This window comes from Chlorocebus sabaeus, chromosome 20 (genome assembly GCF_047675955.1).
Source record: "Chlorocebus sabaeus isolate Y175 chromosome 20, mChlSab1.0.hap1, whole genome shotgun sequence".
Lineage (NCBI taxonomy): Eukaryota > Metazoa > Chordata > Mammalia > Primates > Cercopithecidae > Chlorocebus > Chlorocebus sabaeus.
This window is the reverse complement of record NC_132923.1, coordinates 128845167-128988990: the sequence shown is the minus strand read 5'-3', so window position 1 is coordinate 128988990 and position 143824 is coordinate 128845167. Positions and strand designations below refer to the sequence as shown.

At 44.9% G+C, this 143824-nt stretch overlaps 3 protein-coding genes, 1 long non-coding RNA gene and 1 pseudogene across 9 annotated transcripts in view; 2 read left to right on the top strand and 3 right to left on the bottom strand.

Annotated features, from left to right (window-relative positions):
- Positions 1 to 36735: 36735 nt before the first annotated feature.
- Positions 36736 to 69344, top strand: LOC140709301 (uncharacterized). Of its 2 annotated transcripts, none has more exons than XR_012089794.1 (2): positions 36736 to 36963; positions 68829 to 69344. It is a non-coding gene; the product is annotated as an uncharacterized lncRNA (long non-coding RNA). The 2 variants fall into 2 exon arrangements; XR_012089795.1 differs by having other exon boundaries at positions 36887 to 36963; positions 68800 to 69344.
- On the bottom strand, positions 52521 to 87504 carry TNFRSF9 (TNF receptor superfamily member 9). 3 transcript variants are annotated; one of them, XM_037985079.2, is made up of 10 exons: positions 87382 to 87504; positions 80652 to 80939; positions 76230 to 76381; positions 75332 to 75515; positions 74085 to 74192; positions 73558 to 73695; positions 72988 to 73054; positions 70337 to 70467; positions 68781 to 68912; positions 52521 to 56766 (listed from the first exon to the last, which is right to left on the bottom strand). In XM_037985079.2, the coding sequence occupies exons 4-10, from the start codon at positions 75429 to 75431 to the stop codon at positions 56678 to 56680; spliced, it is 765 nt and encodes a 254-aa protein (XP_037841007.1). In that variant the 5' UTR covers positions 75432 to 75515; positions 76230 to 76381; positions 80652 to 80939; positions 87382 to 87504; the 3' UTR covers positions 52521 to 56677. The 3 variants fall into 3 exon arrangements, with proteins under 3 accessions (XP_037841007.1, XP_007978872.2, XP_037841009.1); XM_007980681.3 differs by having other exon boundaries at positions 75332 to 75465; XM_037985081.2 differs by lacking the exon at positions 52521 to 56766 and adding an exon at positions 66448 to 66958.
- Positions 87505 to 87575: 71 nt separating this feature from the next.
- On the top strand, positions 87576 to 119877 carry PARK7 (Parkinsonism associated deglycase). Of its 3 annotated transcripts, none has more exons than XM_073007860.1 (7): positions 87576 to 87834; positions 97351 to 97463; positions 99924 to 100025; positions 104242 to 104301; positions 105824 to 105893; positions 112263 to 112349; positions 119423 to 119877. In XM_073007860.1, the coding sequence occupies exons 2-7, from the start codon at positions 97374 to 97376 to the stop codon at positions 119581 to 119583; spliced, it is 570 nt and encodes a 189-aa protein (XP_072863961.1). In that variant the 5' UTR covers positions 87576 to 87834; positions 97351 to 97373; the 3' UTR covers positions 119584 to 119877. The 3 variants fall into 3 exon arrangements, with proteins under 3 accessions (XP_072863961.1, XP_007978874.1, XP_007978876.1); XM_007980683.3 differs by lacking the exon at positions 87576 to 87834 and adding an exon at positions 96196 to 96306; XM_007980685.3 differs by lacking the exon at positions 87576 to 87834 and adding an exon at positions 96318 to 96632.
- On the bottom strand, positions 92105 to 92999 carry LOC103225665 (cytochrome c pseudogene; annotated as a pseudogene).
- Positions 119878 to 142400: 22523 nt separating the features above from the next.
- Positions 142401 to 143824, bottom strand: part of ERRFI1 (ERBB receptor feedback inhibitor 1) — a 14578-nt gene continuing 13154 nt past the window's right edge. The window contains exon 4 of the mRNA XM_007980677.3: positions 142401 to 143824. This exon is cut by the window's right edge and continues 1259 nt beyond it. The gene's annotated coding sequence lies outside the window, so the exon portion shown is untranslated.

Genomic DNA, 143824 nt, shown 5'->3' with positions numbered 1-143824 from the left:
GTTCAGAGTGCTCAAGGGGAAGAAGGGTGGGAGTTGAGGCCAGAAGGATGCAGAAAGGCAGGTCACACAGGCTCTGGAAGCGACTGTAAGGAATTTCCGTTTTAAAATGAGATAGGAAGGGCCGGGTGCGGGGGCTCACGCCTGTAATCCCAGCACATTGAGAGGCCGAGACGGGCGGATCACGAGGTCAGGAGATCGAGACCATCCTGGCTAACACGGTGAAACCCCGTCTCTACGAAAAAATACAAAAAACTAGCCGGGCGAGGTGGCGGGCGCCTGTAGTCCCAGCTACTCGGGAGGCTGAGGCAGGAGAATGGCGTAAACCCGGGAGGCGCAGCTTGCAGTGAGCTGAGATCCGGCCACTGCACTCCAGCCTGGGTGACAGAGTGAGACTCCGTCTCAAAAAAATAAATAAATAAATAAAAATTAAAAAATAAAATAAAATGAGATAGGAGGTCCATTTTGAAGACCAGTATGGCACAATCTAAATTGTGTTTTATTTCTATTATTATTATTTTTTGAGACAGGGCCTCACTCTGTTGCCCAGGCTGGAGCACAGTGGTGCGATCACTAATCACTGCAGCCTCAAATGCCTGGGCTGAAGCCATCCTCCTGCCTCAGCCTCCCAAGGTGCTGGGATTACAGGCATAAGCCACCATGGTCAGGCCGAATTATGTTTAAAAGGCTCGCTTCAGGCTGGGCCTAGTGGCTCACACCTGTAATCCCAGCACTTTGGGAGGCCAAGGCAGAAAGATCACTTGAGATCAGGAGTTCGAGACCAGCCTGGCCAACATGGTGAAACCCTGTCTCACTAAAAATATAAAAAGTAGCTGGGCATGGTGGTGGACACCTGTAATCCCAGCTCCTCGGGAGGCTGAGGCATGAGAATTGCTTGAACCGGGGAGGCAGAGGTTGCAGTGAGCCAAGATCGTGCTACTGCACTCTAGCCTGGGTGACAAAGCAAGGCCTTGTCTCAAAAAATAAATAAATAAATAATAAATAAAAAGGCTCACTCCAGCCTTTGTGAAGGGGTCAGATCTCTGCATCTGTTTTGAAGGAAGAGGCGGCAGTACATGCAGGAGTGCTGGATATGAAAGAGGAACACCAAGGATGATCCCGAAGTTTTGGGCCTAAGAACCTGGCAAGGTGACGTTACCTGTAACCAAACTGTACAATGAGTCTGGAATAGGTTGGAGGGGATCGTCAGTGATTTGGTTTGGAAGTGTTGGTTTGGGGTGCCTGTTTGAAACCCCTGGGAGAGAGGTCAGGAAGGCAGCTGAATGCTGGCAACTTTGACAGGAGCTGCTTTTGTGGCCTAGGGGGTTGAAAGTCTGGTTGGGGTGGGTTCAAGAAACAAAAGCGGGAGAAAGGCGGAAACCATGAGCACCAAGTCTTTCGCAGAGTCTTGCTGGAAAGGGGGCAGAGAAGAGGGCCGGCAGCTGGAAGACGCTCTGGTGTCACGAGAGAGATGGTTCAATAAAGGCGATCACGTAGCTAGGTCTTCTTGCAGTGGGCTTGACCCGATTTGCCTTTTGCACACAGTGTCCTCACATCAGCCTCCGCAGCAGGCCCCAGGTCAATGCTAGTGAGTGGCAGAGCCGAGCCTGGCCCCAGGCAGCCAGGCTTGGTGCCTACCACTGCCCCGTCCCTCAGAAAACAGTCCCCTTTCCCTGGGACAAAAGGTGGAAGCGAGCAGGTCCCCAGGGGTGGTTTGGCACAGCGTCTGGCAGGTGGCGTGGAGCGTGAAGAACATGTGAGGGCAAACTCTGTTCATATTTCTACTTTGGTGACAAGTAGGTTTTGGACTTCAGGATTCCCCCAGGTGCCGATGGCCAGAATACTGGTTTCTAATAAAAGACCTCCTTTTTTTTTTTTTTTCTGAGATGGAGTCTCACTCTGTTACCAGGCTGGAGTGCAATGGCACAATCTCGGTTCACTATAATCTCCGTGCCCTGGGTTCAAGCGATTCTCCTGCCTCAGCCTCCTGAGTAGCTGGGATGACAGGCGCCCGCCATCACACCTGGCTAATTCTTGTATTTTTAGTAGAGATGGGATTTCACCATGTTAGCCAGGCTGGTCTCGAACTCCTGACCTCAGGTGATCCACCCACCTCGGCCTCCCAAAGTGCTGGGATTACAGGTGTGAGCCACCACACCCTGCCTAAAAGACCTCTTTCTTCTGAGAAAAGCAAAGCCCTCACCATGGGTCTGCTGGGCCAGGCCTCTCCTCCTGCAGTTCTCCCGCCACGTCTCCTGCATGCTCCTATATCTGGGCCTAAGTCCATTTACTGTTGCTGTAAAGAATACCTGAGGCTTAAATTATTAGGTTGGTGCAAAATTAATTGCGATTTTTGCCATTACTTTCAACGCAAAATCTGCAATTAATTTTGCACCAATCTTAATATTAAGAAAAGAAGTTTATTTGGCTCACAGTTCTGCAGCTTGTACAGGAAGCATGGCGCTGGCATCTGCGTCTGGTGAGGGCACTGATGGCAGAAGGCAAGGGGGAGCTGGTGTTTGCAGAGACCACATAGCAGGACAGGAAGCAAGAGAGAGAGGGGAGGGGCCAGGCTCTCTTAACAACCAGTTCTCTCAGGAACTAACAGAGCAAGAATTCACTGACCGCCCTGCACCCCAGGGAGGGCATTCATCTATTCATCAGGGTCCACCCCCGTGACCCAAACATCTCCCATTGGGGCCACCTTCAACACTGAGGATCAATTTTCAATTTCCAAACTACAGCAGGACCTTTGCACCGGCTGTTCCCTCTGCTTGCAATGCTCTCCCTCCAATAGCTATGTGGGTACCGCGTTCACCTCCTTTTAGTCTCTCCTCAAATAAGTAGGTGATAACATTCCCAGTAAGGCCTACCCTGACAGCCATTATTTATTTTATTTTATTTATTTTAGACGAAGTTTTGCTCTTGTCACCCAGGCTGGAGTGCAATGGCTCAATCTCAGCTCACCGCAACCTCCGCCTCCCAGGTTCAAGTGATTCTCCTGTCTCAGCCTCCTGAGTAGCTGGGATTACAGGCACCTGCCACCCCCACGCCTGGCTAATTTTGTATTTTTAGTAGAGACTGGGTTTCTCCATGTTGGTCAGGCTGGTCTTGAACTCCCGACCTCAGGTGATCTGCCCCCCTTGGCCTCCCAAAGCGCTGGGATTAGAGGCGTGAGCCACCATGCCTGGCCAACAGCCGTTATTTAAAATTGCAGCTTGCCATCTTTTACCCCTGTATTTCCTCTTACCCTGTCTATTTAGAATGTTCTTCCATCTCACTTACCACATTTTACTTTTTACTGTGTGTATCAGGGTTATCATGAAAGCAGAGAGCTCTGTCTGTTTTGCTCACTGATATATCCCAAGTGCCTAGAACAGCGCCTGGCTTTGGTGGGCACTCAAATGGCATTTACTGAATGAATGAATTTTGGGAAATCCTTTTAGCCTGGTGCATGGGCTCTGTATTTATTTTTATCTTATTTTTATTTCTTTTATTTAGTTTCCAGCCCAAATTTAATGTCTAGTTATCCATTGCTGCGTAAGAATCCCCCATCCCCACCAAAATATATTGACTTAAGACAACCACCATTTAATTGGTTCATGATTCTATCTGTGGGTGAGCAGTTGGGGCTGCTGTGGCCCGGGGTCACTCATGTGGCCCCAGTTGTCTAAGACGACCTGGCTCGCCCATCTGGAGGCTGGTGCTGGCTGGCAGTGGGGCCTCCCTCTCCACACAGCCTCATCCCCCAGGAGGTCTGCCTGGGAGAATTCACAAGGCATCTCAGGGCAGCAGGAGGGCAAGAGTGGAAGTGTCAGTGTGTCTCGAGGCACTTCCACTGCGTTCTCCAGGTCACAGCGAGGCCCCAGGCCAGCCTGGATTCAAGGGCTGGTGTGTGTGTTTGTGTAGGCTGCCATCACAAAGTAGCACAGACAGCTCCAACAATGTAAAGTTAGTTCTGCAGCTCTGGACTTCACGCCAGCTTCAGAGTCATGTCCCTCGGCACCACCCACACTCATCCTAGGCCCTGCACTTTCTCCTCTGCTCATGGTGCTTTTGAGTCATACAGAACTCAACCTCATCTCTGAGACGCAGCCAAGGACTCCACTGAGCTTTCCCCCTCCTCCCTCCCAGGGAGGCTAAAGGAGGGAAGGCACTTACTATGCTGCAGGCTGGCCCGCCTCCTCCACCCAGGATAGAAGTTCAGGGCCAGCGTGTGATGCCAGTGCCACTGTCACACTAGGGCTGTGACATGTCACCCCATTGAACCCCGCCATCATTTCATCCCCAGGGCTGACCATGGTACCGGGCCTGGAAAGGGCTCTATCACTGATGATCAAATTAAGTAAGTGTTTTTGTTTTTGTTTTTGTTTTTGTTTTTGTGTTTTGAGACAGAGTTTTGCTCTTGTTGCCTAGGCTGGAGAAGAGTGGCGCGACCTTGGCTCACTGCAATCTCCACCTCCTGGGTTCTAGCGATTCTCCTGCCTCAGTCTCCCAAGTAGCTTGGATTTCAGGCATGCACCACCACACCCAGGTAATGTTTGTATTTTTAGTAGAGACGGGGATTCACCATGTTGGTCAGGTTGGTCTTGAACTCCTGACCTCAGGTGATCTGCCCGCCTCGGCCTCCTAAAGTGCTGGGATTACAGGCGTGAGCCACTGCGTATGGCCGAAATTAAGTAAGTTTAAAACACATCATTGATTCTGTTTGCAAAAAAAGGGAGATCCGCAAAATAGGAAGAACTTAACACAATTAGATATTGCCTGGTGTCGTGCACTGAACTGTGTTGGCCCAAAATTTATATGTCAAAGTCCTAAGCTGCAGTATTTCAGAATGTGACTGTATTTGGAGAGAGGGTCTATAAGGACATCATTAATATAAAAATGGGGTCGGCCGGGCGTGGTGGTTCACACCTGTAATCCCAGCACTTTGGGAGGCCAAGGTGGGTGGATCACGAGGTCAGGAGATCGAGACCATCCTGGTTAACATGCTGAAACCCTCTCTTTACTAAAAAAAAATACAAAAAAAACTAGCCAGGCGTGGTGGCAGGCGCCTGTAGTCCCAGCTACTCGGGAGACTGAGGCAGGAGAATGGCATGAATCCGGGAGGTTGAGCTTGCAGTGAGCTGAGATTGCGCCACTGCACTCCAACCTGGGCGACAGTGAGACTCTGTCTCAATTAAAAAAAAAAAAAAAAAAAAAAAAGATAAAAATGGGGTCAATCAGGTAGCCCTTCATCCAATAGGCCTGGTGTCCTCATAGGAAAAGGAGATTTGGTCACACAGAGTCACATCAGACACACATGCACACGGAGAAAGGATCATGTGAAGACACAGGGAAAAGACAAACATCTATAAGCCAAGAAGAGAGGCCTCAGGGAAGCCACTCCTGCTGACACGCTGATCTTGAAAAAATAAATCTGAAGGCCAGGCGCAGTGGCTCACACCTGTAATCGCAGCACTTTGGGAGGCTTAGGCGAGTGAATCCCTTGAGGTCAAGAGTTCAAGACCAGCCTGGCCAACATGGTGAAACTCTGTCTCTAATAAAAATAGAAAAATTATCCAGGCCTGGTGGCGGGAACCTGTAGTCCCAGCTACTTGGGAGGCTGAGGCAGGAGAATCGCTTGAACCCGGGAGGTGGAGGCTGCAGTGAGGTGAGATTGTGCCATTGCCCTCCAGCCTGGGCGACAGAGCAAGACTCCGTCTCAAAAATAAATAAATAAATAAACCTGAGAAAGTAAGTCTCTGTTGTTTAAGCTCCCCAAGTCTGTGGTATTTTGTTACAGTAGCCCAAGCGTACTCACACAGCTGGTTGCAATGAACATGTATTAAATCAGACCGAGAAAAAAAAATTAGAAGAGGATTAGCACAAAATAGCTCACACTTTCAAAATGTTGCTTCTCTCCCTGCGCAATAGCTTCTACATCCTGAACACGGATGCGTAGTTCTGCCAGCACATCCACAAAAAAAGGCTGTCTTCTGCTTTTCTGTGCTCTGACAATTTTGTTAATGAGAGTGTCTTGCTGGGTTAGCCTTCTCCTAATGCATGTTCCTCTCCACTTTCATGGCAGAGTCTCTATGATAACGCCTGTACTGATTTATTGCAAATAGGGTGATGGCTTTCTTGTGGGCACATGTTCATCCAACCCAGAGATAACGCCTCATCCAGTTGCAGGAGGATGAGCTTGGGTTTTAGAATCCTAATTTTTGCTTCAGACTCACAGGAGGCAATTTTATATTCTACCAACATCTATTGAGGCAATCTGCAAGCACTCAGCCCTGTGGAGTAGCAGGGAGTGTGGACATCAGGGAACTGACTTGTCAAGGGTACCCCCAGGGGTCTGTGGGGGCAGTGAGGGCCCAGCCAGCCCAGCAGACACACCCACCACGGTCCACAAGCCTGTCTTCACCTGTGAGGGCCAGAAGGCCCACATCCCTGTTGCCCTGTGTGGCAGTGAGCAAACAACCTAGGTGGCCTTGGCATGTTCTCTATCAGTGGGATAATGATGATGGTACCAACATTTATGCAGGTGTCCCAGGGCTCTGTGCATTCTGGGGGCAGTGCCATGGTCTAAATATATCCTCCAAATTCATACATTGAAGCCCTAGTTCCCAGTGAGATGGTATTTGCAGGTGAGACTATTGGGAGGTGATTGGAGGTAGATCAGATCATAAGGGTGGGGCCCCCAAAATGGAATTAGTGCCCTTATAAAAACAGGAAGAGACAAGAGAGCTCTCCCTGCCTTGTGAGGACACAGGAAGAAAGGCCACCATCTGAAAAACAGACACCAAATCTGACAGTACCTTGATCTTAGACTTTGCAGCCTCCAAAACTGTGAAAAATGAATGTCTGTTGTTTAAGCTCCCACTCTATGGTATTCTGTAATAGCAGCCCCAACAGACTAAGGCAGGCAGCACATGCCCAGTGTCTCTAGGAAAGAGGTATGGAACTGCAGCAACACCCCTTTTCAGATGACAGAGGCTGCCCAAGGTGGAGAGGCCTGCCAAGGTCCTGCAGCTGACCTTGATGGGCCTGCAGTGGGAACCCAGGTCTGGCAGGACTGTAGGTTCCTTTCACTGTATTTGACATTCCCTCAAATGACCTTGACCATCTGGGAAGGTGGGAGGTGTGTGACTGAGCCCTTTCACTGGCAGCCCCCAGTGGCTGGGGTACCGCCACTGTGGAGGTGCCCAAGAGAAGCAATTGTGTGAGGTTGGACCACATGGCTCTGCCCATGCCTCCCCAAAATAGGGGTGAGCACGTGCGGGAAGGGCTGCATTCCTAGTGATGAGAGTGCTATTCCACAGGCCGAGGTTTTTATAACATACTTTGAAAAACAGGCCTTGAAAATGCTGCCTTTCTAGGGGACCTTGTGGGCAGCCACAGACAGGCTGAGGCTTAACTTCCAGGCATCATTTTTCTTGCAGAAATGTCCGTCACCATCCTGGTGACCTAGAAGGCTACTGCACAAAGAAGAATGGGCTGCCAAGGAGCGACGTTCCGGGTCTGGATCTAGTCCAGCGCGGGCTGTGTCATGCACCTGAGTGATGGCCAGCGGAGAGGAGGGCTGACGTGGAAATAAATATCCGCTCTGTTTATTGATCTGATTCATCCAATTACCTAGGAGGTTCGATTGAGAGAGGTCCAAGGAAATGACTCAAATGTCACCTGAATGATGCCTGAAAGGCTTCAGCCAGCATTTTTCTCATATCACTGTTTTCAGAGGAGACTTTTAGTTACCGAGAATATTAATTGCTGCTGAGAGCCGGGTGTGAAGTTAAATGGAAATGAAAGCCCCCAACAGCTGTGCTCCGTGTGATGGCTCGGCGGGGAGAGTGGATGCTGAGCTGAACTGGGCCAGCTGGCTCATTTTACTTGACAGTTTTCATTTCTATTTCTTCTCTTTAACTCATAAATAATGGAACATCGCTGTTATGTGCTGAGTTGTGTCCCCCCAAAACTCACATGTTGAAGGTCTAACCCCCGGCACCTTCGAAGGTGGCTGTATTTGGAGACGAGCTCTTTAAATAGGCAAGTAAATTAAGGGAGGCCCTGGTCCATTAGGATTGGTGTCCTTATAGAGAGGGGATGAGGACACAGACACACAGAGGGATGACCATGTGAGGACACAGGGAGAAGAAGGTGTTACAAGCCAAGCTCAAGAGAGGCCTTGTTGGGAGGAACCAGCCCTGTCAACACCTTGATCTTGGACTTCCAGCCTCCAGGACTGCAAAAAATGTCATTTCTGTCGTTGAAGCCTCTCAGTCGGTTTGTTTGTTATGGTAGCCCCAGCAAACTAAGACACTACCCTTGACACCTCTATTCCATTTCCAATCTGATCACCAAACTGAGTAAATTCTGCGTAGCGCATCCGAGGACCTAACAATTCACAGAGGAATTTGATTTTTCAGGTGAGAAAACTTTCTTGTCCACTGAAACAGTAGCTAAGCTTTGATTTCCAAAGTTCTCCTTACGGTCATTCAAGGCCTTTTGCTTACCAGAGTCCTCCAGTGTAGAGAGAGAGGGAGAGAATCTCTCCTCAAGTTTCTAAAAACAAAGGATATTAAACTATTGTTTCTGCTCAAATCATTTGATCTTTATTACTTTTCCATTGTCAACGTTCTCTAGCCAAAGATCACCAGGAGCACACTTATAGCCAAACAAAATTGAGTTTTTTTACTCATTTCATGAAACCAAAAACCACAGGTAACCATGAGGAGGTCTCAGTAATATCGAAAAGGACTTACACTGTCTGGGCTTGAGTTGGGTGATTTGGGGGAGGATCCAGGATGCTGTCAGGAAGAAGGGGGTGATTCTGTGCTTGGCTATCTTAATAATTCTCACCTAAAAGGCTAAAAGAGCCATGTGAGGCTAAGGCCACTGTTGGCAGAAAAGCAGCTATCACTGACATTAGCCAGGATAGGTGATGAGGGATCATTTTTTTGTTTCAATGTTCTTGCTTTGATCTCAACAGACAAAATTGCAGGCAGAGTGGTCTTGTCTTTGTCTTGATCTGGTGCCATCATGCGTGCTCTTGTCTGAGTTGATGTTCTTGAAATCCTCGCTGTTGAGTGGGACACAAGGGCAGCTGTGAGGGTCAGCCCTGCTCTCTTCCCACTCCTCTGTGTACTTATCAGTTACGTAACACAACGTACTCTCTCTATGGTGTAGAAGCATGGAGTCCTTTACAGGGGCAGCCCCAGCATCCTCCCTCACCTCGCAGGCCCCTGACCCGGCCCGGCTTCACTCCACAGCCCTGCACCCCACAATGTGCTGTGAGTTTGTTGACGTGTGGTTTGTTGGCGTTGGCAGGTCCATGAGGGCAGGGCCATGTCAGCAGGCGTACCTTGTTTTATTGATCTTCACTCAGTTGTACTTCAGATATTGCATTTTTTTTAAATGGAAGGTTTATGGCAACTGTGCATCGAGAAAGTCTATCAGCATCATTTTTCCAGCAGTGTGTGCTCACTTTGAGTCTCTGTGACACATTTTCATAATTCTCACAATATTTCAAACTCTTTCTTATTATTATATCTACTAAGGTGACCTGTGCTCAGTGGTTTTTTGTTTTTGTTTTTTTTTTTTTTTTTTTTTTTTGAGCCTGAGTCTCGCTCTGTCACCCAGGCTGGAGTGCAGTGATGCAATCTCGACTCACTGCAAGCTCCACCTCCCGAGTTCATGTCATTCTCCTGCCTCAGCCTCCCAAGTAGCTGGGACTAGAGGTGCCCACCACCACGCCTGCCAATTTTTTGTATTTTTAGTAGAGACGGGGTTTCACCATGTTAGCCAGGATGGTCTCAATCTCCTGACATCGTGATCCACCCACCTCGGCCTCCCAAAGTGCTGGGATTACAGGCGTGAGCCACCATGCCCAGCCAATCTTTCATGTTACTATTCAAATTTTTGGGGGGCACCACAAACAGTGCCCATATAAGACAGCAAATTTAGCTGATAAAAATATGTGTTCTGACTGCTCCACCAACTGGCTGTTTCCCCATCTCTCCCTCTCCTCGGGCCTCCTCATTCCCTGAGACACAATAATATTGAAATTAGGCCAATTAATAACCCTACAATAGCCTTTAAGTGTTCAACTGAAAGGCAGAGTCACACATCTCTCACTTTAAATAGAAAGTTAGAAATGATTAAGCTTGGCCAGGCGCGGTAGCTCACACCTGTAATCCCAGCACTTTGGGAGGCTGAGGCAGGTGGATCATGAGGTCAGGAGATTGAGACTATCCTGACTAACATGGTGAAACCCTGTCTCTACTAACAATACAAAAAATTAGCCAGGTGTGGTGGCGGGCACCTGTAGTCCCAGCTACTCGGGATGCTGAGGCAGAAGAATTGCTTGAACCCAGGAAGCAAAGGTTGCAGTGAGCCAAGATTGCGCCGCTGCACTCCAGCCTAGGCAACAGAGTGAGACTCTGTCTCAAAAAAAAAGAAAAAGAAGGCCGGGCGCGGTGACTCAAGCCTGTAATCCTAGCACTTTGGGAGGCCGAGATGGGCGGATCACGAGGTCAGGAGATCGAGACCATCCTGGCTAACACGGTGAAACCCCGTCTCTACTAAAAAATACAAAAAACTAGCCAGGCGAGGTGGTGGGCGCCTGTAGTCCCAGCTACTCGGGAGGCTGAGGCAGGAGCATGGCGTGAACCCGGGAGGCGGAGCTTGCAGTGAGCTGAGATCCGGCCACTGCACTCCAGCCTGGGTGACAGAGCGAGACTCCATCTCAAAAAAAAAAAAAAGAAAGAAAGAAAAAGAAATGATTAAGCTTAATGAAGAAGACATGTTGAAAGCCAGGCCTCTTGTACCAAACAGTTAGCCAAGTTTTACAACCGGCCAAGGAAAAGCTCTTTAAGGAAATTCCAAGTGCTACTCCAGTGAACACAGGAATGATAAGAAAGCAAAACAGCCTTCTTGCTGATATGGAGAAATTTCTAGTGGTCTGGATAGAAGATCAAACCAGCCACAACATTCCCTTAAGCTAAAGCCTAATCCAGAGCAGGGCCCTGACTCTCTTCAACTCTGTGAAGGCTGAGAGAGGTGAGGAAGCTACAGAAGAATTGAAAGCTGATAGAGGTTGGTTCATGAGATTTAAGGAAAGAAACCATCTCTATAACGTAAAAGTGCAAAGTGAAGCAGTCAGTGCTGAGGGAGAAGCAGAAGTAGGTTATCCAGATGATCTAGCTAAAATCATTGATGAAGGTGGCTACTCTAAACAACAGGCTTTCAATGTAGACGACCCAGCCTTCTATTGGAAGAAGATGCCATCTAAGACTTTCCTAGCTAGAGAGGAGAAGTCAATCCCTGACTTCAAAGGACAGGCCGACTCCATCGTTAGGAGCTAATGCAGATGATGACTTTAAGTTGAAGTCAGCACTCATTTACCATTCCAAAACTCCTAGGGCCCTTAAGAATCATGCTAAATCTACTCTCCCTGTGCTCTACCAAGGGAACAATGAAGCCTAAATGACAGCACATCTGTTTACAGCATGGTTTACTAAATATTTTAATATTTTAAGCCTACATTTGAGACCTACTGCTCTAAAAAAAATTTCTTCAAAATATTATTGCTCACAAACTGTACACATGGTCACTCAAGAGCTCTGATTAGGATATACAAGGAGATGACTATTGTTTCCATGTGTATTAACACAACATCCATTCTGATGCTCATGGATCAAGGAGTAACTTTGACTTTCAAGTCTTATTGTATAAGAAATGTATTTCATGAGGCTATAGCTGCCATAGATAGTGATTCCTCTGATGGACCCGGGCAAAGTCAATTGAAAACCTTCTGGACATGAGTCAACACTCTAGATGCCATTAAGAACACTTGTGATTCATGGGATGGGGTAAAAAAAATCAACATAAACAGGAGTTTGGAAGAAGTTGATTTCCACCCTCATGGATGACTTTGAGGAGTTCAATGCTTCAGTGGAAGAAGGAACTGCAGATGTGATGGAAATAACAAGAGAACTAGAATTAGAAGTGGGATCTGAAGATGTGACTGAGTTGCTTAAATTTCATAAAACTTGAACTGATGAGGAGTTGCTTCCTATGGATGAGCAAAGACCATCTTGTAGATGGTTTCTTGGGATGGGATCCGCTGTTGGTGAAGATGCTGTGAATATTGTTAAAATGACAGCAAAGGACTTAGAATATTCCATAAACTTACTTGACAAAGCATTGGCAGGGGTTGAAAGAACTGGCTCCAATTTTGAAAGAAGTTCTGCTGTGAGTAAAAGGTTATTAAATAGCATCATATGCTACAGAGGAATGTTTTGTGAAAGAGTCATTTGATGCAGCAAACTTCATCATTGTCTTATTTTTTTAAATTGTGAATGGTAAGAAACATTCTTCAGCTCAAGATGGTGACCAGAGGCACCCAGCACTCACTTTCTTCACAAAGGACTCAAACAGCAAATGAATAATCACATGTCAAGTAGAGCAGCTAAGAGAGAACACCGGAATTCAGAGGGAAGGGATAAGGAGCTTCTGAAACATGGAAAGAGAGGGATGTGAAGTAGCCGGCCCAGCCAGGATCAGCTCAGATCCAGGAGAAACTCCCCAGCTTAGGGAAAAGGTAAATGAGAGATCGCCACAAAGTCACATTCCCACCACAGACTCCTGCAGTCCTAGCCACAGAAAGGCCCTTGGCCCTCGTGGGCTTTGAGACTAGTATAGGGAGATGCCTGCATTGTTCCAAAAAGCGATTTTATGATGGGTCCTACACACCCCCGAGACCCGAGCAGCTGCAGCACAGCACCGTTTTGAGAGCCCACCCCCGACCAGACCCCATCCCACTCTGGGGTTCAACAGCCCCTGCATCTCCACATCCATGGAGTCCTGCTGACATTCTGCCATGTCCCCACCCAGAGGCTGCAGCCTCACAATGCAGGGTGACTGGGTCCCCAACAATCTAGTCTATGCATGTCCTATAACCTGGGAATGGGTGGTGCAGCACACCAGGGAGGCTGCCCCTGGGACAAAGGGAGACAAAGCCCATGTACCCCAGAGCCGCAGAGCTGCCGGCCTGGGACCACTGCCACTGACAGCAACCCCACCATCCCCCCAGCAGTAGAGTCACTGTGCCCTTGTGATATGGTTTGGCTGTGTCCCCACCCAAATCTCATCGCCAGTTGTAATCCGAATTGTAATCCCCACATGTCTGAGGAGGACCCTGGTGGGACGTGATTGGATTATGGGGGTGGTTTCCCCCATGTTGTTCTCATGATAGTGAGTGAGTTTTCATGAGATCTGATGGTTTTGAAAGTGTTTGATAGTTCCTTCACACACACTCTCTCCTGCTGCCATGTGAAAAAGGTCCTGCTTCCCGTTTGCCTTCTGCCGTGATTGTAAGTTTCCTGAGGCCTCCACAGCCATGCAGAACTGTGAGCTAATTAAACTTCTTTCTTTTATAAATTACCCAGTCTCGGGTATTTCTTTTTTTGTTTGTTTGTTTTGGACGGAGTCTCTCTCTGTCACCCAGGCTAGAGTTCATGGGCGTGATCTCGGCTCACTGCAAGCTCCGCCTCCCAGGTTCACGCCATTCTCCTGCCTCAGCCTCCCGAGTAGCTGGGACTACAGGCGCCCGCCACCAAGCCCGGCTAATTTTTGTATTTTTAGTAGAGATGGGGTTTCACCATGTTAGCCAGGATGGTCTCGATCTCCTGACCTCATGATCCGTCTGCCTTGGCCTCCCAAAGTGCTGGGATTACAGGCGTGAGCCACCGCGCTGGGCCAGTCTCAGGTATTTCTTTATAGCAGTGTGGAAATGGACTAATACAACCTGCAAGCACCTTCAGGAGGCCTGGGGACTGGCTTGCCTGGGCACCTTCCCAGGACCTGAAGACAAGACCACTCTACCCACCACTGCCACCACCACCTCCACATGTCATCCAGGGGCTAGGAGATTGACCACCCATCACAGCTGTGTTCATGCACACCATGGGGGGTCCTGAGGATGGGTCCACCCAGCCTGTTGCCACCAATGCTGGTGCCAGCATGTGCTGCAGAGGGGGGAGGGCATGGATTTGTTCACTACCAGTACTGGTATCATCAATGCTATGCAACCATGAGACCCACTCACCCACCCAGCCCACTACTGCCAATGCTGGCACCTGAGAAAGTCACCTGGAGACCCAAAGATTGTCCTGCCTATACCCACTACCACTAGTACCCTTATATACCACCCAGGGGCACAAGGACTGGCACACCTGGCTTGCCACCACCACCAGTGGTGCTGAAAAAAAATCTTATAAAGACTATACTTCTGTGCCCACTTAGAATCAAAGCCAAAGTGCCCTGCCCAACCAATACTACAGACACATATACAGGAAAAAAAGCCTTTTTCTGTGAAAGTCACTCCACAATATTAGAAGAAGCAACTGTTGCACTGAATGTGTAGATATCAATATAAGAACACAAGTGGCCGGGCGCAGTGGCTCATGCCTGTAATCCCAGCACTTTGGGAGGCTGGGGCAGGCAGATCATGAGGTCAGGAGATCAAGACCATCCTGGCCACCATGGTGAAACCCCATCTCTACTAAAAAATACAAAAATCAGCCAGGTGTGCTGGTACACACCTGTAGTCCCAGCTACTCAGGAGGCTGAGGCAGGAGAATCACTTGAACCTGAGAGGCAGAGGTTGCAGTGAGCTGAGATCGCATCACTGCACTCCAGCCTGGGCAACAGAGAGGAGACTCCATCAAAATAACAACAACAACAATGAAAAAAAAAAAAACATGAAAAAGCAAGGAAACATGACACTTCCACTTCCAAAAGAACACAATAATTCTCCAGCAACAGACTCCAATGAAAGAGTGATATACCAAATGCCTGAAAAAGAATTCAAAAGTATGATATTAAAGAAGCCTAGTGAAACACAATAGAACACAGATACACAATGCAAAGAAATCAGAGAAGCAATTTGTGATCTGAATGCGAAATTCAACAACAACAAAATAGATACCATAAAAAAGAAACAAACATAAATCCTCAAATTGAAGAATTAAATGAATAAAATAAAAAATACAATTTACAGCTTCAACAATTGACTAGAGCAAGCAGTCTAGATCAAATATTTAAATTTGGAGTACTACAGAAGAAGAGACGGACAAAGGTATAGAAAATATACTTAATAAAATTTTCATTGAAAAAGCTGAGCATGGTGGCTCACGCCTATAATCCCAGCACTTTGGGAGGCTGAGGTGGGCAGATCACAAGGTCAGGAGTTCGAGACCAGCCTGACCAACATGGTGAAACCCCGTCTGTACTAAAAATACAAAAATTAGCTGGGCGTGGTGCCATGCAGCTGTAATCCCAGCTACTCAGGAGGCCAAGGCAAGAGAGTCGTTTGAACCCAGGAGGCAGAGGTTGCAGTGAGCTGAGCTTGCACCACTGTACTCCAGCCTGGGCAACAGAGCAAGACCCTGTCTCAAAAAAAAAATTTTGGTTGAAAATTTCTCAAGTCTTGCAAGACATAATAGACATCCAGATACAGGAAGCTCAAAGATTCCCAAATAGATTCAACCCAAAAAGGTCTTCTCCAAGGCACATTATATTCAAACTGTCAAAAGTCAAAGACAAATAGAATTCTAAAAACAGCAAGAGAAAAGTGTCAAGTCACATATAAAAGAATCCAGCAGATTTCTCAACAGAAACCTTACAGGCCAGGAGAGAATGAGACAATATGTTTACAGTGCTGAAAGATAATAAAACTACCAGCCAGGATACTATACCCAGCACAGCTATCCTTGAAAAACAAAGGAGAAATAACATCTTTCCCAGATAAGCAAAAACTGCAGAAGTTTATCATCACTAGACCAGCCCTACAAGAGGTACTCATGGGATTCCTACATCTGGAAGTGAAAGGATGGTAGATACCATCATGAAAACACACAAAAGTATAAAACTCACTGGTAGAGCAAACACACAAATGAGAAAAAGAAAGAGCTCAAAAGTTACCACTGCAGAAAACAACCAAACTGCAATGATAAACAGTAAGAGAGAAAGAAAGGAACAAAGGATAATATACAAAACAACCAGAAACAATTTTTATTACTTTTTAACAGGTTTTAAAATGACAAAAATAAGTTGTTGCCTATTAATAATAACCTTGAGTTTAAATTGATTAAATTAAGTTGCCTACTTAAAATATATAGAGCCAGGTATGGAGCCATGTGACTGTAGTCACAGCTATTCATGAGGCTAAGATGAAAGGATCGCTTGAGCCCAGGAGTTTGTGTCCAGCCAGGGCAACACAGCAAGACCCCACCTTTGAAAAAAAAAATGAGAGAGATAAATAGATTGGCTGAGTGTATGAAAAAAATGACCCAATTACATGATGCATACAGGAAATTTACTTCACCTGTAAAGACACATATACACTAAAAGTGAAAGTCCAGAAAAAGATATTCCCTGCAAATGGAAACCAAAGGAGCCAGGAGTAAATATACTTAGATAAAATAGACTTTGAGTCAAAAAGTTTTAAAAGAGACAAATAAGGTCATTACATAATGATAAAGGGATCAATTCAGCAAGAAGATATAATTCTAAATATATGAGCACCCAATACCAAAGTACCCAGATACATAAAGCAAATATTATTAGGCTAAAGGGAGAGATAGACTCCAATACAATAATAGTTGGAGACTTTAACACCCCACTCTCAGTACTGGACAGATCATCTAGACAGAAAATCAACAAAGAAACATTGGATTTAAACTTCACGTTAGACCAAAGGAACCTAACAGACATTTACAGGACATTTTATCCAACAGTTGCAGAATACACATTCATTTCATCAGCACATTAACATTTTCCAGGATAGACCACATGTTAGGCCACAAAACATCTCGACAAATTTTTAAAAATCAAAATCACATCAAGTATCTTCTCAAACCACAGCAGAATAAAACTAGAAATCAATATAAAGAGAAACTTTGGAAACTATACAAATACACGGAAACAAATGACATGCTCCTGAGTGCCCACTAGGATAACGCAGAATTTAAAAAGGAAATTTAAAAAGTCTTGAAACAAGCCAGGCATGATGGCTTACGCCTGTAATCCCAGCACTTTGGGAGGCTGAGGCAGGTGGATCGCTTGAGGCCAGGAGTTTAAGACCAGGCTAGCCAACATGGAGAAACCCCATCTCTACTAAAAATACAAAACTTAGCCTGGTGTAGTGGCACACGCTTGTAGTTCCAGCTGCTCGGGTGACTTAGGCATGAGAATTGCCTGAACTTAGGAAGCAGAGGTTTCAGTGAGCCAAGATAGTGCCACTGCACTCCAGCCTGGATGATAGAGCAAGACTCTGTCTAACAACAACAACAACAACAAAATTTTTGAAACAAATGAAAACAGAATGTATCAAAATCTATGGGATACAGTAAAAGAAGTGCTAAAAGGGAAGTTTATAGCAATAAATGCCTACATCAAAAAAGAAGAAATATTTCAAATAAAAAACCTAATGATGTACCTCAAGGAACTAGAAAAACAAGAACAAGCCAAACCCAAAATTAGTGAAGGAAAGAAATAATGAAGATCAAAATAAGGTGCAGTGGCTAACACCTGTAATCCCAACAATTTGGGAGGCTAAGGGGGGAGCATTGATTGAGCCTGGGAGTTTTAGACCAACCTGGGCAGCATAGTGAGACTCCATCAATATAAAAATTTTTTTAAATAGGCAGGCATGGTGGCATACACCTATAGTCCCAGCTACTCAGGAGGCTGAGATACGAGGATCACTTGAGCCCAGGAGGTCAAGGCTGCAGTGAGCTGTGATCGTGCCACTGCACTCCAGCCTGGATGACAGAGTAAGACCCTGTCTCAAATTTTTAAAATTAAATAAAAATTCAAAAGATCAGAGCCAAAGCAGAAGTAAATCAAATAGAGACTTTAAAAATCACAAAGGGTCAGAAAAGCCAAAATGTGGCTTTTGGAAAAGATAAACAAAATCAGTAAAACTGCTAGCTAGACTAACAGGGCGGGGAGTGGGCGGAGGCGGGAAAGAACACTAAAATAAAGAAAATCAAAAACATAAAGGAGAATTTACAACTGATACCACAGAAATACAAAGGATCACTGGAGACTTTTATGAAAAGCTATACACTAACAATTTGGAGCACCTAGAGAAAATGCATAAATTATTGGATACATACAACCATCAAGATTGGACCAGGAAGAAACAGAAAACTTGAACAGGCCAATAACAAATAATGAGATTGAATCAGTAATAAAAAGTCTCCGAAGAAAGCCCAGGACTGAAAGATTTTACTGCTGAATTCTACCAAACTTACAAAGAACTAACATCAATTCTCAAACTCTTCCAAAAGAGAAGGAATTCTTCCAAACTCATTCTACAATCCAGCATTACCCTGATACCAAACCCAGACAAGGACACAACAGAAAAAGAAAACTACAGGCCAATATTCCCGATGGACATAGACATGAAAATCCTCAACAAAATACTAGCAAACTCAACCCCACAGCACATGAAAAAGATAATACATCATGAACAAGTGGGATTTAGCCCAGGGATTCTGCAAAGATGGCTCAACATATAAATGTGATACATCACATCAACACAATGAAGGACAAAAAACCATATGATCATCCCAATAGACACAGAAAGTATTTGATAAAATTCAACATCCCTTAATGATAAAAATTCTCAGTGCATTACGCATAGAAGGAACATACTTTAACGTAATAAAGGCCACATATAACAAGCCTTCAGCTGACATCATGCTGAATGGGGAAATGCTGAAAGCCTTTCCTCTAATAACTGAAACAAGACAAGGATGCTCATTTTCACCACTCTGATTCAACATGTTACTGGAAGTCCTTGCCAGAGCAATCAGCAAGAGAAAGGAATAAAAGGCATCCAAATTGAAAAAGAGGAAGTGAAATGGTCCCTCTTTGCAGATAACATAATTGTACATAGAGAAAATCTAAAGACTTCACCAAAAAACTGTTAGAACTGATAAGTGAATTAAGTAAAGTTGCAGTATATAAAACCAACACACAAGAAGCAGTGGTGTTCTCATACATCAATAATGAACTGAGAAAGAAATCAAGAAATAAATCCCATTTACAAGGGCTATAAAATATATAAAAAACCTAGGAATTAATTTAACCAATGATGTAAAATACCTCTACAAGGAAAACTATAAAACACTGATGAAAGAAATTAAAGAGGACACAAAGAAACTGAAAGATGTCTCATGTTCATGGATCAGAAGAATTAATATTGTTAAAACGACCATACTCCTCAAAGCAATCTACACATTCAGTGCAATCCCTATCAAAATGTAATGACATTCTTCACAGAAATAGAAAAAACAGCCCTAAAATTCGTATGGGACCACAAAGACCCTGAATAGCCAAAGCAATGCTGAGCAAAAAGAACAAAGTTAAAGGCATCATATTACCTGACTTCAAAATGTCCTATAAAGTTAGTAACCAAAACAGCATTGTATTGGTATAAAAATAGACACATAGACCAATGGAAAAGCACAGAAAACCCAGAAATAAATCCATATATTCACAGCAAATGGATTTTCAACAAAAGCACCAAGAACATACATTGGGTAGAAGACATCCTCTTCAATAAATGGTGGCCAAGTGTGGTAGCATATGTGTGTAACCCCAATACTTTGAGAGGCCAAGGTGGGAGGATTGCTTGGGCCCTGGAGATCAAGACCAGCCTGGGCAACAAAGGGAGACTCCATCTCTACAAAAACTTTAAAAATTAGCCGAGCGTAGTGGATAGTGCCCGTAGTTCCAGCTACTTGGGAGGCTCAGGTGGAAGTACTGCTTGAGCCCAGGAAGTCAAGGCTACAGTGAACTATGATAGTGCCGCTGCACTCCAGCCTGGGCAACAGAGTGAGTTCCTGACTCTAAATAAATAAATAAATAAATAGTGCTGGAGAAACTGAATACCTATATGCACAGTAATTAAACTACATGCCTATCTCTCCCCCATATACAAAAATCAACTCAAAATGAATTAAAGACTTAAATGTTAAGACCTTAGAAGAAAACACAGGGGAAATGCTTTAGGATATCAGTCTTGGCAGATTTTATGGCTAAGACCTCAAAAGCATAGGCAACAAAAACAAAAACAAACAAATGGCACTATATTAAACTAAAACTCTGCTACACAGCAAAGAAAACAGTCAACAGCGTGAAGAGACAACCTATGGAATGGGAGAAAATATTTGCAAGCTATTCATCCAACAAAGGACTAATATCCAGACTACACATGGAAATCAAACAACTCAACAGAAAACAACAACAAATCATTCGATTAAACAGTGGGCAAGTGATTTGAATAGACCTTTCTCAAAAGAAAACATACAAATGGCCAACAGATATATGAAAACATGTTCAACATTGCTAATCATCAGGGAAATGAAAATCAAAATCAGCCGGGCGCGGTGGCTCAGGCCTGTAATCCCAGCACTTTGGGAGGCCGAGACAGGTGGATCACAAGGTCAGGAGATCGAGACCATCCTGGCTAACACAGTGAAACCCCGTCTCTACTAAAAATACAAAAAAAATTAGCTGGGCGTGGTGGTGGGTGCCTGTAGTCTCAGCTACTCAGGAGGCTGAGGCAGGAGAATGGCATGAACCTGGGAGGCGGAACTTGCAGTGAGCCGAGATCATGCCACTGCACTCCAGCCTGGGTGACAGAGCAAGACTCTGTCTCAAAAAAAGAAAAAAAGAAAAAAAGAAAAGAAAAAGAAAGTCAAAGTCACCATGAGATACCTATCCCAATTCGAATGACTGTTACCAAAAAGACCAAAAAAAAAAAAAAAATTGCAGGCAAGAATGTGGAGAAAATTCTTATACACTGTTGGTGAGAATGTAAATTAGTGCAGCCATTATGGAAAACAGTGTGGAGGTTTCCCAAAAAAACAAAAAAACTGGGTATTTATCCAAAGGGAAGAAGATCAGTACATCAAAGGTATATCTGCACTCCCATGTTTATTGCAGCACTACTCACAATAACCAAAAGGTAGAATCAACCTGTGTCCATCAAGGGATGAACGGATAAAGAAAATGTGGTACTATACACAATAGAATACTATTCAGCCATTAAAGAGAATAAAATTCTGTCATTTGCAGCAACATGGATTGAACTTGAATTCATTATGTTAGAAGAAACAAGCCAGGCACAGAATGACAAATATTACATGTTCTCACTCATATGTGAGAGCTAAAAATGTTTATCTCATGGAGGTAGAGAGTAGAATGATAGTTACCAGAGTCTGGGAAGGATGGGGAGGGGTTGAAGAGAGGCTGGTTAATGGGTACAAACAAACAGCTTGAGAGAAGGAATAAGTTCCAGTGTTTGATAGCACAGTAATGTAACTATGGTTGCATTACATGTTAACAACAATATATTTCATATTTCACAACTAGAAGACTTAAAATGCTCTCAACACAAAGAAATGGTAACTTTTCAAAATGATGGATATCCTAAATGCCTTGATCATTACATATTATATGCATGTATCAAAATATCACATGTACTGATAAATATGTTCAATTATCACGTATCAATTTTAAAAAAATTTTTAAGGAATTGCCACAACTACCCCAAACTTTAGCAACTACCATCCTGATAGTCAGCAGTCATCAACACCAAGGTAAGATCTTCTACCAGCAAAAAGATTATGACTTGTCAAAGGCTCAGATGCTCATTAACCTTTTTTAGGAATAAAATACTCTTTTTTTTTTTTTTTTTTTTTTTCTTGAGATGGAGTTTTGCTTTTGTTGCTCAGGCTGGAGTGTCTCAGCTCACTGCAACCTCTGCCTCCCAGGTTCAAGCGATTCTCCTGCCTCAGCCTCCTGAGTAGCTGGGATTACAGGCATGCGCCACCATGCCCAGCTAATTTTGTATTTTTAGTAGAGACAGGGTTTCTCCATGTTGGTCAAGCTGGTCTCGAACTCCCAGCCTCAGGTGATCCACCTGCCTCGGCCTCCCAAAGGGAAACCAAACAATTTGTGTGACTCACTTTATTGCAATATTCACTTATTGCAGTGGTCTGAAACTGAATCTGTAATGTTTCTGTGGTATGCCTGTATTTTTTCACTGATGTATCCTTATCGCCTGGAACACAGTGTGTGCTAATAAATATTTTCTGGCAATGCTGAGCATTAATTAAAGAACATGTTATCTGTGTGATACATATGTACCTGGCCAAATAACATCTGATTTTTTTTTCTTTTTTCTTTTTCTTTTTTTTTTTTTGAGACAAGGTCTCACTCTGTTGCCTAGGCTGGAGTGCAGTAGTGTGATCATGACTCGCTGCTGTCTTGACCTTCCAGACTCAAATGATCCTTCTGCCTCAGCCTCCTGAGTAGCTGGGACCACAGGTGCACACCACCACACCCAGCTAATTTTTGTATTTTTTTTTTTTACTGCAGAGACAAGGTCTCACTATGTTGCCCAGGCTGGTCTCAAATTCCTGGGCTCAAGCGATCCTCCCATCTTGGTCTCCAAAAGTGCAGGGATTACAGGCATGAGCCATCGCACTCAGCCAACGTGTGATCTTTTCTAGAAGAATATTTCAATGTCTTGATTCTCAGGACCACTTTTCCAAAAGATAATTAAGAGTAGCTTCATCCATCCAACCACACACACACTCATTATCCACAACCCATCCATCCATTTATCCACTCAATCTTTCGCCATCCATCCACCCATTTTATCCACCATTCATCCACCTACTCACCCAGACAGCCAGCCACCCACCCATCCATCATCCATGCATCCATTCATCCATCCACTCATCGATCATTCATCCATCCATCCATCCACTGATCCATCCACTCACCCACCCATCCATCCGCCCACCCATTCAGCCACTCATTCATCCATCCGCCCATCATCCATGCATCCATTCATCCATCCACCCACCTATCATCTATCCATCCATCCATCTCTCCACAACTTTTATAACATTGTATATAATTCTCATTTGGAAAGGGAACATCTTTGGGAAGTTTTCCAAAGGTGAATTTTCCTTTCTTGTTTCTTCCTTGTACATATGTCTGCGTGCTTGGTAGTCAACATGTAACCACAGGGCAGCCTTTGTAGGTGCTTTGCTAACCAACATCTGGGTCGAGTCCATTGGTCTGGGAGGTGGACAATGGCGGCCCAAACGCGGGTTTCGTGCCAGCCTCAGGGAGTATGGGATACTTCCTCCCAGGAAGGACAGGAGATGGCCTCGGTGTAGGCTGGCCTTAAGGACAGGACAGGGCAGGGAACGGCGACTCGGGATCCTTACAGTTGCCTCCAGCACAATCCACCCAGCCTCCACTCCTGCCTAGAATTCTACTGAGCCTGGATAGAGGCGGGGCCGGAGAGGGGAGCGAGGTGAGGACAGGCCACGGCTGGGCGGGGTCTGGCAAGGTGAGGCGGGTGAGGCGGGGCACGACTTGAGAGGGCGTGGCATGGGCAAGAGGGGCGGGGACAAGAGTGGGCGTGGCAAGGGAAGAATGGGCATGGCCTGGAGTGGTGAGCAGAGCTAAGGGGCGGGGCTAGGACAATGTAGGGCAGAGCCAGTAAAGGTGAGGTGGGGAAATCAGGAAAGGCAAGGCCAGGAGAGGCAAGGTGGGGCTTATCGGGCCGGAAGCCCAGGTGGTGGTGAGGGGATGGGGGAGGTGGGGGTCGGAACCCTGGGCCGGTGTGGCCCTTGTGGGGCCCCAGTTTCTTGCTCCATCCCTGGAATCAAAGGATCTTGTCTCTCGGACCCATCGGAAGTCAGCCGCACCGCACCTGTTCCAAGGTGTAAGGTATCCCACGTACCCAGGAGTAAACCTCCATGTGGATCTGTGCCCTACCCGGTAGTAGGACTTTGACGTCGGGAAGGTCTGACACAAAGAGCTCCCCGCCCACTCCAAGTCTCCCCGGGAGGGGCCTCAAAACCCCTGGCTCTCTCCTGCTATCAGAACTGCTGGCTCCAAACCCATCTCGGCCCAGGCTGAGGGAACAGATGACAGCTTTATTCCAAGTGATATAAATTATTAATATTTATCAAATTGGAACAGAGAAAAATATTTGTCATTTCTAAATAGCTTTATCCAACTCAGACAGGAATGCTCAACATATTGTTCAAGCTGGTGTTTTTAAGTAACCCACATCTCTAACTATAACACGTTATTTTGAATGAGTAGTACTTGCTTTCTGAACCATGTAGAACAATCAGTCTCCACGGTAGAGTACATTTTTCATTAAAAGGCAGCTCACAGATGAGCTTACGGGAGCGGGTTCTGCCAGGTGGAAGTGAAACTGAAGGCTCACAAAGGAGCTATTAGCAGTTGCCAAAGAATGAATTAAGTTGTCAAAACCTTGGCATTACCCCAGAGCATAATTTTCCTTGCCTTTCAATCTTGCTCTCACTTTCTGCTTCAGTTTTCTCATTGGCACCGCCATTATATTACACAGTGACTCTCCTACTGCTTGTTTTTGATCAGAAGACAATCAGAGGGGAAAAAAAGCTCGGCCAGGCATGGTGGCTCACGCTTGTAATCCCAGCACTTTGGGAGGCCGAGGCAGGAGTATCACAAGGTCAGGAGTTCGAGACCAGCCTGACCAACATGGTGAAACCCGTCTCTACTAAAAATACAAAAATCAGCTGGGCATGGTGGCGGGCACCTGTAATCCCAGCTACTTGGAAGGCTGAGGCAGGAGAATCGCTTGAACCTGAGAGGTGAAGCTTGCAGGGAGCTGAGATTGCGCCATTGCACTCCAACCTGGGCAACAGGGCAAGACTCCATCTCAAAATAAAAAAAGAAAAGAAAAGAAAGGCGCAATCTGGCCATTCTTGTGGCCAGGCTGTTTTTTCTTTCTGTCTGCATGTGGAAGACTTGGACCATGACAGTATCATGAAAATGGCCAGGCTGTTTGTACTGTTATTTGAGAGGTTGCATTACGGCATTAGGTTGCTGGAGCAGCCTTTTCCATTGTGGGAGCCCTGCAAGTGGCCCTCCTTGCAGGCAACACCCTGCAGGGTGTCTCCCTCCACAGCAAGGGGTGAGCAGCCAGAGGAACCCTCCATTACCACTGGACTTGGGCACATGTTTACCATCTGGAGGGCAAAGTAGAGACTAAAAGTAGGAAAGTAGGAAGCAAAAGGATGAAATTCTTCTTCCCAATAATGAATGTAATCACACATAACACCGAGATTAAATCTTTGTGGCTCACTCCTATAATCCCAGCCTTTTGGAGGCTGAGGCAGGTGATTTACTTGAGCCCAGGAGTTTGAGACCAGCCTGGACAACATAGTGATACCCTGTCTCTACAAAAAAAGAAAAAATGAGCTGGACATGGTAGCGCATGACTGTAGTCCCAGCTACTCGGGAGGCTGAAGTGGGAGGACTGCTTGAGTCTAAGAGGAGGCAGAGGTTGCGGTGACCCAAGGTCATGCCACTGCACTGCAGCCTGGGCAACAGAGCGAGACCCTGTCTCCAAAAGGAAAAAAAAAAAGATTAAATCTTTATCTGCAGCAATAAATGTATCTGGAATTTAAAGCAGGTTATAAGTGAACTTGGGATATTCGTCAGTGAACAGTTTTTAAAACAAAGCCACTTAGACTGGTGTTTAATAGGATTGAAATTCAGTGGGGCTCAAAGGCAAACGTGATCCAGCACAAGAGGCTCTTTCCAAAGACTAAAGGGCAGCTGTGAAAGATGCTACGAGTCTTGGCCTGGCCGTTGCCTAAGTGGTCTAAGATTTTAGAGGACCAGACTAGGAACTGAGCACATTAAACAGCTTTGCATGTTAAATGCTTGCTTCTCTCCATCAAGTGAGCCAAAACCACCCAAATCCCAGAGTGATTCACTTCGTGGTTGGGCCACACTTAAAGTTTATCTCTAACTTTTACCTCTCGGTTTATGATTTCCACATCTCTCTCTCTAATCCCCTTTTCCACCTAGGCTGTTTCCAGTCACACATTCATTTTCACATAAATGGCACTTTCTTCTGAAATGCAACAATTCCAAAAGAGCACTAAGCATTTTCTTCCTTCCTCCTCCCCATCCCTCAGACTGGCTCTGCCTGCATGTCCCCACTCCCACCCCACCCCAGCAGGACCTCTGTTCCCCCAGAGGCCAGGCTCAACCTCTGATGCGTCATCTGTGAGTCACTGCCAGCGCTCATTCACTAATAAGGTCAGTAGTATAGCTTTTTCCGGAAAATGTCTGTATCTTTCTTTTTCATTCTTTCTCCCTTTTCAGTGCTGTCTCTATTCCAAGGTTTCCATTGTCTGCTGGAGCCAACTTGAAGCCCTGGCTGCTGAAAATCCTCTGGCCATCTCCTCAAAGACACGATGTCTAAGACGAAGGAGGTTAAAAGTCTGTGTTCCTACTTCATCAGACCACATGACAAGTGTGAGATTTCACCAGAACTTTTGACAAACCCAGTTGTGTCCAGATGATGTTCTGGAAACCATCACTTAGATTAAGGAATACTTGAGTCAACCAAGAACAATTAGCTGTGGGATGGTTGGAGGAACACGGGGGCTGACTGTGAACATTTTGAGAGCTGTCCTGTGGACATGAGTAGATCCAAGGGGCTCTGGACAGACTTTCTGGGTGAGAATCCTGCTCTGCCTCTGACCAACTATGGGACTTTGGCCAAGTTAATTCCCTCTGCTTCTTGATTTCTTCACCAGCAGATTGTGGACAATAAGAGTATGCTCATAACTCCTTGAGGGCTGGTGCGGGGTTAGGGTGCTTATAAAGGGAAACGCTCAACACATATTAGCTGTGATAATAATGGCGGTGAACTTTTTGATGGAAAAAAAAAAAAGCCCCAGAGAGGACAAATGAGAAAGTGTAACAAAGTAGAATTTGGCCAGGTGTAGTGGCTCATGCCTGCAATCCCAGGACTTTGGGAGGCTGAGGTGGACAAATGGCTTGAGCCCAGGAGTTCAAAACCAGCCTGGGCAAAATAGGAAGACCTCATTTCTACCAAAAAAAAAAAAAAAATTACAAAACCTAGCCAGGCGTGGTGGTGTGAGCCAGTGGTTCCCACTATGCAGGAAGCTGAAGTGAAAGGATTGCCTGGGCCTGGAAGGTTGAGGCTGTAGTGAGCTGAGGTTGCGCCACTGAACCTCTCTGTTGCATGAGCAACAGAGCAAGATCATGTCTTGAAAAAAAGAGAAAGAAGGAAAGAGAGAAAGAAAGAGAGAAAGAGAGAAAGAAATGAAAGAAGAAAGAGAAAGAAAGAAAGAAAGAAAGAAAGAAAGAAAGAAAGAAAGAAAGAAAGAAAGAAAGAAAGAAAGAAAGAGAGAAAGAACTCAACATAAGAAAGATCTGGCCAGGTGCAGTGGCTCACGCCTGTAATCCCAGCACTTTGGGAGGCCAAGGCAGATGGATCACTTGAGGTCAGGAGTTTGAGACCAGCCTGGCCAACATGGCAAAACTCAGTCTCTACTAAAGATACAAAAATTAGCTAAAAATACAAAAATTAGCCGGGAGTGGTGGGCGCCTGTAGTCTCAGCTACTCAGGAGGCTGACACAGGAGAATCGCTTGAACCTGGGAAGTGGAGGTTGCAGTGAGCCAAGACTGTGCCACTGCACTCCAGCCTGGGCAACAGAGTAAGCCTCCAGCTCAAAAACAAAAAAATCCTCCTTTAAGCTCTCTTTAAAAAGAGAGCCCCTCCCCCCTCCACTGAGTGGAATTAAAATAATAAAAACAAAATCAACCACAAGGATTATTTTCTTAAGTGCCCTAAAAAGTCTCCTCAGCTTCTTCACATTCTAAGCCTTTCTCTTGACTTAACTGCCATGGGCTAAGAGTCAGGTTTTTCTCTGCCCTTGCAAGTGACCTGAGAAGTACCTACCCTCTCCCTAAGGGCCATGGACAGAGAGAAACAAATGCCAGCCGAGGTGGCTCTTCTGTCTTCATGGTGAAAACTTAGGAAGCCCTAAAATAGGAATGTGACTCAAAAATCTTTAAATGTCGATCATCTTTGATCTGGCAATTCCAGTTCAAGGAACACATCCTAGGGAGATAACCAGAAGGTTTACAGATGCATTTACGAAGATGTTAATAGCAGCATTAAAATGATGAGGTAAATTAGACATTGACATAGAAAGATGCTCACAATCTATTAAGAGTAAAGGATATTGGGAGGCCAAGGCAGGAGGATCCCTTGAGCTTGGGAGTTCGAGACCAGCCTGGACAACAGAGTGAGACCCCATCTCTACAAAAAAAAGAACCAGGCATGCTGGTGTGCACCTGTGGTCCCAGCTACTTGAGAGGCTGAGGTGGGAGGATCACAACCCCAATCTGAGTGACTGAGACTGTCTGAAAAAGAAAAAGACCTAACCACTCTGTTCCTGGGTATTTACCTAAGAGAAAAGAAAACACTTCCCCACAGAGACTCACGTACATGTGTTCATTCCAGCTTTATTTGTAATACACCCCCAACTCTGGAAACAACCCAAATGCCTGCTAACAAGTGAATGGGCAAACAAACGGTGGTACAGCCATGCAGTGGAATATTATTCAGCCTTGAAAATGAATGAGCTATCGATACATGCATGGATGAATCTCCAGATCATTATGATGAGTGAAAGAAACCAGAAAAAGAACTCACAGAAGCAGAGAGTAGAATGGTGGTTACCAGCCAGGCATGGTGGCTCAAACCTGTAATCCCAGCACTTTGGGAGGCCGAGACGGGAGGATCACAAGGTCAGGAGATCAAGACCATCCTGGCTAACACGGTGAAACCCCGTCTCTACTAAAAAAAAAAAAATTACAAAAAACTAGCTGGGTGAGGTGGCGGGCGTCTGTAGTCCCAGCTACTCCAGAGGCTGAGGCAGGAGAATGGCATGAACCTGGGAGGCGGAGCTTGCAGTGAGCTGAGATCTGGCCACTGCACTCCAGCCTGGGCGACAGAGCAAGACTCTGTCTCAAAAAAAAAAAAAAAAAGAATGGTGGTTACCAGGTGATGCAGAGGGAAGGATACAAAGTGTTGGTGAGAGAGGAGGAACAAGTTCAAGTCTGTTTTACAACATGTGACTATCATTAACGATGCATTATATACTTGAAAATTGCTGAGAGGGCCAGATCACCTGAGGTCAGGAGTTCGAGACCAGCCTGGTCAACATGGTGAAACCCCGTCTCTACTAAAAATACAAAAATTAGTTGGGCGTGGTGGTGGGCGCCTGTAATCCCAGCTACTTGGGAGGCTGAGGCAGAAGAATCACTTGATCCGGGGAGGCTGAGGCTACAGTGAGCTGAGATCGCACCTCTGAACTCCAGCTTGGGTGACAAAGCCAGAGTCCATCAAAAAAAAAAAAAAAAAGAAAGAAAGAAAGAAAGAAAGAAAGAAAGAAAGAAAGAAAGAAAGAAAGAAAGAAAGAAAGAAAATTGCGAGAGTAGATTTTGAGTATCCTCATCACAAAAAAAAATTGGTAAGTATATGAGGCAATGCGTATGTTCATTAGCTTGATTCAGCCATTCTGCAATGTATAGATATCCTAAAGCATCATGCTATGTGCCACAAATATGTACAATTTTTATTCATCAATTAAAAAATAATTATTAAAATGTTATAAAGAAAGAAACCAGATCAAAAAAGGAGCACATATGCTATCGTTTCATTTATGTAAACTCTAGAACATTCAAGCTCATCTATAGTGACAGCAGACAGGTGAGTGGTTGCTTGGTGATGGGGGATTCAAGGAGATAAAAGGTCATGAGGCCTTGGGGGATGGCTCTGCCTGTGGTCTTGATGGTGGTGACAGTTTAACACATGTGTACACACGTGCCGGCTCTCTGCCTGGTGAAGTTCCACCCATCCCTCAAGATGCAGGGCTGGGAGAACCAGCCAGTGGCCTCCCTTGGCCCCCACCTTGCCCTGGAGTAGCTGTAGCTCTGTCGTGCCTGAGAGCAGCGCTGCAGGATGCTTGTCACTGCGTGGTCAGCGTCGGTGCACGAGTTTCCTGTTGCTGCTGTAATAAGTTACTGTACTACAGACCTGGTGGCTTCAAACAACACGATCTTATTCTCTTACCATCCTGGAGGTCAGGAGTCTGAATGGGCCTCACTGAGCTAAGATCAAGCGGTCACCTGGGCTTCCTTCCCTTTGGAGGCTCCAGGGGAGCATCCGTGTTCTTGCCTTTTCCAATTCCTAGGGGCCGCCTGCATTCGTGGATTCCTGGCCCTGCCTCCATCCGCAAAGCTTGCGATACAGCATCTTCAAGTCTTTCTCTGACTCTGACACTGGTTCTCCCTCATGCGTCTTTTTTTTGTTTTTTTGTTTTTGCTTTTGTTTTTTGAAACGGAGTCTCACTCTGTCATCCAGGCTGGAGTGCAGTGGCTCGATCTTGGCTCACTGGAACCTCCACCTCCAAGGTTCAAGTGATTCTCCTGCCTCAGCCTCCTGAGTTGCTGGGATTACAGGCACCTGCCACCACGCCTGGCTAATTTTTGTATTTTCAGTAGAGGCAGGGAGGCGGGGTATTGCCATGTTGCCCAGACTGGTCTCAAACTCCTGAACTCAAGCAATTCACCTGCCTCGGTCTCCCAAAGTGCTGGGATTACAGGCGTGAGCCACCTCATCCAGCCCCACATTTGTCTTTCACCGAAAGGCACCCTTGTGATTACACCAGGCCCACCCAGATAATCCAGGGAACTCTCCCATCTCAAGATCCTTAATCACATCTGAAAAGTCCTTTTTGCCATGTAAGGTAAAACATTCATAGGTTTTGGGGCATAGGACGCGGACATCTTTAGAGGTTGTTATTCTGCCTGCATTGTTTGGTTTAGTATTAATACTTGTCTTGTGAAATCTCAGAGCAGAGGCTATGCTTTCTTTACCTTCATGCTCCTAGCACCTAGAAAAAGGAGCTTAGTTTTTGTTGACTGAATAAAGTGATAATGAGTGTTATTAAATGTCTATACTATGCTTATTTACTTTCTCTCTTTTGGACAGTCCGTCAAGATTTTGCAATCCTTAAACACAGAGCACTGGCTCATAGTAGGAACAAAATATTAAGGGGATTTAGGCCAGACACGATGGCTCATGCCTGTAATCTTTGGAAGGCCAAGGCAGGCAGATCACTTGAGCCAGGAGTTTGAGATCAGGCTGGACAATGTGGTGAAACCCCATCTCTGCTAAAAACACAAAAATTAGCTGGTGTGTTGGCACCTGCTTGGAGCATTGGCTCCTCAGGAGGCTGAGGTGGGAGGATAACTTGATCCCACGTTGCGGTGAACTGAGGTTGTGCTACTGCACTCCAGCCTGGATGACAGAGCCAGACCCTGTCTCAAAAAAATAAATAAATAAAACAAACCAAACCTAGGGATTTAAAAGCTTCCAGAAATACCAATTTTGCAAAAATAGGTGGTGACACATCACAGACCCCCAACAGTGCTGCCATGCGAAGGACAAACATCTTGTGAGGACTCTAAGACCATGAGCTGAGTATTTACTGGCCTGGTCACCTCGGCGCCTGGTTTGATGCTGCTCCTGGAGGGCACAGTCGCAGGGCTGGGAGCGGGTGCACCTGATGCAGTATTGCCCTCAAGGCTGTCTCCACATACTCACCCGTATATTTTGTTGCACTTTTTAATATTAACTTACAATGCACTAAAATATGACCGTCCTTCTCTCCCTCACCTTGAACAGAAGGAAAAACCCTACGCCATCATTCACTTTTATGCCACAGTTGGGAAATGATAGATTCTTCTTTGTCTAAAAACCGTAGAGTGAGTCAGAGGCATAGCTAGAGAGAGAATTCGGGTCTGGCTGCCGTGCCAAGCTCTCTCTGCCCAATGGTGGGGGTGCTTGGCCCCCTTAACTGTTGCTTAGTCACTCTGTGTCTCGCCAAAGTAAATGGAGATGTTTGATGGAGATGTTTGAACTCTACCCCATCCATGGTTCTCTCTGGGTTTGCACCACTTCTCTGATTTCTTTCCTTTTTTTTTTTTTTTCTTTTTCTTTCTTTATCTCTCTCTCTCTCTCTTTTTTTTTTTTTAAGATGGGGTCTTGCTCTGTCTCCCAGGCGGGAGTGCAGTGGCATGATCATAGCTCACTGCAGCCTCAACCTCCCAGGTTCAAGTGATCCTCCCACCTCATCCTCCCACGTAGCAGGCCCACACCACCCAATCCAGCTAGTTTTTGAATTTTCTGTACAGACGGGGTCGCACCGTGTTGCCCAGGCTGGTCTCAAACTCCTGGGCTCAAGTGATCCGCCCTCCTCGGCCTCCCAAAGTGCTGGAATTACAAGCATGAGCCATCGTGCCCAACCTCTTTGATTTCTTAGCACAAGGGCTGTGGTGAATAAAACAGAACCGTGCCACCACCCCCCCCCCCCCCCCCCCCCCGCCACCTGGCCAGTGCCCTAAGGTCAAATCACATATCACATGTGAGCCACTGCCTACCCCCCTGGCCCTGCCTTGAGACTCTGCATTGCTAATGAATTCCCATGTGATTCTAGGGCTAGAGATCTGTGGACTACACCTTGAATAAACAGAGTAACATTTTTGCCATAAAAAATATGACCAGGCACAATGGCTCGTGCCTGTAATCCCAGCACTTTGGGAGGCTGAGGTGGGCAGATCATGAGGTCAGGAGATTGAAACCAGCCTGGCAACATGGTGAAACCCCATCTCTACCAAAAACACAAAAATTAGCTGGGTGCGGTGGCACAAGCCCAGGAGTTCAAGTCTGCAATTAGCTCTGATCACACCACTGCATTCCAGCCTGGGTGACAGAGCAAGACCCTGGCTCAAACAAAGCCAAACCTGGAAGTTGTTTATAATCTTTTATTTATTTTTTTGCCTCTATTATTTTTTATATCATTGTAACTGTCCAGATGTTTAACTTCTATCTTCTTCATCAGCTTTGTGCATAGGGAGAGCACACCACTCAGTTTATCGGTTAAAATTAGGCCTAGGCCTGGCACAGTGGCTCACGCCTGCGATCCCAGCACTTTGGAAGGCTGAAGTGGGTGGGTCACTTGAGACCAGGAGTTTGAGACTAGCTTGGCCAGCATGGGGAAACCCTTTCTCTACTAAAAATACAAAAATTAGCTGGGCATGGTGGTGGGCATCTGTAATCCCAGCTACTCAGGAGGCTGAGGCAGGAGAATCCCTTGAACCTGGGAGGCAGAAGTTGCAGTGAGCTGAAATCGAACCACTTCACTCCAGCCTGGGTGATAAGAGCAAGACTCCATCTAAAAAAAAAAAAGAAAAAAGAAAAATTAGGCCTAAACTGAAAATGTCTGCAGTGATCTTTTTTTCCCCCTCTTAATCCTATTCCCTTTAACTCTTAGGGAACAGAGTGATTCAAAGCTGGTGTGCTCAGTGCAGGAGAAAATCCTCAGGACTGAGAATCTCAGTAAAAGGAAGATGAGGAGTGCAGACTTGTTTTAAAATCAGTAAATTGTCAATTATTAATTGACAGATAACTACCATCTGACGTGATGGAAACTGAAAAATCCTCCTTCATAATAAGAGCTAAACAAGAGCTTGAATTGCCCAATCTCAATTTCTTACTCAAAAATCGCCAAGTTTCATTCAGGAATTTCATTCTGTAACTGAAATAAAAGAATTGGATATGCTTCACAGGATCTGTGTATATTGAAAAAGCAGCTTTATGAATTATTTATAAAATTCTATTTGAGTGATTTTCACTTCCAAATTACATGAGGTTTCTGTTTCTACATTTTCTTAGTCCTGGCATATTTGAGGATATGCATCAAGTCATTATGGTACAAAGGATGGGTTCTCTCCATTTTCCAAGCCAGTGCTGGATATGCTAAACCCTAGATGCAACATACATTTTTATATCAGTACTTGAGATAAATGACAGTCTGTGTTTCTGTCATCAGACAAGATAACAGAAGTGGAAGGAGCAAATGCCACATTTTCCTTTCAAATGAAAATGCTCCTGAAAATGTTTCCCAAGGAAAATATTATCAGTGTAGAGTAGAATTGTTTTCTAGGTGTTATTTGAACTTTAATGTCTTAGTTAAGCTCAAAAACTGTGTTTTCATTTTTTCTGTAATAGATACTTGAGTTCTCAAAAATGGTATTGCAGATAAGTGGGGAAGGGATGTTTATCCATGTAAAAAAAAAAAAAAAAGAGTGTCCCTACCTCACACCAAACATAAAAATCAGTTCTAGATGGATTAATTGAGACACAGGTTAAAACTTCATCAAATTAAACCTAATCCCAGATGGCTTTACAGATGATTTCTATCAAACATTCATGGAACTGAACATTAATCTTATAATATTATAGTATAAATTATAGCCTTTGAATACAATTTTAATATGTGCATGTGTATGTGTGTGTTGTTCTTAGTGGAAAATGTTCCTGAGGAAGCCTTTAAGAAGTTTTAAAATGTTATTCCATATTAGTTTAGAAAAATAAATTATTCTATTACATAAAAATTTTTATTATATAGTCACTGAAATATCTGATAAGATTTTCTGTGCCAGATGCTAGACTTTTTTATAATGTTTCTTAGAGAATTAGGTTAATCAGAACCTGTATATTGAAAAAGAAGCTTTTTTTTTTTTTGTAAGACAGAGTCTTGCTGTGTCGCCCAGGCTGGAGTGTAGTGGTGTGATCTCAGCTCCCTGCAACCTCCACCTCCCAGGTTCAAGTGATTCTCCTGCCTCAGCCTCCCAGGTAGCTGGAACTACAGATGAGTGGCTAATTTTTGTATTCTTTTAGTAGAGATGGGGTTTCACCATGTTGACCAGGCTGGGCCTGAACTTTTGACCTCAGGGGATCCACCCATCTTGGCCTCCCAAAGTGCTGGGATTACAGGCATGAGCCACTGTGCCTAGTCAAAAAACAAAAAAAACAAAAAAAAACAAAAAAAAACTTTATAAATTATGTATAAAATTATATTTGAGTAATTTTCACTTCCAAATTACATGAGATTTCTGTTTCTACATTTTCTTTGTCTTGGCATATTTGATGATGTGCATTAAGTCATTATATAGCTTCTAAGAATCTGTTACTTTTTACTATGTAAATAATGAGTTCTTGGGGATATTCCTGTTTGAAAATCATTGTACATGTAATAAATCTGTTTCTGGGATCTCCATTCCCATTCCATTGGTCACCTTCTCTCTCCTTCTGCCGATACCATGCTTTGTAAATTACTACATCTTTTAATGCTTGTTTATCTGGTAGGGAATGTCCCTCTATCCTATTCTTGTTTAGGAATGACTTGGCTATTCTTCACCCTTTGCTTGTTTATATAAATTTTAAAGATTTTAGAGTCACATTGTCAAGTTCCTTGGAAATCCCTGTTGAGACATTTATTGAAACTGTACTGACTCTATACATCAATTTGGAGAGAAAGATATCTTTACAATATGGAGACTTTCTATCCATGAACATATTATGTCTCTCCGTTATTTAGGTCTTCTTTAATGTCTTTCATTAATGTTTCATAATTTTTTTGAGACAGAGTTTCACTCAGTCTGTTGCCCAGGCTGGAGTGCAATGGCGCCATCTTGGCTCACCACAACCTCCACCTCCCAGGTTCAAGTAATTCTCCTGCCTCAATCTCCCGAGTAGCTGGGATTACAGGCACCTGCCACCACGCCTGGCCAATTTTTGTATTTTTAGTAGAGACAGGGTTTCACCATGTTTGGCCAGGCTGGTCTCAAACTCCTGACCTCAAGTGATGCACCCACCTCGGTCTCCCAAAGTGCTGGGATTACAGGCATGAACCACCACGCCTGATCGTGTTTCATGATCTGTATATATGTCATATCCTTCTTCTGGTAAAGCATTCCTAGGAACCTTCTGGTTTTGTTGCATTGTTGCAACTATGCATTGTTGCTGATAGGTTACAAGTCAACTGATTTATGTACATGAATATTATGGCCAAACTTCTTGATGAACTTCTCTTGTTATTTCTAGTATTCTATAGATTTGGGGTTGTCCATGTATACAACCATGCCGTCTGCAAATAAGAATGGTTTTTTTTCTTCCTTTGGGATCTTCAAAATTTAAATTTCTTTTTTCTTGTCCTAAGTTACTGTCTAGAACCCCCGATACATGTAAAATATAAGTGGCAGTTGTTTTGTCCCATCAAACCTGTGGCAGAAGTTACCCCCAAAAGTGGAGGCAGGGGAATTCCCACAAAGGAGTACCCCAAGGTGTCCTGCAATCAGGCCAGTTAAATTTACAAAGAAAATAAGCACTAAATGCCAGCCTGGAAAAAAGCGTTTATTAGGGGAACTTACATACTGAGAACTGCAGAGTACCCTCAAGATGGACAGAGAGAGAAGGGGTGCTCTGACTAGGCATCTCACAGCAAGGGGGCTCAGAATATAGAGTTATATGAAGGTTTGGTCCAGAGCTAGGGACAGTTTTTTTCTAGTAAACCTAGGTACTTTCATCAGTGCCTGGGAATGTTCAAGGCCCTGATTTGGATTCAATTGGACAAAACCTATACAGTTGGCTGGGTTACTGTATTAGTCCATTCTCACACTGCTATAAAGAAATGCCTGAGACTGGGTAATTTATAAAGAAAAGAGGTTGAATTGGCTCGAGGTTCCACAGGCTGTACAGGAAGCATGGCTGGGGAGGCCTCAGGAAACTTACAATCATGGCAGAAGGTAACAGGCAAACAGGCACATCTTACTTGGCCGGAACAAGAGGAAGAGAGAGAGGAGGGAGGTGCCACACACTTTTCAACAACCAGATCTCGTGAGACCTCATTCATTATCATAAGAACAGCATCGCCCCATGACTAATCACCTCCCACCAGGCCTCACCTCCAACACTGGGGATTACAATTAGACATGAGATTTGCTGAAGACACAAATACGGTCTGATTCAAACCATATCAGAGAGCAGTCAAGGCAATCTGATTTTCAGAAAGGACACGGAAAGAAAACAGAGAGGCCTGAGGGATCCCACAGTGATCGTGACCATCTTCATCCTGTTTCAGCTCGTAAGTAAAACACTTTCAACATTTTCTCATTAAGAGTAATGTTTACTTTGAGTCGATGTAGTTAGGTATTTTAAAAAAATAAAATAGTAATGTTTACTAATTTTTTCTTTAGATATCCTTTATCAGTTTGTAGCAGGACGAGCCGCAGACAAAACCCCTCAGACACCGAGCTGTAGAAGGAAGGGCTTGATTCAGCTGGGAGCATCGGCAAGCTACCGTCTTAAAATCCGAGCTCCCCGAGTGCACAATTTCTGTCCCTTTTAAGGGCTCACAACACTAAAGATTTCACATGAAAGGGTCATGATTCATTGAGCAATCTCAGGGGTACGTGACAGGGGCTTCGTGCACTGGTAGTCAGAGTGAAACAGAACAGAGCAGGGAGTTTCACAGGGTTTTTCCATACAATGTCTGGAATCTATGGATAACATCGGTTGCTAAGTCATGGTTGATTTTTAACTACTAGGTTTAGGCCAGGCAGGCCCAGGCCTGGTATTGGGTCTGGTTTTGGGTCTGGTGCCTGGCACTGGGCTCCCTGCCTTTGGTTTTACTTCCTTGTTTCTTCTTAAAACAGGTACTGAGTATAAAACAATATAAAACAATATGAGAGGGTTTCTCTCTTCCTTCAAGTTAAGGAATTTCCTGTCTAGTCCTTTTTATTTTTTGAAACAAGGTCTCACTCTGTTGCCCAAACTGGAGTGCAGTGGCATGATCACAACTCACTGCAGCCTCGACCTTCCCAGGCTCAGCTGATCCTCACACCTCAGCCTCCTGAGTAGCTGGGACTACAGGCATGAACCACTGCACCTGTCCTTACGATGTTTTTTAAACGTTGTTAGATTTTGTTTGTGAACTATATTAACGTAAGAAGTTATCCCACAATTTAGTGGCTTGAAACAGCAAGCTTTTGTTATATCATGTTTTCTCAGGAGTCCAGGAGGGGCTGAGCTACGTAGTTCTGGCTCAGGGTCTCTTACGAAGTTGCGGTCAATGTGTTGGTCAGAGCTGAAGTCATCTGGAGGCCCCACCAGGGAAAGATCCGCTTCCAGGTTTACTGTGACTGCCAACATGTAGGCTCTCAGATACAGCAGCTGGCTTCCTCCAGAGCCAGCAATCGCAGAGAGAGCGAGAGTGTACCCAGCCGGGAAGCCACAGACTTTTTATAACCTGGAGTCATCAGATGAGTCACTCCATGCTCAAGTGGAGGAAAGCTTAGCTCCACTGCCTGAATGTAGAAATAGCAAATAAATGGTCAGGCACAATGGCTCACGCCTGTAATTCCAGCACTTTGGGAGGCCAAGGCAGGAGGATCACTTGAGCTCAGGAGTTCAAGACCAGCCTAGGCAACATAGCGAAACCTCTTCTCTACAAATAATTTAAAAATTAGCCAGCCATAGTGGTGCATGCCTGTAGTCCCAGCTACTCAGGAGACTGAGGTGGGAGGATCACCCGAGCCTGGGAGGTCGAAGCTGCAGTGAGCCAAGATTGTACTACCACGCTCGGCCTGGAGACAGAGCCAGACCCTGTCTCGAAAGAAAGAAAGAAAGAAAGAAGGAAAGAAGGAAGGAAGGAAGGAAGGAAGGAAGGAAGGAAGGAAGGAAGGAAGGAAGGAAGGAAGGAAGGAAGGAAGGAAGGAAAGGAGGGAGGGAGGGAGGTGTCAGGCCTCTGAGCCCAAGCCAAGCCATCATATCCCCGTGACCTGCACATATATGTCCAAATGGCCTGAAGCAGGTGAAGAATCACAAAAGAAGTGAAAATGGCCAGTTCCTGCCTTAACTGGTGACATTCCACCATTGTGATTTGTTCCCGCCCCACCTTAACTGAGCGATTAACCTTATGCAATTCCTTCTCCTGGCTCAGAAGCTCCCCCACTGAGCACCTTGTGAACCCTGCCCCATTTGTAAGAGAAAAACCCCCTTTGACTGTAATTTTCCACTACCCACCTAAACCCTATAAAACGGCCCCACCCCATCTCCCTTCGCTGACTCTCTTATCGGACTCAGCTGCCCGCACCTAGGTGAAATAAACAGCCTTGTTGCTGACACAAAGCCTGTTTAGTAAGGTCTCTTCACACTGATGAGTGTGACAGGAGGGGAGCAAGGTAGGTTAAATAATGTGTGGGCATGAAACACCACATTAATATTTTGTTTGGCCAGGTGTGGTGGCTTACGCCTGTAATCTCAACACTTTGGGAGGCCCAGCCAGGCAGATTACCTGAGGTCAGGAGTTCAAGACTGGCCTGGCCAACATGGCAAAAACCCCATCTCTACTAAATATACAAAAATTAGCCAGGCGCAGTGGTTGCCGGCGCCTGTATTCCCAGCTACTCGGGAGGCTGAGGCAGGAGAACTGCTTGAACCCAGGAGGAGGAGGCTGCAGTAAGCTCAGATCATGCCACTGCACTCCAGCCTGGGCAACACAGTGAGTCTCCATCTCCAAAAAAAAAAAAAAAAAAATTGTTTCATATTTTTGCCTCTATGTCCCTAATTGAGATTGGCCTTTTATTTCTCTTTCTTTTCCTGTCCTTGCCTGGTTTTGGTATCAAGGTTACACTGGCCTCATAGAATACCTAGGAGAAGATAACCACTCCTCTATTCTCTGGAAGAGTTTTTATAAGATAGGAATGATCCACTCCATGAAAGTTTGGGGGAACTTACCTGGAAAGTCATCCAGGTCTACGCTTAATTTGACAAAGGTTTTCGCTCCTGTTTCAATTTCCCTAATCATTTGATGACTATCCATACATTTTCTTTCTTCTTAAGTCAGTTTTGGTAAGTTATGTTTTTTCTAGGCAATTGGTCGTTTTGTCTGAGTTTCCCAATGTACTGGCCAAAAGCTGTTCATAGTAGTCTCTCGTCACATGGTAAGCTTTCATCCTCCAGAGATGAAGTAATGGAGCTTGGATTTGAAGCAGGCTATTGGAAGGCTACGGCAATAATCCAGGCCAGAAACAACACAGGCATGAATTAGGACAGTGGGAGTAGGATGTGAAGGATGGATTGGATTCTAGAAATACACACTGGGATTTGTTGTTTTGTTAAAGGTGGGTGGTGAAAGAGAGGAAAAAGTCAAAAGGTGCTAATCGGATCTCTGCCTTGGAGAGGAGGTGGAAGGGGCTGCTTTGTGGAGGAAAATGGTAGCATTTACTGTAAAGGTTGTCATTTATTGAGGCGTTCTATGGATCAGGCACTGTGCTACATGCTTTATATGTATATTTGTATATGCTATATACATATGTGTATATATACATATATACATACAGCTGCTATATACTTGTGTGTATATATATTCATCTGTGTGTGTGTGTGTGTGTATATACACATATATTTTCATTTAATCCTCACAAAAAGCCTATAAGGTAGGTACTATTGTCTTCATTTTACAAATGAGGAAATGGACTTCGTGGAGGACCTGGTTCAATCCATTGCCACCAATACAAAACCCCTCGGTTAGTTTGGAACACCCTGAGTTTGAGATGCCTATGAGGATCCCCGCAGACTGGCCCAGCAGATCACTGAATGTGTGAGGTCTGTGGGGAAAAACATTTTAGAAAGAAGGAACAGCAAACTCCAATGTCCTAAACCAGAGAAAAGTTTAATGGATTCAAGGAGCAGAAGGAAATCCAGTGACCCTAGATGGAGTGGGTGCAAGGGAGAGGGTGATGGATGAGGTGGGAGAGAATGGCCAGGGGTGACTGAGAGCATGGCTGGACTCAGCGCTGGTAACACCAGGCTGGGAGGGAAGCCTGGGGGCTCTGTGACTCTGGGTAGGGAGGACTACGGAGGGCAGCAATTCCCCACCAGCTCCTGCAACAGGGTCTGGGATCAGACACAGCCTTTGGGCTCCAGGCTGTCTCTACCCCTTCCAGGTGAGGGTTATACACACCCGACTCCTTCAGGGAGTTTTGTCCTGATTGGTGCCACCCCGCTTTTTCGTATGGAAGTTAGAAATTATCTTTGGTCTCTCTGGGCTCTGGGCAGAGTGCCTGTCTCTTCAACAGGGAGGGGGTGATTCTCTGGGGGAAAGCAGGAAGTTCTGACAAGGTGGTCATTTTGGTAAAGACTCTGAAAATCATTCCCATTCACATCATAGGGGCCTAAAGACGGCCTGGGTCGTCAGCGTGGCTTTTTCCATACTTTCACTCCGCATACATTTTCTTTCTTTAGGCGACTTGCACATCATTGTTGGACTATTAAGTTATGCAGGGAGGGCGTCCCTACTAAGGAGCCTCCTATTTCTTTTCTTTGTTGTTGTTGTCAATCTAATTTTTCATAGAGACGGGGATCTCGCTATGTTGGCAGGGCTGGTCTTGAACTCCTGACCTCACGTGATGTTACTACCTCAGCCTCCCAAAGTGCTGAAGAAGTGAGCCAGTGTCCCCGGCCAGTGCCTCCTGTTTCCTTCCCTTTAATTAGGTGGCACGTTAGCCTTTAAGGATAATAGACGCGGGCCAATGGCGGCGTGGTTTCAAGTAAGTCGCTGACCCTCTTAGCCATCTCCTTCCCATCCCTGAAGAAGGGGCCTAAGTTAGAGAATCCCGGGGTTCCTTCCGCGTCCAGAGCCTTCCCTTTGATCTCGAAGGAGGCCTGCGCGCTGGTGGTGTCTACTGCCCTCTAGTGGTAGAGCGTTTTTTGTTCTCCAGTTTACTCTGACTTTTCTCCCTCCCTCCCTCCCTCTTCCCCTCCTTCCCCTCCTTCCCCTCCCTCCCCTCCTTCCCCTCTTTCCTTTTATTCTTTTTTCTTTTCTTTTTTCTTTCTCTTTTTTTTTTTTTGAGTCAGTCTCGCTCTTTCGCCCAGGCTGGAGTGCAATGGTGCAATCTCAGCTCACTGCAACCTCCCCTTCCGGTGTTCAAACCATTTTCTTGCCCCAACTTCCAGAGTAGTAGCTGGGATTACAAGTTCCCGCCAACATCCCTGGCAAATTTTTGTATTTTTGGTAGAAACAGGGTTTCACCATGTTGGCCAGGCTGGTCTCGAACTCCTGGACTCAAGCGATCCTCCCACGTCGGTCTCCCAAAGTGCCGGGATTACAGGCATGAGCCACCACGTCCGGCCGATTGTCTGATTTTTAAATACCAAGGAAATCCAAAAGATTGGGGGTTGCAGGAGCAGACACTTGCACAGGAGTGTCACATAACTACATTTAAGTGTCAGGCTTAGCAATAGCAAGAGAAGGGAGGGAGGGAAGAAATGAAGAGCCACAACCCCTTTAGAACATGAGAGCTTTCATCTTTCCCATGAAAATAAACTGATACTTTGTTTTTACTTAACCTGTACTTCAAATTTGGATTTCAAAAATGAACTTCATGTGTTTTATTACCCATCTGGGCCGGGCGCGGTGGCTCACGCCTGTAATCCCAGCACTTTGGGAGGCCGAGGCGGGCGGATCACAAGGTCAGGAGATCGAGACCATGGTGAAACCCCGTCTCTACTAAAAAATAGAAAAAAATTAGCCGGGCGCAGTGGCGGGCGCCTGTAGTCCCAGCTACTCGGGAGGCTGAGGTAGGAGAATGGCGTGAACCCGGGAGGCGGAGCTTGCAATGAGCCGAGATTGCGCCACTGCACTCCAGCCTGGGCGACAGAGCGATACTCCGTCTCAAAAAAAAAAAAAAAAAAAAATTATTACCCATCTGATGTACCTTTCACACAAGGGTTAGGTGAAAGAGGTTTGTTGCTCCTAACAGCTAAAGTTAGAATTTTAGGGTTTTGTGATTTTAGAAATTTAGATCTTAGAATACATTTTAAAAATACATTTATATTACAATCTTTTTTCATTGATTTAATTATGACTTAATTTTGGGGGAGTTCTAATATTTTTATCTTATACGTGGCTTTTAAGGAAAGTGTCTAATGAAAAGTAAAGACGGCCGGGCACATTAGCACTTTGGGAGGCCAAGGCGGAAGGATGGCTTGAGCCCAGGAGTTTGAGACGAGCCTGGGTAACACAAGGGGACCACGTCTCTACAAAAAATAAAAAAGAAAATTAGCTGGGCATGATGGCGCATGTCTGTAGTCTCAGCTATTTGAGAGGCTGAGGTGGGAGAATTTCTTGAGCCTGGGAGGTTGAGGCTGCAATAAGCTATCATTGTGCCACTGCACTCCAACCTGGATGACAGAGCAAGACTCCATCTCTTCAAAAAACAAAAAAAAGTAGACATGTGTAGTCAATTTGTGTTTACTTTGATTTCAGAATATATTCTGATTGTTGCTGTTCATTAAATATTTACATGTTATGTAGTATTTATGTGTTATTAAGACATGGAAAAGGGGCTGAGCATGGTGGCTCATGCCTGTAATCTCAGCACTTTGGGAGGCTGAGGTGGGCAGATCACCTGAGGTCATGAGTTCGAGACCAGCCTGGCCAACATGCTGAAACCCTGTCTCTATTAAAAATATAAAAATTAACTGGGTGTGGTGTTGGATGCCTGTAAACCCAGCTACTTGGGAGGTTGAGGTAGGAGAATCGCTTGAACCTAGGAGGCAGAGGTTACAGTGAGCCAAGATTGTGCCACTGCACTCCAGCCTGGGTGACAGAGTGAGACTCTGTCTCAAAAACAAAAATAAAACAAAAACAAACAAACAAAAAACACATAGAAAGGGGACTTAAAGGATAATTTAATGAATACATGCATCTCCACCGCCCAGCTTAGAAAATAAACGTTGCCAACACAGCTAAATACCTCTATGATGGTTAATTTCATGTGTCACCTTGGCTAGGCTACAGTAAATAGTTTTTGGTCAAACATCAATCTAGATGTTGCTGTGAGAGTATCTTTTTTTATATGTGATTAACTTTTTTTTTTTTTTGAGACAGAATTTCGCTCTTGTTGCCCAGGCTGGAGTACAATGGCGTGATCTCAGCTCACCACAACCTCCGCCTCCCAGGTTCAAGCAATTCTCCTGCCTCAGCCTCCCACAAGTAGCTGGGATTACAGGCAGAGGCCGCCACGCCCGGCTAATTTGTATTTTTAGTAGAGATGGGGTTTCTCCATGTTAGTATGGCTGGTCTCGAACTCCTGACCTCAGGTGATGCACCCGCCTCGGCCACCCATGGTGCTGGGATTATAGGCATGAGCCACTGTGCCAGGCCGTAATTAACACTTACTAGATCGGTCCAAAAGTAATTGTGGTTTTTGCCATTAAAACTGTGGCAAAAACTGCAGCAAAAACTGCAATTACTTTTGCACCGACCTAATCAATCAGTAAACTTTGAAGAAAGCAGATGGCCCTCCATAATGTGGGTGGGCCTCTTCCAACATGTTGAAGGCCTCAAGAGAAAAAGACTGCAGCGTTCCAAGGAAGAAGAGAATTCTGCTTCTAGATGGCCTCCAGGCTCAAGACTGCAACATCAGCTCTTTCCTGGATGAAATGAACATCTTTCTTCCGTATTTAAGGACAGGTTGTATTTCTTCTTTGGTGAATTGTTTCTTATTTTCTGGTGGTTCCAAGGTCAGCAGGGATGTAGAGCTTGTTGAGGTTGGGCTGACAGTTTCCTAGGGGAAGGGGGGTGATTGGTTTTATGTTTAGCTCTCTTCTTGGACATTTCATAGTGATGAGGTGGGGCAGTGTCTTGTCGGAGTGAGGGGTGTCTGGGGAGCTTGTCTTGCTGGGCACACAGGGGGGCCTGCAGGCCTCCTTCACAGCCAGTGGGTGGGGGTGGGGGTCAGGAACACACGGAGTTCTTTCCAGGTGAGCATCTTGTTTTGAGTTCCCAGAGCTCCCAGCGCTCTGGGAGGCTGAGGCAGAGGATTTCTGAAGACAAGGAGTTTGAGATCAGCCTGACCAACACAGAGAAACCCTGTCTCTACTAAAAATTGAGGCCAGGCGTGGTGGCTCATGCCTGTAATCCCAGCACTTTGGGAGGCCAAGGCAGTGGATCACCTGAGGTCAGGAGTTTGAGACCAGCCTGACCAACCTGACAAAACCCCGTCTCTACTAAAAATACAAAAATTAGTTGGGCGTGGTGGTGAGCACCTGTAATCCCAGCTACTCCGGAGCCTGGGGCAGTAGAATCACTCGAACCCAGAGGCAGAGGTTGCAGTGAGCCAAGACTGCACCACTGCACTTCAGCCTGAGTGACAGAGTGAGACTCCATCTCAAAAAAAAAAAAAAAAAAAAAATTAGCCAGGTGTGGTAGCTTGCACCTGTAATCTCAGCTACTCGGGAAGCTGAGGCAGGAGAATTGCCTGAACCTGGGAGTGGGAGGTTGCAGTGAGCTGAGATTGCACTGCTCTGACTGCTCTGACCTGGGCGACAGAGTAAGACTCTGTCTCAAAAAAAAAAAAAAGGGGGGGGGATCATGACTAGTAAACTAAGACCACCCCTAGAAGCCAGCAGAATCCGGTACTGGTCAGATCAGACACCAGCTACACAAGCTTGAGAAGCCACTTCTCTCCCTGGGCCTGGACTTCTATTTCCCTCTGATTTAGAAATTCTGTGGCTCTGCGTCGTTGATTGGTATGTAAATTGGCATATATATTACTCTGTTCTCATGCTGCTACTAAAGACATAACTGAGACTGTGTAATTTATAAGGGAAAAAGAGGTTTAATGGACTCACAGTTCCACATGACTGGGGTGGCCTCACAATCATGGCAGAAGGTGAAGGAGGAGCAAAGGCACATTTTTTTTTTTTTTTGAGATGGAGTCTTGCTCTGTTGCCCAGGTTGGAGTGCAGTGGCACGATCTTGGCTCATTGCAACCTCCGCCTCCCGGGTTCAAACAATTCTTCTGCGTCAGCCTCCCTAGTAGCTGGGACTACAGCCGTGTGCCACCACGCCTGGCTAATTTTTGTATTTTTAGTAGAGATTGGGTTTTACCATATTGGCTGGGCTGGTCTTGAACTCTTGACCTTGTGATTCACCCATCTTGGCCTCCCAAAGTGCTGGGATTACAGGTGTGAGCCACCAGACCCGGCCTTAAAGGCACATCTTACAGGGCGGCAGGGGAACTGCCCTTTACAAAACCATCATATCGTATGAGACTTATTCCCTATTACAAGAACAGCACAGGAAAGACCTGCCTCCATGATTCAGTTACCTCCCACCAGGTCCCTCCCAGGAGACGTGGGGATTAGGGCAGTTACAATTCAAGATGAGATTTGGGTGGGGACACAGCCAAAGCGTATCCGTGTACCTTTTTGAAAGGCAATTAAAAAATAATTTTTAGGACTGGGCTTACGCCTCCCAAATAGCTGGGACTACAGGCGCCTGCCACCACACCAAATTAATTTTTGTATTTTTTGGTAGAGACAGGGTTTCAACATGTTGGCCAGGCTGGTCTCAAACTCCTGACCTCAAGTGATCTGCCCACCTTGGCCTCCCACAATGCTGGGATTACAGGCGTGAGCCACCGCGCCCAGCCTTAAACAGCACTCTTGTGCTACAGGAGCACACACAGTACAGAGTCATTTAATCTGCAAAGCATAGGTATGTGTTAACCTTACACAAGCCATCCAGGAACTTGTCTTTTAAAAGTAACAGAGTGTTGTTTGAGGAGGATTCATTTGCAAAACTTAATACTTGACATTACTGGAGTTCAAAATGAAGGCCTCTGAAGCAAGTTTTCCTCTAAGCTTCTCCTACCCTCCTGTCTGTGACCCTCATTCTCCCCCAGGGCTGCCATGAAACTAGAATCCCCCTTCCCCAAGGTGGGTCATAGAAACCAGAACCCCTTTTTCCCAAAGCCAGCTGTAAAACCTGAAAAGATTACTCCAACTCCCCCTGCCCGCCCACCCTGCCTTCCTTTGTGAAAACTGTCCATAAAGAAATTCCCTGACCTACCTTGTTTGGCTGTAGGTCATAAGGCTCCCATTCCAGAGAGGGTCCTGCCCCACACTCAGAAGGGAGGAAGGCTGCACAGAGAGGCCAAGAAGGACCTACATAGACCCCCCCGGGGTCTCCCCACTCAGTCCATTAGCATCAGATCAGAGCCTTTTTGTCCAGTCCTATCTCTACAGGGCTCTCCATACCCTGTTGAACCTAAGCATAAAAATTGACGTCTGTATCTTTGGGTCTTCATTCTGAAGGCTCCCATGTAACATAAAACTATGATCAAATAAATTTGTATGCCTTTTCTTCTGTTAATCTGCCTTTTGTCAGTTTATTTTCAGCAGCTCTTCAGCAGAGAGCAAAGGAGAAATGTTCCATTGGCCCCTACAGAATGTTTTTTGTTTGTTTTGGGGATTTTTTCAGACAGGGACTTGCTCTGTCTCCCAGGCTGGAGTGCAGTGGCACAATCATGGTTCACTCAACCTGTTGGCAGCCTCAACCTCCTGGACTCAAGTGATCCTCTTGCCTCAGGCTCCCAAGTAGCTGGGATTACAGGCATGAGCCACTATGCCAAGCTAATTTTTAAAAATCATATTCTGTGGAGACATAGGTCTCATTAACTCTCATTAACTTGCCCAGGCTGGTCGTGAACTCCTGGGCTCAAGCGATCCTCCCACCTCGGCTTCCCAAAGTGCTGAGATTACAGGCGTGAGCCACCATGCCTGACTCTACAGAATGTTTTACATCAAAGGGAAGCTCAGGCTAATTTCAGCTTCCCAGTGCTTTTGTAGTGAATAAGGAGGAATTGGGGCCCAACGACCACTATCAGACTGCAAAGGTGCACAGCGGGTGTCCCCCACATTAGACAGTTTGCTTGAATTGCCTTCTTGGGGCCTCTTAGAACCAGGGTCTATATTTGGAAACAGCACAATTGCAGGATGTGTGATCATAATTGCACTGAATTATAAGCATTTCTTGCATCAGAAATTTTAAATTAGTTAATAGAAGTGAGTGCTATTGTACCGAGCATGGTTAAATACATTACTCATGTTTATTAAATGAGAATCCAAGAAGAGCATTTATTGGGTACTTGATTTGAACGAGGCACTGGGCTAAATACCTCCCTGCAGTCAGGGAGCGCTTTCTAAAAGGCAAATCCAATCACACCTCTTCACTGGCTTCCCAGGGACCAAACGTAAAAATCGAAGCTGCTACTGCTGCTTCCTTTTTTTTTTTTTTTTTAAGAGACAGAATCTCACTATGTTGCCCAGGCTGGTTTTGAACTCCAGGCGTCAAGGGATCCTGCTACTTTGGCCTTCCAAAATGCTGGGATTACAGGTGTGAGCCACTGCTTCTGACTAAAATCCGAGTTTCTTAATATAACTTATAAAATCTGGCTCTCTGGTCCGTGCTCTCTCTGTGGCTTCCTTCCCTTCTCCTCAATCCCAGCCCCAACCCTCCCTCCCATGTGCCCTCCCACTAAGGTTCCTTCTGAGAAGCACACTGCCTGGACAGGCATTGCCTCCTCTGCATCCCTCCCTCCCTCCCTCCCACCCCTCCTAGCGGAGCTCCCTGGTGTACAGCTGCCCCTTCCCCTGCTTCCCCCCACCTCCTGCCCCCGTGAGCTCCAGGAGGGCAGCTGCTCTCACTCCCCTTTTACATTCCATCCACGGTGCTTGGTGCCTGGTGGCATTGTGTGGAATGAAGAGTCCTCTTAGAGAAAGCATCTTGGACCCTAATATGGATCTTATCAGGTTGGACATGCCATTCCCCTCGAATGAAAGTTCCCAGGTGGGAAGTGAGTTTTACCTTATCATGTGGATGTGTGGATCTTATCAGGTTAGACATGTCATTCCCCTTGAATGAAAGTTCCCAGCTGGGAAGTGAGTTTTATCCTTGTGCTTGTGTCCTGATGTGGTTCCTGGTGCAGAGTAGACACCTGGATGGCTGCTAGTTCAGTGACGGAGTCATTTGGATCCTGTAGTCAGCGTCTTCAATGAATGTCTCAGAATCTGCCTCTTCAGTGAATTTGGAAAAAGGTGTTTAAAAGGCTTCAACGGCTTAGTGAATTTTAAATACAGCTATCTGAATCAATACTGATGTAAAAACAGGGTTTTTTTGTTTTTTTGGTTTTTTTTGAAACAAGGTCACACGTTGTCATCCAGGCTGGAGGGCAGTGGTACATTCACGGCTTACTGCAGCCTCAACCTCCTGTGCTCAAGTGATCCTCCCACCTCAGCCTACCAAGTAGCTGGAACTACAGGCATGGGCCATCATGCCTAGTTAATTTTTTGTATTTTTGGTAGAGATGGGGTTTCACCATGTTGCCCAAGCCAGGAAAACAGCATTCTTCTTCTTCTTTTTTTTTCTTTCTTGAGACAGAGTCTCACTCTGTCTCTCAGGCTGAAGTGCAGTGGCGTGATGTCGGCTCACTGCCACCTCCACCTCCACCTCCTAGACTCAAGTGATTCTCATGCCTCAGTCTCCCGAGAGCTGGTATTACTGGCGTGTGCCACCATGCCTGGCTAATTTTTGTATTTTTAGTAGAGATGAGGTTTCACCATGTTTGCCAGGCTGGTCTCGAACTCTTGGTCTCATGTGATCCACCCGCCTCAGCCTCCCAAAGTGCTGGGATTACAGGTGTGAGCCACCGCGACCAGCCAAAGACAGCATTCTTTTTTTTTTTTTTTTTTTTGAGACAGAGTCTTACTCTGTCACACTGGAGTACAGTGGTGTGATCTCAGCTCACTGCAACCTCCGCCTCCCAGGTTCAAGCGATTTTCCTGCCTCAGCCTCCCAAGTAGCTGGGATTACAGGTGCGTGCCACCACACCTGGCTAATTTTTGTATTGTTTAGTAGAGACGGGGTTTCACCATATTGGTCAGGCTGGTCTTGAACTCCTGACCTCTGGTGATCCATCCCCCTTGGCCTCCCAAAGTGCTGGGATTACAGGTGTGAGCCACCACACCCGATCAACAGCATTCATTTTTATGTGACTAATAAATCAATTGTTGGAAGAAAAAGGAATCTCCTACTGGAAATCTTTAGCGTCCTTCAGCAGCACTAAAGCCTAAGATTCCATCGTTTACAAAGCATGGCACCTTATTTCATGATTAGCCTTTATGATTTGATGTTGCAATAGTTATAAAAAGCTTTTTAAAATAAGGTCTTCTTATTCTTTTTTTTGTGTGTGAACATCATAGATTCGTGTCTTATTAGAGAGTCCTTTAAATAAAAACGCTGATAAAGATCACTCTCCAAGTCCTACCACACACAGGGCATACGTAACCTGCCCTAGCTGCAGTGGGCACCTCTCACCCACGGATGGAAACATCTTCCTGTGGGGGAAGACACCCACTTTAGTAGTCATCCGCCCCTCGCATCGAAACTTTCCATCAGAGTGATATCTTCCACTAAAGAAAAAAAAATCAAAACTTTCTTCTGAAAAAAACCTGAGCTTGTTCTTAGCATTTAGAAAACGATTTATAATTTGTATATCCCTAAATATGCTAATTTATTTTTAATCATAGAAATTTACATTTATTTCTATGAAACCTAACTATGGAACTTCCTAAATTAAACCCAGAAGGGGATCGTTTTATTCCGTCTCAATGTTCCTTCCTTATTAATTTTCATTTAGGGGGAGCAGTGACTCACGTGCCAAGTTCCTGTGTTTTTCATTTATAGCTTTTGCACATGATACCAGAATAGGCTATGATAAAAATATCACAGTCTGTATCATAAACACAGCCTCCTTTATCCACAGAATAAACTGTGGATTTTTGGTTTGTAATCTAGGACACATGAGAGGCTCGCTCAGTTATCTTGGATGCCCTAACCCTGTGGGGCATGACCAGTCTCTTTCTGTTTGAGGATAGTGAACAGTAGGTAATTAAACACCACGTGTCCAGAGCCAAGAGGAGAAAGCACTTTAGAACTTACAGCATCATGATTTGGAAAGACAAAAAAATTCACACCTAGCTTTGTTCCTGAAATGGTGCCAGTATACTTCCTAAGCTTTGCTTTGCCTACTATTTGGAAGTAATTGTACAGCCAATAATTGTTCTCTTATTCTTATTGGAACAGCAGATGACTTAATTCTGTAAAACTGTCAACTCTCCCTAAATTGACCTGCAGATTTAATGAAATTCCAGTCCAAATCTTTTCAAATTCAGCTTCTAAAATTCATACTGAAGAACAAAGAACCAAGAATAACCAAGACATTTCTTTTTTTTTTCTCTGAGACAGCGTCTCGCTCTGTCACCCAGGCTGGAGTGCAGTGGCGCAATCTCGGCTCACTGAACTTCCATCCCCCGGGTTCAAGCAATTCTCCTGCCTCAGCCTCCCAAATAGGTGGGATTACAGGCACGTGCCACCACACCTGGCTAATTTTTGTATTTTTTAGTAGAGACGGGGTTTCACCATGTTGGCCAGGTTGGTCTCAAGCTCCTGACCTCAGGTGATCCACCCACATCGGACTCCCAAAGTGCTGGGATTACAGGCGTGAGCTATCATGCCTGGCCTAGCTAAGACATTTCTGAAGTAGGAAAAAAAGGTGGAGGGAGATGTCCTACCAGATATCAAGAGCTGTTACAAAGTTATTGTAATAAACACAGTGTGATATTGGCACAGGACAGACAAATTGACAATGGAACAGAACGGGGATCCCAGAAGCAGACCTGTGGCCATATGGAAACTTGATGGATGGTAGATGAGATTGCAGACCCGTAGGAAAAGGATGAAGCATTGAATACATGGCGCAGGGACTAGTGGTTACCTATATTCAAGACATGGAATCAGATCACTACCTCCCAACAGGCACAAAAGCCAATTCCTGATACGTTAGACTTAAAGATGAAAGACAAAATTCAAAACTTTTGGAATAAAATGTGAGCAAACATCTTTATAGTATTGTGGCAGAAAAGGATTTCTTTAGCCAGGCCAGAAAAATTATTAACCTTATGAGAAAACAGTTATAAATTTAACCATATCAAATGAAGAACTTTTTGCTTATTACCAGAAAGACAAAGAAAGACACCATTAATTAGAGAAAAACAGGAGGGGTGCGGTGGCTCATGTCTGCAATTCCAGCACTTTGGAAGGTTGAAGTGGGAGGATCACTTGAGCTCAGGAGTTCAAGACCAGCCTGGGCAACATAGCGAAACCTCATCTCTACTAAAAATAAAAATAAAAAATAATTTTATAAAAGTTTTACAAAGGGAAAAATAAATTACAAAGGATATATATATATATATATATGCACACACACACACACACACACAAATATATATATATATTTTGAGACAGAATTTCACTCTTGTTACCCAGGCTGGAGTGCAATGGCACAATCTTGGCTCACTGCAACCTCTGCCTCCTGGGTTCAAGCAATTCTCCTGCCTCAGCCTCTGGAGCAGCTGGGGTTACAGCTGCCTGCCACCACATCCAGCTAATTTTTGTATTTGTTTAGTAGAGACGGGGTTTCACCGTGTTGGCCAGGCTGGTCTTGAACTCCTGACCTAGATAATCCACTCACCTCGGCCCCCCAAAGTGCTGGGATTATAGGCGTGAGCCACTGTGCCTGGTCACAAAGGAGATATTTTGTAACACATATAACTGACCAAAGATTATTATCTAGAATACAAACAACCACATTTGGGTTTGTTTGTTTGTTTGTTTTCTGAGAAAAGGTCTTTCTCTGTTGCCCAGGCTGAAGTGTAGTGATGCAGTCCCGGCTCACTGCAACCTCTGCCTCCCAGACTCAAGCAAGCCTCCTGAATAGCTGGGACTACAGGTTCACACCACCGCACCCGGCTAATTTTTGTATTTTTTGTAGAGACAGGGTTTCATTCAAACATGAGGTTTCACCATGTTTGCCAGGCTGGTCTCGAACTCTTGGCCTCATGTGATCCACCGGCCAAGGCTGGTCTCGAACTCCTGGACTCAAGCAGTGTGCCCACCTCGGCCTCCCAAAGAGCTGGGACTACAGGCATGAGCCACTGCACCCAGCCCCAAGTTGTTTTTTCTTTTCTTTTTCTTTTTTTTTTTTTTTTGAGACGGAGTCTTGCTCTGTAGCCCGGGCTGGAGTGCAGTGGCCAGATCTCAGCTCACTGCAAACTCCGCCTCCCGGGTTCACGCCATTCTCCTGCCTCAGCCTCCGGAGTAGCTGGGACTACAGGCGCCCGCCACCTCGCCCGGCTAGTTTTTTGTATTTTTAGTAGAGACGGGGTTTCACCGTGTTAGCCAGGATGGTCTCGATCTCCTGACCTCGTGATCCACCCGTCTCGGCCTCCCTAAGTGCTGGGATTACAGGCTTGAGCCACCGCGCCCGGCCAGTTGTTTTTTCAAATGGGCGAAAAAGCATGAGCAAGTATTTTATTTAAAAAATAAACACAAATGGTATATAAATATGTGACAAGGTGCTCATCAGTAACCAAACAAATGCCAACTAAGACCACAGTGAGATTTCATTTTGTACCCACTCGCTTGGCAAAATTAAGGGCACCTGATAGTACCAGAGGGTGGCAAGGATGTGGATCAATGAGATACTTACATGACACTTATATAACTGACAGGGGTACATTAGGACAGCCAGTTGGAAAAGCAATTTGTTACTGCAGTAGACTATTGTTCAGAAATATTTTCTCCTCCCCCCTATTTAAAGTTTATACTTTTCTTCCCTACTGATGCCTGGCTTGGCTGCGTGATTTGCTCTAAAGGTTACAGTAGAACCAACTAAACAGGAGCAGAAGTGACAGATATCCATTTGCCATGTGATGGCCAATGTTCCAAATAGAAGCTGCTCCCTCCACCTAAATCTCAGAGTGAAATAACATGGGACAGAGGCATGGCAAGCTTGCAATAGGCATGTCATACAAAAGTGTAAGAAATGGCTGGGCACGGTGGCTCATGCCTGTAATCCAGCACTTTCGGAGGCCAAGGCGGGCAGATCACCTAAGGTCAGGAGTTCGAGACCAGCCTGGCCAACATGGTGAAACCCCGTCTCTACTAAAAATACAAAAATTAGCCGGGTATGGTGGCGTGGGCCTGTAGTCCCAGCTACTCAGGAAGCTGAGGCAGGGAGATCACTTGAACCCAGGAGGCAGAGGTTGTAGTGAGCCAAGATCGCACCACTGCACTCCAGCCTGGGAGACAGAGTGAAACACTGTCTCAAAAAAAAAAAAAAAAAAAAAAGAAAGAGAGAAAGAAAAAGAAATGCACCTTTGTTGTTTTGTTGCAATCTATTAAGAGTTGGGGAATTATTTGTTACTTCTGCATAACTCAGCATGTCCTAACTGATATAGGCACCAGCTCGTAAAGTTGAGCATCACATGCCCTAAGACCCAGCCTTCCATTTTTAGAAACTTTCCCTGGAGATACTTCTGCAGAGGAGATGCGTAAAATAACATCCATGACAACATTGCCCATGATTTCAAAACACCTGGCAAAAACCCAACGTCTCTTGGTAGAGGATGGATCTATAAATAATGGCATATTTCCAGCAGAGTCAAGATGAATGCACTAAAGCTACACACGACAACACAATGAGTCTTTTTTTTTTTTTTTTTTTTTTTTTTTTAAGACAGAGTCTTGCTCTTGTCGCCCAGGCTGGAGTGCAGTGGTGCAATCTTGGCTCACTGCAACTTTCGCCTCCCTGGTTCGAATGATTCTCCTGCCTCAACCTCCTGAGTAGCTGGTATTACAGGCACCCGCCACAATGCCTGGCTAATTTTTGTATTTTTTGTAGAGATGGGGTTTCACCATGTTGGCCAGTCTTGTCTTGAACTCCTGACCTCAGGTTATCCACCCGGTTCGGCCTCCCAAAGTGCTGGGATTACAGGCGTGAGCCACCGTGCCTGGCCACAATGAGTCTTATATAATTTTGAACGATTCAGGCAAGTCACAGAAGTCTCCATATAGCCCAATACAATTTTCATAAAGCTCAAAAACAAGCCAAACTAAATAACATAGTTTTAGGATACATAATTATATGAGAAATGATTTTTTTAAGCAAGGGAAAGATAGACTCAAAACTCCTAAGAGAGGCTGCCTGGGGCTGGGCAGAAGGTGAAGGGAGAAAGCAGCACATGGGTGGTGGCTCTGACCTTGACTTTGACCCTGTAAGTGTTCAGATATTAAACATTCTAGGATTTGTGGTCTATGGAGTCTCTGTCACACCTACTCTTGTAGTGCAAAGCCAGTCTTAGTATAGAAATAAATGTGTGTGGCTGTCTTCCAGTAGAACTTTACCTATTGACTCTGAAATTTCAGTTTTATATAATTTTATGTGCCATAAGCTATTATTCTTCCTTGGATTACTTTTAAACCATTTAAAAATGTAAAAGCTGGCCAGGCCCAGTGGGTCATGCCTGTAATCCCAGCACTGTGGGAGGCCGAGGTGGGTGGATCACTTGAGGCCAGGAGTTCGAGATCAGCCTGGCCAACATGGTGAAACCCCGTCTCTACTAAAAATATAAAAATTAGTCAGGTGCAGTGGTGTGCACCTGTAATCCCAGCTACTCTGGAAGCTGAGGCACGAGAATTGCTTGAACCAGGAGGCAGAGGTTGCAGTGAGCCAAGATCGCACCACTGCACTCCAGCCTGGGTGACAGAGCGAGACTCTGTCTCAAAAAAAATAAAATAAATAAAATTTAAAAAGCTATCCTTAGATCATAAGCCAAACAATGGCAGCCATGCCAGGTTTGCACCTGTAATCCCAGTTACTTGGGAGACTGAGGTGGGTGGATCACGTGAGCCCAAGAGTTTAAGGCTAAAGTGTGCTATGATTGTGCCTGTGAGTAGCCACTCCATTTCAGCCTGGGCAACATAGCAAGACTCTGTCTCAAGCAGGCAAACAAACAAACAAAGGCAAATGGTGCACCAGGTTTGGCCATGGGAGTTTGGTGGCCCCCACTCTAGTGCTGTGGTAGGACGATGAGCCCACAGGTGTTCATTTTCTCACTGTACCTCACACCTATCGTATGTGGTTCATTTATTGGCTTTTATATAAAATATTTTGTTAAAAGTTAAGAATTTTTAGAATATAACCTGGCTTAAAAGGGAGCAGGACAAAGGCAGAAAGTGTACAGGATATGCAGACACTTGAACCCTTTCCAAAACTTCCTACAGGCCTGAGGTTTTTTGCCCTTGACCCCAAATTCAGGCAGTCTCCTCATACTCCCCTGATGGTGGAGCATGTCATGTTACATGACAGAAGCAATGGGAAGTTTAGTTGGGGTACTTACTGCACCTTGTGGCTTACTGTCATATGTCATATTAGCACCAAAACACAAACCTGCACTGATTTTGATTATCATTGTAGTTGGACCACTGGCCTACATAATTGAATTTAAACTATAATTTTCTTTTGGATTTCAAAAAAACTAGCTCAAGCCTGTTAAGTGGTATCTAGAAAATGCTTTTTTATCATCAGCTCTGGCCCCATCTATCTGTTCTGTTAAAAGTGGTGCATTATTTTGCCCGGGCATGAAAGCTCATGTCCGTAATCCCAGCACTTTGGGAGGCCTAAGTGAGCCTAGGAGTATGAAACCAGCCTGGACAACATGACGAAATGCCTTCTCTACCAAAACGAAAAACAGAACAGTTAGTCAGGTGTGGTGGTTCTTCCTTATGGTTCCAGCTACTCAGGAGACTGAGGCAGGAGGATCACGTGAGCTCCCGCAGGTCAAGGCTGCAGAGAGCCGTGATGGTGCCACTGCACTCCGGCCTGGGTGACAGAGTGAGACCCTGTCCAAAAAAAAAAAAAAAAAAAAAAAAGGAAGTGGTGTGTTTTTAAAGGCCAACTCATTGGCACTGAGGAAAGAACATGTGTTGGGGGAATCCTGGGTATTTGTAGGATAGTGCTCTTGATTTTGAAAGCTGTGATAGCGGGATGACTCATATCTTCTTGCTTCTTTTCAAGGAAGTCCCAACAGCCCTATCGACTTCCATTTCACAGTTCACATCCTCCTTCTTCTTCTTCTGGAAATCGACAGCTACATCCATCTTCCTCTTGAGTGGTTTGTACTGGTCTCATAAATGCTAAAAAAAAATTTTAAAGATACATATATTTTGTTGTCTATTTGAATCATTTAACACTTATTTTCCATAAATTACAGCTGCAGAACATCTCTAAGCAGCAAACATTCAACCCTTTAATTTAACAAACTCAGCCAGGCACGGTGGCTGACGCCTGCAATCCCAGCACTTTGGGAGACCGAGGTGGGCAGATCACTTGAGGTCAGGAGTTCGAGACCAGACTGGCCAACATAGCAAAACCCCATCTCCACTAAAAATACAAAAATTAGCCGGGCGTGGTAGAGGGTGCCTGTAATCCCAGCTACTGGGGAGGCTGAGGCAGGAGAATCGCTTGAACCCGGGAGATGGAGGTTGCAGTGAGCCGAGATCGCACCATTGCACTCCAGCCTAGGCGACAACAGCGAAACTCTGTCTCAATAATAATAATAATAATAATAATAATACTTTTAACAAACTCATCCACAAGAGAGGTAACAGCAAGGATGAACTTCCTCTGGAGATTATTTGACATTTGTTTCCGTTTACCAAATATTTTCACTGTTCTTTAAGAACTATTCTCTTTATTTTCTACATTAGCTAAAAAAAGGTCATAAACATGAATCACTAAAGCATAAAATATTAGCCATATCCCAATCATAGCTCTAGTTTCAATTCAGCAGCACATATTTTCGTCTTGAGGGTTACGTAGATTCGAGATCCGATGGTTTCTTTGGAACACAATGCTATGACTCCAAGAGTGTGAAGGTATCTCCACGACTTCCATCGTTAGGAAACAAGAACTGATCTGCGCATGAGCTGCCGGGCTTTCTTTTACATGTTAGTGAAGTATTTATGTTACTGCTCAGCAATTTTTCAATCCTAAGCAGGTATTTATTTACAGACAAGCAAGTCAAAAAGTCCTACCCCAAGTTCATATGCTTGTTCCTATAAAAAAAAAAAAAACCCAACCCAAATAACCACACCATCTCCTAGAACTTATGAAAAACTGGCAAGATGTTCAGAAATACCAATGCGATGTCTTTTGAAATTGATCCAAAGATGAATTTCATAATGGAGATCTCTTCTGGGAAGATTGAGAGGTCATGCTTTCCGTATTTGTCCTGCTGAGTACTGCTGAAACCTCTCCAAAAGGCAGAGAGAGGAAGGCCAATGGGGTCATGATCTCCGGACCCAAGAAACAAGGCAATGGGTTTCTTTCTGCCTCATTTCCCTCTGACTGGGAACCAGAGAAGCAGCAACCTAAAAATGCCAATAGTATGGACAAAGCAAAACAAAAACCAAGAAGAGGCCAGGTGTGGTGCCTCACATCTGTAATCCAAGCATTTTGGGAAGCCAAAGCAGGCAGAACATCTGAGGTCAGAAGTTCGAGACCAGCCTGGCTAACATGGCAAAACCCCGTCTCTACTAAAAACACAAAAACTAGCTGGGCATGGTGGCGCACACCTGTAATCTTAGCTACTCAAGAGGCTGAGGCAGGAGAATCGCTTGAACCTGGGAGGCGGAGGTTGCAGTGAGCTGAGATTGCACCACTGCCCTCCAGCCTGGGTAACAGAGCAAGACTCCATCTCAAAAAACACACACAAAAAACTAAGAAGAGTTTGTACTCCCTAGTTGTGGGACTAGGAAAGGGGCAGCATAGCAAGACTAAAAGCTTCTTTTTTTTTTCTTGTTTGAGACGGAGTCTCTCTCTGTTGCCCAGACTGGAATGCAGTGATGTGATCTCAGCTCACTGCAACCTCCGCCTCTTGGGTTCAAGTGATTCTCTTGCCTCAGTCTCCCGAGTATCTAGGACTACAGGCACCCCCCACCACACCCGGCTAATTTTTGTATTTTTAGTAGAGACGGGGTTTCACCATATTGGCCAGGCTGGTCTCGAACTCCTGACCTTATGATCCGCCCGCCTCGGCCTCCCAAAGTGCTGAGATTACAGGCATGAGCCACTGTGCCTGGCCCAAAAACTTCTAGACAATAACCACTCAATTCTAACAAAACACCACAAAAAACACAGTGGCTCTACCTGCAAGCCCACCAGGAAAGACTGGGTAGAGAACCTGAACTTCCTCCCTCACCGTGGATTAAGGCTCATCTCCCCTCCTTCCTGGGGTGGTGTCAGAGGAGGCCTAGTGGGAGCCGGAACTCCCACATGTCTAGTAATAAAAAGGAGACGCTCACCCTCCAGGAGGTATAGCGCAGAACCCAAACTTCCTCCACCCCTGCCTGGCTGTAACAAGCTGCCCATCCTCCCTCCTTCCCTAGAGTGATGTCAGAGGAACCCTGAGAAAATACAAGATCTAAATTAGATCCAGAAACTGGGCGTGGGGGCTCACGCCTGTAATCCCAGTACTATGGGGGCCAAGGCAGGAGGATTGCTTGGGTCCAGGAGTTCTAGACCATCTTTGGTAACACAGCAAGGCCCTGTCTCTACAAAACATTTAAAAATTAGCCAGGGGTGGTGGCACATGCCAGTGGTCTCAGCTATTCTGGAGGCTGAGGTGGGAGGATCACTTGAGCCCAGGAGGTTGAGGCTGCAGTGAGCCATGATCGTGCCACTGCACTCCAACCTGGGTAATACAGCAAGCAAGACCCTGTGTTCCAAAAATTTTTTTTTCCTTGGGCCTAAATCTAACAAAACACATACAGAACTTGTATAGTGAAAACTACAAAATGCTGTGAAAGACATTTTAAAATATATAAATAAATGGAGAGACATACCATGTTTGTGCATTGGAATACAGTCATACAGCATAAAACGATGTTTTGGTCAAAAACAGACCGCATATATGATCGTGGTCCTATAAGATTATAGTGGAGATGAAAAGTTCCTGTTGCCTCGTGATGTCCAACCATCTTAACATTGCAGCACAGCTCATTGCTCACGTTTGTGGTGATACTGATGTAAAAAACCTACTGAGCTGCCAGTTGTATAAAGTGTAGCATATGCAATTATGTACGGCACATAATACTTGATAATAACAATAAATGAGTATGTTAGTAGTTTATGGACTTACTATGCCATATTTTTATAGTTAGAGTATATTCCATATATATATACACACATACACACACACACACACACACACACACACACACATAACCAGTTAAGGCCAGGCGTGCTGGCTCACACCTGTAATCCCAGCACTTAGGAGGCTGAGGCAGTGGATTGCCTGAGCTCAGGAGTTCGAGATTAGCCTGGGCCACACAGTGAAACCCCGTCTCTACTAAAGTACAAAAAATTAGCCGGGCATGGTGCCATGCACCTGTAATCCCAGCTACTTGGGAGGCTGAGACAGGAGAATCCCTTGAACCCGGGAGGCAGAGGTTGCAGTGAGCCGAGACCGCCCCATTGCACTCTAGCCTGGGCAACAGAGCAAGACTCTGTCTCAAAAAAAACAAACAAAAAACAAACAAAAACACAGTTAATTGTAAAACAGCCTCAGGCAGGTCGTTTGGGAGGCATTCCAGATATTCCAGAAGAAGACATTGTTCTCATAGGAGATGACAGCTACATGCGTGTTTTTGCCCCGAAGATCTTCCAGGGGGACAAGATGTGGAGGTGGCAGACACCAACTCTGTGTGGGTCTAGGCTAATACGTGTGTTTGTGTCTTAGTTTTTCACAAAAAAGTTTAAAAAGTAAAAAACAATTTAAAAACTTTTAAATAGATAAGTTTATAGAATAAGGAAATAAAGAGAAAATATTTTTGTATAACTGTATAATGTGCTTGTGTTTTAAGCTAAGAGTTATTACAAAAGAGTCAAAAAGTTTAAAAAATTGTTTTTAAGTTTATAGGTTGGGTGTGATGGCTCATGCCTGTAATCCCAGCACGTTGGGAGGCCGAGGTGGGCAGATTACCGGAGCTCAGGAGTTCGAGACCAGCCTGGCCAACATGGTGAAACCCCATCTCTAATACAAAAATTAGCCAGGCGTGGTGGCCGCTGCCTGTAGTCCCAGCTACTTGGGGGGCTGAGGCAGGAGAATCACTTGACCCTGGGAGGTGGAGGCTGCAGTGAGCCAAGATCTGGCCACTGCATTCCAGCCTGGGCAGCAGACTGTGCCTTAAAAAAAAAAAAAATTAAAAATTAAAAAAAATTAAATTAAAGTTTATGAAGTAAAAAGTTACAGTAAGCTAAGGTTAATTTATTACTGAAGAAAGAAAACATTTTAAATAAATTTGGTTTAGCTTAAGTGTACAGTGTTTATAAGACTACAGTGGTATACAGCAGAGGTCCCCAACCTTTTTGGCAAGAGGGATCGGTTTTGTGGAAGACAATTTTTCCATGGACTGGTTGGGGGGATGGTTTCGGGATGATTCAAGTGCATTACATTTATTGTGCACTTTATTCCTATTATTATTACATTGTAATATATAAAGAAGTAATTATACAACTCCCCATAATGTAGAATCAGTGGGAGCCTGAGCTTGTTTTCCTGCAACTAGACAGTCCCATCTAAGGGTGATGGGAGACAGGGACAGACCATCAGACACTAGATTCTCATAAGGAGCCACAACCCAGATCCCTCCAGTGCGCAGTTCACAGTAGGATTCATGCTGCCATGAGACTCTAATGCTGCTGCTGACGTGACGGGAGGCGGAGATCAGGCAGTAACACAAGTGATGGGGAGCGGCTATAAATACAGAGGAAGCTTCACGCGCTCGCCCACCACTCTCCTCCTGCCGTGTGGCCCCGTTCCTAATGGAGTCTCACTCTGTTGCCCAGCCTGGAGTGCAATGGTGCGATCACGGCTCACTGCAACCTCTGCCTCCCAGGTTCAAGGGGTTCTCCCACCTCAGACTCCCGAGTAGCTGGAATTACAGGCGCATGCCACCACGCCCAGCTAATTTTTGTATTTTTAGCAGAAACGGGGTTTCGCCATGTTGGCCAGGCTGGTCTCGAACTCCTGACCTCAGGTGATCTGCCCACCTTGGTCTCCCAAAATGTTGGGATTACAGATGTGAGCCACCGCGCCTGGCAAAAATCATATTATTTTCATAGTACCTCTTCTGTGTTTAGGTATGTTTAGCCACACAAATACCATTATGTTACAGTTGCCTATGGTATTCGGTACAGTCACACGCCCTACAGGTTTGTAGCATAGGAGCGACGGGATATACCATCCAGCCTAGGTGTATGGTGGGCTGTACTGTCTAGGTTTGCCTAAGTGCCCTCTATGATGTTCACACAACAACGAAATCACCTAACAACACATTTCTCAGAACATACCCCTGTCGTTAAGTGATAAGTGACTGTACTTCACGTAGTAAAGATGTCGATGTGCCCCAAACTGATATGCAGATTTAACACAACTGTTATCAGAATCCCGGCCGGCTTTTTGTAGATATAGATATTATCCTAAAATGTATGTGGAAATGCAAAGGAACTAGAATACACAAAACAATTCTGAAATGAAATAATAAAGCGGGAGAGACTACCACCCTCCACCCAAGTTCAGTGTTTATGGATAACCACAGTAATCAAGGCTGTGTGGCATCGGCAGAAGAAGAAACACATGGATCAGTGGAACAGAAGAGGGAGACCAGATGGCACCACGTAACTGCAGCCAACTTATTGACAAAGGTACCATGAAAGAAGACAATGTTTTCCACTCGGGATGCTACAGCAATTGGACATCCCTAGGCCAAAAACAACAACAACAAAAAACTCAGCTAAAACCTCTCACACCTTATACGAAAAATTTAAAACGACTCAAGGCTGGGCACAGCGGCTCACACCTGTAATCCCAGCACTTTGGGAGGTCAAGGCAGGAGGATTGTTTGAGGCCAGGAGTTCAAGACCAGCCTGGGCAACATAGTGAGACTCTGTCTAAAAAAAAAAAAATAATAAATAAATAAATAAATAAATAATTACCCAGGCATGCAGGGAGCCAAAGCCGTGAGACATGAGGAACTCAACATTCCGCTGGAGGCTATGTGATCAAACAGCAAAGTGTTTATCACGAATGCAAGATGTGAGCAAACTCACACTGCCTTGCCACCAAAAGGTTTGCTGAGGGACATCACTCCCTGGCTCCTTGAAGTTATCTACTGAGAAATCTAGCACCTATTGTTCAAAGGATGCAGTCTCTCAAGTCTGCTGTGAACCAAACACCAAATGGCCAACTGACAATTACTGACAGGACAATCACTCCCACTTTCTCGCTATCTCTTTTGCCTAATAAATACAGTGGGCTGTGTAAAGTTCAGGGCCTTTGTCCACTAGAGGCAAGGTTACCCCTGACTCCTTCTTCCAAATATACTATTTTGTCTCTTGTCTTTTATTCCCGCGTTCTCCCCACTTTGTTCAGTCCAATAGATCTGCGGCAAGTGGTGGCACACTCCTGTAGTCCCAGCTACTTGGGAGGCCAAGGAGGGAGGATCACTTGAGCCCAGGAGGTGGAGGCTGCAGTAAGCCATGATCACACCAGTGCACTCCAGCCTGGGTGACAAAGCAGAGACCCTGTCTCAGAAAAAAAAAAAAAAAAAAAATCAAGATTTAAATACGAAATAAAAAACTGTAAAAGTTATAGGAGACAAAGGGAAAAACATCTAAATCTTTGAGACCCAGGACTCAATGAAGAATGCTTAGACATGACTCCATCAATGAAAAAATCCATAAACTGGACTTCATCAAAATTAAATAGCTTTTCTCTGTGGAAGAGCCCGTGAAGAAGATGAAAAGGCAAGCTACTGACTGGGAGAAAATATTTATAAATCATATATATGCCAAAGGACTCCTATCTGGGAAACATAAAGAACTCTTGGATCTCAACAGTAAAACAAATAATCCAACTAGAAAATAGGCGAAAGACCTGAACAACACTTCACTGAAGAAGACATAAAAATGGAAAATAAGCGTATGAAAAGATGTCCACCCATAAGGGAAATGCAAATTAAAACCCCAATGAGATGTCACTACACACCTATTAGAACAGCTGAAATAAAAATTGAGGCAATGCAAAATGCGAGCAAGGATGCAGAGAAACTCTGACGAGAATGTAAAATGATACACTTCCTCTGGAAAATAGTTTGGCAACTTCTTAAAAACTAAACAAGCACCAAACATATGGCCCAGGAATTGCACTCCTGAGCATTTCTCATAGAGATGCAAAAATACATGCCCACACAAAAACTGTACATAATTATTCCTCGCAGCTTTATATGTAATAGTCAAAACAGAAAGCAAACAAAATATCTTTTAATGGGTGCATGGTAAAACAAACCATGGCACAAGCGTATCGTGGAATACTATTCAGCAAGGAAAAAGAATGAATCATTAAAACACACAACAACTTGGATGACTATCAAGGGCATTCTGCTGAGTGAAAAAGCAAAATCTTAGAAAAGTTCACGATTGTGAAAGTTGTCAGAATCAAAATGGAGTAACTTGTGTCAAAACCCTGACAAATGGGCCGGGCCTGGTGGCTCACGCCTGTAATCCCAGCACTTTGGGAGGCCGAGGCGGGCAGATCACATGAGGCCAGGAGTTCAAGACCAGCCTGGCTAACATGGCAAAACCTCGTCTCTACTATAGCCGGGGATGGTGGCGGCTGCCTGTGATCCCAGCTACTCAGGAGGCTGAGGCACGAAAATCGCTTGAACCCAGGAGGCGGAGGTTGCAGCGAGCGGAGATCAGGCCACTGCACTCCAGCCGGAACGACACAGGGAGATTCTGTCTCAAAATTATTTTTAAAAACCCTGACAAATGGAGCCAGGGAAGGCCATCAAGAGGGTTTCTTATGCATGCACGCCTGATAAAAACAACTATCACAAGACTGCAGAAACCACAACCTTGCACAAAGGCTACCGTGTCTTACACAAAAAAATACTTCTGCGGGTATTGATCTTTGTAGCAAAGGATCATTGTTTCAAAATAACTTACATAATCCTCCTCAGTTTTTCTTTTTTCTTTTTTTGAGACAGAGTTTTGCTCTGTCACCCAGGCTGGAGTGCAGGACGCGATATCGGCTCACTGAAACCTCTGCCTCCCAGGTTCAAGCAATTCTCATGCCTCAGCCTCCCGAGTACCTGGGATTACAGGCACGTGCCACCACACTGGGCTACCTTTTTGTATTTTTCGTAGAGATGGGGTATCACCGTGTTGGCCAGGCTGGTCTCGAACTCCTGACCTCAGGTGATCCACCCACCTCGGCTTCCCAAAGTGTTGGGATTACAGGCATGAGCCACTGCGCCCAGCCCCTCATTTTTTCTTTTAAAAACTCTTGTCACCTTTACCTCCCTGAATACACCCATCATATTCCCACTGCAATGCTACTCCTGAAAAAAATACCATAATCTTTTAGAGAGCCTCTTTCTCTGTCTGTGATTTAGCTTGACACGTGCTGTATGATTCTATTTATACAATATTCCTTAAATAACAAAAGTATAGAGATGGAAGACAGATAAGTGGTTGCCAGGGGATGGTGGGGAGAGGGAGAGCACCTGACTAGAAAGGAGTAGTGGGAGAAGATCTTGGCGGTGATGGAAAGTTCTGATTTTATTGTGTTGGTTGTTTTACGATTTCATATGTGTGACAAAGGGACAGAGTACACACACACACCATGCCAACGTCAATTTCCTGCTTTGCCATTGCACTGGAGGATGGAACCCAGAACTGGCATGAGAGATGTACCTGTCTTGGCAAATTCCTGTGAATCTATAATTATGTCATACTCAGAATTTCTTTTAAACGACCTAAAAACTGTTTTTTTTTTTTGAGACAGAGTTTCCCTCTTGTTGCCCAGGCTGGAGTGCAGTGGCGCAATCTCCATTCACTGCAACCTCCGCCTCCCAGGTTCAAGTGATTCTCCTGTCTCAGCCTCCCGAGCAGCTGGGATTGCAGGCACCCACCACCACACCTGGCTAATTTTTTGTATTTTTAGTAGAGACGGGGTTTCACCATGACCAGGCTGGTATTGAACTCCTGACCTCAGGTGATCTGCCTGCCTCGGCCCCCCAGAGTGCTGGGATTACAGGTGTGAGCCATAGCACCCACCCAGATTCCCTGGCCGGGAATCGAACCCAGATTGCGACAGTGAATGCCGAATCCTAACCACTAGACCACCAGGGAGTATCCTAAAAATTTTTAAAAAATGGATTACGGTTCCACTGAAACTCACTAATTACTCATAAATACTTTTGAAAAGCATTTTCTAAAGAACTTTGTTGCAGTCTGGGGTGTGGATGGAACTTTGTTGCAGAGGTAGTCCTTTAAATCAGGATTAAGTCCAGCACTTTGGGAAACCGAGGTGGGAGGATCACTTGAGCCCAGGAGTTTAAGACTGGCCTGGACAACATAGCGAGACCCCATCTCCACAAAAAAAATTAAAAATCAATTAAAAATTAGCTCTGTGTTGTAGTATGCACCTATAGTCCCAGCTATTTAGTAGGCCGAGGCAGGAGATTGCTTGAGCTCTGGAGTTCGAGGCTGCAGTGAGCTGTGATCACACCACTGCACTTCAGCCTGGGTGACACAGTAGACCCTGTCTCAAAAAAACAAAAGACAAAACCGAAATCAGGCTTAAGTGAGAGCACAGAGGTTTAAATTGGAGGTGTAGACCTCAAAAAGAGAATGAAAGAGCAAACCACAGAATAGGAAAAGATATTTGCAGCTCATGAACAGCAGACTAAAAACTTCCTATACGTAAGAAGAGGACAGACAATCCTATGAGAAAATACTCAAAAGACTTGATCAGGCCCCTCACTAAAGAGGAAATAGCCAAAATAACATGAAAAGGCATCTAACCTCACTAGCAACCAGGAAGTGTAAGTTAAAACCACAATGAGATACGATTATCCGCCCACCATATCGACAAAAATAGTCCGATGATGCCAAGAGTTATCAGGGGATGTGGAGTAAAAAGAACATCATTACCACCAGGGGAGTGTAAATGGGGTCCAATCATTTTGGAAAACAGTTTGGCATATTCAAGACCAAGACACACGTTCCTTGTAGCTCAGCAATGTTATTCCTAGGTTTAAAAACACAACCAAACCAGAAACACGTGTTTACATGTGCCGAGATACACGGACAAAAATATTCAAATGTCATTGCGTGTAATAACCCCAAGCTGGAAGTGATCCCACCGTCCATCAATATTAGAATAGGTAAACAACAATGTCATCATTCAATAAAAGAGTGTGCAACCATGGAAATCAACTAAAGATGAACTCAACGTGGATGAATCTTCATGATACAACGCTGAAAGAAGGAGCAAGATACAGAAAACACGGTGTGATTCTATTGTATGACGTTCACAGCAGCCTGATAAAACTGTGTTGTTGGGTAGCAAAACTATAGCAAAAGGAAGTTAATACCATACAAGTCTAGATGTGGTTAGCACTAGTGGGCAAGGAAGGCTGTGATCTAGAAAGGGCAGCCCAGGGCTTCGGGAATGGGTTATGTTCCAGTTCTTGATCCTGGTAGAGTTATTTGGATGTTCGTTTACGACAATTTGTTAAACTTTGCATTTATGCATTTTTCTGTATAGGTCACAATGTGAAAAAAGTTCTATATTGCTTTAAAAAGAGGCTTTAAATAAATTAGCATAATGTATTAGATAAGACTTTACTGGCCAAGCGCAGTGGCTCTCGCCTGTAATCCCAGCATTTTGGGAGGCCGAGGCGGGCGGATCACCTGAGGTCGGGAGTTCGAGACCAGCCTGACCAACATGGAGAAACCCCGTCTCTACTAAAAATACAAAATTAGCTGGGCGTGGTGGCGCACGCCTGTCATCCCAGCTACTAGGAAGGCTGAGGCAGGAGAATCGCTTGAACCCGGGAGGAGGAGGTTGCGGTGAATGGAGGTTGCGGTAAGCCGAGATTGCGTCATTGCACTCCAGCCTGGGCAACAAGGGCAAAACTCCGTCTCCAAAAAAAAAAGGAAAAGGAAAAAAAAACTTTACTAATGCTGTTCCTGCACATATATTTTTAACAACCTACAAATAGACACATTCTGGTCTTACATGGTGTTTTGGGTTTAAATTTTGCTCTCAAAAAGCTCCTTCTATTATATCCCTCTTATTAAGTCTTATTAAGCCTGTTATGTCTCGTTCTATCCTTCACGAAGACAAAAAACAGGTTGCCTTCCATCTGTACACTTTTTCAAATAAATATCAATGGCTTTTGTCTAGTGGGTGCTGACTCTGTGCCAGGTACTTGCTGAGTACCTTATAGAAATAATACCTTGTTGAACAAATGAATGAATGAAATTCATTATTGAAATTTTTCATGTAATCCATACTGGTGCTGTAATAATCCATTTGTTAAACCCCCTTCAAACTCCCTCTTTGTTCTCTCTGCCTTCCTCAAACACGGGTCTAAACTCATTTTAAACCAGTTTATCAACCAGAGGGACATGGGGACATGGGGGGAACATGGTTTTCTGATTCTTATTTGCCAGTGTCCTCCACACGCACATACACACACACATACGCACACACACAAGGCACGCACATGCACACACATGCACGCACACATACACACACACATGCACACACAGGCATCCACACACGCACGCACACACACACATACACACACACACACAAGGCACGCACACGCACACACATGCACGCACACATACACACACACACGCACACACAGGCACGCACACACGTACGCGCGCACACACACACATACACACACAAGCAATAATCCAAGGCTGCAGCATATTTAAATCTGACATTTTTCGGGAACCGAGGTGTGCTCTTCTATACGCAAGCTTTCTCCACCTCAGCACTGCTGACATTTGGGGCAGCATCATTCTTTGCTGGGAAGCTGTCCCGTGCATGGTAGGAGTTTAGCAGCATCGCTGGCCTCAACTCACTAGATGCCAATCACCACCTCATCACCCTAATCACCACCACCACCGCCACCAAATACTCCCAGGGACGAAATTGCCCCTGCTTGATAACCACTGGGCTATATGAACCTCATTTCTAGAATTTTTTAAAAAATCATCTTTTCCTTTCTATTATAAAAAGCCTTGCTTTGCCAGAGCTCTAATATGATTATGTTAATCTTACGTTGTTTGAATATATACAGGAGTTTCTTTCTGCCCTGTTTAACAACAGAGAAACGGAGCACGAGGAAGAACAGCAGGAAGAGTACCACAGTCGAAGTCAGCGCAAGAAAGAAGATGATCTGCGGAGAGTGTCCTGCAAAACACAGCAAAAGGAGAAACGCATGCAGAAATGTATGGACACTCATACACCCATGTGTATATTTACACTGGTAAACTCCTAAGCATGAGAAGAATCAGAGCCTTGGGCATCTCCAACCTGCTAATGGAGTAAACTTGGAAAACTTTTAAAAAGGCAAGACATGGTGGCTCACGCCTGTAATCCCAATACTTTGGAAGGCCGAAGCAGGAGGATCACTTACAGTCAGGAGTTCAAGACCAGCCTGGCCAACACAGTGGTGGCAGGCACTTGTAGTCCCAGCTACTTGGGAGGCTGAGGCAGGAAAACTGCTTGAACCCGGGAGGCGGAGTTTGCGGTGAGCTGAGATGGCGCCACCGCACTCCAACCTGGGCAACAGAGCGAGACTCCATCTCAAAAAAAAAAAAAAGAAAAGAAAAAAAAACTTAATGGCTGCGTGGTGGCTCACGCCTACAATCCCAGCACTTTGGGAAGCCAAGGTGAGCAGATCAACTGAGGTCAAGAGTTTGAAACCAGCCTGGCCAACGTGGAGAAACTCCATCTCTACCAAAAATACAAAACTTAGGCGGGCACCATGGTGGGCGCCTGTAATCCCAGCTACTCAGGAGGCTGAAGCAGAAGAATCGCTTGAACCTGGGAAGCGGAGGTTATGGTGAGCCAAGATCGCGCCATTGCACTCCAGCCTGGGTGACAGAGACTCCGTCTCAAAAAAAAAAAGAAAGAAACTTAATAGTTTTCCTAGTTTAATTTTTTAACAAAAATTAAGCAGTTTATCCTTTCTAGCACATAGAAAATACGGGACCCAGGGGCCGGACGCGGCAGCTCACGCCTGTAATCCCAACACTTTGGGAGGCCAAGGCAGGGGGATTGCTTGAGCCCAGGAGTTTGAGAGCAGCCTGGGCAACATAGCAAGACCCCAACTCTACCAAAAAAAAAAACAAAACAAAACAAAAATTAGCCAGGTGTGGTGGTGGGTGCCTACAGTCCCAGCTACTGGGGAGGCTAGGGTGGGAGGATTGGTTGAGCACAGGAGGTGGAGGTTGCAGTGAGCCAAGATCACGCCACTGCACTCCAGCCTGGCACAGAGCAAGGCTGGCACATTGTTGCTCTCTTAAAAAATAAAATAAAATAAAATAAAATATGGGACCCTATAATCCCCTTTCCTTGGCATTGATAAAGATATAGACTCTGTCTGGGTGAAGTGTCCTCTGGCACTGCTTACAAATGTGTATCTCAGACTGAATAACAAATGCCTGGGAAGGAACCTGCTGGGTCCCTAAGGGCAGGATTCAGGAAGGAATGCACGTGGGTGGTGCCTGTTGTAGGTGGAGATGTGAGACATCATGATATTGGGGTGATTTAGATACCATCTGGAATCGCCATAAGACAGGCACTTTGATTGAATGGCATAGCCCAGCTACCTGGCTCTCTTGCAGGGGCAGGCGGGGTCGCAGAGGATGTTCCTGGAGAGAGGTCGGCTGGAGATGGTCCACAGACCACGTCCCTCTCCTTCGTCCCATTCACAAGCACAGACTTTCCATCCAAAGAACAGCTTAGACAGTTCAATGAAAAGAGTTTAAATAATTAACTTAGGTCCAGACGATTCGGATTTAAAACTTTGTCAGTTTTTACCCAATGAAGTAGCCTAGTGAAAAAGATATATGGGTCTGGGTTTGAAGGCAATGCAGAGATATTTTGAGAAACTTCCACTTGACTATCTACCTCCCTGCAGCTTTCCATGGCTTCCTTCTGTTCGGTGACAGGCTGTTTTGCCTGGTTAGTCTCTCACCCCCAGTTTCTTAATCAGATTTGACCATCTCTGGCACAGATGAAGGCTAGCATAGGATTAGGAGGTCCAGCACTGGCATCAGGCAAACCGGGGTTTGAGCCCTGGGTCTGCTGCTTTCCAGAATGACCTTGGGCAAGTTAAGAAATCTCTGTAGCCAGGCACGGTGGCTCACGCCTGCAATCCCAACGCTTCGGTAGGCTGAGGCCAGAGGATCACTTGAGACCAGGCGTTGGAGGCCAGCCTGAGTCACACAGCAAGACCCCATCTCTACAAAAATTAAAAAACAAACCAAAAAAATTAGCTGGTGGTGCATGCCTGTGGTCCCAGCTACTCAGCAGACTGAGGTGGGAGGATCACTTGAACCCAGGAGTTCCAGGCTGATCACTTGAACCCAGGAGTTTGATGCTGTCTCAGAAAGAAAAGAAAAGAAAAATGAAACCTCCCTAAGCCTCAGTTTTCTCATCTGCAAAATTAGGATTGTATGTGCTGCCAGAACTGTTTCAAAGAACAAACGAGTGAGAGTCAGTGACACACTCTTGCACGTCTGACACGCTGAGTAAATGGCAGCCATCATCATCATCACCATTACCGCCATCATTGTTGCTGTTCTTGTTACGCCTTTCCCTCGACCCTTTACCTACCCCAAATCCACCCATCATCCGGAGCCGGATTAAGCCCACTCTTCCACGCAGACTCACTTAAAAACTCTGAAAAATTCGTATTGAAAGACTTTTTTAAAAAAGCCACTTTCCAGCCGGGCACGGTGGCTCATGCCTGGAATCCCAGCACTTTGGGAAGCCAAGGCAGGTGGATCACTTGAGGTCAGGAGTGCAAGACCAGCCTGGCTAACATAGTGAAACCCCATCTCTACTAAAAATACAAAAACATTAGCCAGGCGTGGTGGCGTGCACCTGTAATCCAAGCTACTCCGGAGGCCGAGGCAGGAGAATTGCTTGAACCTGGAAGGTGGAGGTTGCAGTGAGGCGAGACCGCGCCATTGCCCTCCAGCCTGGGCAAGAAGAGTGAAACTCCATCTCATAACAAACAAACAAACAAAAACAAACAAAACAGACCTTTTTAAAAAAACCACTTTCCAAAGAGAGAATTCAGCTAAGTCCGAGAAAACAGTTAATACTTTTCTTGTGAATCACGATTTCATTTGTCAGCCACTCTGATGCTGATAAATTGTAAATAACAAAAGCAGAGGGATACCATGATTCCTGTTTTAAAACACTTTATTTTCTCTCCAAAAAAGTCACTTTCCAGTCTGTTATAAACCAATATACTTTTGAAATACAATAAAAATGTAAAAGTAAAATAATAAAAATGATTTTCTAGTAAGAAAATCAAATGGAAAAAGAACAAATACATATAAAATACAATGCCCAAATTTTTATTCTTAGTCAACAGACCACATTACTCTGCCAAATTGCCTTAAAAGTTTCTAAATGCTTACTCTCTAACCCTACACCGCTGTTGATGGGGGCACAAGACAAGCCATTTGTGGACCAGCACCTATCCACAGACCACAGTGTGAGTTCTGGTTCCACAAAACAACAGTCACATTCTCTCATATACTACTGGCTTTTTACCACCTGTGATGGCCTTGTGTGCCCAAGTGTGTGCCACATTTTGGAGGGTAACGAGCAATTAGTTACTTCTGTATCATTCTAGGGGCTCGCATTGAGCATGTGGAGATGGGCTGATCAACGAGAGAAGATAACAGGCAGCAAAGGAATGAGAAGGAAACAGAGAAGAGGCAGACAGTGGCAAAGTTCCACTGGCAATTCTTTTCCTTTCTTTTGAGATAGGGTCTTTGATCTGGAGTGCAATGGTGTGATCATACCTCATTGCAGCCGTAACCTCCCAGACTCAGGTGATCCTCCTGCCTCATCAGCCTTCTCTATAGCTGGGAAGGCTATAGGCATGTGCCATTATGCCTGGCAAATTTTTTGATTTTTTGTAGAGACGGGGTCTCACCCAGGCTGGTTTCGAACTCTTGGGCTCAAGCATTCCTCCTGCCTCAGCCTCCCAAAGTGCTGCACGTGCCCACCCTCCACTAGCAATTCTGATCTAAATGTTCCAGGCACTGTTTCTGGAGAAAATGCCCACTTTGCCTATTGAGTTGCTACAACCTCACAGTGTTCCCACGCTGCCTATTAGTATGTTACATTCTGTCTACACTTGATGGGTGCAAAATAAGCTTCAATGATAGCATTCCTTATCTTCCAAAAAATTTAACCCAGATTCTTTATTCCATAAACTAAAGGAAATGATACCTACTTTGTCCAGGGTCGACAGACGCCACGTTTCTGGTCATTAAATGTCCCAAAGCAACAGTCTTTACAACCTTGCGTTAAAAACGAAAGCAATAACAAAAAGGATGCGTTTTCATCATTTGGTAACTTTCCCTGTGATGAACTTAATAAAGTCATTACCGTAATGCAATCTGCACAAATTATTCTATAATTCTTGAAACAACGACCTAAGATGGCTAGTTTTTATTCTAACTGTACATAAAGTATTGTCTATGTCTGAAATGTGTGAAGATGAATGGTTCTGGTAATTAACAAATGTTCTGATTTCAAATTATTTCCATTTATGAAGAAATAACGAAAATATTTTATTAATTAAAATAGGATATATTTTTATTTTATTTATATATATATTTATTTTATATATTATATAAATATATAAATTTATTTTATTTTATATATTTTTTATTAATTAAATATCATATACTCACTTGTTACTTTAAGGTTCTACAAATCTGTTTATTTTCAAAGGATCAAGACCTAAGCTAAGTTTGTCTACATCACAAAACTACTCTAGATCAAAGAAGCGCAAACGTACCTTTTTTTGTCAATTCTTGACCTTGTTTACAATCCTGTTCACACATGCTGCATTCTGCCCCCAGGCAGTGATATCCTGAAATGCAGTCACACTCTGCATTGCTGGTGGAGGAACACTCCTTCCTGGTCTTGAAAACACCTACAAAGTCCCCCCCAGCCCCCGTTTTATTACACTTGACCTCCAAATCCAGGAAGCGAATTTACACTCTGCAGTAACAATCATGCTCACTCTACTACAGTGTTCCCAGTCATTTTAAAGTTTACTTTTAAATCTCCGTAACGACGTTTTTACATTTTGGTAAGTAAAAACTTCTCTCTTGTCAAATGAATCTTTCCTCTAATATATAGAAAGCTCAGTCCACAAATAATTGCTGTCACCCGATATTATTTTACTGGACCTGCTAGTTGTCAGAAGAATCATAGTCTTTGACACTTGAGATTTTCAAAAGAGAGCAGTTAGTAAAAAGGAAAGAAAAGCTTATCTTCCCAACTATCTTCTAGAAGAAGAAAATATCTTTGAACTCATACCTTTACACTGCCTGCATATGTCACAGGTCCTTTGTCCACCTGCGCTGGAGAAACTATTTGGAGGACAGGGACTGCAAATCTGATTCCTGCTATTATCACAGAATGTACCTAAGAAAGGCAAACAATAATGGTACACATTTGACAATGGGCAATCGTCACCCAAGGCATTCTGAAGTTTACAAGAAAATAGGATTATAAAAGAATGATGAGTTTTCTAGATGCCACAGTGATAGGCATTAGTTTGACTGACTTCCTAAAATGATACATTTGCAAGATTATTCTTTGTGTAATCACAGAATTAGAAATAACAAAATACAGGCCAGGTGCAATGGCTCACACCTGTAATCCCAGCGCTTTGGGAGGCCAAGGCGGGCAGATCAACTAAGGTCAGGAGTTCAAGACCAGCCTGGCCAACATGGTGAAACCCTGTCTCTACTAAAAATACAAAAATTAGCCAGGTGCAGTGGTGCATGTCTGTAATCCCAGCTACTTGGGAGGCTGAGGCAGGAGAACTGCTTGAACCCGGGAGGCCAAGGTTGCAATGAGCTGAGATCATGCCACTGCACTCCCGCCTGGGTGACAGAGTGGGACTCTGTCTCAAAACAAACAAACAAACAAAAAACCAGATATTGTAACAAATAAATCAGCAGAAAGAAAATACTTTATCTATTGAATAAAACACAATTATTATCTTGATTGATCTAGGAGATGAGTATGACTGGATCCAGGAGGACATCAATGTCCTACACTAAAATTTAAATGCGCCTGACTTTCTCCACTCTGTTAAGCCCTTTACCACCCACTTACTCGCTGCTATGCCCCCAGTCTGAGCACAAAGTCCTACACACAAAACTAACATTTATTTACATTTTGGTAAGTAAAAACTTCTGTCTTGTCAAATGAATGTTTCCTCTAATATTTAGAAAGTTCAGTCCACAAATAATTGCCACAAATAAATACCACAGTCTTGCCATGTGCCATGCACTGTTCTAAGCCCTTCATTTGATCCTCCCAGCCATCCTATAAAACAGGTTCCCTTATTATCCCCAGATGAGAAAGTCAAGGCACAAGAGGTTGAATGACTGCTGTGTTCACACAGCTAGGTTGTAGCATCCAATAAATATTTGTAAATGAATGAATTTTCATTTTCCTTTCCTTAAAAGAAGCTCATTGGCTCTGACTACTAGACTAACTGAACCGTACTTCCAACAGAACAGATCAAATGCACATGATAACTGGGTACTCACCAGCTGGGCAGTTACTACACAGATCCTGCAATGATTTTGTCCTCTCAAAGTTCAGGACCAGCAACAGAGTGGCTACTATGTTGTAACAGCTGTTTCCCATGATGAAATCTGGTACAGGTATGATACTAGCAAAGCTGATTCCGAGAGAATTTTAATCAAATTAGCTGGTCTCACAAATGTCACTCTGCAAAAGGTAAATATTTCCAAGGAAAGGTGGTTTCTCCTTTCAAAATTATCTATTTGCAATCATGACCTATACAATTCTACAAGAGGAAAACTCAGGGTTTTTCAGGAACAATTAATGATGCAATATTATGGAAAAGTAGCAAATTCATAGAAACCACTACAACAAGGCAGGCATGATTAAACACACTGCTTTGTGCACGTTTGCCAAAGTCTGAGGGTGCATTTTCCATCATGTTCTGCCGAAATGCGGAAATAACAATAGCCAGAACTTTTGGGGACTTTCATAGGTACTTTGCAGTACCATCCAGCAATAATGCCAATTACTTACTGCCCCTGGAATAAACTCCTTACAAACAGAATCTGATCTGTCGGGGGCATCAGACAATTCAGTTCAAGAAGAAGCTATCACAAAATCACTCTTCCCCCTTTAGCTGAACACCTAACTACTAACATGAGGAAAGACCTCCCTGTTCAACTCACTAACACATTTTCTTCAACACAGACATGTTCTGAGATGTGAAGCTTGTATGGTAACAAAACTCAGGAGTGAAAAACTCTCTTCAGGCCAAGTTATTGATGTTTATTTAATGGGCTATTGAAGAGAAGTTACTATAAATTAGAAGGAGAAAAAGTCTAGAAATGGGCAAAGGGAGCAAAAGTTCTATCCTCACCCCCTCTCAGTGCCCCCACCCACTCCCCCAAATGGACAGACCTTGCGATCTCAGGGCTGCTGGAGAACTTTCCACTCCTTGGTCTTCAGGCTTCTGCAGCTCGGGAGGGGGAGGACTTCAGGTCAAACACGGGGAGTGACTCAGCCGGGGGCGGGGTCTCGTAGGAAATTCCCATCACCGCTCTGTAACAGCTCTGTGAAATTGTTCATTTCACATCTGCTGACCCCAAAATCCCCTAGAGCCCCTGTCCCTGCCTGATAATGGCACTTTAAATTGCTTCTTGGAAGCTGCTCTCTACTGTCAGGATGTGTCATAGCTGATGTAGGGAAAAGGATTTTGTCCCTTAACACAGCTCTCCAGGACAAACCATTTAGCATGTCCCTAAAATACTGGATTTGAGATTAGAGGGATGAAACCAACTTCAAAATAATGATCAGCATACAGTTACTGTAAAGCAATAGCTGTCATTACTTGAGCACAGCCGACGTACCAGGCGTCAGAGGTGTACTGTGGTGAATACACACTATCCTCGAAAGAACCCTAGAACTTTGTATGACTGCTGTTGTTACTGGGGGAACACTATGCAAATGAGGAAACTGGGGCCGCAGGTGGAGTCGGAGCGTCAACAGGACAGGGAGCCTGCGGGGTTGGAACCCGTGTCTGCCTGGTCCCTTACCGTGCTCTTCGCTGCATGGGTGACAGAGGGAGGAAGGAGGGAGAAATGGAGGGAAATGGAAAAAGGGGAAGCACAGCAGTCGCACGGCAAGTGAATGACCAGGACTTGATTCGGGGAAGCTGAGAGCTAGAAGGGATTTTCAGAAAACCATGATTTCAATTTTTCTTAAAAAATAAATAAATAAAGGAGAAAGAGACCAGGTGTGGTAACTCATGCCTATAATCCCAACACTTGGGAGGCTGAGGTAGGTGGATCACCTGAGGTCAGGAGGTTTAGACCAGCCTGGCCAATATGGCAAAAACCTGTCTCTACTAAAAGTTAGCTGGTGGGGGGAGGTGGGGGGTGGGGGGTGGGGTGGCGGTGGACCCCTGTAATCCCAGCTACTGAGGCTGAGGCAAGAGAATCGCTTGAACCTGGGAAGTAGAGGTTGCAGTGAGCCGAGATCACGCCACTGCACTCCAGCCCGGGCCACAGAGCAAGACTCCACCTCAAAAAAAAAAAAAAAAAAAAAAAAAAAAAAAAAGGAAGAAGAGGAAGCGGAGGGCAGAAGTGCAGAAAACAGAAGGAAAAAAAAAGAACAGTAAGAAGAGAGGAGGAGGATAAGGAGAAAGAAGAGGGAGAGGAGGAGGAGGATAAGGAGAAAGAAGAGGGAGAGGAGGAGGAAAATAAAGAGAAAAGGAAGAGAAGGAAGAAGAAAAGAACAAAAAGAGAAGGGGAGGAGGAAGAGGAAGAGGAAGAATGAGGAGGAGAAAGAATGAGAAGGAAGAATGAGGAGAAGGAAAAAGAGGAGTTTCTGGAGGAGGAGGAGGAGGAGGAGGAGGAGGAGGAGGAGGAGGAGGATGCGGTTGCTCCAGGCTGTAGATGAACCTGTCCATCACTGAACAGCTGGAGAACCTCAGGAAAACCAGGGGAACTGTGGCTGGAGCAGGCGTGGGCTGGGGAACGACATCGAGAGTAGTTCGGGCTGTCGCCCTGCCCCGCGGTACCCAGCGTGAGTTCTCGGGTCAGAACAGGAAAACGCGCAGCGACTCGGTTCGGGGACAGCGCGGAGATGCGGCCTTTGTGCCACCGCCTGCAGGCAGAGGGACTCGGAGATCAGGCCGCAGAGTAGAAGGCAGACAGGAAGGAGGAGGAACCCAAGGAGCCTTGTGGCTTCGTGTCCCACCCTCCTGCCCTTTGCCCGCGTGCCTGGAGCCAGCCCCACCGCGCCCGCGTTTCCTCCTGCGGGACCCTTGGCCCTGGGTCTGCAGCGGGTCCTGGGGAGCTTCCTCCCCTCAGGCAGCCTGTCTCCCGCTGGCCACTCCCACAGGTGAGCGGGTTACCTGTTCCCAGTGATTTTTATTCACTTTGCTCTCTCCCGCCTCATGTTCCCCATTCTCCTGCCTCAGTTGTGTAACCTTGAGCAAATTTCTCAACCTCCCTAACTCCGTTTTTCCAAGTACATCTTATAGGTACAGTAACATCATAGGTCTTCCTCGTGAGTGAGGATTAAATGAGACAATGAGCGTGAAATACTTAGCTCAATGCTTGGCACATAGTTCTCAAGAAAGTAGGAATTGTTAATGATCAGACTTACTGGTTTGAAATGTTCCTTCCCTATCTCCCACACCGATCATCAGCAGAGCGACCACAGGGCAGGTCATGACAGAAAAGGAGAAAAATGCATGAGCTGCCTACAAAATGTGTTCCCAAATACTGACGATCATCTGAGAGTCATCTTACCTGTGACAACTGTGGGATCCCTCCTTGCCCCACTTTGGCAGAAATTGGCTGAATGTGAGAGTGTCGCACCATAAAAATCAGACTGCTGATCCCCTCCTAACACTTTGAAAGTCACCATCTAACCAAGTAACCCCCTCGCTTACATGTGGTACTCTGTTTAACATTGCAGTGTGACATTTAACTGGGCCGTATTTCATTTAACTAAATGCCACTCACTAGTCTATGTTTTGGACATTCTGTAGGCACAGACATTACCTCCTCTGAAAGTGACATATTTAGTTTCCCAGCACAGTAATTAGCTCACTGTCTCAGGCTTTTATGCCAGTAACATAAGAGTCTTTACTGAGCTAAAAGAGTCTCAACATTAGTTTTGCCAGCCCACAGTTAAACAAAATCAACCACTTCAGAATTATGCTACTGAAGGCTATGCTCAACTTTATTCAGGCGTTTAAAAAATTCATGGCCGGGAACAGTGGCTCACACCTGTAATCTCAGCACTTAGGGAGGATGAGGTGGGAGGATTGCTTGAGCCCAAGATTTCAAGACCATCTGGGCAAGATGCCCAGACCCTGTCTCTACAAAAAATCCAAGAATCAGCTGGGTTTGGTGGCATGCGCCTGTGGGTCCAACTACTCGGGAGGCTGCGATGAGAGGATTGCTTGAGCCTGGGTGGTCGAGGCTGCAGTCAGCCATGTTTGCACCCGTGCACTCCAGCCTGGGCAACAAAACTAGACTGTCTCAAAAAAAAAAAAAAAAAGGAAGAAAGAAAGAATTCATCTTACTGCATGCATTTTTGTGTGGTATAAAATCATCATAGTAAGCTAAGGCAAATTATATAGTTAACCAGATATACATACTATCTAAGCTAGGCAAAGGTGTAATACTCTTTTGGTATAATTTTCATTTGCTTTATAATAGATATCATATTGCTTTATCCATTGTAGCCCTGTAATCTTTCAAATGCAATGATGTTATTCTATTCCATAAAACCATTTCAAACTAAATCAGAGATGACACCAACAAGACAGCAACACGTTAGCCGTATTAATAATACGTTTCATTACATCCTAAACATCTCATTCTAAACCAAGAAATAGGCCGGGCATGGTGGCTCACACCTGTAATCCCAGCATTTTAGGAGGCCAAGGTGGATGGATCACAAGGTCAGGAGATCAAGATCATCCTGGCTAACACAGTGAAACCCCGTCTCTACTAAAAATACAAAAAAAAAAAAAAAAAAAATTTAACTGGGCGTTGTGGTGGGCGCCTGTAGTCCCAGCTACTGGGGAGGCTGAGGCAGGAGAATGGCGTGAACCCAGTAGGCGGAGCTTGCAGTGAGCCAAGATCGTGCCACTGCATTCCAGCCTGGGCTACAGAGTGAGACTCTGTCTCAAAAAATAAATAAATAAATAAATAAATAAATAAATAAATAAACAAACCAAGAAATAGATTTTATTTCATTTTGATTGACTATAGGTCTAACCTTGAATATCTCAAGCAGCTAAATACTTTGAGGCTAAATAGCATGAAGGCCCAACAATTCTCAACAAGATAAAGAAGACATTTAAAAAGAGAAAGCCCTCAAAATAAGCTTCCTATAAAATATTCTTCCGTCCTTCCAGGGCGCATCTTAGAGCGAATCTCATCTGTGGGATATTCACTATTGACACTTGTTATCTGCCCGAAAGAGCTATTCTTTCAAGATTCAACGTCGCCACCCCTACCCCAAACACCCAAACTAGTAGTCACTATCAGACATATCTGGTGCTTGTGATGTCAGTAGGTGTTCTGAGGCCTGGGAAGGAGTACCTTGTTTTTAAACTTGGAACAAAGAAAATGAGTAGGAAATCAAAAAGGAGGCAGAGTAAGGAGAAGGAAGTATGAATCATAAGGAGAGGCAGGTGTCAGTGGTCGTCGACTTTGCCCACCTTTCCTCCTTGTTCTGCCCTTTCTCTAGGTGGCATCCACTCATATAAGAAGACTTATCAATAGTTGTCTCCAACTTCAGACCACCTCCAACACTGTGCAATCCCCAGGGCAAGAGTACACACAGAGGCCTGCTTACCATGTGTCCAAATATTTAGAAATTGTTCATCAATCCAAATACGCTGTGAAGTATGTTCTGTCCAGAGTACAGACACAAACACACACACACAATGAACACAGAGGTGCGTCTGTGACTGGGTGTCTGGTGCATGGTGCTGGCATAGGGACGCATAACTCGGCTCCGTCTGCTCTCTGGACCCACACTGCCAGGCCTGGGTGAAGACTCCCCCACATCACTAGATCCATGTTCTTGAAACTCCACTTGAGGCTGACTCTGTGCTGTGAGGGTTGTGGGCTGTGCTGTTGCCTGCAAGGACAGCAGGGAAGGTGTGAGCCATAGGAGTACCAGGCAGACAAACAGCAAGTGGGTTTGTCAAATCCATCTCAGATACTAAGGGTGTAACAGATTCTTGTATAATCTATCACTATGCAAGAATATCACAGTGTTATTTCCCAGCAGTCCCAAGTATCCACTTTTTTTTTTTTTTGAGACAGGGTCTCACTCTGGAGACCTCACCCAGGCTGCAGTGCAGTGGTGCAATCTCGGCTCACTGCAGCTTCCACCTGTAGGGTTCAACGGATTCTTCTGCCTCTGCCTCCCAAGTAGCTGGGACTACAGGTGCGCACCACCTTGCCTAGCTAAGTTTTGTATTTTTTTGTAGAAAGGGGTTTTGCCATGTTGCTCAGGCTGGTTATCCACTTGCTTGATCCTATTTATGGTCCACTTGGCGGTTTTGGAAGTTCTTGTATATTGCCATGGAATTCACAGCAGTTATGCATAAAGTCTGAGGAAGCCTTTGTAATATTAAACAATTCATATTATTCTTGAATATGCACATATGTAATATGTAGACTAAGAACTGCAGCATTAATTCTTTACTAGAATCACCTAGGACTAGCCTCAGAATGATAATTTCAATTTTTATAAAAATATTTAAAACAATTTAAATTTCAAAAGGTTAAAAATCTCAGTTCTTTAATAAAAATGTTTTAAATACTTGATATTTATCCACTATTATTTGTTTTTAATTCTAATAATTTTGAAACTTTTAGAAAAATGAAAAAATGAACATAAAAACAAATTTAAAATTTTACATACTCAAATTCACATTTTATATTAAATACATACAAATGCTGTATATATTAAGTATAATTATATTTTATTTCTTAATCCTTTAAGTCATTACTGTCCAAACACAAATTATGCAGAATTATCTATTGTAACAAATGAAAGCAAGAAAAATAAATTTTATGGGTAAAAATATGGTAATTTATGAACTATGTCTTTTTTTTTTTTTTTTAAGACAAAGTCTCGCTCTGTCACCCAGGCTGGAGTGCAGTGGTACGATCTCGGCTCACTGCAACCTCTGCCTCCTGGGTTCAAGTGATTCTCCCCACTCAGCCTTCCGAGTAGCTGGGACTACAGGTGTGCGCCACTACACCCTGCTAATTTTTGTATTTTTAGTAGAGATGGGGTTTCACTGCATTGGCCAGGATGGTCTCAAACTCCTGAGCTCAGGTGATCTGCCCGCCTCGGCCTCCCAAAGTGCTGGGATTACAGGCGTGAGTCACCATGCCTGGCCCTGTATGCCTTTATTTACCACTAAGTTAAACATTCTCAGGTCATCAGAAAACATCTACACATCTGTAATATTAAACTCAGTCATCTTTGCCAACTCTGTCACATAAATATAATTGGTTATTTAGTTACTTTGAAGACTTCTCTGTGAAGTAGAATATTCGCCTTGTGTTTGATTTGCCACTAGTAAATATTCGAACATGGTGTGTGGGTTCCATTTCTATATTTGCTGCAGGACCCAAAAGTGTTAGAGCCAGTGCTGAGAGACACGCAGTTGGTAGTCAATAAACCTTTATCAAATGAACAAAGAAATACACGAATGTGTTCACTCCAGTCCTGCCGTCTGCCTATCTCTTCATGACCTAACGTTTCATTTTCACTCTCTTCCTGGGAAAATCATTCTGGCATGCAGACCCCAACCCGAGCTGCCATTGTCCTTTCTCAGGCCTCATGTAAAATGCTTTTCCGATCACGGCTAACACTGGCTGAGGGCTTACTACGTGCAAGGCACTATTCTATGAGTCTACATGAGTTCCCACAATTACACCTTAGGACAGCCTTTGTCCCTGTTTCACAGGTGAGGAAACAAGGGCACAGAGAAGCCAGGTAGCCTGCCCAGTGTCACCTGACTGGGAAGGAGATGAGAAAGGGTTAGAAACTTAGCTGTCTGGCTGCAGAACCCATGCTCTTAACCTGCCTGTGCCCAAGGCCCCGTTCACTTGTGGGTCCTATGCTTGTGGAGCCCTCAGAATAGGATTTGTAATTCATAAAAGATACTACAAAAGATTACAAAAGAAACCAACTGAATTGAAATGTACCTGCCAAATATCTTAAAAGCCAATTCGTGATGCACTCACGTATGGACTTAACATATATCTGGCATAATTTCAAATTAATCATGAGTTGACATGGTATTCTGGGATATCTGCAAGAACTGTAATGTGATATGACTATGACCTTCAGTACTATTGGTCCCAAGCCATGAGTACTGTTCCTTCAGCTATGCTTTGTGAATTACTGTATTCAAAATGGGAGGAAATGTTAGATTTCCATGACAGGTTAGTGAAAACAAAGATGGAATTTTACATCTAAGTTCACAGACTCCCTGATTTTTATCTGTGCACTCTTGGGCATCTGTGGACCTTAGGGTCACAACCCCTGTATGAAGTCTCTTTGCTGTCGCTCATGCGCTTAAACAGTTTGAGCTCTGGGAACTTGCTCTTACTCTAAGAGCAAGCTTCACTTTGATTATTTCTCCAGATGCTGTCATTGTATCTTAAGGCAAAAACTCTATGTCACTTCTGTCCCTCGCCATCCTCACCAAGATGGCATGTGTTTACGGTGTATCACTTTCTGTGGTCCATTCCTCTGGTCCTTTCATCACTGAATGTAAACAGATTGTGACTACTGATAAATAAATGTTTTCTAATAATAATAGCTAATAATTATGGGTGGCTTCCTGCACTGCAGATGTTATGCGAAACACTTTCAATGTTTTATTCAGCCTCAGAAGACAGATTTTGTTTCCTTCTGAAGAGGCTAAATAAAATATTTGAAGTGTTCAGCACAGGCCGGGTGCAGTGGCTCATCCCTGTAATCCCAGCACTTTAGGAGGCTGAGGTGGGCAGATCACCTGAGGTCAGGAGTTTGAGACCAGCCTGACCAACATGGTGAAATATCGTCTCTACTAAAAATACAAAAATTAGCTGGGCATGGTGGTATGCGCCTATAGCCCCAGCTACTTGGGAGGCTGAGGTGGGAGAATCACTTGAACCTGGGAAGCAGAGGTTACAGTGAGCTGAGATCACACCACTGCACTCTGGCCTGGGCAACAGAGTGAGACTCCGTCTCACAGATGAACACAAAAAAATGTTGAGCATAACATCTGCAATGCAGGAACTCCATGAGGTAAGAATTATTGTTACTATTCTAATGTGAAGAAACAGAAGCCAAGGGAGTTGTATTCCTGAGGTAAGGCATTTGAGGGTTTACTCCAGGCCAGTGTTCCAGCTTTACCTATATTAATTCATTTAATCCTCATAGTGACCCTGTGAAGTACATAGGTTCTGTGATCCCCGTTTTATAGATGGGGAACCTGAGGCATGAGGGATAACTCATTTGTTCAAGATTACTTAGCTAGCATGGGACAGAGCTGGGCTTAAATCCAGACAGACTGGACTCAGAGAGTGAGAACAGGCTCTGCCACCACACCATACTGCCACATTTAAGGAATGGAGACAACAGGGATGGAAATGGGTGTTGTCTCATTCCAAAGCTACCTTAACATCTGGCCAAGAGGAATGACTAACGTAGGAGCTAACTGTAATGGTGTATTCCTGTGAATTAGTAAGAAGATTTGTTGACTCAGCAACCAAGGGTAAGACCGTCAATTCAGTGGTTTAAGAGCTGAGTTGGAAACCACATCAGAGCTCATCTACATGAATGACTACCAAGAAACTGACGATCAATTTAAACTTTGAGAAATGTGATAAAGAGCAGAATGGATAGCCTCATAGTAGTCACTTTTTGGAGGAAGTTAGACTCGCTTAAAATAAGAGCACATAATCAAAAACCATTAAGTAAACACGTGCTCTTTATTTTTAAATTCGGATGGAGAGAGAGAGTTGCTACATGCCATTAAGGGGAAAACTATTCTTTGGGGTGCAAGTGACAACTGTGATCAAAGCAGTATCACCCCAAAAGGCAACATTATCCTGAAGTAACATGACTTTGTACTGAAGGCCAGCTTCTGGCTGTGGGGTACTAGCTCCCCATCCCCAGCATTCACCTTAGCCCTTGGGAAGGAAAGTACTATTAAAATTAAGGAATATACAAATTCATCTCAACTACTGTCAGTTAGCATTCAAGTGTTCTTATTCAACAAATCAAAAGCAAGGCAACACCAGGAGAGTTTCCTTCTGAGCTTTTTGGTGGTGATCAGCATTTTCTACCAGATAATTCCACACAAAAGTCGTTCTCCACAAGATCCGTCTCCTGTTCTTCTGTGTTTCCACAGGCGGAAGCCACTGCACCCGGCCACTCCCTCATCTTATTTGGGTTTTCTCCTCAGAAAACAGCATTCTTTGACCAGTGTCTACACGAGCACCCTCCCCCCATCATTATTCTCCATTTTCTCTCCCGCCTTTGTTTTCCTTCATAGTACATACCACCACCTGGCATGCTATTTATTTGTGCTTTTGTTTATTGCCTGTCTTTCCTCATGGAACATAAGCTCCATGAGAGGGGACACTGTTCACTGCTGCATCCCTGGCACCCAGAGCACTCCTGAGAACACATGACAAGCGCTCCACAAATACTTCTGGAAAGAGTTTTACTGTCTTGTGAGGCATATATAGATAAAGTGCCATGCCAACAATCTTCCCAGCCTTGAGTGGAAGGAACTAAGATAAGGCCACACAGCCCTACAGATTCTATAATAGGAGCGCAAAGTGCTACGGGAATAGAGAAAGTTTCCTGGAGGGATTGGCACTCTAACTGGGTTTTCCAGGATGGGTAATATATTACCCATCCTGATAAAAGGCTGATAAAGGCCAGGCGCGGTGGCTCATGCCTGTAATCTCAGCACTTTGGGAGGCTGAGGCAGGTGGATCATGAGGTCAGGAGTTCAAGACCAGCCTGGCCAACATGGTGAAACCCCATCTCTACTAAAATTACAAAAATTAGCCGGGCGTGGTGTTGGGGGTCTGTAATCCCAGCTACTCGGGAGTCTGAGGCAAAGAATTGCTTGAACCCAAGAGGCAGTGGTTGCAGTGAGCTGAGATCGAGCCACTGAATTCCAGCCTGGGTAACAGAGCGAGTCTTCATCTCAAAAAAAAAAAAAAGCTAATATGGAAGTAGAGGAGGTATTCCCGGCAGAAGGAAATGCTTTTGCCAAAGCACAAAGGAAGTGAAGTTCCAGGAAGTTCCCGAAACAGAAAAACTGAGTGAGGGAATGTTAAGAGGTATGAATGTGGTAGATAAGAAAGAAGGGATTTGTTGAAGCACATTGTAGCAAGATTCAAACTTTTAATCCCCTACATAGGAGTCACTGCCAAATTCAGCAGATTCACAGAACTACAGACATACGAAAGGTCACCAGAATATAGTTCTCATCCTGGGTGTAGCCACTGCTTACCAACCTCCAGAGTAGGGGGGCCTCAAGATAAGGAAGGGATCTCCAGGATACAGTAAAGGATAGGGAGTCGGCCAGAAAAGTTTTGCTACATTCAAGTGTCTACCGCTGGGTGGAATATGGATTTTGCCTTCCCGTTGAGAGAAATACTGGCATAACTCCTTGATCACTGTATGTTTCCAAAGTATTGGAATTTGAAAGCATTATGGAAACAGAATTAGAGAATTATAACAGGAAATATTAAGGGACTCAACATTTCAACTCTTTTGAGCTTGGTGTTTCACATAAGATCTCACTAGGTCCTCACTCACCTCTGGGCAGGCATTGCTATTCACATTTGCAAGTAAGTTATCTTAAAAGGCTTTTTAATAACCCCTGACTGAAACCCTAAGTAATGGGATCTTACTCTCACTTCAAGAAATAAGATGCTCGCTGGGGGCGGTGGCTCATGCCTGTGATCCCAAAACTTTGGGAGGCCAAGGCAGGAGGATCGCTTGAGTCCAGGGGTTCAATATCAGCCTCAGCAACATAGCAAGACCCCATCTCTACTTCTCAGAAAGAAAAGAAAAGAAAAGAAATAAGATCCCATGGAAGGGATGGCAATAAGTGTTTTCCATAAACAACCGGAGAGAAACAAACAGAAAACGCTGTCCAAGCCACAGCCTTGCTTCCACACTGGGCTTTGCAGATTTTCCAATGAGCCACCAACGAGGTGGTTAAACCATCAGAGACTGCATCTGATTCCCCAAGACACCAACGCTCGCGGGATGGGAACAGGCAAATCGTCGTCGTTCTTTGCTGAGCCTGTGGGCTGCGGTCACTAGGACGAATCTGGCCCCAGCAGGTGCCAAAGGGCTCGACCTCCCGCCTTGCATCCGGCGGGCCGTACCCAGCCCTCAGAAGTCGGCGAGGTAGCTGAGGCAAAGAGACTCCAGGGCGCAGAGACCCACACGCGACGCTCTAAAGGAAGTGACCTTTAGGGGCTGTTACTCTCAGGCCAAGCCCAGCAGCACCCCGCGCATTCACGACGGTTCTGACCTGCAAGCTCCGACGCGACCGCGATAGCGACTGGGAACACGCGACGGTCCCGCCCACTGCCGCCTGGCTCGGCCAATCCCGGGGGCCGCGTGCTGCGGCCGCCGGAAGTAGACCTACGACATGCGGGTCAGCCGGTCGGTTTCCGGCGTCCCGTGGGAGTTGTGTCTGGTAGGCCACGGTGGGGGTGCTTTTCACACTGGTGGGCGCAGAGGCAAAGCCGTTCCCGGGGCCCCTCACAGACTTCGGTGTCAGAATTTCCCCCTTGCGCCAGCGCCGCCCCAAATGTCAGGGCTCGCCCACTCTTCTCCAGTCTCGCCGACCTAACCTTTCGGGGGCTCCAGAGGGGAAATTCGCCGTTTCTGCCGGACCTCTGTAGGGCGTGCCTGAACCCGGCCTTTATGGGATGATGTCAGCTACGTCTATTCAGTGCCCCAGAGGGCTTCTTTATGCCCGGTAACTACAGTTCAAATTCCTCCTCTGCTTCATTTTGTAGTTCGGTGAGATGAATTTGACGTGAGAAATAAGATTAAAATAGGAATAAGAAATTAGTTGAAATCACATTGTAAACTGTAGAGTTGTGCAAATGTAAAATATTAATTTATAGCAATACAGAAGGCTGTCAAATAATAGAGGGTAAAAGCAGGATAATACTTGGTCAGCATCTGCTGTGTGCTGGGGATGCAGCAACCACCAAGACAAGAAGGTTCTCCCGGCGTTCACAGGACTGGGGAAGACGCAATAAATAACTAAAGGCAAAATGCTAGAATGATGCGCTCTCTCTAGATGAAATATAGAAAATGATTTAATTTTTATTTTTATTTTATGTTATTTTGAGATGGAGTTTTGCTCTTGTTGCCCACGCTGGGGTGCAATGGCGCGATCTCGACTCACTGCTACGTCCACTTTCCGGGTTCAAGCAATTCTCCTGCCTCAGCCTTGCAAGTAGCCAGTACTATAGGCGTGCACCGCCACGTCTGGCTAATTTTTTTGTATTTTTAGTAGAGACAGGGTTTCGCCATGTTGGTGAGGCTCGTCTGGAACTCCTGACCTCAGGTGATCCACCCGCCTTAGCCTCCCAAAGTGCTGGGATGACAGGTGTGAGCCACCGCCCCGGCCGAGAATGATTTAAAGTGTTTACTTAATGAGATGCCAAATTTAAGAGCGACCCATGGAAAAACAATAACTTGGCAGCAGTGGTTTTTTTTTTTTTTTTTTGCCGCTAAGATCAGGATAATTCTGAGGGGAGTTGTTTTTTTGGAACGATGACCAGATGGCCGTGGGTGGCTATTACTAACACTGTCAATGCCATTTCTCTGTTATTGCCTTGTGACCTTCACAGGCAGAGCAATATTTCATCATTAAAAGTTGCAACTGCTACGAGAAGCTACGTTCCTTGGAAAAACGGAGTTTTTGGCCAGGCATAGTTGCTTATACCTGTAGTTCCAGCTACTTGGGAGGCTGAGGCAGGAAGATCCCTTAAGCCCAGGAGGTGGAGGCCAACCTGGGCAACATAGCCAGGCCCGGTCTCTAAAAAACAAATAAAACCGGCAGTTTCTTCCTTTGTACCTCCCGCGATGCATAAAGAGTTGTCAAATGTTGATTTAAAAAGGTAGTGGATAGGATGGGGGCGGTTCTGCCTGGAAATTGGAGACTGAACTCAGAAGTGTCTTCGTTGTCAGTAGTACAGCAGTATTTTTTGGTAAAATTTTTTTTGGTTTTATCTTCTAAACGTGTGATGGGAAATATGCATGAACTGTAGAGTGTCTTGAGTGTAACTGACTTTTAATCAGTAGACAGTATATGGTGGGTAGAGTGTGAAATTTAGCATCAGTAATCTGAATTTGACCAAGACTGCAGGACCTTACATAGTCATTTCACCCTTCTGGACCTCAACCTTCACATCTGTGGAAGGAAATTTATAAGACCTGCCAGGAAGTCAATATATAAGGTCTAAAGATGATAAATGAGAAATAAAATATTAGCATACTGTTTCAAAAGACTGATATACTACCAGAAGAAATAATTGAAACAGTTGAAAATACTTGCTTCTGGGGAGCAGGGCTAAGGGGAAGGACTGAGTTAGAGGGCTGCTGCTGCATGGGTTAACTACTGCTCCATAGCAAAACCTGGCTGCTACAGTTCGCCCCTGGGTTGTAGTAACTCTGCTTCAGGTTGTTAGCTGTGCAGGTTGGCTGGGGCCACTCTGTTCCACATGTTCATTCTGAAACCCAGGTTGAGGGAACAGCAGCAACTTGCCTGGGGGAAAAGCTCTTCCTACAGCAATTCAACAGTATAAGAGCACAACCTAATCATCAGGGCAGACTTTTCAAGGCTTTGTTCAGGTGTCTGTTCACATTCCATGGACCAAAACAAGGCCAAACCCAAAATCAAGGGACAGGACGTAGACTCCACCCATGCAGGGGGAAGGGGAGTGACTAATTCTGAAAAATAATCCAATCTGCCACAAGTAATACTTGACTTTTTCAAACCGTGCAGTGTATTCACTTGGTAAGAATTAATGCTGACTGTGGTCCATTTCAGGTCTTGATGGTGATGTGTATGTCTCAGGAATGTTAACTCCAGTTCATTCTCTCTGGCCCTCACTGCTGAACCATCTGTCATCTTTACACTATCGTGGCTGTTTCATGCTGTAGCAGACCAGGAGTAGGAGCATTGTTGACTCCTTTTAGGAGTTTACCACGGGCCCAGGTGCAGTGACTCGTGCCTGGAATCCCAGCACTTTGGGAGTCTGAGGCTGGTGGATCACTTGAGGTCAGGAGTTTGAGACCAGCCTGGCCAACATGGTGAAACCCTGTCTCTACTAAAAACACAAAAATTTAGCTGGGTGTGGTGGTGCTTGCCTGTAACCTCAGCTACTCAGGAGTCTGAGGCAGGAGAATCACTTGAACCCCGGAGGCAGAGGTTGCAGTAAGCTGAGATCATGCCCCTGCACTCCAGCCTGGGTGACAGACTGACTCCGTTTCAAAAAAAAAAAGAAAAGAGTTTACCACACGGACTGGATCAAAAAAGCCTGTCTTCTTTTGGTTTTCCTTCCATCTAACTGTATCCCTCCTTGGTTCAAGAAGCACACATCTGACCACTTGTCTCTCCTCTCTCTGTCATTCCTATTTTCCACACTCCTTCACAGCTGCTTCCTTTGCAAATAGCCAAAAGTGAAGTCATTCCAGAACTCCTAAAAGTTTCTTCTTAAATGTCATATGATTAAAGACATTTCAAACTTTTGCACAAGTTCAGTGTTCATCAGTTATTCACATTTTTTTTTTTTTTTTGAGACACAGTCTCACTCTGTTGTCCAGCCTGGAGTGCAGTGGCATGAGATCATGACCCACTGCAGCCTTGACCTCCTCAGCTCAAGTGATTCCCCCCCAGTTCCCCGTCAGCCTCTCAAGTAGCTGGAACCATAGGCATGTAATTTTTTAAGTTTTTTGTAGAGACAGGGCCTTGCCATGTTGCCCAGGCTGGTCCCCAACTCCTGGGCTCAAACAATCCTCCTGCCTCGGCCTTTCAGAGTGTTGGGATGAGCTGCCCCGCTCAGCTCCAATTTTTAAAATAAAACAAAATAAACAACACACTCACCACCATTGTAAGAATCACATGAAATACACCAAAGTGCTTTGTAAACTAACAAAAAATTTATTTCTTGAAATAAATGTGGCCAGGCGTGGTGGCTCACACCTGTAATCCTAGCACTTTGGGAGGCCAAGGCAGGCAGATCACAAGGTGAGGAGATCGAGACCATCCTGGTTAATAAGGTGAAACCCCATCTCTACTAAAAATACAAAAATAGTCAGGCATGGTGGCAGGCGCCTGTAGTCCCAGCTACTCAAGAGGCTGAGGCAGGAGAATGGCATGAACCTGGGAGGCAGAGCTTGCAGTGAGCCAAGATTGTGGCACTGCACTGCACTCCAGCCTGGGCAACAGAGCGAGACTCCATCTCAGAAAAAAAAAAAAAAAAAAGAAATATGGCCAGGTACAGTAGGCTCACAACTGTAATCCCAGCACTTTGGGAGGCTGAGGTGGGCAGATCACTTGAGGTCAGGAGTTCGAGACCTGACCAACATAGTGAAACCTTGTCTCTAATAAAAATACAAAAATTAGGCAGAAATGCAATTTTTTTTTTTCTTTTTTTTTTTTGAGACAGAGTCTCGCTCTGTCGCCCAGGCTGGAGTGTAGTGGTGCAATCTCAGTTCACTTCAACCTCTGCCTCCCAGGTTGAAGCAATTCCCCTGCTTCAGCCTCCCGAGTAGCTGTGACTACAGGCGTGCGCCACCGTGCCCGGCTAATTTTTATATATATATATATATATATTTTTATGATCTGTGGTTTTCTTTTTAATTATCTTTAGTCTTGTGATCACACATAGTTTTAAAATTTGTGTATATCTCGGCTACTTTAATCCTTTTAAGTCGGCAAAAGCACCATTCCCAATCACAAATACACAGTTCTACAGTTTTATGTTTCTGAATGGCTGGTTAAAGACAATCCTAAATTATAACTTAGTTTGACTTAGATTGTAAAGAATCCAAGAGTGAAGTTTAACTTGCTAGTATTTTAAAAGCATGTGACCTTATAGATTTATAAGATGTGAGAAGTGTTGAATAATCTTTAATATTACACATAAATCATACTAAAATGCCTTTCAGTAAGTAAAAGGAACCATTTTAAATACAGGAAATTATAATTAGATTGGCATCATTAAGGCCAAAACTCTAGACATTGCTACCTTATTTATCTTCAACCCTTGCCTTTACCAGGCAAATGAACACAAAACACAGGTGAATTTTGCTTGGTTCTGAGACAGTGAAGGAATTTCCCCGGTATTTAAATATATTCACATAACCAGCTATATAAATCTAAATATAAAACTAATCTCCAGTTAAGTTTTGAGATGGCACTTACCATCTTTGTGAAAAGTTGAATATTACTAACAAAGTCTAATCATATCTTGAGAAGGGGTAAACAGTGATAGCATTTACTGAATTGGAATTACTATTAAAATTCAAAAACTGGACATATTCATTTAACCACAAGCCAGTCTTAGTTTTAAATCAGGACTGCCCAACAAAATATTCTGTCAGTCATTCATGATCTGAATTCTGGTGTATGAGATCTATTAAAGTATGGTACACATAAAAAAGTCATGAGACATCTGTTTTGTAATAAATAAGGCAGTGGCCAATTATTACTCATTAGTAGCTTTTTTGAGATAAGCTATCAAGTATGCCCTTTCTTCCTTCTTCTTAATGCCGACAAAGATCATTTTTGTTCCAGGGATGTACTTCTTGGGATTCTCCAAATACTCCATCAGTGTATCCTCTCCCCAGGTGATGCCTTTGTTCTTATTGGTGGCTGTGTAAGAGTATCCAGGGGCCTGACTTGTCTTCCACCGGAAGAGACCATGGAAATTTGGCCCAGTCTTGTACTTGCCTCCCTTTTCAACGGTGTGGCACTGGGAACACTTAAAAATCTTCTTGCCTTTCTCAACATCACCCATATTTAATTCTCTTTTTAGTCGCTGGCGCAACGAAGATACCCGCTCTGAAGCAGGACGTCCCCACTCTCTAATGTTTATATTTTTAGTAGAGACCAGGTTTCACCATGTTGGTCAGGGTGGTCTCGATCTCTTGACCTCGTGATCTGCCCACCTCAGCCTCCCAAAGTGCTGGGATTACAGGCATGAGCCACCACGCCTGGTCAGAAACATGATTTTAATATCTAAATTGAAACCTTAAAAACACTGATGTATTTAGGCCAGGTGCTGTGGCTCATACCTGTAATCCCAGCACTGTGGGAGGCTGAGGTGGGCAGATCACTTGAGGTCAGGAGTTTGAGACTAGCCTGGCCAACATGGTGAAACCTCATCTCTACTAAAAATACAAAAATTAGCCAGGCATGATGGCGGGTGCCTGCAATCCCAGCTACTCCAGAGGCTGAGGTGGGATAATTACTTGAACCTGGGAGGTGGAGGTTGCAGTGAGCTGAGATTGCACCATTGCACTCCAGCCTGGGCGACAGAGCGAGACTCTGTCTCAAAAAAAAAAAGAAAAAAGAAAAGAAATTACTAGAAGAAAACACTAGGGGGCCAGGCGCCATGGCTCACGCCTGTAATCCCAGCACTTCGGGAGGCTGAGGCAGGTGGATCACCTGAGGTCAGGAGTTTGAGACCAGCGTGGCCAACGTGGTGAATCGCTGTCTCTACTAAAATATAAAAATTAGACAGGCATGATGGAAGGTGCCTGTAATCCCAGATACTCAGGAGTCTGAGACAGAGAATTGCTTGAACCCAGGAGACAGTGGTTGCAGTGAGCCAAGATTGCGCCACTGCACTCAAGCCTAGGCAGCTGAGCGAGACTCCATCTCAGAAAAAAAAAAAAAAAAAAAAAGAAGAGAGAGAAAACACTGGGGAAACGTTCCAGGGTATTGATCTGGGCAAAGACCTCAAAGCACAGGCAACAAAAGCAAAAACAGACCAATGGGATTACATCAAATTAAAAAGCGTATGCACAGCAAAGGAAACAACAAAGCAAAGAGACAACATACAGAATGGGAGAAAATATTTGCAAACTATCCATTTGATGAGGGACTAATGACTAATATATTAGGAGCTCAATAGCAAGAAAACAATCCGATTTAAAAGTGGGCAAAAGATCTGAATAGACATTTCTGAAGAGATACAAATGGCAAGAGATATGAAAAAGGGCTCAATATCACTAATCAGAGAAATGCAAAGAAAGACAGTAAGATATCATCTCATCCCAGTTAAAATGGCTTTTATCAAAAAGGGAATAACATGCCGAGATGGATGTGAAGAAGGAACCTCATACACTGCTGGCAAGCATCTCAATTAGTGCAGCCACTATGGAAAACAGTATGGAATCCTCAAAAGATTAAAAACAGAACTACCATATACCATATGCTGGATATGGATTATCATATCCAGCAATCCCAGTACTGGGTATATATCAAATAGGAAGGGCCAGGTGCGGTAGCTCACGCCTATAATCCCAGCACTTTGGGAGGCTGAGGCAGGTGGATCACTTGAGGTCAGGAGTTCAAGACCAGCCTGGCCAACATGGTAAAACCCTGTCTCTGCTAAAAATACAAAAATTAGCCAGGCGTGGTGGCACACACCTGTAGTCTCAGCTACTCGGGAGACTGAAGCACGAGAATTATTTCAACACAGAGGCGGAGGTTGCAGTGAGCCAAGATGGTGCCACTGCACTTCAGGCTGGGTGACAGAGCAAGATGGAGTCTCAAAAAAAAAAAAAAAATCAATATATCAAAGAGATATTTGCATTCCCATGCTTATTAGCACTGTTCACAATAGCGAAAATATGGAATCAACCGAAGTGTTCATCAATGGATGACTGGATAAAGAAAATGTGAATATACACAATGGAATACTATTCAGTCATAAAAAATAATAAAATCCTATTTGCAACAACACTGATGGAACTGGAGGTCATTATGTTAAGTGAAACAAGTCAGGCAAAGAAAAGTATCACGGGAACTTGAAAAGCGGATCTCATGAAGATAGGTTGGTGGTTACAAGAGGCCAGGAAAGGTAGCCAGGAGAAGGGGATGAACAGGCTGATTAATAGGTACAAAAATAGGTAGAAGTGCTGGGCAAGGTGTCAAGAGCCCCAGCATCAGAAAGTGGTCGACTTGCTGGTTGGTAAGAAGAATTTATCGACAACAATTTCAAACAAGGTTTGAAAAAGGAAAGTTTTATTAGAAAGAACGCTGGAGAAGACTGCATCCTCAGCAAGACAGGACTGAGCATGCCGTGGTGGATTTTTCATGTCCCTTTTCCAATGTCTCATCTTTTGCAAATTCAATCCAAGTTGGGTTCATTTAGCCAGGATCCTTCTAAGTTCATTTAAGAATTTTGGGCTCTATTTCCTTTGATTAGACCTGGTATCAGGTGCCAACTTTAGATAACAGGGATATCTAATTCTAAATTCCTCAGATAAGGGGCCTGCTTGATGGTCACCAGGTGATCTGTGGTCTCCTCAAGAGGAAATAAGACCTAGTGTTGGATAGTTCTGTAGGGTGACTATAGTTAACAGTAATCTGTTGTATATTTTAAAATGTTATTATAGAAGAGAGCAACTGGAATGTTCCCGGTATAAAGACAAATATTTAAGGTGATATCTCATTTACCCTGATTTAATCATTACACATTGTATTAAAGTATCAAAATAGCACATGTACTTAGAGAACACATACGTCTCTTACATATCAATAAATACAACTTGAGATTATGATGTAAATACATCTGACCAACTTGGTACTTATTAGACTTATGTGCTCAGCATTGCTCTAATCCTGTGGATGCGGCAGCATCAGGATCGCTAAAAAAAAAAAAAACAATGCTGAGGAAAAAAAAATTCACACCGCTGAGACATCCGGGTGTGAATAAATGCGCAAGAGTCGCCCGAGATCGGGAGACGAGGCGTGGGGGAGAGGCCCGGGGAGGCCTGGACCACAGCCCTCACAGACCAGGGGCGAAACAGGAAGGCGCTCCAGAAAAGGAACAACGCAAAGGGAGCAGGCGTGCACGGAGCGCGAACTAACGAACCCCTCTGACAACAACGCCAGCCCTCGGCTGCTCCACTGACCGGCTCCTCACGGAGAGTGGCCCGCCGAGAGTTAAGCCCCGCGGGCTAGGGGGCAGGCCGGACTGTGCCATTCGTGGGGGATTCCATGCGGGAGCGAACCGCCTCACCCAGGGCTGTCCAACTAGAAACGCCCCGGCGCCACCCCCGCCTCAGTCGGAGGTAGGCTCGGCCGGACGTGACGCAGGTGATGCCAAGGCGGCGTGAGTCTGCGCAGTGTGGGGCTGAGGGAGGCCGGGCGGCGCGCGTGCGTGCTGGCGTGCGTTCACCTTCAGCCTGGTGTAGGGTGAGTGGTCCCCTAAGGGCCGGGGCGCTGCGTCTGCAGGAAGAAGGGAGGGGTGCAGGTCAGGGCCAGCGGGGGCGCGGCGCGTGTGTGGGCCGTGGCGTTGGGCGGCGTGGGGGCGCTGGACGGTGTCCCGCTGGCTCAGAACCGGCGCGGGGCCTGGGTTCGGGCCGCCCTCGCCTCCAGCCTCCCAGTCGGGCCCAGTCGCTGGCGCTGGACTTGACTGACCGCCAGCGTGGTGGCAACGCTGAAGCGTCCAGAATCTTCTGCTTCATCTCTCGCCGGCATGGAACTGGCTAACCGTTTTATTAAACTGTTTTGCTTGGACGGTAAATCCTCCAGATAATCTCTAAATAGGCAAAAAAAAGATTGGGAACCTCGTTGCGTAGCTGTCGTTTGCAGTGAGAACTCTGCACGGAGAGACAGAATGTAGTTGGGTTGACTTCAGTGAGGGGATTTCCATCTTTCTCAGTCATAAAGTGCTCCGACATTTAACACTGTTGACCCCCACACACAATTTTTTAGTACAGTTATTGGAACTGAGAAAACAAAAATCCCCTCCAAAAAATTACAGGTTAATTGCGAAGGACCCTATGTAAATTTTTGCCCATGAAATTCAGTTTAGTCGTTTCTCTGAAACAGTACTTCAAAAAAGACTGTCTCCCCGCATTGTGTGAAATGCAAGAGACCCACGTACTTTAGAAAATCCCACGAAATTGTGTGAAAGGCAAGAGACCCACGTATTTTAGAAAGTCTCATTTGCAACATACTATTAAAGCTGGATTTAAGAGAACACGGTAGAAGAAAATCTAAGCAATACTACACCTTTGAGCAGCCTCATTGTGTTTGCATCTCATAGCAGTTGAAACCATACAAATGAACGTTAAGATAATTACCCTGCTGCTTTTTTCGTATTCAGTTGTCTGTGAGAACCATTTCCCTAGGAAGCACTTACTCTGCTTGAAAATGCTTGTAAACTTTAAATTTTGGGGTATCTCAGGGTTGCAGTGGAAGTTTTTTGAAATCTTTTTTTTTTTTTATTTTAAGCCTTTTAAACATATAACATAAAAATGGCTTCCAAAAGAGCTCTGGTCATCCTGGCTAAAGGAGCAGAGGAAATGGAGACGGTCATCCCTGTAGATGTCATGAGGCGAGCTGGGGTAAGTCCCACATCGATTTTTAGCCATTCGTGTTTTAAATGGTTTTTGGATTTTTAAATCATTTTGAATAAAATAGTGTTAAAAGTGCTTCATGAAAGATTTTCAAATATACACAAAATTTCAGAGATTACATAAGAATAAATACTTGTTGATCCACTGCCCCCATTTAGTGCTTGTTGATATCTTGCCATGTCTCCTTCAGACCCATTTCTTTTTTGTTTTGCGCTCTGTCGTCCAGGCTGGAGTGCAATGGCAGGATCTCGGCTCATTTCAGCCCCTGCCTCCTGGGCTCAAACCATCTTCCCACCTCAGCCTTCTAAGTAGCTGGAACTACAGATGCATGCCACCACACCTGTCTAATTTTTTATGTTTTGTAGAGACAGGGTATTGCCATGTTGCCCAGGCTGCTCTCCAACTCCTGAGCTCAAGTTGTCCTCCTACCTCAGGCCTCCCAAAGTGTTAGGACTACAGGCGTGAGCCACTGCACTGTCCTTAGACCCATTTCTTTCCTTTTTTTTTTTTTTTTTTTTTTTTTTGAGATGGTGTCTCACTGTGTCACCCAGCCTGGACTGCAGTGGTGTGATCTCTGCTCACTGCGACCTCTACCTCCCAGGTTCAACAGATTCTGCTGCCTCAGCCTCTTGAGTAGCTGGGTTTACAGGTGTCCACCACCACATCCAGCTAATTTTTGTATTTTTAGTACAGATGGGGTTTCACCATGTTGACCATGTTGGTCTCGAACTCCTGGCTTCAAGTGACCCGCCTGCCTCAGCCTTTTACAGTGCCATGATTATAAGCGTGAGCCACCATGCCCGGCCCCTCAGACTCATTTCTTAAGGAACAAATGCTTCGAAGAAATACAGTTGAAGCCTCCTTTGTAAATTTCTCCAGTCCTATGCCCCTTCTTCCTTCCTTAAAGATAACTGCTGTCCTTGCAATCTTGTGTATCCATACATGCATGTCTTTTTTTTTTTTTTTTTTTTCTTGAGACAGAATCTCGCTCTGTCGCCCAGGCTGGAGTGCAGTGGTGCGACCTCGGCTCACTGCAACCTCTGCCTCCTGGGTTCAAGTAGTTCTCTGCCTCAGCCTCCCAAGTAACTGGGATTACAGGCGCGCGCCACCATGCCTGGCTAATTTTTTGTATTTTTAGTAGATGGGGTTTCACCATCTTGGCCAGGCTGGTCTTGAACTCTTGACCTCTTGATCCTCCCACCTCGGCCTCCCAAAATGCTGTGATTACAGGTGTGAGCTACCGCACCTGCCCCCACACATGTCTTTAAGGTAGTGTTTGACCGTGGTTCTCATTTTGCGTGTTTGTATATTCTCTCTCTCTCTCTAACAATAGTGAACACTGAAGTAGAACTAACTCTGTGCCAGGCATCATTCTAAGTGCTGATAAACCTTACAACAACCCTGTGAGTTAGATATCGCCATCCTCATTTTATGGTTGAAGAAACTGAGGTACAGAGACATTGAATAATGTATCCATGTCACACAGTAAGTCCAAAAGCCAGAACTCAGACCCAGGCAGCCTGGCCCCAGAGTCTGTTAACCCTATACTCCTCTGGTTCTCAGAAATGAAGACATTATGTCGATTTAGTTTATTCATTTAAAATTGCTGCTTGATGTTGCACTGAATGCCACCATCTACCCATTCCTCTAATTATAGTGTTACAATTCTGTAATAAGTATTTTTGTGTTGGTTTCCTTGTGCAAATGTGTGGAAGTTTTTTGAGGTTATATATCTAAAAGTAGAATTACTAGGCCGAAGGACAGCCCATAGTCAGCATGACTAGGTTTTGCCAAGTTGCTCTCCAGTGTCCCAGTTTGTAGTCCCACCAGCAATGTAGGAAAATTCCCACTTTCCCAGTGCCAGCTCTTGGTATTGTTGACTGTAAAAATTTTTGAAAGATAAAGCAGTATTTCATTGTTTTGACTTGCATTTCTATTTTACAAAAATACCATGAGGTTTAAATGGCAACAGTAAACTTGCAAGGTGAGTTATTAATAGGATGATCATATAAGTGGTCACCCAAACCAGAACGTTTGTGGGAGAAAGGATGTCCAGTCACACAGAGTACAGGGCAGCAGCTATAAGTAGAGTCTGTCCAGGCAAACCAGGGCAGACCTAGTTATTAAATATATTTAGCCAATGTATTAGTTCACATTTGATACAGTTGTGGTGCAGTATTTCCTACCATGTTACTTTCAAACAGGGCAGCTGTGTAAATGTTACTCTAGCTGGGTGTGGTGGCTCATGTCTGTAATCACAGCTACTTGGGAGGCTGAAGCAGGAGGATCGTTTAAGCGCAGGAGCTGGAGGCTGCAGTGAGCTATGATTGTGTTACTGCCCTCTAGCCCAGGTGACAGGGTGAGACCCCATCTCTCTTTTTTTTAAAGACAGTGTTACTCTGAATTTATGTTTCAGTGTTCTTAACTATGATAACATCTTTCTTGTAGATTAAGGTCACCATTGCAGGTCTGGCTGGAAAAGACCCAGTACAGTGTAGCCGTGATGTGGTCATTTGTCCTGATGCCAGTCTTGAAGATGCAAAAAAAGAGGTTTGTAATCCATACATGGAGTTATTCCTTCATACGGCTTCTTTGTTTCTTGAAATGTCTAAGACTGTTGTTAGCACAGACTCATTTTAGAAAATGATTTTGCTTGAATGTCTTCCCCTGACAGATTAAGAGGGTGAGGATTTTGTCTTTCTAATCTGTATCCATAGAATGTGGCAATTGCTTGATGCTGAGTGTGCTCAGTGAGTGGGTGGCTGGGTAGATGGGGTGGCCGGTTGGATGTGTGGTGACATGGTTGAGTTGGTGCTTAGATGGATGGCTGCATTGCTCTCCCATCAGTATTCTTCTGGCTTACACAGGCATCTTTGCCTCCTATTATGCATTTTTACCTGCTATAAATCAACTGCCACGTTTTCCATTCTTTTTTTTCTTTTTTAGAGGCATGATCCCGCTCTGTCCCCTAGGCTGGAGTCCAGTGGTACAGTCACAGCTCACTGCAGCCTCAACCTCCCAGGTTCAAGCAATCCTCCCACCTCAACCCCCCAAGTAGCTGGGAATACAGGCATGTGCCATGCCCGGCCATTATTCTTTTCTCTAAAGATACTTTTGGAATTGCACTTTAGTTGTGTTCCTTTTTCAGTATCTTTAGAATTATGACTCTTACGTTTAAGGACAATGGACACTTTTGGAAGCTAGCATCCCTTTCCTCAGAAACATGCTCCCCCACAGGTGCTTTTGCAGACTCCATCGTCGGGCAGGGTGACAGGAGTGTGGACTGTACCCTCTGACAGCAGAGTCATGGCGGGAGAGGAGGCAGAGTTGGCTCACGAATGGCTGGTTGTGCACTGCTGAGGAACCTGGAGTGCGATTCCCTGTGCTGTCCTCAGATACATAGGAAGAAGTTTAATCCTTTCTAATAAGTTCAGATTTTTCATTACTGGATTGTAGAAAATTAGACTGTTGGTATTTACATATGATTTGTTGAAACAAATTAAAAATGACAAGCAGAAGTAAATATTCCAGGCCAAGTGCAGTGGCTCACCTGTAATCCCAGCACTTTAGGAGGCCAAAGTGGGAGGATCACTTGGGGCCAGGAGTTTGAGACCACCCCGGGCAAGATAGCGAGACCCTTTCTCTGCAAATTAAAAATGTTAAAAGCCAGGCATGGTGGTGCACGCCTGTAGTTCTAGCTACTCAAGAGGCTGAGGCAAGAGGATCACTTGGGCTCAGACGATTGCTCGAGCCCAGGAATTTGAGACTGCAGCGAACTGTGATTGTGCCATTGCCCTCAGCCTGGGTGACAGAGTGAGACCCTGTCTCAAAAATAATAATGGCCGGGCGCGGTGGCTCAAGTCTGTAATCCCAGCACTTTGGGAGGCCGAGACGGGCGGATCACGAGGTCAGGAGATCGAGACCATCCTGGCTAACACGGTGAGACCCCGTCTCTACTAAAAAATACAAAAAACTAGCCGGGCGAGGTGGCGGGCGCCTGTAGTCCCAGCTACTCGGGAGGCTGAGGCAGGAGAATGGCGTAAACCTGGGAGGCGGAGCTTGCAGTGAGCTGAGATCCAGCCACTGCACTCCAGCCCGGGAGACAGAGTGAGACTCCATCTCAAAAAAAAAAAAAAATAATAATAATAATTTTTTTTCATTTCTGTTTGTGTTTGTGTCATATGGTGTCTGGCCATTTTAAAACAGTGGTTACCTTTATTTTCAATCGACAGATAATAAGTGTACATATTCATGGGATGCGTGATGTTTCCGTGCATAATATATAGTGATTGGATCAGAGTAATTAGCATATCCATCATCTCAAACATTTTTTTGTGTTGGGAACGTTCAATATCCTCCTAGCTATTTGAAGCTATGATTGTTAACTACAGTCATCCTACAGGGGTACAGAACACCAGAACCTATTCCTCCTATCTAGCTATAATTTTGTATCTTTTAACAAATCTCTCCCTGTCCCCACTTTCTTCTATCCTCCCCAGCCTCTAATATCCTCTGTCCTACATTGTACTTCTATGTGATCAATTTTTTTTTAGCTTTCACATAGGAGTGAGAACATGGAGTGTTTAATTTGCTGTTCCTGGCTTCTTTCACTTAATATAATGTCCTCTAGTTTCATTCTTGTAGTCACAAATGACAAGATTTCATTCTTTTTTATGGCTGGATAGCATTCCATTGTGTATAAATGCCATATTCACATTTTCTTTATGCATTCATCTGTTGTTGGACCTAGGTTGATTTCATGTCTTGGCTAGTGTGAGTATTGGTGCAGTAAACAAGGGGGTGCAGGTGCCTCTTCAGTATACTGATTGCCTTTCCGTTGGCTACTTTCCCAGTAGTGGGATTCTGGACCATATGGTAGTTCTGTTTACTGTAGTTTTTTGAGAAAGTGGTGTTACCTTTTGTGCGTTTTTGTTTTTCAGTGCAGATTCTAAAAGGAGTAAAATGAATTCTATACTTTACACATTTTCTTTTGAGTTTTGAGCTTTGCTTGGTTTTGAATCAACAGTAGGATGTTTATGGTCTTAAAAGGGATTCTAAGCCAGCCACAGTGGTTCACACCTGAAATCCTAGCACTTTGTGAGGCTGAGGCAGGAGGATTACTTGAGCCCAGGAGTTTCGAGATCATCCTGGGCAATGTAGTGAGACTCTGTCTCTACAAAAATAAAAAAAATTAGCTGGCTGTGGTGGTGCATGCCTGTAGTCCTAGCTACAGGGGAGGTTGAAGTGGGAGAATTGCTTGAGTCCAGGAGTTCAAGGCTATAGTGAGCTATGATTGCACCACTGCACTCTAGCCTAGGTGACAGAATGAGGCCCTGTCTCTCAAAAAATTTTATAGGTTGCACTAAATACATAATACATTTTTATTTTATAATTTTTTTAATGACTAGATTTTTTTTTAACCTCTTTTTAAAGTCCTAAAGTATTGTTGGCCGGGCACAGTGGTTCACGCCTGTAATCCCAGCACTTTGGGAGGCCAAGGCGGGTGGATCATGAGGTCAGGAGTTCGAGACCAGCCTGGCCAAGATGGTGAAACCCCATCTTTACTAAAGATACAAAAATTAGCCGGGTGTGGTGGTGGGTGCCTGTAATCCCAGTTGCTTGGGAGGCTGAGGCAGGAAAATTGCTTGAATCCGGGAGATGGAGGTTGCAGTGAACTGAGATCACTGCACTCTAGCCTGGGTGACAGAGCAAGACTCTGTCTCAAAAATAAATAAATAAATACATAATAAAATATAAATAAAAAGTCCTAAAGTATTGTTAAAACAATTTCCATTTTGTAATTTCAGGAAGTTTGAAATTAATTAGATTTCTAGGATTTTTTTTGGGGGGGATACTCAAATTCTCCCCTGTTACATTTTTCATAATGTTAAAAAAAAAAAATTTTGTGCCTTTTACTTAAAATTTGCTTCTCTATTAATTTTTTTTTTTTTTTAGAGTCTTATTCTGTTGCCCAGGCTAGAGTGCAGTGGCGCAGCCTCAGCTCACTGCAGCCTTTGCCTCCTAGGTTCAAGCGATTCTCCTGCCTCAGCCCCCCAAGTAGATGGGACTACAAGTGTGCACCACCACGCCCGGCTAATTTTTGTATTTTTAGTAGAGATGGGGGTTTCGCCATTTTGGCTAGGCTGGTCTTGAACTCCTGAACTCAGGTGATCTGCCCGCCTCGGCCTCCCAAAGTGCTGGGATTACAGACGTGAGTCATCGTGCCTGGCCTGTTTTTCTATTAATTTTTTAAGTTCCTCATGTACATTCTTATTGAACAATAATTGAAACAATATAGACACATATAAAGTCAAAATGTTAAGTGTCCTATTCTCATTCTACCTCTGCCCCATCCCATACTACTCCTGTTGGCAACTAGAGTGTCTTCCTTGGTCTGTGACTACCTGTATACACAATATGTCAGGTGGGGGTGCTTGTGATGATTGTACTCATACACGCATACATCTACACATAAATTACGTATATCATTGTCTTTTACAGGAAGGAGATTATACTACCCCTGCTACTCTGCAGCGTGGACATCCTTGCATGTCACCATATACAGGCTTTTTGCATTTTTTTTCTAGTTAAAACAACATTCCGTCATATGGATACACCTTAATTTATTTAACTGTTCTATTGGCAGATATTTAGCCTATCTCCTGTACTTCCCACATTTAAAATAGGAAAGTGTTACTGGACTGTCACTTTAATGCACAGTTGAAATGAAATGTTTTTGTTTTCTTTATGTTTTAAACTGTTACAGGGACCGTATGATGTGGTGGTTCTACCAGGAGGTAATCTGGGTGCACAGAATTTATCTGAGGTAAAAATTCTACTCAATTATACCTCAATAACGCTGGGGGGAAAAAAATTAAAGAATTTCAGCATCTGCTTGTGTTCTATTGATTTTGTTATTATTCAGATATTTCAGGGAGGAGGCTGTGAAAAAAAATAGAAACAACTAAAATTAGCAAAATGGTGGTGTAGCATTAACTCAAAAATTTCTTTCTTTCTTTCTTTTTTTTTTTTTTTCTTTTTGAGACAAGAGTCTTGCTCTGTCATCCAGATTGGAGTGCAGTGGCACAATCTTGGCTCACTGCAACCTCCGCCTCCTGGGTTCAAGCAATTCTCCTGCCTCAACCTCCGAGTAGGTGGGATTACAGGCACGCACCACCTTGCCCCGCTAATTTTTGTATTTTTATTAGAGATGGGGTTTTACCATGTTGGCCAGTCTGGTCTCAAACTCCTGACCTCATGATCCACTTACCTCGGCCTCCCAAAGTGCTGGAATTATAGGCATGAGCCACCACACCCAGCCTCAAAAAAACGTTTTTAATATTTTCTCTGGAGGTCAGGCACAGTGGCTCACGCCTGTAATCCCAGTGCTTTGGGAGGCTGAGGCAGGAGGATTGCTGGAGGCCAACAGTTTGAGACCAGCCTAAGTAACACATCGAGACCCCATCTCTACAAAAATTTTTGTTTTAATTAGCTGGGCACAGTGGTGCACACTTGTACTCCCAGCTACTCGGGAGGCTATGGTGGGAGGACGGCTTGAACCCAGAAGTTTGAGGTTGTGGTGAGCTGTGAATGCACCACTGCATTCGAGCCTGGGCAGCAAAGCAAGAACCTGTCTTATCCAAAAAAAAAAAAATTGCCATGGAAGTAAGCTGAATTGGTGGAACCGTTACGAACAGATTTCGGTGAATACAGTCCAAAGTAAGATGATTTAGTTTTTTTCCACCAGCAGAAGAATGATCAGATTTTGTGTTTTGGGAAGGGCAAATTGTCTACTCAAAGTCTGAACTGGGGGAGGCTGTGGGGCTAGGGCTGCCAGCAGGAATGACAAATGCCATCAGCAGAGACCACTGTTCCTCATTTTAAGTTGTATGCGAGGAGTCAGAGGCCAGGGTGAGGGGCACACCAACAGGCAGAGTTGGGGCTGCCAGAAGCACTCAAGAAGTGGGTTGAGTCAGACATGAGGGATCATTTCCTGCTAGATTCTCTTCCTCTATCTGCCATCTGAAAACACCCAAAACACCATATTCCCTGTCTCCTGTTTCTTTCTCCATGGAGTACAAAATGGCAAGGGTCAAATTGCTTCTTTCTTCTGATCTTTAAATGTGGAGGAATGCGTTTCTCTTATGAGAAATGCCTTGCTTGGGTTTAATAATATAATATAGACACATTTTGATCATTTTTATACCAATGATTTAGAAATATTGTTGGAAAATAGGTCAGAGAGCTTGTGGTTTAAGCTAAAATCAAATTCTTCCAAAGTTTCCTAGTGAGTGATTGGTTAGTGGCTTAATGACAACTTGATGTATTTTTGGTTTTCTTTTCACTAGTCTGCTGCCGTGAAGGAGATACTGAAGGAGCAGGAAAACCGGAAGGGCCTGATAGCCGCCATCTGTGCAGGTGACATGCGGGGCAGCCTGTGTTGCAGCGTCATTGGTGGGTGGGGTAGCCTTTCATTTGGTGGTTTGATTTCAAATAGCTCTTCCCCTTCGTGAAGCATGCAGGGCGTCTATGTTGGTGTATTTAGTTTGGGTGGCATGAAGTTGGTGTCATTTCAGAAATGAGGACAATTGTTCCATTTTCTGCCTCTCCATGCCTTTGGTCTACGTGCTGTGAAACTTAGTGTTTTCCGTGTTTGGTTGACCTCGGAGGAAAATAAGGCCCTCTGGAATTCAGTAAACAGCTTGTTACAGCAAGTCTCTGTGCCAGAAAGTCTTTGTGCCAGCACACAGTCAGCAAGAATCCGTCAAACATCAACACAGCAGCTCTGCCCTGTGCTTGCCCTGCAGATTCAGAAGCGCCATGGTGCTTTCTGCTGGCTTCCGGGCGTTTCTGATTCTCTCACTGCCGAGTTATCTTGGGCACCGCATTATCTGCCACACAATTTAGAATAAGGACATTTGGTGCTTCACAGATGTCCCTCATCTTTGTATCCTAGTAATATTTTATTTTCTCATAGCCATTTTAAAATCCATTCTTGTTGCTTTCATATCAGTTGATGTTCTGCCATCTTGGCTTTTTCCCATGCTGTAATTTTTGCCAGCACCTTCCTTGTTGTGTAGGTCTTCATTAAATATTTGTCAGGGCCGGGTGCGGTGGCTCACACCTGTAATCCCAGCACTTTAGGAGGCTGAGGTGGGCGGATTACCTGAGGTCAGGAGTTCGAGACCAGCCTGGCCAACATGGTGAAACCCCATCTCTACCAAAAATACAAAAATTAGCCAGGCGTGGTGGTGCGCACTTGTAATCCCAGCTACTTGGGAGGCTGAGGCAGGAGAATCGCTTGAACCCAGGAGGCGGAGATTGCAGTGAGCCGAGATTGCGCCATTGCACTCCAGCCTGGGGTACACGAGCGAGACTTCGTCTCAAAATAAATAAGTAAATAAAATAAAATTTAAAAATGAATATTTGTCAGAAGAGTGAATGAATAAATGAATGAATGGATGGTTTGGTAAACATCAACATCAAAACATGTTGCTATGTTGTTCAATACAGTAGGCTTTTTAAAAGAAGTTTCGGGCCAGAGGTCCTAGGGACTTGACACATTCAGTCAGTGGTTCTCAATGTTCTTTTGGTGCACTTGCAAGGTCAAAGCAGATACTACTGAGGGGCCAGGTGTGGTGGCTCATGCCTGTAATCCCAGCACTTTGGGAGGCCAAGGCAGAAGGATCTCTTGAAAGCCAGGAGTTTGAGACTAACCTTGGCAACATAGACCCCATCTCAGCAAACAAACAAACAATTAGCCGAGCACAGTGCTGCATACCTGTAGTCCCAGCTACTCAGGAGGCTGAGATGGGAGGATTGCTTGAGGGCAAGAGTTAGAGGCTGCAGTGAGCTATGATTGCACTCCAGCCTGGGCAACAGATTGAGACCACGTCTTTCAAACAAAATGTTGTTTGCCTTTTTTCTTCTCAGTCTTTCAGGAGTGACATCAGAGTGGGATGATACCATCATTTGAGCATGTATTACTGTGTTTTAAAAATTTCCCAGTTTTATTAGGTTGGTGTAAAAGTAATTGTGGTTTTTGCCATTAATAGTAATAATTGGCCAGGCATGGTGGCGCATGCCTGTAATCTCAGCACTTTGAGAAGCTGAGGTGAGCAGATCATTTGAGGTCAGGAGTTCAAAACCAGTCTGGCAAACATGGTGAAATCCCGTTTCTATTAAAAATACAAGTTAGTTGGGCGTGGTGGTGCACGCCTGTAATCCCAGCTACTCTGGAGGCTGAGGTAGGAGGATCACTTGAGGTCAGGAGTTCAAAACCAGCCTGGCCAACATGGTGAAACTCCATCTCTACTAAAAATACAAAAGTTAGCTGGGCAGTTAGCTGGGCATGGTGGTGCATGCCTGTAATCCCAGCTACTCAGGAGGCTGAGGCAGGAGAATCTATTGAACCCAGGCGGCGGAGGTTGCAGTGAGCCGAGATGGCGCCACTGCACTCCAGCCTGGGTGACAGAGCAAGATTATCTAAAAAAAAAAAAAGTAATAATTTTTAATATGGCAGATGTTCATAGATATAACCCACATAAAAGCTAAAGGGATTCTGAGACATAAATGTTTGAGAACCCTGGCATTAGGGGCTGGGAAGAACCACAGAGGTCGACCACCCTGGCAGGTCTTGTACATGGGCTTGCTACAAGAGTCATCACTAGCCTTTTGACCTGCCCTGAGGCTCAGGTAATTATCTCTACCAGAGGGCACTGCAGTCACTGCAGCCCAAGCAGGTGTACCCCTCTTTGGAGAGTGAGTCACAGATCCTTGAGTTTGGTTTTCTTTGGCTCTGCTGCTGTGAAGCAAGCCTCAGTCCTAGATGCTTTGACCAAAGGAAGAAAGTAAGAGGTTGGGCTGAGTTTGTTTCCTTATGATTCTGCTGAAAGTAAAAACTGCAAGTCAGTTTGTCCTGTGCCACAAAAGTAGCAAAATGATCAGCCACGGCCTGGTGCGGTGACTCACACCTGTAATCCCAGCACTTTGGGAGACTGAGGCGGGTGGATCACCTGAGGTCAGGAGTTCGAGAGAAGCCTGACCAACATGTCGAAACCCTGTCTCTACTGAAAATACAAAATTAGCCGGGCATGATGGCGCATGCCTGTAATCCCAGCTACTTGGGAGGCTGAGGCAGGAGAATTGCTTGTACCTGGGAAGTGGAGGTTGCAGTGAGCCAAGATTGCGCCATTGCACTCCAGTCTGAGCAACAAGAGCGAAACTCCGTCTCAATAAATAAATAAATAAAATAAAAATAAAAATAAAATTAGCGGGGCATAGTGGTACATGTCTGTCATTCTAGCTACTTGGGAGACTGAGGCAGGAGAATCACTTGAACCCGGTAGGTGGAGGTTGCAGTGAGCCAAGATCGTGCCACTGCACTCCAGCCTGAGCAACAGAGCGAGACTTCATTTCAACAACAAAAAAAGATCAACCACATCTGGATCACTGTTTTGTGCTGAGGCTAGATCAAATGCCATGCCAAGAAGCATGGGCCTTATAATAATTAAAATCAACATTAAAAAATAAACAGGCTGGCTGTGGTGGCTCATAGCTGTAATCCTAGCACTTTGGGAGACTGAGGCAGGAGGATCACTTGAGCCCAGGCGTTCAAGACCAGTCTGGGCAACATAGTGAGACCCCCATCTCTACAAAAAAATATTTTAAAAAATCAGCCTGGTGTGGTGGTGCACACCTGTATTCCCAGCTACTCAGGAGACTGAGGTGGGAGGATCACTTTGAGCCCAGGAATTTGAGGTTACAGTGAGCTGTGATGATCACACCACTGCACTTGAGCCTAAATGACAGAGTAAGATTCTGTCTCTTAAGAAAAAAAGTAAAAATAGGCCGGGGTGGGTGGCTCACGCCTGTAATCCCAGCACTTTGGGAGGCCGAGGCGTGCAGATCACGAGGTCAGGAGATCGAGACCATCCTGGCTAACATGGTGAAACCTCGTCTCTACTAAAAATACAAAAAATTAGCCGGGCGTCGTGGCGGTCACCTATAGTCCCAGCTACTCAGGAGGCTGAGGCAGAAGAATCACGTGAACCTGGGAGGCGGATCTTGCAGTGAGCCAAGATCATGCCACTACACTCCAGCCTGGGCGACAGAACGAGACTCCGTCTCAAAAAAAAAAAAAAAAAAAAAAAAAAAAAAAAAATATATATATATATATGTATATAAAGTAAAAATGGAAAACACAGTAGCAGTGTGTTTATACCATTGAATATCCTGCACCACTGTTGTGGGCACTACACAAAAAATAGGAAAAAATGTGATGATGAGCTGAGCGAATTGAGATGAGGGTTTTGGGAATGGAAAAGAGGAGTGACGAAAGAGATTTGAATCTTTTAAATTGGCAAACAGAAAAATAAGATTTTTTTTTTTTTTTTTTTTTTTTTTGAGACGGAGTTTTGCTCTTGTTGCCCAAGCTGGAGTGCAATGGTACAATTTCGGCTCACTGCAACCTCCATCTCCCAGGTTTAAGTGATTCTCCTGCCTCAGGCTCCCGAGTAGCTAGAATTACAGGTGCCTGCCACCATGCCTGGTCTTGGCCACCTGGAGGAGCTGGGGAGTTGGCAGACGTGGTCATTTTGCAAGTCACCACAGGGTGGCGCTCTTGGCTGCAGAAGGGGACGTGGTCAGCTGCGCCCTCTGCACTGTAGTGCAGAGTGCAGAGCGTTTTCATCCATCAGAATCCCAGGTCCTAGGAGAGTGAAACGTCTCTTCTCCAATATTCCAAATAGGGTTCTGAAGCCCCAGAAAGCAGTAATTATGAGCTTACCATGATGAGTAAGAAAGACATCAGTAAATTCCTGCATCCAACTGTAACGTAAATTTATGCACATCATTGTAGCAGTGATTTTATTACCACATTGAAGGGGGCAGCCTAAAAATTCTCACTGATCACTTTCCTCACTGTACAATCATCTTTTAAAGTTTACTTTAAAATACAAGATGATGTAGGAATTTCTTCTTAAACTCTTACCAAATAAAAATTAAAAGCAATTTATAAATCCATTCAAATAAAAATTATTATTCAATTCTTATAGACTTTAAAAATTTGCTACCATACATAGCTGTCTTGTGTGTAAAAAACGTGGAAAAGAGACATTTGAGGCTTTTTATTTAAGAGCTATAAATCAGGACTTGGTCTGAAACTGACACCTGATACTAGGCAGAAAGCTTATGTAATTAGGTAGTATTTGTGTGATCTTCCTGTTTGTAACAGTTACAGTCTGAGTAGCCTGTGGGTATATTATATAACTCCTTCCTTGGAGTCTTGTTGAAAAATGAAAGGTCAGTAAGACCAAGACCTCTCAAGTTTGCTGACACTAAAACTGTACAGACTGTGCCATAGGATCTTAGCCATCCAGGGCATCCTAAGTGTTTCCAAAGTCAAGGTGCTGTTCTGAAACATCCTTCTAAGTGTCATGTGAGGCTTTAGAATGTTTATATGTGCGGCTTAGAGAAAAAAGGTAGAATGAATACTTTGTAAAAAGCTTTAAGATGAAATAACAATTAAAGGTATATGAAATCTTTGTTTTTAATCCTTATTTGAGGACCATTACATATGCAATATGCTTGTGACCCTCCCTGAAGTTGGCCATTTTCAGTGCATACATTTAAATAAAAATCTCAAGTTAGGACCTGTCAATTTGGAAAGACTTCATTAACTGACACTTCCATGTGGTTCTTTGCTTAAGTAGCTTTCATAAAATGATACTAGTGCCTTTATATCTCACACTTCCAGGCACTTCACAGGCTATCTCCTTCAGGGACAGTGTGCTGTCGATTTTAATCCTACCAGCTGGTATACTTGGATGGATAGGTGGATGAATGAGTGTTAATTTCCCATTTTCTTTTCTTTCTTTCTTTTTTTTTTTTTGAGATGGAGTCTCGCTCTGTTGCCCAGGCTGGAGTGCAGGGGCACGATCTCGGCTCACTGCAAGCTCCGTCTCCCGGGTTCATGCCATCTTCCTACCGAGCAGCTGGGACTACAGGCGCCCAACACCATGCCCGGCTAATTTTTTGTATTTTTAGTAGAGATGGGGTTTCACCATATTAGCCAGCGGTCTTGATCTCCTGACCTCGTGATCCGCCTGCCTCGGCCTCCCAAAGTGCTGGGATTACAGGCATGAGCCACCGCGCCTGGCCTAATTTCCCATTTTCATGTAGAAAATAAAACTATAAAAGAGCAATACAATCCAGAAGTTCAGAGAGTACCAGTTGCCTTTAGGATGTAACTAAGTCTTTCCTTTTACTAAGAGTGAGGTAAGTTCAGCCTGCCGCACAGTAATCCTCCCTTTCCTTCGGACTCCTGGTATATGTGGTCCCTGTTCTGGGGGTGGGGGAGGTGAGAGAGGTGAGCACATTGTTTATCTGTGTATGCTCTGCTGGTATCAAGGTAAATCTTCTTGAGTAAATGGTTATTGAAGTATTTTGAGTTTCTGTGCTTTTGCCAGACGTGCTCAGCAAATTGTTTGTTATAAACATACTTTATCTCTCGTACTAGGAAGTGTTTCATTTCAGAATCGTAGCTGTATGTTTGGTAAGAGCCTCTTGATTTTGAAGAATACTTTGCTGTTGCAGTTTTTGTTGTTAGAGAAGGGGTCTGTGTTGCCCAGGCTGATGCTGAATTCCTGGGCTCAAGCAGTTTTTCTACCTAGGCCTCCCCAATTGGTGGGATTACAGGCAGGAGCTACTGTGCCAGGCACTATTGTGATTTTTTAAATTTGGGGTTTTTCTATATCCGCACTTAGCTCTTTTTATTTTTATTTTTAGGTCCTACTGCTCTGTTGGCTCATGAAATAGGTTTTGGAAGTAAAGTTACCACACACCCTCTTGCTAAAGACAAAATGATGAATGGAGGTAAGTATATGCTTGTTTTTGTTTGTTTGTTTGTGTTTTGAGACAGAGTCTCGCTCTGTCGCCCAGGCTGGAGTGCAGTGGTGTGATCTTGGCTCACTGCAACCTCTGCCTCCCCGGTTCAAGCGATTCTCCTGTCTCAGCCTCCTGAATAGCTGGGATTACAGGTGCATGCCATCACGCCCAGCTCATTTTTGTGTTTTTAGTAGAGATGGGGTTTCACCATGTTGGTCAGGCTGGTCTCGAACTTTTTTTTGAGACAGAGTCTCGCTCTGTCGCCCAGGCTGGAGTGCAATGGCGCACTCTCCACTCACTGCAACCTCCGCCTCCTGGGTTCAAGCGATTCTTCTGCCTCAGCTTCCTGAGTAGCTGGGATTACAGGTGCGCCCCACCATGCCTGGCTAATTTTTGTGTTTTTTAGTAGAGATGGGATTTCTCCATGTTGATCATGCTGGTCTTGAACTCCTGACCTCATGATCCACCCGCCTCAGCCTCCCAAAGTGCTGGGATTACAGGTGTGAGCCACCACACCTGTCCTTGAACTCTTGACCACGTGATCTGCCTGCCTCAGCCTCCCAAAGTGCTGGGATTACAGGCGTGAGCCACCACACCCAGCCCATATGCTTTTTTTTTTTGTTTGTTCGTTTGTTTTTTTTGAGATGGAGTCTCTCACTTTGTTGCCCAGGCTGGAGTGCAGGGGCGCGATCTCGGCTTACTGCAACCTCCGCCTCCCAGGTTCAAGGGATTCTCCTGCCTCAGCCTCCCGAGTAACTGGGATTACAGGCATGTGCCACCACAGGTTTTTTGTAGACTGGGCGCAGTGGCTCCTGCCTGTAATTCCAATACTTTGGGAGACTGAGGTGGGTGAATCGCTCGAGCCCAGGAGTTCGAGACCAGCCTGGGCAACATGGTGAAACTCCATCTCTACTAAAAATACAAAAAACATTAGCCAGGCGTAGTGATGGAATGGTGGAATGATAGCTTAAGCCTGGGAAGTCAAAGCTGTGGTGAGCTGTGATCTCACCACTGCACTCCAGTCTGGGGGACAAAGCAAGACCCTATCTCAAAAAAATAAAAAAAGTTTCTTGTATAACTATAGAATTTTATCTATATACGTACTATCCTTTTTATTTTAACTAAAATGAGATCTACTAAATGTGTTGTTCTACAGCTTGCTTTTTTTTAACTTAACATTATAGCTTATGTTATCTTTTAACAGCATGTGTAGATTTAGATTTGCTTCATCCTCATTAAGTGCAGCTGCTAGTCCAGTGTTAGAATGTGCCATGCTGTATGTAACCTTCTCCTGGGGGTGGGCATGGAGGTGGTTTTTTGCTTTTGCCCTTGTAAACCATGCCGTAATGAACATCCTTGAATGCCATTGTGAGCATATCTGAGCTCCCTTTTAAAAGTAATGCACTTTTCATTATACTGCATGTTTTTTAATTACTAAACTTTATTTTTTTAGAGCAGTTTTAGGTTCACAGCCAAATTCCTGTCTACCTTCACCCTCTACCCACTCCCCGGCCACCCGCCCCTGGCCATGCATAGCGTCCCCTACTATCAACATCCTGCACCAGAATCTGCACCCACATTGACACATCATCATGCAGAGTCCATAGTTTACATGAGGGTTCTGTCTTGCTGTTGTACATTCTACATACACTTACATTTGATCCAGAGCAGTGTTTTCCTGAAAATCCATGGTTTGTTAATTTATTTAATTTATTTGAGACAGAGGCTTGCTGTGTCACCCAGGCTGGAGTGCAGTGGTGTGATCTCAGTTCATTGTAACCTCCACGTCTTGGGATCAGGCAGTCCTCTCACCTCAGCCTCCCAAGTAGCTGGAACTATGGGCATGAACCACCACACTTGGCTAATTTTTAAATTTTTTTGTAGAGACAGGGTCTAACTATATTGCACAGTCTGGTCTTGAACTCCTGGCCTCAAGCAATCCTTCTGGCTTGGCCTCTCGAAGTACTAGGATTATAGATGTGAGCCACTGTGCCCTGCTCATGGTTTCATTTTAGTTGCTGGAAAGATACTGTGTTATCATTATAACTATCTGAAAATTGGTACTTTTTGCCGGGCGCGGTGGCTCACGCCTGTAATCCCAGCACTTGGGGAGGCCAAGGCGGGTGGATCACGAGGTCAGGAGATCGAGACCATCCTGGCTAACACGGTGAAACCTCATCTCTACTAAATATACTAAAAAAATTAGCCAGGCCTGGTGGCGGGCTCCTGTAGTCCCAGCTACTTGGGAGGCTGAGGCAGGAGAATGTCGTGAACCGGGGAGGTGGAGCTTGCAGTGAACCGAGATTGCTCTACTGCACACCAGCCAGGCCAACAGAGCGAGACTCCGTCTCAAAAATAATAATAATAATAATTAGTACTTTTTTAAAAAGGCTCTGGTTTCTGGGCATTTTAAATGTAGGAATTTAATTTACTTTAAGCTCATGGAGGGATTTTAGGGGGTTGAAAGAAGTAGAAAGAACAGAACTGGGCTCCCTTTGTGATGTCTTCAGCGGGAAGACTCAAGCAGAGCGCCCTCCTGCACTACCTGAAGGCGCACCTGTTGCATCTGTTTTCCTTTAGTGCCTCAAAAACATGGAGGTTGGTCAGGCATAGAAAAATATCAGATTGTTGATGCTCACACTCGGAGTTTACAAAGCAGGTTCCCCTACGTTATCTTGGTGGAACTTCCTGGTCCCCAGTGCCCAGCAAGGCAGGTGGCATCATCCTAGCTTCACAAACAAGGAGAGACTGAGGCCAGATCTCAAGCCCAGCCCTCTGCCTTGCATCCAGTTTTGCCTTCCTGCCCCTCCCCTGCTCTGTGGTAGCAAAAGGCTCCCACACACATTTAAGTTACCAGGTGTTGGATTTAGTCAGTAACCTCTATTATAAGAAGTGGATACTTGAAATGTCTACCCCTTCAGGACACTTTGAGAGGTAGGGCTGCAGTCATCACCTGGGAGTCTGCTCTGGGTGAGGCCCTCGTCCTCATTGTGAACCTGAAAGATCAGTGTGACAGTTTCTCCTCAGATAAGCAATCCCATCTGAAGGCCATAGTCTTTTTTCTTTTTTCTTGTTTTTGGTAGATTCAGGGTTTCACTGTGTTGCCCAGGCGGTACTTAAACTCCTGGGCTCAAATGACCCTCCCACTTTGCTCTCCCAAAGTGCTGTAATTACAGGTGTGTGCTACCAGCCCCAGTCCCCGTAATCTTTTAATTCCTCCGATTTTAGAATAAGTCGGTTATAAGTGTAATGTGTGATTCCATTTCTCGTTTGTCCACTGTTTGATGGCATCCGCATGCCTGGTCCCATACCTGAGCGCTGAAGAGCAGGGTTTCTGGAGCCTGGCATCTTGGGGTGGCCCTCAGCTTCCCTTCTCACTGTGGGAGGTTTCCTTAGTTTCTCCGAGCCTATTTCCTTGTCCGTTGCCTGAGGATAAACCTGCTTCAGGATTGTTGGTGAAAAAACTGCCCTCACCTAGCCTCTGTACGCCACTGCATGCCACCACTGCTGAGTACTGTTCGTTTGCTAGGTTGATGTCATTCTCATTTTACCAAAAAGTGAAGCTCTGAGAGGTTAGACAGCCACCAAATGGCAGACTTGGGATTTGAACCCAGAACTCTGCTCAGGGGTCAACTGACTGTTCCCCAAAGGCCAGGTGGTAAATATTGCAGGCTTTCTGGGACTTCAGCTCTCTGGCAGCTACTCAACTGTTGCAGCTCCACAATAGCTACAGACAGTCCTAAGAACGCAGGGTGGCTTTGTGCATTTGCAAAAACAGGCAGTAACCTGGCCTCGGCCCTGACTCATAGTTGCTGACCTGTGTCTTGTGCCCTCCCATTGTCTTTTTTTTTTGAGACGGAGTCTCGCTGTGTCATCCAGGCGCTCACTGTGCTCACTGCAAGCTCCGCCTCCCAGGTTCAAGCCTTTCTCCTGCTTCAGCCTCCCAAGTAGCTGTGACTACAGGTGCCCGCCACCACGCCTGGCGTATTTTTTGTATTTTAAGTAGAGACGGGGTTTCACCATGTTAGCCAGGGTGGTCTCCATATCCTGACCTTGTGATCTGCCTGCCTCAGGCTCCCAGAGTGCTGGGATTACAGGCGTGAGACACCGCGCCCAGCCCCCCAGCTTTTTTTTTTTTTTTTTTTTTTTTGAGACGGAGTCTTGCTCTCTCACTCAGGCTGAAGTGTAGTGGCGCATCTCAGCACACTGCAACCTCTGCCTCCCGGATTCAAGTGATTCTCCTGTCTCAGCCTCCTGAGTAGCTGTAATTACAGGCACCGGCCACCAGGCCCAGCTAATTTTTTTTTTTTTTTTTTTTTTTTTTTGTATTTTTTAGTAGAGACGGGGTTTCACCATGTTGGTCAGGCTGGTCTCCAAATCCTGACCTCAGGTGATCCACCTGCCTTGGCCTCCCAGAGTGTTGGAATTACAGGCATGAGCCACCGCGCCTGACTTCCCATTGCTTTTTCTCTGAAGAGACTTTAAGACTTGGAGTCTGGTTTAAAAAAATAAAGAAATAAAAATCAATGCCTTCTGCTGGTTGGAACGGGAAGTGTAAAATCTGAATTCACTATAGGGTCACAGTTCCACCCTCAAGTTTGCACAGTGCCTTCCTAGCGCTGACAGGATGTGTGTGCTGTCTTCGCCACTAGGTGGATGCAGGTGGCAACCTTAAACCTTTTGCTTTTCCCGATTAAAAGTCCGACAAGAACCGTAGAACCTTTAAGCATATTTAACCAGTTTAAACCCTATTTGCACTGTTTTAGCCACAAAGATACTGTTCAGTGAACCATTTATAGTTGTGCCTTATGTTGTCCCACTCTCAGCTGTGCATCTCACTGTCGCTCTGGAAGACCTAGCCCACCCAGTTTCTAGGTTATCATTTGAAATGGTCTTAGCCTGGTTTAACCATCAGTAAATGAGGCCAGATTATGATAAACCTTTTCCCCTCAAACTAGGGATCCTCTTTTTCTCTAGAATAGTTCAATTGGAAATTTTTAAATGTACTCTATTCATTTATTTTGGTGGGTGACCTGATTTTTTAAATTTTTTAGATTAGTCAAGCACAGTAGTGAGAAGAGGAGAAAGAGTAGAACAAGGAGTAACTGCCTGTGAACGATCAATTGAGATAACTCACTGCCTTCGACCAGCGGTGGCTTGGTTTCTAATGACAGTAAGACAAGTTCCTGTAGCCATTGTTAATCTCCTTGGAAAAGAAATGTACATTGTGTGGTTTCAAAAGCTCATTAATACAGCAGAAGCACTCTGCTTCTGTTGAAGGGAGGTTTTCGGATGAATTTTTATGTGTGTTCATTGAACAGACATTTCCTAAGCTCCTCCTTAGTACCTGGCACTGGGAACAGAAGAAGAAGAGAAAGCTGTGCCTTCGGGGTGTTCCCAGGTCTGCACTGAGCTCTAGTGGCCAGAGCCACCCGCCTGCCTGTGTGGCAGGTGCATCAGGATAGAGCAGGAGTTCACAGAGGAGCTTTGTCGCTTCCCCTCCGCTAAATCTTTCTGTGTCCCCACATCATTAAGTGGTGTCACCATCATCCAGTCACCTGGGATAGGCAGCTGGGAGTCATCCTTGAAGCCTCCTCACCTAGGCCTTCATTTCAAACCTCCATTTCCTCTGGATCACTGTCACCAGCTTAGTGCAGGCACCACCAGCTTCTACCCAGACAGCAGGTTCCTTTCCATCTCCCTTCTGGTCCCAGCCCAGTCTCTGTGCGAAGGCCGGACCGCAGAGGGCTCCATGCCCCGTGACATGGAGTTCAGCGTGACCTTCAGGTGCTGGAGAGAGTTGTCAAGGGCTTTCCATGGGGAACTGGCTGTGCCCTGCTTCACACTCTAGAGAGAGAGCTTTTGGGTGCTGGGCATGGGTTGAAGGGGTGCACAGCCAGAAGGGAGAGCTATAATCATGCAGAGATCCTTCCTCTTTAAAGCAGGGGACAGGTGGAGAAAAGAGATTAGTCGAGAATGGTGTTTGGTGCCTTTGACCTCACACTTCAGGGGCGCCTCTTGTGTGCCATGGATATCATTGGCCAGACAGGGACTGATGAAGGCCCAGCCCTTTTAAAGAGTAAACAATAAACAAGGAAATGAAATGTTTATAGATTGTGATAGATTGTATCAATGCTGGGAGGGCAGTAAATAGGATGCGGTGATAGAGTCAACAGAGGAACATAATTTGGGGAGGTGGGGGTGGTCACAGATACCCTCGCTGAGGGATTTTTGTTGATGCTGAAACCAAAGGGGCAAGAAACTGGGAACCCAGAGCTGGTCTGTGGGTGAAGGGAGCAGCCCTTGAGCTCATCCTGGAGCAGGAGAGAACCTGTTGTATTCAGTAAGGGAAGCTCCAGGTGGGAGAGGGATAGGGATGGGTATAGCGGGAGAGGTTAGGCTCTGTGTGCAGTGGAGAGGCTGGTGACTACCTGCTGTGGAGGGGCAGAGCTCAGGGCATCCATGCTCAAGAATCCCAGTTTTGATGTTATATTTGCCAAGAAATAGCCAACTGGTTGGCACAGGGGTTGCGGGGATGCAGAAGGAAAGTAGTCCTTGAGAGTGAATGTGCTTTCTACCTGCACACGCACACACACGTGCATACCTGCCTCCAGTATGTTGTGCTGTGGTTGTTTTTGAGGCATCAGAGGGTGTGCGTGCCGCCACATGTTGATCAGGGTGGCTTCTGCCTTCAGCATTGCCGCATCCCCTCACCCTTTGCCTGGCACTTCAGAATTGACACTGGAGCTTTGTTGTAAAATAGTGATGTGAGTAACTGTCATTCACTGACACCTCCCCCGACACTTAAAGTCTTAGCAGCTGCGTTTAACTTACACATATTTGTTTCATTCTAACAGTGGTTTCTCTCACCCTTTGCTCTGCAGTTTTAAAAATACTCTTGTAGGGGGCTTCTAAGAGCTTGGAGTGCCAAGTAAATGTTTTTGAATGGCTAGCCTACAGGTTGGGTTTACATGCTGTCATAGTGAATTGAATTGGTAAGTAATCGTCTTTCTCATCACATAGCCCATTAGAATGTCACCTTTTCTGTTTCTACTTTGCAGGTCATTACACCTACTCTGAGAATCGTGTGGAAAAGGACGGCCTGATTCTTACAAGCCGGGGGCCTGGGACCAGCTTCGAGTTTGCACTTGCAATTGTTGAAGCCCTGAACGGCAAGGAGGTGGCGGCTCAAGTGAAGGCTCCACTTGTTCTTAAAGACTAGAGCAGCGAACTGTGACGATCACTTAGAGAAACAGGCCATTAGGAATCCATTCTCACTATGTTCGCTCTAAACAAAACAATGGTAGGTTAATGTGTTCAGAAGCGGCTGTCACTACTGCTTTTGCGGAAGTATAGTTGTGAACTCACAACTACACAGAGATTTCTCAGCCTACAAATTGTGTCTATACATTTCTAAGCCTTGTTTGCAGAATAAACAGGGCATTTAGCAAACTACTGATCATTCCTTGTTTTGTCCCTCATGTCTTTTGTGAAATTAAATTCCGTATCACCTTCATTTGTAGCTCTTAACTGTCCCTATAGCACTGAAATAGAAGAACAGTGAACACATTTTACACAGCAAGGAGGAAAGGCGTACAAGCAGAATTTTAAGAGGCTTATGATTTTCTCTGCTTATTAGCTATGTGTTTTTAATGTGCTATTAAAAAATACCTATGAGGGCTGGGTGTGGTGGCTCATGTCTGTAATCCCAGCACTTTGGGAAGCTGAGCCAGGAGGATTGCTTGAGGCCAGGAGTTCAAGACCAGCCTGGGCAACATAGCAAGTCTCCATCTCTACAAAAAAAATACAAAAATTAGCCAGGCATGGTTGAATACACCTGTAGTCCCAGCTACTTAAGAACCTGAGGTGAGAGGATCACTTGAACCCAGGAGATCAAGGCTGCAATGAGCTATGATCACACCACTGAACTCCAGCCTGGGTGACACAGCAAGACCCTGTCTCTAAAAAAAACAAAAAGAGAAAAGAAAAAAAAATTGGTTGTACTGGTGAATTTTTATACACTAGTTCCTTTTTCCATTATGGAAAGAGTCCTTGGATAAAAACTTTTCAAGGTTAGCCCAACATCTCTTTTCCCTTCCCCAGGTAATAGCACCCAGCATTCCTTGTGAACCACTCAGTTCCTCCTGGGTGGGCACATGACCTAGACCCAGCCAGTCAGAGCCTTGTTTTCCACCGGCCATGTGACCCAGGGGAGCTCAGTCAGTCCACAAGACTCCATCTGAGGGTCTCACAGCCGCTGTACTGTCTCTGCTGGAGTGGCCGAGGGGATATGCTGGTAACCCAGAGCACTGGCAGCCGTCTCGTCACTGGCTGCTTGGGAGGGCCCTCAGGCTGACCCTGGTCCAGAATGCTGGGCAGATGTTAACTTTTACAATGCAAACACACGTGTAATTGTCTATTTTAGTAAGCGCTTTAACAGATGATAATGCTAAGGGAGAGAAGAGTTACATGGTGGGGAGGGAGGCTTCTGAGGAAGTGACATTTCAGGTGTGGAGCAGGAGCAGAGCTTAGGTTTTCATTCCTTCCCCAGCTGTGTGCTCAGTACCTACTGTGTGCCAACTGCTGTTCCTGGTATTGGGAATATGCCAGGGAGAAACACAGCCTTTGTCCTTGGGGAGCTTATATTGTGGGCCCTGGGGAGAGATGAAAGCAAATACTCAAATACCCACATTCTATGAAGAAAATGAAGGAGGGTAAGGAGGCAGTGATGGGAATTGCATGATGGGAAGCAAAGGCCTCTCCAAAAAGACATCTTAGTGAGAATCTGAGGACTTTTGGGTGTGAAAGAGACAAGTAGGTATCTGTTCAGAGCGTACCAGGCAGCAGGAGCAGGGAGGGGCGGGTTATTGGAGGTACACAGTAGGAAGTGAAGTTGAAGAGGTAGCCAGGGCCACGGCGAGGTGTCAAGACAGAGACAACCCCCAGAGAGAGACGTGACCCACCTAGTTCAAAGACCAGCCCTGCTGAGAAGAGACCCTTCTGGAGGAGGCGTGCAGGCAGGCAGGATGCTGAGGCCAGTCAGGTGGCAGCGCTGGGCACCTACTTGGTGTGAGAGGGTGTCCGGGACAACCCCCACTTTTTTTTTTTTTTTTTGAGACAGAGGCTTGCTCTGTTGCCCAGGCTGGAGTGCAGTGATGCGATGTTCTTGGCTCACTGCAACCTCCACCTCCCAAGTTCAAGGGATTTTCTTGCCTCAGCCTCCCGAGTAGCTGGGATTACAGATGTGCACCACCATGCCTAGCTAATTTTTGTATTTTTGGTAGCAATGGGGTTTTGCCATGTTGGCCAGGCTGGTCTCAAACTCCTGGCCTCAAGTGATCCACCTGCCTCAGCCTCCCAAAGTACTGGGATTACAGGCGTGAGCCACTGCGCCTGGCTACAACCCCCACATTTCCTGACTTGAACACAGATCATATGGAGATTTCAATGTCCTGAGTTTGTGAAGGAGTCCCTGGGGTAGGGGCTGGGATGAATTTTGAGTTCAGATTGGTGAATATGAGGTAAAGTACACTTTTGTTGTTTTTTTCTTCAGAGATAGGGTCTCACTCTGTCGCTCAGGCTGGAGTGCAGTGTCTCGGTCTCGGCTCACTGCAACCTCTGCCTCCTGGATTCAAGCAATTCTCCTGCCTCAGCCTCCTAAGTAGCTGGGACTACAGGCACGTGCCACTGTGCCCAGCTAATTTTTAGTATTTTTTGTAGAGATGGGTTTTCACTATGTTGCCCAGGCTGGTCTCAAACTCATAGCCTCAAGTGATCTGCCTTCCTTGGTCTCCCAAAGTGCTGGGATTACAGGCATGAGCCACCATGCCTGGCCTTGTTTTGTTTTTGAGACAGGGTCTCGCTCTGTTGCCCAGTCTGGAGTGTGGTGGTGCAACTATGGCTCACTGCAGCTTGGACCTCCCCAGCTCAAGTGATCCTCATGCCTTAGCCACCCAAGTAGCTGTGACTACAGGCACATGCCACCATGTCCAGCTAGTTATTTTTTTGTAGAGATAGGGTCTCACTATGTTGCCCAGGCTGGTCTCAAACTCCTGGGCTCAAGTCATCCTTCTATCAGCCTCCCAAGTGCTAGCATTACAGCACGAGCCACTGTGCTCAGCCCACCTTTTTTTTTTTTTTTTTTTTTTTTGTATTTTTTAGTAGAGACGGGGTTTCACCGTGTTAGCCAGGATGGTCTCGATCTCCTGACCTTGTGATCCGCCCGTCTCGGCCTCCCAAAGTGCTGGGATTACAGGCTTGAGCCACCGTGCCCGGCCCAGCCCACTTTTAATAAGGAAAGAAAACTGGACACCTGCAATTTGTTTACTGGATACCTGCTATTTGTTTTGTTTGTTTGTTTGAGACGGAGTCTGTCTTTGTCTCCCAGGTTGAAGTCCAATGAATGGCCCTATCTCAGCTCACCGCAACCTCCACCTTTCAGGTTCAAGCAATTCTCCTGCGTCAGCCTCCCAAGTAGCTGGGATTACAGGTGCCCGCCACCATGCCCAGCTAATTTTTGCATATTTAGTAGAGACTGGGTTTCACTACATTGGCCAGGCTGGTCTTGAACTCCTGACCTCAGGTAATCTGTCCGCCTCAGCCTTCCAAAGTGCTGGGATTACAGGCATGAGCCACTGCGCTTGGCAGATACCTGCTATTTGAAAGTCACAGGCTGGGCGCTGTGGCTAATGCCTATAATCCCAACACTTTGGGAGGCCAAGGCGGATGGATCACGAGGTCAGGAGTTCAAGACCAGCCTGACTAAGATGGTGAAACCCTGTCTCTACTAAAAACTACAAAAATTAGCTGGGCATGGTGGCAGGCGCCTGTAATTCCAGCTACTTGGGAGGCTGAGGCGGGAGAATCGCTTGAACCTGGGCAGCAGAGATTGCAGTGAGCCAAGATCACACCACTGCACTCCAGCCTGGGCAACAGAGTGAGACACTGTCTCAATAAAAAAAAAAAAAAAGGAAAAGTCAAATTGATGATCTGAAAACCATTTATTACTAATAGTTAACATCCGTAAACTCTCAAGTTTGCTAGGTGTTTTGCCAGCATCCCTTACCTCTGAATAAGATCCTTGGAATTTTAGAGATATCTACAGGAAGGGAGATATTGAAAGGAATTGGCTCTTTGAGTTTTTGTGCCCTCAGGGCAGCAGGAAAAGGTGTTTCTAGATGAGCATTTCTCAAAGAGCATCTCTAAGAGAAATCACCGTTATCAGAGCCCAGGCATTACAGTGAAGATTTACTTCCCTTTACCTGACAGTGTTTGGGATGGGGGGCTCCCAGAACCAGCTTTGTCTAAACCTTGGGCTTTTTCTGGTCCTTATTGAATGACTACATTTTTAAAACCTCCACCCTCTCGTATCTGCCCACTTCTTTCCCAGGCTGAACAAAATTGCTTCCTAACTTCTAGTAAGTTAATGGGGAGGGGAGAAACAAAAATTGGAAACTTAAGTGGGAGGGGCGCTATCTACAGTTGAAAAGTGACCTGGAGTCAGAATTCAGATGTGTGGCAGTTGGCTTGACTGTGCTTCTCCTGAGTTGGGGGTGAGGGTAGGGGGTCTCTGCTATCTTATAGACAGTAACAGCTGCTTTGAGAGCCCAAGTGGCTTGCCCAAGACCCCCAGAGAGTTAGGAAGAAGACCTAAAACTTCCTGTTGCAGGAGGAGCACTGGAGCCTCCAACCAGCTCGAGGCCACGGCTTGCCCCACTGAGCAAGGGGCAGCCAGGTGCCCATTAACTGAATTCCTGAAGCCAAAGACAGAATGTTGCTCTAGGGCTGTGATGGCCCTGCCCTGCACTTCTGAAGGGAGGTTTGCATCCCAGGTGCCAACTGGTTTAGCAAGGAAGGGGCCGGGCTTACTGACCACCTGCTGTGTGGCCTGCACTGAGCTAGGAGGTTAACTTCGGGGGTTGGGGCTCATCATTTGAAGTGTTTTTTTGTTTTTTGAGCCAGTCTGGCTCTGTCACCCAGGCTGGAGTGCAGTGGTGCGATCTTGGCTCACTGTAAGCTCCGCCTCCCGGGTTCATGTCATTCTCCTGCCTCAGCTTCCCTAGTAGCTGGGACTACAGGCGCCTGCCACCATGCCCAGCTAATTTTTTTTGTATTTTTAGTAGAGAAAGGGTTTCACCGTGTTAGCCAGGATGGTCTCGATCTCCTGACCTCGTGATCTGCCCACCTCGGCCTCCCAAAGTGCTGGGATTACAGGCGTGAGCCACTGCGCCTGGCCGATTTTCTTTCACACTTTACAAAAGAATCGAATTCTATCCAAAATCCCAAGAGGGGTCGCATTCTTCTGCCCCTGCTTTTTCAGTTACCATATCTTCGAGAGCTTCTCTGTACCAGTATGTGGACCTTTATGTGCTACATCTCCAACTCTGTCCAACCAGTAACCCTAGAAAGTAGTCATTGGTATCATCCATTACAGAGAAGAAAGTCGTTTTAGAGGTCAAGAGCCTGTGCCATAGGATTCATTTCTATAACTGCAACATTAAATGTAAAGTATGATTTTAGTGTAGCCAATTGTATCGTCTGAGTCTGGTTACTTACTCTATATTCTAGGGTGTTGGTTTCCTAAGAAATGAGGAGGACATTATATTCTCCTGCAGCCAATTCTCCTGCAGAATCATCTGGCTGTTTTTTTTTTTTTAGAAAATACTCTCCCTTTGCCTTTAGTAAGGGGAAGCAGCAGCAGGGACCTGGGCATTCAAGGAGCGCTGGGTGGGTCTGGGTTGCTCTCAGACTCTTCCCTGTTTATTCGCTACAGCATCTTCCCTGTGCACACAAGGGGTCTGTCAGCACGCTGCAGAGGAAGGGGTTGTTCCTTTTCACATCTGGGCTGGACGGTTCTTCACGTCTGGTTCTTCACGGTTCCAGCATGAGGCCCTTCCGGAGCTGGCTCTTTCCCCAGACCCTAGCTTGAGTCCCAAGGCATCCAGGCTGGAGCCACGGGCTCTTTTGGGGCTGAGCGCTAAGGAAGGTCTTTAGCACTGGGAAGAATGTGAATGATGGATTCATCACCATCACCATCACCATTGTCACCATCACCAGCAACATCCCCACCGTTGTCACCACCACCACCATCACTATCACCATCATTACCATCACCATCACCACAATCACTATCACCACCACCACCCTCACCACTACCATCACCATCACATCACCATCATCACCATCACCACGACCACCATCACCCTTGCCACTGCCATCACCACCACCATCATCACCCTCACCACCATCACCCTTACCACCACCATCACCCTCACCACCACCACCATCGTCACCACCATCGCCATCACCATCATCACCCTTGCCACTGCCATCACCACCACCATCATCACCCTCACCACCATCACCCTTACCACCACCACCATCGTCACCACCATCGTCATCACCATCATCACCCTCACCACCACCACCGTCACCACCATCATTACCCTCACCACCACCACCATCACCCTCACCATCACCATCATCACCACCACCATCACCATCATTATCACCATCATCATCATCTTTTTCACTTCCTGCAGCTTGCAGGTTCCCAAGCAAGTCCTGGACGAGCTGATCAGATGGGATCTCCCCACAGGGCTGCATACCTGCTGGGCCTCAGAAACTCAGCTACTTCACAGAACTGCTTTATTTTGCTTTGCTGTTTCAATTCAGCATGTGACCACATTCTCAGGTTTTCTTTTTTCTTTTCTTTTTTTTTCTGTTTGAGATGGAGTCTCGTTCTTGTCGCCCAGACTGGAGTGCAGTGGCATGATCTCGGCTCACTGCAACCTCTGCCTCCTGGGTTCAAGCAATTCTCCTGCCTCAGCCTCCCGAGTATCTGGGATTACAGGCATGCACCACCACATTCGGCTAATTTTTATATTTTTACTGGAGATGGGGTTTCACCATGTTGGCCAGGCTGGCCTCAAATTCTTGATCTCGTGATCCACCCACCTCAGCCTCCCAAAGTTCCAGGATTACAGGCGTGAGCCACTGCACCTGGCAAGTATTTTGTTTTTAAATTCAGCCTGCTCCTGGAGGTTTTTACTTGGCTTAAAAATAACATTAGACTTGAAAGTTCATTGTCTTAAAAAATAAAGAAGAAAAGACAACACTGTGGCTAATGGAGGCGCAATCTCCAGACACTAACCTTGGGTTGATGATGGTAAAATCTGAGAGCCTGTGTTGGAAGACAGCAAACAGGAATGAGATGTTGGCCTCTTTAGATTCCACGTCTTTGCTTCAGTGTTTTTCTTGAAAGCCAAGCAAAGGTAATTAACCCATAACAACTGTGCTTGGCTCAGATTTCTTCTTTCCAGAAGAGAAAAAGATTTCACAAAGTATACTGAAGAGAAAGTTATGTTTCCTTTTTTTTTTTGAGATGGAGTTTCACTCTTGTTGCCCAGGCTGGAGTGCAATGGTGCAGTCTCGGCTCACTGCAACCTCTGCCTCCTGGGTTCAAAGGATTCTCCTGCCTCAGTCTCTCAAGTAGCTGGGATTACAGGCACGCACCACTAATTTTTGTAGTTTTAGTAGAGACAGGGTTTCACTATGTTGGCCAGGCTGGTCTCGAACTCCTGACCTCAGGTAATCCACCCACCTCGGCCTCCTAAAGTGCTGGGATTACAGGCGTGAGCCGCTGCTCCAGGCTGTTTCCTTGTTTTTTAGACCCAGATGGAATGTGGCCTGGCGACAGTCCTGTATTCACCGATCCTGAAGATTCCTCCCTCCAGCCCTCTGTATCTGTTGTGTGGCGGTCTCAGGCCCTGCCTGCCTGGCGCCTGGGGCCCTACTGTGGTATGTGGTCACAGTCTTACAAAATGCAGAATTCTCTTTATTTGCATTGCTGAGTGACTAGCTGAGGCAGGTAGGGTGACTGGGAGGAAGCTTTGTTACAGACAACTTGACAGCCAGGGGCGAGTTAAAGGATGATGGTAATAAAAGGATGGTCAGGCCTCACATTTGGGCTTCAGCAGTAAATCAATGCAAGAATAAAACTTACAAAGGTCACAGGCAAGAGTGAGATCATCCCCTTTTCTAATACTTGCTTATGCTTCTACATCCCTTATTCAGGAATACCAGCCACTCAGCATGCTCATGAAAGAGTAAATTATCTCCGGATGGTGGATAATACCGTAATACCATGTCATTAGTCCATGAGGCATCTAGCTCAGCGCCACCTGGGTCTTAAAGCACTTAAAAAATGTGATTATACAACAAATACATCAATACCTGTTCATTGGGAAAGACTCAAATGATACATGAATACATAAAGCAAGACTTGAAAGTTCTCTGTTCCACCCTCCCTCCCCTCCCTCCTCTCCCTTCTCTCCCTCTTCTCCCTCCTCTTCCTTTCCCCAAAGTCCCACTTTGGGGTCTCGCTTCCAGTCTGTTTTCTAGGAATTTACAAATGTGTAACTGTACACACCCACATCCACACGCATCATGTTTTGTACATACACAGAGCTGTACACTATTGTCAGTTTTTTTTAAATAAAATAAGGCTGAGCGCAGTGGCTCATGCCTGTAATCCCAGCACTTTGGGAAGCCGACGTGGGCGGATCACCTGAGGTTGGGAATTCAAGACCAACCTGGCCAACATGGTGAAACCCCATCTCTACCAAAAATTAGCTGGGCCTGGTGTCCGGCGCCTGAGTTTGCAGTGAGCCGAGATCACACCATTGTACTCCAGCCTGGGCAAAAGAGCAAAACTCCATCTCTAAATAAATAAATAAATAAATAAAATACATAGGATCCTATTGGGTACATTGTTTTGCAAATTGAATTTTTTGAAACAGTATGCCTTAAAAATCTGCTCATGTTTAAGTCCACTTTGTTTATATAAGCGTTGAACAGAATGTTATAACCACACTGTAACTTATTTAACCTTTTTTTTTTTTTTTGAGATGGAGTCTTGCACTGTCACCCAGGCTGGAGTATAGTGGCGCGATCAAGGCTCACTGCAGCCTCCATTTCCTGGGCTCAAGCCATCCTTTTACCTCAGCCGCCTGCCTCTCCACTCACAGTAGCTGCAACTACAGGTACTTGGCACTGCAGGCGCATGCCAGTACACCCGACTAATTTTTTGTATTTTTTTGTAGAGATGGGGTCTCACTATGTTGTCCAGGCTGAACTAGAACTCCTGGGCATTCCTCTATTAATGAATTTCCCCCATTAAATTTTTTTTATCGCAGTAAAGTACATGTAACACGAAATGTACCATCCTAACCATTGTACGGTTTGGTGGTATTAGATACATTCATCCTGTTGTGCAACCATCAGCACCATCCGTCTCCCAAACTCTTTTTCATCTTGTAAAACTGAGACTCTGTATCCAGTAAACACTAACTTTCCTTTCCCCCTACCCCCAGCCGCTGGCAACCACCATTCCACTTTCTCTCTGTGAATGAGACTACCCTCAGTACCTCCTATCCTTTGAATCACCAGTATTTGTCTTTCTGTGACTGGCTTATTTTACTTAGCAAATCATCCTCAATGTCCATGTTGTGGCATGTGTTAGAATTTCCTTTTTTTTTTTTTTTTTTTGAGACCAAGTCTTGCTCTGTTGCCCAGGCTGGAGTACAGTGGTGTGATCTTGGCTCACCGCAACCTCCATCTCCCAGGTTCAAGCGATTCTCCTGCCTCAGCCTCCCGAGTAGCTGAGATTACAGGCACACGCCACCACACCCGGCTGATTTTTGTATTTTTTTGTACAGACGGGGTTTCGCCATGTTGGTCAGGCTGGCCTCAAACTCCTGACCTCAAATGATCTGACCACTTTGGCTTCTGAAAGTGCTGGGATTACAGGCGTGAGCCACTGCCTCTGGCCCATAATTTCCCTCCTTTTTAAGGCTGAATCAAATTTAAGTGTATGTATGTTCCACATTTTGCTTATCTTTCATCCCTTTATGGATTCTTGGGTTACTTCCACCTCTTAGCTATTGTGAATAATGCTGCTGTTAACATGGTGTCCACAGCTCTTCCAGACCCTGATTTCTATTCTTTGGGGTATACATGCAGAAGTGAAATTGCCGAATCATATGGTCATTCTCATTGTGGTTTTGATTTACATTTTCCTAATGACTAATGATGTGGAGCATCTTTTCATCTACTTATTGGCCATTTGTACATCTTAGAAATGTCTATTCAAGTGCTTTGCCCATTAAAAAATTTTTTTCAGGGGCTATGCTAATAATCTGTATTGTTCCATTTGTAGTATATGTGCTGCTGAAGCATGCGCTTTGCCCAGTTTTGAATCAGGTTTTTGTTGTTGTTGCTGACATGATTTTTTTTTTTTTTTGAAACAGGGTCTCACTCTGTCTCCCAGACTGGAGTGCAATGGTACAATCTCAGCTCACTGTAACCTCCGCCTCCCGAGTTCAAGCGATTATCCCGCCTCAGTCTCCCATGTAACTGGGATTACAGGCATGTGCCACCATACCTGACTAATTCTTTTGTATTTTTAGTAGAGATGGGGTTTCATCATGTTGGCCAGGCTGGTCTCAAATTCCTGGCCTCAAGTGATTGCTTGCCTCAGCTACCCAAAGTGCTGGGATTACAGATGTGAGCCACTATGGTTGACCCACACATAAGCCAACTTTAATGTTTTTCAATAAAGTTTTGTAATTTCCCCATTAAGGGTTTACACATCTTTTGGATTTATTGTTAGGTATTATTAGGTCTTTTTTTCTCTCTTTCTCTTTCTTTTTTCCTTTATTTCTCTCTTTTTTTTCTCGTTTCTTTTTCTTTCTCTTTTTTTCTTTTCTTTTTCTTCTTTCTTTTCTTTTCTTTCTTTCTTTCTTTCTTTCTTTCTTTCTTTCTTTCTTTCTTGCTTTCTTGCTTTCTTGCTTTCTTGCTTTCTTGCTTTCTTGCTTTCTCTTTTTCTTTCTCTCCTTCCTTCTTTCCCTCCCTCCCTCTTTCTTTCTTTCTTCCTTCCTCTCTCTGTCTGTCTGTTCCTTCCTTCCTTCCTTCCTTCCTTCCTTCCTTCCTTCCTTCCTTCCTTCCTTCTTTCCTTCCCTCCCTCCCTCCCTCCCTCCTTCTTTCTTCTTTCTTTCTTCCTTCCTCTCTCTTTCTGTCCCTCCCTCCCTCCCTCTCTTCCTTCCTTCCTTCCTTCCTTCCTTCCTTCCTTCCTTCCTTCCTTCCTAACTTCCTAACTTCCTAACTTCCTTCCTTCCTTCTCATTGTTAATTCCTTTTTAAAATTGTTTTCTGATTGTTGCTGGTATGTAGAAATGCAGATCCTTTTATTTACTTATTTACTTTTTAAGAGGCAGGTTCCCGCTCTGTCACCCAGGCTGGAGTATGCTGGTGTAATCAAATTTATGACCTGCTTTTAGGCAAAAAGGGGAAGGGCAGAGAACTCTTCTGGATCTGTTGATTCTCAATTGCCTTCAGCTCAAAATAATCTTTATGTCAAAGTGGCATATTCTGTGGTGGCCTGTCCAGATCCCCTTCAAGTCTCTCTGACCTTTCTTCTAACCTCCAGCCTGGGTGACAGAGCTAGACTCTGTCTCAAATAATAATAATAACAACAATAAATAAATAAATAAATACAGTACACTTTCCATTCTTGGTTTGCTAAGAGTTTTTGTCATGAGTAGATGTTGAAATTTATTGAATGGTTTTCCATCATCAGTGACATCTTCTGGCTTTTCTCCTTTAATCTATTCCCATGGCGAATTATATCAGTAGATTTTCTAATGAACTAGTCTTGCATGCCTGAAATAAACCCAATGTGGTCATTATGTGTTTATACATTACCAGGTTCTATTTGATGAGTATGTAATTTAGGGTTTTTACATCTCATGGGTACAGTTGAACTGAAATTTTCCTTTCTTGTAGTCTTTGTACAGTTTTGGAATCAGGGTTACACTAAAGTCATATCTTGAGTTGGGGAACATGCTAGGCCGTTCTTGCATTGCTATAAAGAAATACCTGAGATTGGGTAATTGATAAAGAAAGAGGTTGATTTGGCTCATGGTTCTGCAGGCTGTATAGGAAGCATGGCGCTGGCATGTGCTTGGCTTCTGGGGAGGCCTCAGGGAGCTTTCGCTCATGGTGGAAGGTGAAGTGGGAGCAGGAGTCTCACATGGTGGGAGCGGGAGCAAGAGATGGGGGTGGGGGAGTAGATGCCACACACACTTGACAACAACCACATCTCAGGAGAACTCACTACCAAGAAAACTGCATCAAGCCATGCAGGGAATGTGGCCGCATGTGGTGGCTCACGTCTGGAATCCCAGCACCTTGGGAGGCCAAGGCAGGGGGATCACCTGAGGTCAGGTGTTCAAGACCAGCATGGTCAATGTGATGAAACTCTGTCTCTACTAAAAATACAAAAATTAGCGGTGTGGTGGCACATACCTGTAATCCCAGCTACTTGGGAGGCTGAGGAAGGAGAATCACTTGAACCGAGGACGTGGAGATTTCAGTGAGCTGAGATAGTGCCACTGCACTCCAGCCTGGGCGACAGAGTAACACTCTGTCTCAAAAAAAAAACAACAAATCCCAAAAATAGGAAGATGTGGTATCCAGTGGGCAATTTTAAGCAAAGCAGCCATTATAAGTTATAGTTAGGTTTAAGTAATTTTTAAAATTTTTTTAATTTTTAATTTCTGTGGGTACATAGTAGGTGTATATATTTATAGGATACATGGAATATTTTGATATAGGCATGCAGTGCATAATAATCAGATCATGGAGAAGTTTTTTTTTTTGAGTCAGACAAGTAATTTTTATGTATAACTGAAAATAATAGAGAACTAAGATCTGGGGAAGTTCAAGGATCCTTAATTCAAGGAGAAGAAGAATGAGGACCGAAGTGAGAACAGACTAAGGTTTTTATCCTTTTGGAGGAGAGGATAGAATTGATTAATTCTGGGTATTGAAAAATTTAGAGGCTGGGTGTGGTGAGTCGCACCTATAATCCCAAGGTCAAGGCAAGGAGGATGGCTTGAGCCCAGGAGTTTGAGACCAGCCTGGGCAACATGGTAAGACCTTGTCTCTAAAAAAAATACAAAAATTAGCTAGACATGGTGGCTCATACCTGTAGTTCCAGCTACTTGGGAGGCTGAGGAGGGAGGATTGCTTGAGCCTGGAAGGTTGAAGTTGCAGTGAGCCAAGATCACATTACCGCACTCTAACCTGGGCAACAGAGCCAGATTCTTTTAGTTTTATTAGGTTGCAATCTTTGAGAATTTCTTTCAGAGAGCAAATCTGAATGTGACAAACTTCCTGAGGTTTTGTATACCCCCGTGTATTTTATTTTGACCCTTCATTTGAATAGTAATTTGGCTGAGTACAGAGTACAGGACTTTGGGTTCAAAATAACTTTTTTTTTTTTTTTTTGAGACAGAGTTTCACTCTTGTTGCCCAGGCTGGAGTACAATGGTGTGATCTTGGCTCCCTGCAACCTTCGCCTCCCGGGTTGAAGCAATTCTCTTGCCTCAGCCTCCCAAATAGTTGGGATTACAGGTGTGTGCAACCATGCCCAGCTAATTTGTGTGTGTGTTATTAGTAGAGATGGGATTTCACCATGTTGACCAGGCTGGTCTCTAACTCCTGACCTCAGGTGATCCACCCACCTTGGCCTCCCAAAGTGCTGGGATTATAGGTGTGAGCCACTGTGTCCGACCTAACTTTTTTCTTAGAACTTTGATGATATTAATATTATTGCATTTTATTCTAGCATTCTGTGTTGCTGGGACTTGTATAATTCTTACTCCTCTGTAGGTGATTTTCTGCTTTGTTTTTCTCTTTGGAAGGTTTATTCTTGTTATCCTTGGTTTTCTGAAATTTTGGGAAACGTGTCTAGGTGTAGTCTTATCTTCAAGCAAATCATTTGGCATTCAGAGGGCCCTTTCCACATGAAGACTTGTATTTTTCTTCAGATCTAAAAATTTTTCATGTTATGTTTTAATTATTTCATCTATGCCACCCTCTACTCTTCTCAGATTCTAAATGTCTCTTAACCTTTCTTCACACTTTCTATCCCTTGGCATTTTTACAAAACAACCTGTTCTTGGTTGGGCGCGGTGGCTCATGCCTGTAATCCCAGCACTCTGGGAGGCCGAGGTGGACGGATCACGAGGTCAGGAGATCGAGACCATCTTGGCTAACATGGTGAAACCTCATCTCTACTAAAAATACAAAAAATTGTCAGGCTTGGTGGCACGCGCCTGTAGTCCCAACTATTTGGGAGGCGGAGGCAGGAGGAGAATTGCTTGAACCCAGGAGGCGGAGGTTGCAGTGAACAGAGATTGGGCCACTATACTCCAGCCTGGGCAACAGAGTGAGACTCCGTCTCAAAAAAAAAACAAAAAACAAAACAGCCTGTTCTTTTTTATTTTATTTTGTTTGAGACGGAGTCTTGCTCTGTTGCCAGACTGGAGTGCAGTGGCACCATCTCGGCTTACTGCAACCACTGCCTCCTGGGTTCAAGCAATTCTGCCTCAGCCTCCCGAGTAGCTGGGACTATGGGCACACACCACCATGCCCGGCTGATTTCTGTATTTTTAATAGAGATGGGGTTTCACTGTGTTGGCCCGGCTGGTCTCAAACTCCTGACCTTGTGATCCGCCTGCCTTGGCTTCCCAAAATGTTGCAATTACAGGTTGGGGCCACTGAGCCCGGCCTAACAGCCTGTTCTTATTTCACGAATATAATATTCTGTCTAATCTCCGAGGATTGTTTTAACATCTGTTTGCTTTGTGAAATGTTTGCATGGGGAATTAGTCTTTGTTTATTGAGTTTTGTACTTTTCTTGATATTAATTTTCCTCAAATGCTTGGCAATTTAAATTTTGGGCTCATATTTCAAAATTCCTATTCTTCTGTCTGTTGAACCAGGTTCTGATGACATGAGTTTGCCTCTGATAACCACAGCAGAGGAAACACAGGGCAGTGTGAGGAAGGCTGAGTCCTCTCGGTCAGGAGGGCCTTTCCAGCCCACCTAGAAACAGTGCAGATTTCTTGCTATCCAGGGTCTTGCTGTGCTTCTTGTCACCAATGCTGTGGCCTGTGGGCACACACTCCCTGTGACACAGTTTAGCATGAGAGAGGTGGGGAAGGGGTCGAAGGTAGCTGGCTGATCCTTCAAAATCCCCCAGATAATCACCCTGGCCCCTGCCTCAGGGCTCCTTCCTGTTCCCTATTTCCATAAAGGGCAGAGCTTTCTTAAAACTCACAGCCACCTTCTCAGAAGTCACCTCCTGTAGACTTTTTTGTTTGTTTTTTGAGATGGAGTCTCACTCTGCCTCCAGGCTGGAGTGCAGTGGCATGATTTTGGCTCACTGAAACCTCCACTTCCTTGGTTCAGCAATTTTCCTGCCTCAGCCTCCCGAGTAGCTGGGACTACAGGTGCAAGCCACCATGCCTGGCTAATTTTTGTATTTTTAATAGATATGGGGTTTTACCATGTTGACTAGGTTGGTCTCAAACTCCTGGCCCCAAGTGATCCACTTGCCTTGGCCTCCCAAAGGGCTGGGATTACAGGCGTGAGCCACTGCACCCAGCCCCTCCTGTAGATCTTTTAGCCTTTGGTCTTTCCTTTGGTCTTATTTCTCCATCAAACAAGACCCATCTGCCTTCTATCTTTCATGAATTCCTGAAACAGTCTGGTATGCCAATAAATACTTTTGTTTTTCAGTAATGAGTTTATTCTGAATTTCAGGAGATTTTCAGATGTGTAGCAGGAGGGCTATGGGAATCTTCATGGCTCTCCATATCCATGTTACATTACACTCCTGGCTATGACCTGTCACATAGTTGTTCTGTGCCACTTTGATTAATAGCACAGTGTCCCTTGTCTTGGTTGGTCTTCATGCTTACAGGAAAAAGACCTGCCAACATCAGGATTTGTAACCAGAAAAGGCGTTGAAAACATATCCTCAAAATCAAGCTATCAAATTTTAGAAGAAAACCTTTCAGACCTAGAATCAGTTATGGAGAAGCGAGATGATAAACAGTTCCAGAAACTGTACATGGACCTCTTCTAAGCCACAACTTGTCTTCATACACACTGATGTATACATAATACGGCAAAGTTTTATGTGCAACTGAGGGTGTGGCATTTATGATTCAGAAAGAATGAGTTTGTGTAGATGGAAATGGGCATTTGGGTGGGGATTAGGCAAGGACAGAATTATAATGCACGCCTGGTGGATGGTAACACCTCTTTTTGTCTATACCAAAACTGTTCAGAGAAAACCGTATCCATAAAACCGACTTTTTGTGATTACTAAATGCAGAGAATCATTTAACTATCCAATTTGAGAAAAAAAATTACACGAGTAGAAGTCATCTACAGGTGAGTACTCCAGGTTTTAGAGGAAAAAAAATTTAAATGAACATTTCAGTTGGGTAAATCAGTTTCTCAGTGAGAATCTTCTCAATCTCATCTTGCCAGATGACAAATGACTATTATTGTTCAAGTTTGTGGACTCTTGCAAAAGGAACCGTCTAATTGATTTAGCATCAACTAAGCGTGGAAGAAAAAAAAAAAAAAATATATATATATATATATATAGCTGTGAAAACAAAAACAAAAACAGATTTTTGGCTGCTGTCTTCAAAAACCTCCCACACAGATGATGTTCCTGACAGGATCAACAAATGTTGCATTTCAGTGTCCCACAGAGCAGCTCCGGCCGTCAGCCACTGACTGACCTGGGCCAGGCGCAGTTTTGGTTTCGGTGACAGTGACTTCCTTGCTCTGCTCTGAACGAGTGTCCATTCTGTGAAAGTAGGTCTCATGGTTCTAGGGCCGATCCCAAGGCCATCCCACAACATTTCAGTGTGCCCGACAGCGTGCCTGGCAAGCAGCGAACTCCTGACAATTGGAAGCTGCTAATGCTGTTACAGACATCTGCAAGCAAGTCAGATCAGCCAGATTCCATCACGTGAGACACGTTGGAGGACAAAGCCACATTGTGTGGAGGAAAACACACCACCATTCAGGCCCATCGTCGTCCTGCTTTCTCCTACACTCCATCTGCCGCAGTGCCAGGGAGGTTTCTGCCTGTACTAAGAAGGGTGAATGGAAAGGTGAGATGTAAAAACAAACAAACAAACAAACAAGGGCTCGAAATGTCTATGGGAAGATACAATTGTGGCAGTGCTTTAGAAAACAAGAAGCGCATGATTAAATGGACTTGTTTTCTTTAGAACGCGGGTATTATAATTGGTATTGAAGTGACGCACTGGGGCTTGGAGATGCCTCCCCCACCCTGGCCTCTGCGCTGGCAGTGAGAACCCAGCCCCTGCTATCTTCACAGTTCTCGGCCCATGGAAGCGCGGGCCACCTGGGCTCCTGCAAACACCAGACGTGTAATTAGAGGCTCCTGGGCTGGGATGATGTGGTGTGCAGACAAGTCTTATCACGCGTCTGAGCTGCTGTGGGTGCCTGGAGTTGCCTCTGCAGCCCGGAGCGGGTGAGCGGAGGTTCCCGTGACTCACCCAACTGCAGGAACTGTCAACTGGCTTCTGCCCAGCCAAGAACTTTTATCAATCACTAAGTAGAGACACTGTGTACAAGGACACTGGTTCATCCAAGAACATCAGGACAGCCAGGAATTCAAAACATACAAAACACAGCTTCCTGCATGTTGCACCCCAGGCAGCCCTGAGGCTCAGCCCAAGGAAGGTTTGGGGCTCGGGCCAGAAAGACACGATTCACTCTGACTTACACAAGAGGGGAGTGTACAAAAGTCATGCAGTCTCAGGGGAAGGCAGTGGGCTAAACCCTCATTAATGTAAAATGAAGAAATAGGCACGAAGCATGACTAGGGTGTTTATTTGACGAGGACCCAGAGTTACGTCCAAGGAATGAAGGCGCTGCCTTTCTACAACAGAGCAAAATGTCAAGTTAACTGATAACATGTACATTCCTCAGGACTGGTCCCTGAGTGAGACAACATTTTTAGCAGGGAAAAAAAGAACAAATATATGTGTTTTCCTGGATGCTGTTTTAGGGAGCTTGCTACAGGTTTACTTGCTTGTGGTTCCTGGTGGGTTTCAGGATTCCCAGGGTGAGAGGTGATGGGCCGAAGAGAGGCACACTAAACTGATAGCCTGAGATTACAGCTTTTCTCTCTTTCTGTCTCTCTTTCTTTCTTTTTTGAGACGGAGTCTTGCTCTGTCATCCAGGCTAGAGTGCAGTGGCACGATCTTGGCTCACTGCAAGCTCCGCCTCATGGATTCAAGTGATTCTTCTGCCTCGGCCTCCGAGTAGGTGGGATTACAGGTGCCCACCACTGTGCCCGGCTAATTTTTGTATTTTTAGTAGAGACGGGGTTTCACCATCTTGGGCAGGCTGGTCTCAAACTCCTGACCTCGTGATCCACCCACCTCAGCCTCCGAAAGTGCTGGGATTACAGGCATGAGCCACCGCGCCTGGTCTTCTTTCTTTCTGTCTTTTTTTCTTTTTTGAGACCGAGTCTTGCTCTGTTGCCCAGGCTAGAATGCAGTGGCGTGATCTCCACTCACTGCAACCTCTGCCTCCCAGGTTCAAGCCATTCTCCTGCCTCAGTCTCCTGAGTAGCTGGGATTACAGGCGTGCGCCACCATACTTGGCTAATTTTTGTATTTTTAGTAGATGGGATTTCACCATATTGGTCAGGCTGGTCTCGAACTCCTGACCTCAAGTGATGTGCTCACCTCGCCTTCCCAAAGTGCAGGGATTACAGGCGTGAGCCACCATGCCCAGTCCCCACAGCTCTCTAAAACAAGTGCAAACTAGTACCTAGAAAGGAATCCTTTCTGTCCATTCCCGAGCCTCCTCCCCACACCGAAACCCCACCTGTTGCCATGTGGCGGGGACGTTGAGGAACAGTGACTATCACAGAGCTGCCTTAATGTAAATGATTTCCTCAGGTGCAGAAAAACATACACATCAAGTATGGTTTGCCACTCTGAATTCTGGACAGATAAAATGATGGCAGAGGTAAGCTTGTTTAAACATGCTCTAGTAATAGCTTCTTAGTGGCTGAGGTTAAAGCATAGTGAAATTTGATACATTCAGGTGAAAAGCAAACATGAAAATTTGCATCCTCCCAGCAATCAAATTACATTAGACATGGCTAAATCATATGATTTCATGTAGTTAACAAGGAGTGAAGGGTGAGGCCAACGAAGTTCGAACAAATTGAACCTTCTACCCAATTCTACTCTCCTTTCCTCCTTTCTCCAAATAAAACCCAATACTCTTAACAAGTTGTATGATTCACATGTGGAGAAGAAAAGGGCCAGGTTGTTTGTCAATTGATCTAGTTTAAAGAAAACAAGTCCTTGACTGTATTTCAGTTTGAACAAAACTGATTTTCCTAAGGACAAGAATACCTCGAAGCTCTAGTACTAGGTTAGAAATTCACACTGTGCCTCCTGGCTTGTTATGCATTTCCAATTTGAAAATATGGAACCTCAAGGCTGTAAATATTCGAGGCCCTTAAGAGAAAAACAATTCATGAATTCTTTTTTTTTTTTTTTTTTTTTTTTTTGAGACAGAGTCTGGCTCTGTCACCCAGGCTGGAGCGCAGTGATGTGATCTCAGCTCACTGCAACCTCCACCTTCTGGGTTCAAGCAATTCTCCTGCCTCAGCCTCCCAAGTAGCTGGGATGACAGGCACACGCCACCATGCCCGGCTAATTTTTGTATTTTTAGTAGAGATGGGGTTTCACCATGCTGACCAGGCTGGTATCAAACTCCTGACCTCGTGATCTGCCTGCCCCAGCCTCCCAAAGTGCTGGGATTACAGGCATGAGCCACCGCGCCTGGCCATGAATTCTTAAAAGTGTAAAGGAGTGTTGTTTTTTTTTTTTTTTTTTTTGAGACGGAGTCTCGCTCTGTTGCCCAGGCTGGAGTGCAATGACTTAATCTCAGCTCACTGCAAACCTCCGCCTCCCAGGTGGCTGGGATTACAGGCATGAGCCACCACGCCCAGCCAAGAAAATTCCTCTTAAAGAGAGTTCTTACTTTTCACAGCATAGTTAAGACATCTCTTGAGACCTAGAGATGGATAAGCAACAAACAGTATTAAACTTCCATTAGTGTGTTTTTGGACTTTATTAAAAATAAGAGGATAGGCATCACATACTTGACTGTTGAAGCATAAGAACTGACAAAATTGGCTGGGCGCAGTGCCCCATGCCTATAATCCCAGCACTTTGGGAGGCCGGGGTGGGTGGATCACCTGAGGTCAGGAGTTTGAGACCAGCCTGGCCAACATGGTGAAACCCCTTCTTTACTAAAAATACAAAAATTAGCCGAGCATGGTGGCAGGTGCCTGTAATCCCAGCTGCTCGAGAGGTTGAGGCAGGAGAATCGCTTGAACCCTGGAAGCGGAGGTTGCAGTGAGCTGAGAGCGTGCCACTGCACTCCAGCCTGGGTAATAAGGAAGACTCCGCCTCAAAACAAAAAAGCAAAATACAACATTTACTATTACCCAAATTTTGATTTGACTTGTAAGGAGCCCCCTTATCCTTGACTTCTGTTTGCTGCCACGAAATGGTACCTACTAATCAGTCTCTTAGGTGTGCATAGCACTGCAGTGCACTCTGGCATGGCCTCACATATACTGACAAGGAACTTGAAGCTCAGGGAAGCGAAGTGAATCTTTCCTATAGAAAGTGGGAGGTCAACCAGGCGTGGTGGCTCACGCCTGTAATCCCAGCACTTTGGGAGGCCGAGGCAGGAGGATCACTTGAGGTCGGGAGCTTGAGACGAGCCTGACCAACATGGAGAAACCCCATCTCTACTAAAAAAGTACAAAATTAGCTGGGTGTAGTGGCGCCTGTTTATAATCCCAGCTACCCAGGAGGCTGAGGCAGGAGAATCGCTTGAACCTGGGAGGCAGAGGTTGCGGTGAGCCAAGATTGGTGCCACTGCACTCTAGCCTGGAGCCTGGGGTGACAAGAGCCAGACTCTCTCAAAAAAACAAAACAAAACACAAGTGAGAAGTTAAGACAGAAACCTGGATTTTAGGCCAGTACTTTGTTCTGTGACATAACCATCTTTGAGAACTCAACAGTGCATGAAGTGGCAGCTAACATGCAGCTGATTTCCCATTGGTACCTTACTTAGCAACAGAGAAGTGTCAGAAGTGCCGGGCTTGACCTATGCCACGAGAACTCTTTAGAATTAACTTGCTTTGTGTGCTGGTTGAGGACTAAGTTGGCAGGCAGAAGGTGCTAGGGGCTGTGTTCTGGTGGTAGTGTGGCATTGGCATGGCAGCTAGGCACATTTGCTTGGCCAGGGCCATGAAGAATCAGGGAAAAGGTACACGCTTGCAAACACAAGTAAAAATACAAAGGTAAGACGGAAAGCAAACAGAACTAATGAAACATATTCTTGACCATATGACCAAGAAAATGTAGTGGAGGGGAGGGGAGAGGCAAAAAGTCTGAGAGGCAGATAAAGTTCTGCAAGTGCTGCATTCAGACATCCAATCAGCAGGGACTTACTGCACCTCTGGGTCAGGCAGCGCGTCAGGACAGGGCACAGGAAGATGAGTCCCTGCGCTTGGGGAGCTGTCCCTCTTTGGCAAGGGTGCAGTGCACGTGGGCCTGCATGATCTGGAACTTAACTGTTTCTACTACTCCCAGGTATCTTTAATCGTTTTTCTCCATTTCCACTGCCCAAGGCAGTCTTGTCTCAGTTCAGGACTACGGTAGCCTCTGTCCATTAAGTCTTCCCGTTTCCTTTTGCTTCTCTCCAATCTGTCCTCCACATAATCACCACTGTCCTCTTAAATCACATCACCTTTCTCTCATGCTTAGGATCTTTCAGTGGCACCCACTACGTTTTTCCAGGCCCCTCCTCCTCCTGACAGCCGCTTTCTGGAAGCAGCTCAGCCGTTCCTGCTTCAGGGTGTCTCACATTGTCGGCTTCCTCCGCTGGTCACACACCTCCCTGTTCACTCCCCTCCCTCAGCTTCCATTCTAACCCTTCAGAGCTTAACACCCCACAGGTCCTGTTATTTGTCCTCATTGCTCCCATTGTTCATTACCTTTTTATTTAGCACTTAGTGTAAGATGTAATCATAATTAACATGATCTGCTTTAAATTCCATAAGGTAAGGGGATTTGTTTTCGCAGGATCCAGCATGGGGCTGGGATTTAACAAATGTCTGTTGACTGAATGTCGCAAGCCTGCTTCTTCATCTGCAAAATGCCGTAAATGACACCCAGCCTTTTAGATGGCAAAAACAGTTCTCACATATGGGGCGTCACTATGTACCAGATACTATGGTTTATATGCAGTTGTCACAAAATAATTCCCACCTCTCTGCCCATTTTACCAATGAGAAAACTGAGGTACAAGGATTTAAAATAATCTGCCTCACACAGAATTAGAAAGAGATGAAGCTGGAACTTCAACCCAGATAATTTGAGCCCTCACTCTTCACTCTGGAGAGTGGCAAGACAGTGCAGGTGCCCGATGAAGGTCGTGGAGGGCTCCCACCCTCTCCCAGGGGATAAAGGAGCCTGCAGAGGACAGTGAAGAGAACCAGGCACAGGGCTAGGTGACATGGGACTAAGCCCCCTCCCAAGCCCCTGCCTCCATCCAAAGGCTGCCAGGAGCCCCTCTGTCCACTGTGGACTTGCCATCTCTGTGACAGGCCAAGGCAGGCGCAGATTCTCTGGGTGGCCTGAAGCAAGCAAGCAGCAAAGCCTGCCAAAGGGCCCACAGTGACTGGGACCTCGTCCTAAAAATTAGAGTCAAACCAAGTCTACACATCAGAACTGGTTTCTTCTGTCACATTGTCCTTGATGTGGACTCCCACCCCCCAATGTAATTGTTTTTGATAGTAACCCCAGAATTCAGTTCTCTTTCAGTTGTTAAAGGTAAAAACAAACAGCTCATTTCCACTCTATACTTTCATATGTGAAAAAGATTGCACAAATTATATTTCATTCTAGAGAATAAGAGTTTCAAGAATACATTAAACTTCAAAGAATCTTAGCTTATGCTTAAAAATAATAATGCTGTCAAATTGCTTCATATACTTTATAAATAGAGTATAGGCAAGAAACATTACTAATGGTATCATAAATAAGTATTATAACTTTATTAAAATGAAAAGACAATATTCAAAATAATGCAACAAAATGAATAAATCCTTTGTCCAATACTGTACACATAATGCAGAAATCAGTGCATTTTTCTTAAGCATGTTTTACCCTTCATTTAGTTCATACTAAAATATAATAAGCTTTAAATAGCTCAAATAATATTCAGCAGTTTAAACTGTAAACAGCTTGTTTAACTGTTAAGAGAACATTGCAGTAATGTACCTCTGTTAGTGAGCACCTTCTCCTCTGTGCTTATCTCTTCAAGATAAATACATGGAAGGATGTGAAAATCGGAACACAAACTATGTGTCTCACTGCATCTAAGTGAAGCAGCCAGCTGTGAGAGTTTTCAAAGCAGAAAGATGCTGATGTGACCTCTGGAATTCAGACATACTGCGCTATGGGTCAGAAGTGTTTTACTTAAAAAGCAAACAATCCCCAGGAAATACTGAATAGGAACCAGCAACACAAGACCAGCTTGTGTTGTATTTGTTTATTAATACAGTCTAAAAAAACAAAAGCAAAACCACAACACACATCCCCAAACAATAACTCTCAATCACATAGCTAATCGCTTCATTATTTTGTAAAACTGACATCCTAACACTGGCACCTAGTATACTATCCCATTTGAGTCTAACGTACCCCACTGCCTCTAATACGGCCCGCACTGCGATGAGCTACTTCAGTGGGTGGGACCAAGCAGGAGCTGTAAGGGAGAATTAGTCACTAGTTCTATTATCGTTTTATTTTTCAAGATGTGTTACATGTACAGGTGACAATATGGTTGCCAAGTAAACTGCTCTCCCTCCCTCAACAAGACACAACATGAAACCTGGAAGTATGAGGCCTTGGGATGATTTTTAACCTAAGTAGGTACACCCATGGTAAAGAATGGATACTCTGCCCTCCATGGAAAAGGCTGCCTGCAAAAATAAATGAAACAAAATAGAAAAGGCCTAAAAGCCAGAAATCTTCAAACTTACTGAACAAAAATATTTTTTAATGATTCTGATCTAAACAATACTGTATACTGTATCTTCTTCCATTTCTTTGCTCAATTTTCAGTCTATCAGGACTCATTTCTCCAGCTTGAGTTTATTATTCTGAATATATATTACTCTAAGATAGTAACTAATTGGTTAACCTGCAGCTATGGTCTATGGTTATACCACAAGTTTATATATAGGTATGTAATGTATGCATATATAAAAAGCTTCCCCATCCTCCCCTCCCCACCATCACATCTTTAAATTATAGACTTGAAAGACTTTTTTCCAACACTAACAAAATCAGGGGTTCTCAGCATAACAGCATCTCACAACTGCTCTAAACCTTCCGCGTGAAGACAGAGAGTTCAACTATTTTATTTTGCAATCTAAGGGATTTTTCTGTG

Excerpts from the sequence above, each read along its gene's own strand:
- PARK7 (XM_073007860.1), top strand. The coding sequence starts at position 97,374 with ATGGCTTCCAAAAGAGCTCTGGTCATCCTGGCTAAAGGAGCAGAGGAA. Across the intron at positions 97,464-99,923 it reads ATGTCATGAGGCGAGCTGGG|ATTAAGGTCACCATTGCAGG; the intron begins GTAAGTCCCACA and ends TCTTTCTTGTAG. Across the intron at positions 112,350-119,422 it reads AGACAAAATGATGAATGGAG|GTCATTACACCTACTCTGAG; the intron begins GTAAGTATATGC and ends TCTACTTTGCAG.
- TNFRSF9 (XM_037985079.2), bottom strand. The coding sequence starts at position 75,431 with ATGGGAAACAGCTGTTACAACATAGTAGCCACTCTGTTGCTGGTCCTG. Across the intron at positions 73,055-73,557 it reads TCAAGAATTGACAAAAAAAG|GTTGTAAAGACTGTTGCTTT; the intron begins GTACGTTTGCGC and ends TTTTAACGCAAG. Across the intron at positions 70,468-72,987 it reads GTCTGTCGACCCTGGACAAA|CTGTTCTTTGGATGGAAAGT; the intron begins GTAGGTATCATT and ends GAACTGTCTAAG.